Below are 144,179 nucleotides of genomic sequence, written 5' to 3'. Positions count from 1 at the left end.
TAACTCATTCACAATTTCTGTATAGTGTGAAGGTCGTTGATATTGAGAACATCTATCAATAGGTTTTACATAACTTGCAATTGAATATAAGAAACATTTATTATCTTGATTTTTAATATTGATTACTGCTTTCTTATCTTTAATTGGTTTAGGATGGTCAATGTAGGAAGAAGCTCGTAATGGTACATATTTATTTAGTCTGATTTCTAATTGTTTAATTTGATGTAATGTCCATCCTGATCCTCTACCTTGAAATTCCTCCATCTCTCTACATAGTTTTTGTTTAGCATGGGTTATATATTCATCTAAGTCAGTTGATTGTAATATTCTTTCATTCATAGTTTTAAAATTGCGTTGTTGTACTTCTTTATCTTTAATATAATCACAAATGAATACAAGGTTGACTTTTAATGGGTGGTGCTTTAATTCTTCCTTGATTTTGTTAATAACTACTTTCCCACTTATATTTAAAAACTTCACCGGATCTTTATATCCTCCTATGTTTTCAATTGTGATAGTTTGTAATCGTTTCTGTATTGCTGTTTCCTTTGTTTCTACTTTAATTGGTATTCGTTGGGGTTTCGATTCTTCAAAAACATCTTGTTTAAATGGAAATATGTTTCTAATTTGTGATCTGTTTTGTTCATCTTCATATTTTTTAATGGGTCAATAAGTTCAGCCTTTCTTAATTTAGAATAACCTTTTATTCCTTTCCTTTTACAATGGTTTTTTAATTCATCAACTTTCATTGTGTATATAACTTTCAATTCATCTGGTTCATTTTGATATTGTTCGATTTTTTTGATTAATTCACTCTTATTTAAAGAACTATAGTTACGGCTTTTCTTGACTTTACATATTAATTTTAGTTTTGTAATCGACATCTCCCTCATCTCCTCACCAGTAAAATTAACATTATTTATACTCATCTTATATGAAAAAATACTGTATCGTTTTTTATATTTACCAAATTTTTTAGATCATTTTCATAATATTTTTTTCATGTTATATATACCAACATTAGCATACTTATTTTGACTAACACAACTGCTAATACTTGTACACTCCTGCCATTGTCTACATATATTAGTGTGTTGTGTTAGTATAGGGCTTTTATGGGATCACCCTATCAAAGTCATTATTAATATGATAAAAACCAAATCATTTTCATAAACTCACTCATCATCATAATTATCATTCACCTTCTTATCCTATTTACCTTTAATGAAATAACTATAAAAGATAACATTTATAATATTATATTACTTTTATTTATTTAATTATTATGCAAATTATTAAACCCTAACCATTTAATAAATCCTAGTTATTTAACAAACACTTTATTACCTTTTATGAAATAACATTTATAATATTATATTACTTTTATTTATTTAATTATTATGCAATTATTAAACCCTAACCATTTAATAAACCCTAATTATTTAACAAACACTTTATTACCTTTTATGAAATAACCAAAGATAACATTTATAATATTATATTACTTATATTTATTTAATTATTATGTGAATTATTAAACCATAAAATATAACAATTATAATATTACATTACTTTTATCTATCCAACTTTATGTGAATCATCAAACCCTAACCATTTAACAAACACTTTATTACCTTTCTTTCTCAATATTTTTTCAACCAAATACTCATCCTTATATTTAGTTTTCAATAATTCTGGTTCATAAAATCTTCCTCTAACCTCTTCATTGTTTAAATCTTTAATTTTATATGTTGGTGGATTAGATGGTATAACCTCATTAATAACAAACACTTCTGCTGACCAATTTGGTGTATAACCTTTTTCAAACAAACCTTTAATTTTAATTATACGAACATAATCACCAATCTTATACTTTAACTTAACAGTCTCATATTCTTTCTTATACACTTTTTTCAATATCACATGCTCATTATTTATTATTCACTTCTACAGGTTTCACACCAATTATTCTATGTACTTTGTAATTATATTCATCAACCAAACCTTGCAGTATTTTTAACCACTTATAATTACCTTGAACAGTAAATTTCTTCCACATATTTTGTTTAAGTGTTCTATTAAATCTTTCAACAACAGAAGCTTTTTTATCACTATCGGTTGAATAATGATTAATCCTATTTTCCTCCATCAACTTCTTAAATTCTTTATTGTAAAACTCTTTACCTTGATCAGTTTGTAAGTTACTAGGTTTTCTTACTTTTAACACTGATTCAAATGCATCTGTAACATTCTTACCACTCTTATCTTTAACAGGAACAGCAAACGCATATTTTGAGAACACATCTATAATTGTTAGCAGATACTTATAGCCTTTATTTAATTTTGAAACACCTTTTAACACACCACTATCCATTTCCACAAGATCTGCTTGCCATAAATCATCTATAACTTTAACAATAGCACTTAACCTAGGATAATTTTTTCTAGATGGTTTATGAATTTCTTCTATAATATCTTCTCTAATACCTTCACCTTCTTCTAGTCAATCGGGCTTTTTAATGAATTGGGATTTATTAGTACCACATACAACACATATACCTTTCTTAACATATCTTCCATTCTTTGTCTGTTCTACTCTAATGGTACCTTTCATTGCACCTGTTGATTTCTTACACTTAACACAATACATCATTATTTATTAAAAGAAAATTATTAAGGTTCTCTTTCTATATACATAATAACTTGCAATGATTTTCCTTCTACCATAGCTGAATTTTTTTGTGCTTGAAACATAATTGTATCACCCTTTTTAATGTTTAAAGGAAAATTTACCACTAAAGTATTGTTCAAAAATATATCTAAAAAGTATCTATCCAAACTTAATTCCATATGCATTATTTTTCCATTGTAGAGAAATTCATAATCATTAGATAAATTAAATATTCTGAAGATTGGATTTGGAACATTTCTAGTTCTCAATCGACATAATAAATTTATAGTTAATTTTTGCATAATTAGATTAAAAGTTTCCTTCTTCATCATTTGGAAATCTTTTTTGTTGTAAGTGTATTTAACAGGGATGATATTTCTCTCTTATATTAATTAAATTCTAAAACAGGAACTTTTGCTTTAAATAGAAGAGTATAATTATTATTGGTCTTCTTAAATTCTTCCATATATTCACCTTTTAAAACCTCAATATCATCTTTCTTTATATGTGTGTCTTGTAATGATTTTAATACAACTTCAAATTTGTTTCTATCACTTTCTAATTGGTTGTTAATATCGCTTTTCACTGACTCGAGCTGGTTTAACGTAATAGCATCTTGTTGATGAATACCATTAGTTCTATTAACTATTCTTTTTTGTGTAAAATCAATCCACGATCTATAATTTGTTGTGAAAATTTTATTTAGTTCAGATTTAAAATTTGTACGACTCATTAAATTTTGATGTGTATAATAATTTTCTCTTTTATATTTTTCAAATTCTTTATTCTTAACAACATTATCTAAATTCCTTAACCTAATAAGCAAATTACGTTTCGAGCAAAAAGCAATAACATCTCGAAGAACACTGTTCCAGGAAACGCACATTAGTTGGTGTAAGTTCCATTTTAATCAGTGCTTGTGGAGGAAGGTTCAGGAATTAGGACTCAACTATAAATCAGTTCCAGAGGTGAGGCTCCGCCTCAGAATTTGTTTTGTCCTACCATTTCTCCCTGTAGATGATATTGATATTGGGTGGCTTTCCATTATCGAAGATGCATCACATCACGAAATACTTTAGGTTTTTAGATTATCTTGCAGAACAGTGATTAAGAAATAATGCCGGTTAAATAATACTGGTATTGACATATTCATGTGAAGCTACTCGAATCAAGAGCACAGAACGAATAATGCTGTTGAAGGTGGAATTACAGAATCAAATCATTAATAAGTAAATCAACTCCTAAGTGTGTTGTTTAGAAGTATCTAAAACATGAGGCTGTGTACAGCAGCTAGCTGTATCAAAGAAGACCTTTAAACATTGAAGGGAAACGTAGACAACAAGCGTACATAGAATTGGACGGAAGAATAGAAAAAGCATTAACTGATTATGTATCCTCAAAAGATGTCAAGAAATTCTTGAGGAAAACGGTACACATTCAAAAGTTGGAGTAATTATTGTTTCTTCCAGAAGAGAGGCTACGTTGTTTATTGTTTTTATTATTGTGATTGTAAGTTGTCTCAATCTATCCATCATAATTATCTGTAGTTGTTGGAAAAGTGTTAATAAAAGCTATGAAAGAAAACAAAAATATAAACATTTCTAGAAGTTTCCTTTAAATATTATGGACAGGCGTTTGACCAATGAGAGATAAGAATTTGTTTACATTTTCCAGTTTTGGCCAATCACAAACAAGCATTTGTTTTCATCTTTCGGATGTGTCTACCATGTATCCTAGTAAATGTTTTTCTTTTCACTTTTCTGTATAATTGATCCTTATATTTGAGTTTACATGTTCTTAGTGTTCTGAGAAAAGTTTGTATGTATGTATGTGAGTTAATAATGGTTTCATATTCTGAAAGAAGATTTTAGTCTGCTTGTAGTATGCAAAAACCCGAGTCCCCTAAAACAGTCATGTTATTTTCCCCTAAAACAAAGTGCTAGCTACACCAATGTTATAAAATTTGGTCGTTGTGTAGCAGTTGATACTGCGTGCTTATCCTGTAACTGAACACTCGAAAATATTTTCTCTTAGCAAAGAGAATAAGCAGTTATTTCAAATAGTACCGCAAATGTCCCAATACCACAAAAGTCAATACTCGAAGTACCGCAATTGTTGCAGTATCACAAATGCCGATACCGCAAGTGATTCCCTTTCAATTTTCTAAACAATCTTCATTTAATTCCTTTCTCAAAAGCAATTTTCCTGCACAATTCTGTACTTTGATTTTTCCACAAAACGAAAGGAACAAATAGCAGCTGAAATACAAACGGATAAGGAAGAATTTTACTTCTTTCTGTTCCTTGCTTGATCTACATAAATAATTTTAGAAAGGATAGGATTATTTTTTAAAACGAAACATGTAACATTAGGGTGGTCCAAAATCAAATGAAAAAATTCAACTTGTTCAAAATAATAGTCCACGAGGCTTATTTCTTTCCTCTAGCCACAACCTATTTACTTGCTTAATTTCAGCTCTGTTGCTTAATATTTACAGGTCGCTCCATTTTAAATCTTTTTGTTTATGTAGTATTACCAATGAACTAACGCTAGAAGTTTTCTGAGGTATACGCTGGACCGTTTTCAAAAATATAGCGTATACCCTTCTCCGTATATACTCGTTTATTCGTAAATTTAAGGTAAATATATGCTGCACTAGAAAAATATTAGGTTCCTAATGGGTATTATATTCATGTATACTATATTATAGGCGTCAAGACTACAATGTAATTTAACACAGTTGCTGTGCTAATAGCCGGATAGCCGGATAAGTTTGTAGCTTTCATTGTGATCATTAGATGGTGTCATCATGTTATGGAGGTAGTCCTCTCTAGTGTCTTAAAAAATAAAATGAAATTTTTGAGTTTTACGTCCCACGGTTATGCCGGCTAGGCTAAAGGAGATGGTGATGTTGAGAAATGAATGAAATGATGGAATGAAGAAAGTAGGAGGAAACGGGAGAACCCCGAGGAAATCAACGCACACGGCGTTTGTCCACCAGAAAGTTCACTTGGCGGGAGCAGAATTTGAACCCGGGACCCCATACACCAGAAGTGAACGCTCTACCACTGACACACCACGGCCCCTCTCTAGTATCTTCAAAGGTTTGTTTAGTCCGGCAGAAGGTCTATCAACTTCATCGTTCAAACAATTTCAGAAACAGTGGTCATCAGTAAATCAGGATGATTTACAAAGACAACTGACGACCTATTTGAGAGTCCAGTGATGCATAGATGCTATGCACGAAATCCTTGATGCACAAACATATCAGATGTTAAAATATTTACCAAGTGCTCCTTAAGTCAAGAAGCCTAGAGATGATTATAAGGAACTTTTGCGTTTATTTCTCATATTTCTTGGTGGATGCAACGACAATCAGTTATTTCGAGCTCAAGACCCAAAACATCACGCTAGATGGATGGGGAAAGGCATTTAAGCGTTGAATTTTTTTTAAAGTCTCAATTTAGGATGACTGCGCGAAAGTAAAATTATCACATGTTTAGCGCTGTTTCTCAGCCTTGTTTATGTGAAAAAAGTGGAATGAAGCTCCCCTTGTCAACCAAACCCCTCTCAATGACTAACTTTATGTCAGTTTTGAAAACTTACCCAGAGGACTGCATTTCTAGTAGTGCATGTGCAGCATTTTCAAGATATCTCTAGTTTTTGTCTGAACTTTTATCAGGATTATCATTTTTTTTTTTTATGAGAGAGTATCAGAAGAAACAAAGGAAAAGATGGTCCAAAGCCTGCAGCGGCCAGCATTACCAAACATTCCACTGCGACTTAAATTGACAAAGAAACCAGAAGAACTTAATTTGGAGGATCTAGTAACAGCAAAAACACTCAATATTTGATGTCTTAATGAAAAAAAGGCAAAGTGAAGTCTCAATCTTTTCTCAAACAAACACTACAACGCTGGCGAGATATTTTTTTTTCAAGAATTTTGTGAATTATCAAAATAAATGGCCGTGGTGAATAATGTAGCTGAAAGAGGTATCAGTCTCATCCAAAAGTATAATGAAGCCTTGACAAAGGACTAGGAACAGAAACAGTTTATTCTTCGATTGGTCGACAACTATTTTAAAAATGTTTTCACTCCACTAAAGAAAGCGTTTTTTAAATTGAGGATACAAATAGTGACATTTTTCTAAAAGTTTTGGCAACAAATCAGGGGTAAAACTGAGGGGGAATGGAGGGACGTCGTTAGCCTCACTTAAAAAAAATATACGTGCCATCTCCTACTTCCTAAAATATTACAAATGGCAAAAATAGGCACGCGGGACAGCGTGACCGAATGCGTTGCCATGCCTTTTCAGATCCACTTTTAATCCTACAATAACTAAAAAAGGTAAAAATGAAGCGACCTGTAAATATGACTTAATTGTACTGAAATTTTGTTGGTTATTGTATACATCACAAGGAATAAAATAAACCTTGTGGACAATCGCCTACTGTTCGTTTTATATTTTGGCCCACCCTAATGTGACATATTAAAGGAGAGTGCTTAAGATTGACATTACTGTATAACAAAAGCCTCAACTATGAAAATATTCTAATAAATTATCTTCTATCTTTCTGATAAAGAAAATAAAGTTGATACCAGATATAAATAACGAAATGAAATGAAATGAAATCTTTGAGTTTTACGTCCCACGATTATGCCGGTTAGGCTAAAGGAGACGGTGATGATGAGTAATGAATGAAATGGTGGAATGAAGAAAGTGGGAGGAAACGGGAGAACCCCGAGAAAACCCACGCACACGGTGTTTGTCCACCACAAAGTTCACTTGGCGGGGGCTGGGATCGAGGTGAACAGATATAAATAACGAAAAAACATATGAATTTAAATGTAAAATTTGAGTCCAAAATACCCACTTATAAACAACTGCTGAATTTTAGAAAATAAACATATGTAAATTGAAGTTATGTGATTAACTTGGAGCTTCAAAAACCAACACCCAGAAACCGCCGTGTAAAGTTTAAATGATGCATTTTTTTTTAATTGCATAACTTGCTTTGGCTAGGCGAGGAGTCCGCCCCCAGACGCTTGCATTTGCTCTTTCTCTGGCCTCTCACTTCTCATATCCCTAAGATCTCTGATCTTAAGTGGTTTCGAGATATGGCATATCGTATTCTAACAATTTCAACCCCCATCTTTGTCTTCCTGCTGTTTTTCTTCTAACCGTAATATCAAAAAACTGAAATACATCTTTAATCAAGATGTTTCTACTCTTAAGGGATTTTGGAATATGGCCATTCTATTTTACCAATTACAATTTAAACCTTTTTTTCTAAGGAAAAATGAAAAAACGCAGAAACACATCTTTAATTGTTTTACTTGCAAAACCTAAACACCAATTTTCATTCCGGGTGGGAGCTCATGTATTTCGAATTCCGCGTTAATCAGTAGGTTCACGTTTTACATAGCTTCGCTGCTGAATGGGATGTTAAACTCAAAATCAACTTAACGATTTTCGAGTTATGACCATCCAATTATAACAATTGTAACTTTCCCCTATTTTCTTCCTCTCTAGGGCAAATATCATAAAAACGCTTACATACATATCTAAATTTTTTACCATATACCAAATTTCATGTCGTTGTGCGTTGTGTTACTCCTTCCCTGCCCCTGGCTGTTTGCGAAAATATCGTTTGCTTTTCATGCATTGGGATAAGGGGCAAGACACCTTGCGACCTTGGAAGGGAGTAACATATAAAATGATCGAAAACGACAACCGATGTTCATGTAGAGTTCATAGTTTCGAGGTCGCTGAGATGGTTAGGCGTAAAGCTATCAGCTATTTTCTGTTAGTGATTTCTTCATATACGTCTACCAAGTTAACGAATCAGTGGTAGAGCGTTCACCTCTGGTGCTTGGGGTCACGGGTTCGATCCCAGCCCCCGCCAAGTGAACTCTGTGGTGGACAAACACCGTATGCGTGGGTTTTCTCGGGGTTCTCCCGTTTCTTCCCACTTTCTTCATTCCACCATTTCATTCATTACTCATCATCACAGTCTCCTTTAGCCTAACCAGCATAATCGCGGGACGTAAAACTCAAAGATTTCATTTCATTTCATTTTCAAGTTAACGAACCTTGACTTATCTGCGAACAGTGGTTGGTTAGTGTGTCCTCGATGGCTATTTTTATTTTTTCCATGATCATCCCATACCATACAGTATTTTTTATGTTTTGAAAGAGCTTGAAAAAGCTTCTATCAATTCGTTAATCCACAATGTTTCTTTTTTTTTCTAATCATGTTTCTTAGTATTATCCTCTTCATTCTAACTAATTTAAATATTTTCAATAATTCAGAATTTAGACTAAAAATGTTACAATGATCAAGAATTGTATAAGAAGAGGAGCCTTCATTTCTAATCATTGTCATAACCGGAAGGGAAAACTTAAAAAATTTGAAATAACTTAGTAGACGTAGAAAATCGACGGAAATAATGAACATCAACTATTAGTTTACTCTTAGAAGTATAGTATATAGTTCTCAACCCAAGTAGAAGATGCACTCTTTGCTTCATGAAAATAATAAACATTTTCCAAAAATAATTACAAAAAAGTAATTTCATGACATTTACTGAGCGAACGTAGGTTACTGGTTAGCGTTGACGCTTTGTAATTGGGAGTCTTCAGGTTCAAATTTCGATACGAGGCATCCTGACTAGTGATTTTGCAGTATCACTGGGCGAATACCGGGACACTTTTAATACATAAGCTTTGGGAAATTTTCTTGTAAACTTTGTTCTTATGTTGTTAATGTTTCAGTGTGAAATGACATTTTGCTGCATGGAAAACACTTTTAGTAAACAAAATATAGTAGATGGATGGTTAGTATAAGGGACTCCTACTTGTATGACTTAGGTTCAAATCCCGACTCTTCTTATTGATTTTTTTTGTTTTAGCTACGCTCATATGTTGCGCTCCAGAAGTTCAATTTTGAATTAAATGTAGTCGCAGCTAGTTTAAACTGAAATTATTTTCAAAACTTTTTGCTATTACATGTTTTTGTTTTATTTGCGATGTTTCAACTTTGATATTAGATCTTAGACCTTAATGTAACTCATTATCCTACGTCATATCATGATGAATGTTTTCACAACAACGATAGTCGGGCGGTAATACCGAATTCCATTGTTACTGCAGGGCCGGATCTTGAATCCTGCGAACTACGCGTTCGCAGGAGGCGCCAGGTGAACAGGGCGCCAAATTAGAAAAAGAATTTTGTTTTAAATGTAAATATTTATTTAAAAATGTTATGATGAAAAATTTTCCTCATATAGCTTCAAATAAATATTGTACAGACTGAGATACAGATAAAATACATCAAAAGGACAATAAAGTCGAATCTTCGCTTGGTTGGCTGTAAAACACCCCTTTACAAATGAAATGGATTCGTACATCAATTGATGAGAATGCCACACTCACAAGAGATGCTAGTTTGAGGAAAATTTTCATGGCACAGGATAGACCTTTTAAAGAAGGAAAAGGGATATTTTACGAATATGAGATAAAATCAATGTAAATTTAGCTTTCCAATAGATGTTGTATTAAGCACTATGACCGTAGAGCTAAAGACTGGTATTCTTTCCACAATCCCACCATATGCAAAAAATACAAATTAACAGACTCTTCATTCCTTTCTCAACAGTTAAGGGTTGAGAAAGATCACCGTTAATGAAATGCACACTATCAAAGTTGAAGCAAGTATTGGCACCCAAAAGGGGACGAAAGGGCCAGGCCCCACCTGGTTTACGACAAGTATAATGTATATGTATAATTTCTTAAGATTTTCTTAATACAAATAAAAATACCAAACGTAATATAGTAACGAGGGAGATGACCAACCTAAAAACATTCTTCGGGCCCCCATGCAAGCAAGTAGGCTTTCTTGTCCATTCGTCCAGGGAGTGGAGCGAATACTAAGAAAAGACGGGCGGTACAATGGATTTTTTAAAAATCATTTCTGACGGAAATTTTAACTTAAGTTCCTAATGACTCACAATCGCTGTCCAGTGCTTAATGCTCACTTTGTTAATATCTATTAGTCCATTTGTCATTCGTCAACATTTTCATTTCTATCCTAAGTCGTTACGTTTTTTTTATATTTTTAATTTATAATGATGTGTGCTTTCACTTTATAATAGTACTTTGTTTTTCATGTAATAATACTGACCAACGATATAAAACCAAGTGAGCATTTTATCGGAAAAGAAAGGTACAAAACGTGAAAGAAGATAAGAGGCAACCGAAGGCTCTAAAAAGTTTCTTTCGAGTTGAGTTGAATTTAGTTTAGCGTCCCTTACAGCAGCGAGGCTATATGAGACGTGGACCTACTGATTAACGTGGAATCCGAACCACATGAGCTCCCGCCCGGAATCGAAAAAGTTTCTTTCGAGTGCTGGACAAAATCATACAAATATTGAGGTGGGGAGTTGTCAATATCAGTCACTGTTAACGAAAGAATTTGCAGGTCGACATTCTTTTGACTCTGTAAATTTATTTTACCTGATTACAGTAATTTAATTTTGAATTAAAATGGAACGATACGGTCATTTCGGTTACGGGTCTGAAATCAATTTCATGTATTTCAAAATTTGTTTGAATACAATTAGTTTTCACGTGGCATATAAGTATATAACTTGAAAGGATAAAATCGAAAGCGACGAAAGGTCATTTGGATGACAAGTATTATTTTCAGTACTCTCACTTTCAATCACAGCAGCGTATACAGATGCTCGTTTTATTATGACAGATAACAATAATTATTAGCGTACGCGCCATTGGCGTGGGAGACCCGGGTTCGATTCCCGGCGGGAGCTCATGTGGTTCGGATTCCACGTTAATCAGTAGGTCCACGTCTCATATAGCCTCGCTGCTGAACGGGCCGCTAAAATAAAATCCACTCCACAATAATTATTAATCCATTTTCTGCTAATAAATTTAGATGGAGCTATATTTTAAATTAGTAATAATTCTAATGCAAAGTAGAGTTTTGATTATCAGTTACTTGTGTTCAGGGATGTACCGACATAGGTGCTACGGATGTGCACGAGACGAGTCGAGACAGGATTTTCCAGACAAAATTCGAGTCGAGACACGGCTCTTCCAATAGAGAAATATACATTTTTCGAGTCGAGCCATCACTTTTACAGCACATTTTCGAGACGAGACAGCCACAAATCTTGTATCGTGCGCATCCCTAATAGGTGCAGTTTTCCATTCAGAAAAAATCTTCCGGGGGTCACACTTAGTATTCAGAGGGCCACTGCTGGTACTCTTTTATTTATTATTATATTATAGACGTATTATTTTGATCTCCTCCCGGGGGGGAGTGGCCCCCTAAAATATGTGTGGACGAAACACTGAACAGGTAGTCTGAGAGTCTGGATCTCCCAATTAGCACAATTTCAGGGGGCAAATACACAAAATTATTAGCATTTTGTAGGCTATTCCGAAAAAATCTTCGGACCCCAAAGAAAAATCTTGGGTGCATCATTGCTTGTGTTTACATTGTGTTACTGCCTGATTTCGAACGTCTATGTTGGAAAGAAACATGAAAGAATTGAATTGTTCTATAGGCATAAGGGGCCCTGAAAAGAATTTTTGCGGAGAAACCTGATTTTAAAGTTCTGCCACTGATCGGGGACAAATTACATATAAATTAAGACACACACTTTTGTCATTTGTTGTGTATTGAACTAGTTTAACTAAAATTAATAAAGAATTATTTGAAATCAAGTATATCTCAAGAATGATTAAATGGACTAGCTTTGATGGCCATTGAAAATGACATTCTGAATGAAATTGATATGGATGCAATAATAAGAGATTGTGCCAAATTGAAAGCCAGAAAAGTGTCTTTATAACAGGAACTTTACAGTAACAAACAAAACGAGAAATTAAGCTAATTACCATATTTGTATCACTAGAAAACACTATTTAAATATTCTTTTAATGAAGTGTAAGAGCATATCTCTTTGTCAAAATCAAACCTGTGATAATGTTAGACTTGAAGCTCATTAGTTTTATTCTATTTCGACATTTATGTTTCAACTGTATTTGTCAAAATACATCTTAGGTATACATTTTAGTTGTTTCCTGTGCTTATTTAATAAAAACAGATATAAATTATTAAAACTGGAACTTTGGTCATGATTCATCCACAGTTAATTAGGTTTAATTTCGCCATTTTCATTTAATACTCACAGGAAGACTGAATTATTATATATTGAAGAAATTTGTAATTGTAACAATTATCTGAAGAATTTTTGTCCATTACAGCATTCTATTCTTTTATTATCATTTAGGCGGGGGCGACTAAATATTGTTTATTTACACTTACAAAATGTCTACAACCATCCTGTTACTGTTTTATATATATATATATATATATATATATATATATATATATATATATATATATATATATATATATATATATATATATATATATATATAGAGAGAGAGAGAGAGAGAGAGAGAGAGAGAGAGACAAAGTTTTGACTCAGAAAAAGTACAGTTGCACGTACGATGCTACATGAGCTCCTGAAGGGATTTCAAATTAATTCAGTATATGTATACATTACCATCTGAACAATTTACCCCTAAAAATGCTTTCGATCACTGAAATAAATTACTGCCTATGTCCCTGTAAAGCAGTAAGAATTTTAGGGACTGATCAGGGGGTAATGCCTCCCTGGAGCAACGACAGTTCCCCAGAAATCATACCTCTGATAGGTCCGGATGTGACACCAGTATTTGTGTGTTACCACTCTTCACTCTCAGTGTACTGAAACTTAAGTCAAAGGAACTGTTCTGAAATCTTCACCGGTTCTCTCCTCTGAAACCGCATGCAAATGGGGCCGACCTTGGTCATATACCACATCTGGAATATTACTATTTATGTCAGAGATACCGAAAAATATATATTCGACACAAATATAGGATGTTTTCGATTTTATTTTATTTATTTATTTATTTATTTATTTATTGCCTGTCACCCTCCCACTCTGACCTCCATGCCAACCAAGGCTTAACTTGTTCCTAAGCAACATCGACAGCGTCACTATTCATCTGCGACCACGAAAACTATGATTTCGATACTAATATTGTTCATATTTGACTACTTTTACATGTCCCTTCCCCCCTTATTACGAATGACTTCAGTGTCTCGCCCCAGTGGAGCAATTTCAACAAACTTAAGTATAGCTATAAACCACCACCTGTAAAATAAATGTGCGGGTGATCTTTTTCGGAGAGGAATTCATTAGCTACTTTTCCAATGTGGTGGCTTTATTCGCTTCCCATGCTAAAGATTGCCAAAGAGCTCAACTTTCTTTGCACCACTGTGCTATGAATATAGATTTTAATGGCATTTACTTTACTGAATGCTCGCTTAGGTGTTGCTCCCGTCACATGAAAAGTGAGATACTGTTATAAATGAGTAGGGATATAAACAAATACGGAAAACTGTTAGCAATGACACCACTCGAAATGAGTTTTCGCAATATAATGGGGCAGTATTTTATTCGAATGTGAGGGAAATCATTGCGTAAATTGTCCCTTCCCCTCCTTAGAAGTCTAAACTACAATACGTATCTAATAATTTTGAATTAGAAATATATGCATGGAGTTTCACATCCTTAACTTTAAGGTGTCCTGAGTTAAGTAAATGAATAAACTTCCTGCTAACGAAAGAGTAAAGTTTTGGGCTTTAATAGTATCGGGAGTGTAATTATTCATTTCAGCGACCCCGAAAGCTATTTAATAGACAATCATATCTTTCAATTAGGAATTTTCATCCCTCCCATTAAACCTCCATGCCGATAATGCTAAACTTTGATGTGAACGATATAGAGGGTATCATACGTAATTCATGTACTCAAAAGCTATGGATTTAACATTAATATCGTTCATTTTGGATTATTTTTATATGTTCCTGTGTCTCCCATAATAGAACTAGAGGTCATACGGGTTTCGATTCCCGTCAGGAGTCGTGTGGTTCGGGTTCCACGTTAAGTCGTAGATGCATGTCTTGTATAGAGTAGTAGCTGAAAGACACGCTGAGCTCTATATCACCTCACCTCGTGAGATATTCTACGTTTGCATAATTTCTAAACCACTTTTCTTTCTTTCAATCTCCTCCTTCCTCTTAGGACACGCATAGGTTCAAACCGAAACATTCTTCACGGTTGGAGGACGCAAGGCTACTGTACCATACGCGTACAACCCTTATGGGACTAGGTAGTGAGTTGCGCAGTTTGAGTAGCACGCACGAATAAACCACGCTTACATTTATTATATATAATTAATAAAATCTCATATTAGGACTTACTCTGCACGTCGAACTTTTAACATATGAGACTTTTAAATTCTGATCTTCTTCTTCTGTTTTATTATTATTATTATTATTGCAATAGCTATATGAAGCAATTATCTCGGCAAACTTGGTTAATACACACCATTCAGCAACCAGTAGTTGTAGAAATCAGGCTTTTCCAACAGAAGTTGTTAGCTCAATTGGTAGAACGCTGAGCCATGGATTCAAGGGTTGCGAGTTCGAATCTAGTTTAAGTCAAAAGATTTTTTCCTTATATAATTCTTGAAATGGAAATGTTTCTCTCTTCACCTTTATCTCGTAATTCTGAATAGGGATCTTTGAATGTGAAAGAAAAAGTATACTAGAATATAAGAAAAGAGAGGTAAATTACATGATACCTTTTGCAATTTTTAACTATATTTTCACCTATCTAGGACGTTTCTAAAAAGTTCAGACTTCTAGACCTCCTTTTCGCTCTTATGTGTCCTTTAACTAATTTCTACAGTTACTTAGTGAATCACATATACATATATTACAGATGTCGTATCTCTTTCTCTTCTCTCTACATCATGTCTGGCGATGAATGTTTTGACAATAGGTTACAAACACGATTTTAAAAAATAACACGACCTGCGATATCAGTGATACATATTGTGGTGTTTAAACATACAAAACAATAAATAGAAAAACTGAGAATACGAATCTTTTCGTGCACTGATGCTTCAATAACAGTGCACTAATGCTTCAAATCTGTGTCTTTACTCCCTTCACCTATGTTAATTCCCTAGTCAAAATAAAAACTCTTCAAAATTAATCACAAATTCTTATACAACCATCCCTTCCTTGGAGTGCTGCGCTGTCACATACCCGTCAGGGCGATGTAAAGGCACTTCTGGCGACGAGGATACACAGAACGTTAGGTTATACCAATCAAAGTTGAAAGGTGAAAGAAAAGAGAGAAAAAATATTTGAGATTAAACATCAGTAAAAATAAATCATACCTCGCATATTAATAAGTTAAAAAATTAAACGAGTCCTTTTCTCTTTTTATATATACATATATATATATATATATATAACGTTTATGTCACGTGCCTATATTTCACCTATTTGACGTCGATGCACGTAATTAATCTTTATTTGAGTTTATCTATCTCGTAATATCTATCTATTTGTGCGCGGTGGCTCAGTAGTAGAGCGTTCACCTCCGGTGCTTGGGGTCCCTGGTTCGATCCCAGCTCGCGCCGTGTGGACTTTGTGGTAGACAAAGATCGTGCTCGTGAGTTTTCTCGGGGTTCTTCCGTTTCCTTCCACTTTCTTCATTTCACCATTTCATTCTTTTCTCATCATCACCGTCTCCTTTAGCCTAACCGGCATAACCGTGGGACGTAAAACTCCCAGATTACATTTCATTTTCTATCTATTTGTGACTAACACATATTTAATCTATATAATTACTCACATATCGATCTATATACTTTCTATAAATAGCTATATCACTATATCCGTTCATAAACTAAGAAGTAGAAAACCTTAAATTTCTGTCATTCGAATCAATTCAATTGGACCATTAAGCTCATTATTTTCGTAGTTTGTTATTTTGTCGAATTAATGTCACTCGAATCTCATATTATAATCACATTTGTACAGCTTAAGAAAAGAAAATTTCCCGAATTCGTTAGGTATTTGTTATAACCGATAAGGATACTTGGTATTGTGTTACAGATATCATTAATCACTTTGCACTGAGGTCACAACCATTGAGATGGAAACACTATTTGGATTTTGAAGATTCACATATGACGAGGGAATTGGGATGCGAGTATTTGGTAAAATTCCAGGTTTACAGGATTATGCATATACTTGATTTTCGTTTCGAGTTACGATAACCTGCCTTGTTACATGCAACATGCGTAGCATATGTATAAAACAGGTTTAAGTTCCTTACAGGCTGTAAATGTTTTTTTATTGGCAATTAAGGAATGTACACCATTAACCAGCATCGGAAAGGTTTAGGATGCATATTCAAGAAAGACAAAAAGTTTGTTTTGAAACGAAGACGGAACATACATTGGCATAATGAGGGAAAGTCCACTGACCCTGTTATTGTCGTTCTTTTCATAAATTCAGATCCCTTTCTCTGCAATATACTTTGCTTGCAATTCGGAAAAAAACATAAAGCACGTCGTAGAAAACATTGAGAGATGGGCTGTAACAGTTCATTTTTTCATTCATTTTCATTTGGAGATAACGCATCGCTCAGAGCAGTATGACTGGATATACGTGTTTTACAAAGCTTTAAATGGACTCCGGGGAGTAGCTTGGGTCAAGTGGCCTTCCGAAAATTCTTGGAAATAACTTACGAGTCACAGGTTTTCTTCCTCCCTTTACTATGAGCACTTTTGAGGACTGGGGACAGCTTCCAAAGAGCGCTACGAAAGGTAGGATAGGAGGGACTTTAGCTTAAAAGAGAAACAAAGGTTTGCGGTTCTCTTGTTTTAGATGAAGAATGCAGAATGTAAAATAAAATTCAGTTACAAGAATTGCTTCTACTCATTCGGTTGTTAGTGTCGTTCTTTTTATAAATATCATGTAAGTATAAAACGAGCAAAAAGCGGTGTATCCGGGAAATTGGGCTTAATTATTATTTTTTTTAAACGAATTCGAAGATCGCGGATCAACTCGCCAGATGTGACGATAATCGGACTGTGAGTAAAAATTGTGGAACAAGTGACAACTAAGTGCGTGAAATAGACTTGCAATCATCGACCATGATGTAGGTAAATACATTCCTTCCTCAGGAGCAAACAGAAAGTGAATCTCATTTTAGTGATTACAAACCACCTATGTTAACATCAAAATCAATAGATGATACGTCTGAAGTTGTGTGGGCAAATTTTTCAACATCTTGGAAAAAGGACTTACCTTGGACAAATAAGGGTGTATATTAAAAAAAAAGAGTAAGAAAAAGAATCTTGATGCAGTATAAGCACGAAAGAAGTGGGGTTTATTCTCAGTATTTGTAGCAGGAACAAATTTGAAAAAGGCATAATTTTCAGAAGTGTTCAGAAATTGCTCGAGAACTGTGCATAGGACACCAGAAAGAACAACTGGAGACAACTGTTAGGGAGTTACGTTGAGTTTGTGTGGCGGCAAACAGAGAGGATTTTCCGCCACCACCCCGAACTAGTAAACCTACAGACAGTGTTTAAAGTGACATCAGATGAGGAGACGGTATGGAACAAATATGACTATTTACACGGGAGGGTCCCACAAGTTGTCGCTGAAATAAGATTGCCACATAGCACATCTGATAGAGCATCATGAGAAATGGAAATAAGCAAAATTTAAGGTGCTATGGACCAGAAGGATAGAAGTTACGGAGATTCAAAATTGGAATATCCAAAGAATTTTATCATGGAAGTATGTATGTTTAAAGTAAATATCTTGTAAACTGTTAAAGCAAGCAAAACAAAAGTTGCACAATATAATGATAACAAAATGTCCTATCGAAAACCATAAACAGTGTTGCCATAGGTAAACCACTGTTGCCAACTCAGCATAAAAATATTTTATTATAAATAGCACCATATATAAGTGTCCACAGATTTAAAATGCACTATTATCATTAAACATAACAGTGAAGTGTAGTTGTACAGTGTTGCACAATATTAGAGCAACATGTGCTGAAAATGTGCAATGGAGAAGTGTGGTATGTGACAACACCTGGTAATAAGGGATCTGGGTCTTATACTATGAATTTAGTTGAAATGCATAACACATATAGTCTAACATAGCAAAATGTCAGCAGTGTCACAAAAAATTGGTGCATTTGAAAAACGAAATTGAGTGTTGCCATTTTTACGTCCTGTGTCAGTTTCGAAGCTATATAGCAGTGCAAAGTGGGATCCGAATCACTGTGAAAGAGAAAGATAACAATGAAATATAAGGTGAAAAGTACAACAAAAACATGTTCGAGGCGGGATTGGAACCCGCGATGTCTAATATGTCGGTTGTCTAGCCTTCTAGACTACACCGATATCCGGTCCGCCTAAAACCTAAATGAGGTAGTAACGAAATAATTATTTTTCCAATGTGAATACGGTAATAATATAGTGTACAAACATAATCATATGGTATGTAGTAGAAGAAGAAAATGAAAAATGAAATTTTTGAGCTTTACGTCCCACGCTTATGCCGGCTAGGCTAAAGGAGACGGTGATTATGAGTAATGAATGAAATGGTGGAATGAAGAAAGTGGGAGAAAACGGGAGAACCCCGAGGAAACCCACGCACACGGTGTTTGTACACCACAAAGTTCACTTGGCAGGTGTAGGAGAAGAAGTAAAAGAATATGTCACCTAACACGAAAGACACAAACCAAGAAAACATTGATAAGATAACCTGGAGAACCAGTTTGCAGAATGAGAAAACACGTGTTTCTTTCCTCACGTGTATCGTTTTGTTTTCGCTAGGTGTCTACTTATTCATCGGGGCTAAAGAAGTATATTGCAAAATCCTCACTTTTTTAATGCATTCCTTTATTACCCATTGTTCCCACATATATCTATTAGACTTCTCCATTGTACACTCCGCATCAAAAAAATTGCGACAGCTAACGCCGTGCAGCTAGGCCACCCAATATATACCTTCTTATCCCATAATCGTGTCGGGTAGACTCCCCCCCTCTCCTCCTTTCTTCTCTCCCATACAAAAATTAGCTAACAACATGAACGCAATTCTAATTTCAAACTACACATGTATTAGTATCGATAAAATGAAGTAACAAAACCGAGACGAAACAAGATTCATAAGTTGATTTAGGGAGAAACGGAAAAACACATAATGAAAAATTCAAACCAATGTATGTTTGTTTACCAGAGGTTCAGAAATGAGGCAGAGAGAGAGAGAGAGAGAGAGAGAGAGAGAGAGAGAAGGCGAGAGAAGAAGAAAAAGGAAAGGGAGAAGAGATAAAAATGTGGCATTTTAAACTTAGTAAGAAAAGAACCTAACATTATAAAGTTCCGTTACCAGAAATCCAACAGTAATATAAAAATAACGTTTGTTTTTATATATATATTTTTAGGACTGTTCGAATATATAGAGGATGCTTGAAACATTCATTAAGTCTCTTTCATCAAGGATAGCATATTCAATTTCAAGTAGAACTGTAGTTCTCACAGACACATCTAAGATAATGTCAAAAGTTTAACAAATGCTTTGTTCTCGCGTGGTTTGGTTGTAAATTCGGTAATGTTCATTGGACGTACTCATGCAAACTACATTCTAATAAACCCAGTAGGTAGCGTAGGTCATATCATCGATTCCAGACTACTAATGCTAAGTAAACAAAAAAGAAAAAAGAAAAGAAAAAGGAAGAAAGAAAGAAAGATAAATTGAATGCGTGCTATTTTACTGGTAAATTTCTATCAGAAACATGCTATATTAAAAGCCCAAACCGTACCATAATGAAAAGTTACAAATGTTCAAATGGAAAATTGGATGTTCCTTATAGATGTAGCAGACCTTGCATATTTCAAATTTCAACGTGAATAAATCACATTGCATTATAAGATGGAAACAAATTTGTGTCGAACTAGTATAAATAAAATTTTAGTTTTCAAATAACCAAAGAGGTTGCCATTTTCTAGTCTTTTCCGAAGATATATCTGTACAGAACATCCAGCATCACTTTCATCTCTTGCGAATATAACATTGTAATTTGCACAGGAAGAATGAACACGCTAGAGCTGAAACGGATCATAGTGACAGTCGGATATGTTGGTTAGCTTATGGGCCACCACTGGGTCGAGGATTCAAACCCATAGTGACCCGGCAATTCGACTGAGACTCGGTAACCCAGATGATATAAAATATATTCTGCTTATTCCCTTGCCTTTAAACAGTGTTTCTTTCTGAGATGACCAGGACTGGAGATGTTATGTCAAGAGCACGAAAAACTCCACGCTGAAGTTGCCAGTTAATTACATTCTCCAGACCAGGTCTATCGGTCTCTTGCTCCGTTTCAACTTTGGAACACGCACACGCACATGAAGTGTTTGTGTACGTGAGAAAGAGGGGGAGAAGTGAAAGATGCAACGATAGGATAGGGAAACGTCAAGAAAGAAAGAAAGAAAGAATGAATGAAAGAGAGAGAGAGAGAGAGAGAGAGAGACGAATGTAAATATGAAACATACTTATCATTACAGTGTATGATGAAGAACGCACACAATCTTTATTCGAATTCTCGCCAGTGATGCTTTGTAAGTTCTCCAACAGAAGATAAATCTCTGTTTGCAGCCATTATTTAATGCGAAAAAGTCATACTACCTGGTGGGGAATCGAACCCAAGTTTTCCGCTTGGAAGTCTGGTACTTTAGTACTACACCACTGATTGCTTTACCCAAATTTGTTTAACAAATGCTGTAATATTTCTTTCCGAGAACGATAACACGAAAAGTGTTTACTACAGATCAATGAAGTGTTTCGAATATCGGTAAATTCCTTCCCCTTTGCCAAGCAACATTCGTAAATTGAATCTATCAGGATAAAGATGTTTGCTTCTACATTTTTAAGCATTGCATGTCGAATATGAGAAATCGATTCTTCACTATCACTTTGTAAGAAATGCAAGATTGGCATGAACAGGAATTGAACCTCTGCTCGATAGCTTTATTAATCGTAACTCCATTACGTTACCGCTACACTACCATGCCACCTGAAAGTAGAAGTCAATTATTACTTACTTTAGCCTTGATGTTTGTAACGATCAAGCTTCTTCCTGTCAGTTTATTTGCTCCTAGGTGCACAACGAAATTCATTTATTTGACGACCTAGAGAGAAATTAGTGCCCACTAATAAAGGAAACAACATACAATCCAGGAAAAATTACAGAAATAAAAAATTTCGTTCTGCAAGTTCAAAAGTACGCCAATAATAATAATGATAATTATTATTATTATTATTATTATTATTATTATTATTATTATTATTATTATTATTATTATTATTATTATTATTATTATTATTATTATTATTATTAGAATCAATTGGCCGCTTTGCTGGGCTAAATTGAGAAAAAATAATAATATGCTACGTTATTCAGTCACTTTTTGCTATTTCTAAAGCGCTCTTTATATCGGTTATTTTCGATGAGTTTTATATATCCCCTCCTGTTCCCATGTTGCAGAGCACGGCATCTTCAGTGCCATTGTTCATCTCAGCCACCCGGAAAACTATGAATTCTACAATGATATTGGTTATTTTGATCATTTTTATGTCTCCCCCTTCTCCATGTTGCAGGCTAAATTTGGATTTAAACGGCATCAGATGTGTCACTGTTCATCTCAGCGACTCCAGAAATTATAGATACGATACTAATATCGGTCATTTTTCGCTCTCTTTTAAATGTTGCTATCCTTCCCCCTTCAATTAGTTACAACATCAAAATGATATGAGGAAAACAAGCTCGGGTTCGTACTTCATCTAGGTTGAAAATTTTATCGAGATTGGTACGGTGGTTAAAAACTTATTAAATCTTAGTTTAGTGTATATATCTCCCTTTCGCATTCCCCTTCTCTAATTTCTAGCGTCAAAGTGAAATAATAAAAATCATATCAGGCCCGAACCTTATCTATGTTAAAAATTTGATCGAGATAGGTCGCGTGGTTCAAGAGTTAAGTTTTATTTATTTTTATATATCTTTCCCTTTCCCTGCACTCTCCTAAGTTTTACCGTCAAAGTAATCACTCCATCCATGTTGAAAATTTTATGCAGATCTGTCCGGTGGTTCAAGACTTATTAACTCATTAACATAGTCACTTTTATTTTAATTTACATTGGTTTTTGTATATATATCCGTCCTCCCCTGCCCTACATTCCACCATCAAAGTGAAATGATTAAAAGCATTCCACTGCACAAACGTAATATATGTTGAAAATTTCATCCAGTTCGGTCGTTTGATTCAAGACTTACTAAGTTTTCTTAATTTTTTTTTTCATATTTTTCCATCCTCCCCTGCCCTAAGTAATACCATCAGAAGGAATAGATAAAAATACTCCCAGGTACGAACATTATCAATGTTGAATATTTGATCGAGATCTGTCGGGTGGTTCAAGAGACTATAAGTCACAGTCTCTTTCATTTTTTCAATATAGGTTATTATTATTATTATTATTATTATTATTATTATTATTATTATTATTATTATTATTATTATTATTATTATTATTATTATTATTATTATTGGCGTACTTTTGAATTTGCACGGCGAAATTACAGCATAATATGTTATTTCTGTATTTTTCAGCATTGAATATGGTTTCCTTTATTAGTTGGCACTAATTTCTCTCTAGGTGGTCGAATAAATGAATTTCGTTGAGCACTTAGGTGAAATAACCTTACAGGAAGAAGCTTGATCGTCTTAATAATCAACCCTGAAGTAAGTAATATTTGGCGCCTACCTTCAGGTGGCATGGTAGTGTAGCGGTAACGTAAGGGAGTTACAACTAATAAAGCTGTCCACCACAGGTTCAAGTCCTGTTCACGCCAAGCTTGCATTTTTTACAAAATGACAATGAAGAATTGATTTCTCATATAATACGTGCAATGCTTAAGAATGTGGAAGCAAACATCTTTATCATAATAGAGACAATTTATGAATGTTGGTTGGCAATGGATTTACCAGGACATTCGAAACACTTCATTGATTTACAGTAAACACTTTTCGTGTTAACGTTCTCGAATAGAAATATTACAGCACTTATTGAACAAATTTTGGGTAAAGCGATCGGTGATGTAGCGGTAAAGTACCAGACTTCCAAGCGAAAAACCTGGATTCGATTCCCCACCAGGTAGTATAACTTTTTTACATAAAATAATGGCTGCAAACAGAGATTTATCTTCTGTTGGAGAACTTACAAAGCATCACTGGCGAGAATTCGAATAAAGATTGTGTGCGTTCTTCATCATACACTGTAATGATATGTATGTCTCATATTTACATTCGTCTCTCTCTCTCTCTCTTTCTTTCTTTCTTTCTTTCTTTCTTTCTTTCTTTCTTTCTTGACGTTTCCCTATCCTATCGTTGCATCTTTCACTTCTCCCCCTCTATTTCTCATGTACACAAGCACTTCATGTGCGTGTGCGTGTTCCAAACTTGAAACGGAGCAAGAGACCGATAGACCTGGTCTGGAGAATGTAATTAACTGGCAACTTCAGAGTGGAGTTTTTCGTGCTCTTGACATAACATCTCCAGTCCTGGTCATCTCGGAAAGAAACACTGTTTAAAGGCAAGGGAATAAGCAAAATATCTTTTTTATCATCTGGGTTACCGAGTTTCAATCGAATTACCGGGTCACTATGGGTTTGAATCCTCGACCCAGTGGTGGCCCATAAGCTAACCAACATATCCGACTGACACTATGATCCGTTTCAGCTCTAGCGTGTTCATTCATCCTGTGCAAATTACAACGTTATATTCGCAAGAGATGAAAGTGATGCTGGATGTTCTGTACAGATAAATCTTCGGAAAAGACTAGAAAATGGCAACCTCTTTGGTTATTTGAAAACTAAAATTTTATTTATACTAGTTCGACACAAATTTGTTTCCATCTTATAATTCAATGTGATTTATTCACGTTGAAATTTGAAACATGCAAGGTCTGCTACATCTATAAGGAACATCCAATTTTCCATTTGAACATTTGTAACTTTTCACTATGATACGGTTTGGGTTTTCAATATAGCATGTTTCTGATAAAAAATTTCCAGTAAAATAGCACTCATTCAATTTTATCTGTCTTTCTTTCTGTTTCTTTCTTTTTTGACATTATCTTAGATGTGTCTTGAGATCTACAGTTCTACTTGAAATTGAATATGCTATCCTTTATGAAAGAGACTTAATTAATGTTTCAAGCATCCTCTATATATTCGAACAGTCCTGAAAAAATATATAAAAACAAACGTTATTTTTATATTACTGTTGGATTTCTGGTAACGGAACTTTATAATGTTAGGTTCTTTTCTTACTAAGTTTAAAATGCCACATTTTTATCTCTTCTCCCTTTCCTTTTTCTTCTTCTCTCGCCTTCTCTATCTCTCTCTCTCTCTCTCTCTGCCTCATTTCTGAACCTCTTGGAAACAGACATTCGTTGGTTTGAATTTTTCATTATGTGTTTTTCCGTTTCTCCCTAAATCAACTTATGAATCTTGTTTCGTCTCGGCTTTGTTACTTCATTTTATCGATACTAATACATGTGTAGTTTGAAATTAGAATTGCGTTCATGTTGTTAGCTAATTTTAGTATGGGAGAGAAGAAAGGAGGAGAGGGAGAGAGTCTCTCTACCCGACACGATTATGGGATAAGAAGGTGTATATTGGGTGGTCTAGCTGCACGGCGTTAACTGTCGCAAATTTTTTGGTGCGGAATGTACATTTTCAGCACATGTAGCTCCAATACTGTTGAACACTGTACCACTACACTTCACTGTTATGTTTAATGATGATAGTTCATTTTAAATCTGTGGACACTTATATATGGTGTTATGATAAAAAAAAGCCTTGTCTCCATCTTAAACACAAATTAAATACAACTTTCTTACAAGGCTGTCTATAATCTTTATTATAAATTAATTAGAAACGTTAAAGTTTCGGAAGTATATCACTTCCTTCTTCAAACTACTATTCCAACTCTGATTTATTATAATTAATTTATAATAAAGATTATAGACAGCCTTGTAAGAAAGTTGTATTTAGTTTGTGTTATATATGGTGCTATTTATAATAACATATTTTGTGCTGAGTTGGCCACACTGTTTATGGTTTTCTATAAGGCATTTTATCATTATATTGTGCAACTTTTGTTTTGATTGCTTTGACGGTTTTCAAGATATTTACTTTAAACGTGCATAATTCCATTATATAATTCTTCGGATATTCCAATTTTGAATCTCCGTAGCTTCTATCCTTCTGATCCATAGCACCTTAAATTTTGCTCATTTTCATTTCTCATGATGCTCTATCAGATGTAATATGTGGCAATCAGATGTTAGCGACAACTTGTGGGACCCTCCCGTGTTAGAGGAGTAATTTTGACAGAACCCTAAAGAGCATCTCTACTCCCGACATTTGTGCACCATTTTGAAGTGAATATATATATATATATATATATATATATATATATATGTATATATGTATATATATAATATTACAGGGACGGATCCAGTATATGATCAAGGGAAGGGCTAAACAATATATTGCCGTTTTATCCAGTGTAAAGCAGGATTGAAGCCCATTTTATCCAGTGTATACCTGAGCGTTAAGGGAGGAGCTATAGCCCCTGTAGCCCCCTTGGATCCGCCACTGTATATATATATATATATATATATATATATATATATATATATATATATATAGAGAGAGAGAGAGAGAGAGAGAGAGAGAGAGAGAGAGTGAGAAAGAGAGGAATAATATGGAAATGTTTAGGCCTACTCCCCAGTATCACCACCCTAACAGAAATCAATATTCATAAAATGATTTTGTGAGTAAGATTTTGCTTGAGCATATCGGTGAACTAAATGTGTAAGAACACGGATGGAACGTTTACTTATACATCGCATTTACAATAACAGTGATCCAACGCAGACCTTAAGTGGATGAAAACAAGAAAACGCATAGACTATATGCCCATATGCTTTCTAGTCTTGTTTACAAGGCTTTGTAGGCAATTTCGTCTCGTCTCTAGTATATAGTATTTAATAATTCTTTCCAATTTCATTTCCATTTTCAAAAGCTTCTTTTGGTCTCGTCTCGTCTCTTGGTCAACACTAATTTTGTTATAATTGTAAACACAAAGTCCAGACAATGTGAAAAGAATAATTTTGATTAAAAAAAAAGAGTCAATGCGGATCTCGGTTAAATATTTTCGGCGGAAGATACGGTAGCTAGAATTCTTTTGAAGGGGGTGGAATTGCTCGCACAAATGTTGAAAAAAATTAAAAGCACAAATTCTGCAATTGAATAGGGTAATACGGAACTGTTATTTCTTTCGAAGCAGCAGCAACGAAACATATTTGTTAACGCTAACGTCGTTCTTATTTGTATGTGTAAAATCTTTTTTCTCTTTTTACCCGGAAATTACAATTTAAATTAGTTATTTTTACCGGTATACCATACCGGCCGATTTTCTAACTTTCGGATGCATAACCGGCTCATACCGGCTCACTTTAAGCACTGCGTACAGATCGAAAACGACATTGGTATAGGAACGCATCATCATACAGATAAAACTGCAGCAACTATGGCTTTTTTTTATAGCTGATCAGTTGCGTACAAATCTGATAAAATTTCTCAAGCAAACAGATTGTTTTTCAGTTTCAGCGAATGGATCTACAGACAAGTTTGCGGATAAGCACTTGCTGTTATATATATGACTTATGTGGACGAAGAAAATAACCCTTGTTGTTGTTTTTATAAATTAGTGCCTGTAGAAAATGCCGATGCAAAATCCTTTGAAGAGAAAATTATTCCAACCTTTTCCGAAGATAGCATAGATATTTTAAATATGAAAGTAAAGCTTGTTGGATTTTGTTCGAACGGAGCTGCAGCGTTTACTGACAGAAATGAAGGTGATGCCATTCGAATTGGAAGATATATTAACCCGTGCCTAATTAGCGTACACTGCATGGCACATCGAATGCATCTTGTTTCTGCAAGAGTTTTTGGTGTTGTGAATGCTGTTCACAACTTTGAGTGTTTGTTAGATGAACTTTACAAAGTGTTCAGTTAGCCTTCTGCAGCTGCAAAGTATCGCGACAGTCAAAAATGCTGCAGGACTGCTTAAAATCAAAAAATTGTTTTCATCTGCGTGGGATTTCAAGTGTGAGGGACGCATTATTTGCAGCTTTTACAGATTTTGCTCGTATAATTCAATTTCTATTTTGGAGTGTGAAAACACTGATCATTTCAGCAGAGACCGCTCTAAACTGAGTGCTATTTACAAAAAGCTGTCAGAGAAATAAAATATTCTATTGCTAGGTTTTCTTCTGGATATTGCGTCCATTCTTTCTAATATTAGTAAAACGATGCAAAAACTAGCAGTTTTGTACAACGAAATAGAGTGAGTGAGTGATTTTGAGTTTAACGTCCCGTTCAGTAGCAAGGTTATATGAGACGTGGACCTACTGATTAACGTGGAATCCGAACCACATGAGCTCCTACCGGGAATCAAACCCGGGTCTCCCACGCCCAAGACGCGTACGCTAACTGCTTAGCCACGAAGGAGCGCTACAACGAAATAGAGAAAAAATGCAATCTATAATTCAAACTGTAAGAGAAATGCATGTGAAAGATGATGTCTACCTAAGTCTTTGTAAAGAAAAGTAAGGGAAGCTGGGATAATAAGAGACAAAATGGATGGTACTTTAATTTTTCATCAGAAAAACTGAAAAATTGCTCAACTTACTGTATTTTTCTGTGTACAAGCCTCAAAAAAGCATTGATTTTAGGCAGCTTCTTTATGTTCTTTTCCCCCTTTCAAAAAGTGTCTGTCGAAAACTTTATTTACGTAAAGTCAGTCATTTTCGTGAAGATTTTTTTACACTTTAGTTATAAATGTTCCTAGAAAATTGTTTACATACTTCAAAATGTAATTATTTCAGTTTTTCTCTTATAAATAAGCTTGCCAGAAAATATGTGTCCCTTATTAGCCCAGTCTTTTTGTTTTGTCGGGGTTATACGAGACAGTCCTTTGGTCTTTCCAGGTTCACTAACTGAAGACTAAAATCCCACTGGCCTCCTCATTATGACATTCAAAAAGTGAATAAATTTTTTATGGTCCTGTAATATTATTAGATTTGATCCGTTCATTGTTAAAAGAGCAGAACTTGTAAATATTAAGAGGCTTTATTCTGCTAAAAAAGAGAGAATGTTTGGTTTAAAAAGTTTTGGTCTAGACTTATTCTCCGTTTTAGGGCTTAACGTTTCATTCTATTATTGTAAAAACATTCACGCAGGCTGTTTTTCATTTTAGTATAACCCATTTAATTTTGTATAGCCCACTGTGTAAGAAGTCATTGTAGCATAAAGAGTTGTTTTATGATGTTGGCTCTACCTTTTTAATAAAAAAGGTTAATATGACTACAGTGTCTAATTTTGTCATTCCAAAATGTTCAGCAGAAGTGAAAAACTTCACAGATTATGAAAGGTTGTAATTGGTATAGCTTGTAATAAAAAGCATTCAAGTTTGAAGTACGACTTTCATTAACCTTAATTGTCACATGGCAATTGACAGAAAAGTAGCCAGAATAAAAACATGTAAAAAGGTAGGGCAATAGAATACATCTTAGGCATATCCCTTGTAACCTCAGTTTAATATCAAGGCACAACATGAAAGAAATCTGGGCAGCGTCTCTTATTACTCCATACAGGGTAATAAGAGACAATTGAAACTTTAAAAGAAAATATCTCGCAGTCTTCATTGGGAAGAAATAAAATAATTTTCTATTTTGTCGTCCGGTAACAAAGTTGAGTTGAGTTGATTTTAGCTTAGCGTCCCTTTCAGCAGCGAGGCTATATGAGACGTGGACCTACTGATTAACGTGGAATCCGAACCACATGAGCTCCCGCCGGGAATCGAACTCCGGTAACAAAGTATACATACACAAAGAATGAGGACATTTTAAATTACCTTGCTCTCTTATTACCCCATCTTCCCCTATTTAGTGCACTACAGACAAGCGTCAGATACAGGGAGTGATGATACTAAGTTTGATCAAATAAGGAGGCAGGCAATCCAGGGTTTAGTAGACGAAGTGGAAAGAAGGTATGTTTCTAATGTTGTGCTAAAGTGATTTCCAGTGTTTGAAAATAAAGATCGTAACAGCATGAGTGGTTTATACGGTAACGTAAGCGTATATAAAGCAACTCAATTGTTGGGATTGAATAATGATATTGCAGTGTCAGAATTGAGAGGAGGTTGGCAAGATGGCGTAGAATGTTTTACACAATAGAGCGTCATGCTCTATAATTATTTCAAGTTAAATTTAAAACACAATTTCAATTTTAGATACAACCTAGTGTACAGGAACGGCGCCAGAAACGTTTGATGGGGTGGGCGGAAAGAGGCGGACCTCGTTGCTGGGTGGGCGGACAATGAAAATAAGAACTGAGCAACGTAGACATTTTTTGACAATAATTTTCAATTTTTATACTCTTTAGTTAGCTAAGGCTCAAACCGAAATAGGGGAGGAACAAGTAGTATATGTGGAAAGTAGCTGTCTTGGCCTTATAGAAGGTACAATTTCGACATTCGCCTGGTGGGACTGAAGAAATGCAGGACTTAGGATGGGCTGCGGGAGTTCGTGGCTATATGCTCGACCTACCGAATTCCAAGTGGCAGACACACCACTTCACCTTTTTTTTTTTTTTTTTTTTTTAACGATAACGGTGTGTACTGTGTAGTCAATGAAGTTCAAGACAGCTTTACCTTCTCTCTCTCCAAGAATACACATGAATGCATAGAAACAAAAGAAGGTTCAAACAACACAGACTAACGGATACTACTCTATCTTTCGTTAATAACATAAAATAAACAATAAGTAGGTAAAGTAAAACAAGGATAAAATAGGCTACTGCGCTGTTCTGATTTGTGTAATGACACGCAAGAATTAAACCACAGAACCTTGATTGATAACCATATTTTGAAAAACCCAACTTACAATACCAACATACGCAACATTTTTATCTTTGAAGGATTTATTACAAGAAAGCAAGAGAAAAAATTAAATCATTTATATTTTCTCTCATATATTCTTAATTTGTGCACATTAAATTTTTTAACGTGATCTCTATATGCATACATATTTTAAAAATTTAGCAATATATATATATATAGGAACATAGTATTATTTAGACTTGCATAGGTGATCGAATATTTGAGTGACCAAACTGAAACACTAAATACTTACCGAAGAAATGGGAATTTCGTAAATAATAATAAAAACTATACTCTGACTCTACAGCTCATGGGGATCTACCGCTGGCCAGGTGGAGCGCTTCCACTTCGTAGGTCTAAGTGCTTGATTAGCACATCGGTTCTCAGGAGCTATTATTTCTAACTTCTAGATTTCATACCGCTATTTTCATGAATGCAATCTTCAATATGATGATAAACAGAAGGGTACTGAGTTCCACGGGAGTCTAACCCTGGACTGTACGCGCCGAAGCGTATAATAAACGCATTAGACAAGCGTACTAATTAAGGTTAAATGAATAAATAACATTATTAAAGTATTTTAAATAACAATGACGACTCGTTTGAACACATTATTATTATTATTATTATTATTATTATTATTATTATTATTATTATTATTATTATTATTATTATTATTATTATTATTATTATTATTATTATTATTATTATTGAAGCACAGTAGGCATTAGTGGATCACTGAACTTGTTTCCTTCACCACCGTTTTGAAACGATTTTACACCCTGTGTATTTTTGTCACACTCAAAGACTTTTTTCCTATTTGCTTTGATTATTAAATAGTTAGATATTACAATTTTAGTCATTAATATTAACAAAGGTATAACCACTTGTTAATTGGAAACCGAAACAGAATGCTAGTGTATGTGTATTAGCTGAACACAGCTTATTCCATCTGTTTCAAACTGGAAAGGATATTTAATACGAGTAATGAAAATTGTTTTGTTTGAAAGCGATTTCCCGGAAGCAGCTTTTGTCGGATGCAGCAACTGTTTTTTTCTAATCTAGTTACTGTGATATTTCCTTTCCATTTTTTTAAATAAAATTTATTGTATGGTTTTGTCTTGTACAGGTAGGCAGTCTTTATATTCGTTTGACAGATTTACTGTAATCAATTTTGAATTTTGAGAACTTCTTAAAATCACATTTATGCTAATTGCTCAATATATTTCGAACATAAACATTAATTATTTTCACCCTAATAGCAGAGACAACCGCTCGCTGTAGTTGATTGATTGATCCAGCTTGATAGGAAAACGTGCAAGCATGCCGCAAGCTGGATTCTAGTAACGAAGCTACATGGGGGCAGGGACGTAGCTAAGGGGAGTACAGGGTACACCGGCCTCCCCAAATCTTGGCTTGGCCCCTCAAATATTCATTACAATTATATGTTATAAATTGTTTTTTATTCAACAATAAATGAAAAAATTATTCACAGTAAACTGAAATTATTCATACTTCTTAAAAAATGATTAGTTCTTAAATCCATTTACAGGCTATTCCTTAAACACTAAATGAACAGTAAGAAGAATATAAGATCAGTAAATTTTGGGACCGGGCGTCATCTTAGTTAATATTACGAGGCTCTTCCGACCCTTAGAGTGATTAGAGTCTTAAAGTCGTCTTGAGGTACTAAGAGCTAAAAATGTATGAGAATGCACTTTTTGTAACCGACTAAGACAAAACTAAAAGGTCGATTCGACTCAGAGGTTAGGAGGATGCTCCCCCACTGCTGGGTTTTGCAAAATACTACTTTGTTTTAATTGTTTTACGAAAAGGTATTGAATGTAGATTTACTTTACTTTTATTATCTTCAACAACGATTCTGGCAAAACAGAGAATACCAACTATTTAAACCATTATCTATGCTGGCAACACTACGGCTGAGCGGGAAAGAGTCTGCAAATTATCCGGATTTTATATATATATTACAGGGGTTGGACAAAAAAATCTAAAATGTTTGCAAAGGTGTAAAATCATATCTACTATCGTGTGGGGCCTCCTTTTGCGTCCAAAACAGCTTGGATCCGACGTGGAATGGACGTATACAGCTCCTGAATCATGGTGCGTGGAATTTTGTACCATTGTTTCTCCAAAATATGCTCCAATTTCTTAAGGGATGCTGATGGAGGGTAATGAAACGGAACACGCCTTTCTAACTCAGACCATAATAGCTCAATGATGTTCCGTTCTGGTGATTGTGGGACCCAGGGGAGGTGTGATAGCTCCTCATCATGGTCCTCAAACCATGATTTCACCGTTTTTGCAACGTGGCAGGTGCCAAATCATTTTGGTAGATGCCATCACCATCCGGGAAGAATATTTGGGTCATGGGTAGAACCTGATCCCCCAAAATGGCCTCATACGCGTTAGCATTTATCATTCCATGTAGGGCTTTGATGGGATCTCCAGAAAACCACGATATCACTGCTCATACTGTAACAGAACCACGATCATGCTTTACAGTTGGTAGCAGACAATCTGTATCATAGGCTTGCGACGGTGATCTCCATACGTAAACACGACCGGTTGTTGGAAACAAGGCGAAGGTCGATTCATCGGACCACATTACGTGTTTCCACTGCTCATGAGTCCACGCCTTGTGGTCCTTTCACCACTGGATACGCCTCTTCGCATTCACTGCCGGGGTTTGGCGATAGCGGCCCTGCAATGAATTTTTATTTTATGAAGTTCCCGTCACACTGTTTTCGATGCAACAGGGTTCTGTAGGCCGGAATTGAGTTCAAACGTAATTTTCATTGCAGTGGTCTTCTTTATAGCTGCTACAATCCGTTTTAATGCCCTCCGGTCCCTATCTGACACGATTGTCTTTCGACCACTGTTGTTCTTTGCAGACGTCGTTTACCCATGAATTGTGTATGCCCTCGTGACATTGGACACAGTGCCTTTCCATATCCCCACAATGTTCGCCACTGTTGCCACTGAAGCTCCAATCAGACGGGCACCAACGATCATGCCTCTTGAAGTCTGTCAGGTTGCCCATTTTACCACACAACTTTCAAACCACGACACTCACAGTTGAACTGGTTACTGCTGACGGAAGAGGAAGGTCCACATGACAAATTGAAAACAAAAAACGATCGGCAACAGCAACACGTGTTGTACAGTGGAGGGCCAAACTTACGTGTTCTGTATGAAGTATTTTTAGATTTTTGTCCAGCCTATTTACCTATCAAGCGTAGAAAGCCAAAAGCCAAACACTCGCCAACTGTCCGGAAACTTTCTTTCTATATATACAGGGTGTTTAATAAGTAATGGTCATAAATTAAACCGTAGATAGTACACGCCAAAACTAACAAAAAAGTCTTAGTAAACATGTGTCCGCAAACGCTTCGTAACGGAGATAGGGGCGTCGAAATTGCGGGAAAATGAAATTTAGAGACGAATATCTCAAAAAGTATGAATCGGACAGAAGGCGGTCCAATGAATGACTATCGAAGTCAGACCTGCGCTATCCAGAAATGCATGGTTGATAACTCTGCAATGCGCGCGCAAAGGATTCCCTAAAGAAAAGGAGGGATTCCCGGAAAATTGTCCAAGGAAATTGGGCTCGAGATGAACATCGAGAGCGAGTCTATTCACCAGTAATTCATAAGTCGTACCAGGTCGAAAGTTCGAAAAGATACAAAATGGCGGGCAATGTTTACGTGCCGTGTGTTGTTGCATAACCATCAGGAAATGAGGAAGGCAATCGAAGTGTGGTGATGTACGTTGTAAATGGCTCCAGGAAGAATTCCGACAACTAATGCATACGTACAAGTGTGGCAGCACTTAGGTAAATCAAACGGTATGCAAAGCACTGATGAAGCATTATGTGCTAGGCAGTTAACGTAAAGAATATCCTCAAACTGGGTTGCAATGGGAAAAGCATTACAACATTCGAGTATGTGGGAGGCGAATATGAAACATTCCGCATGTTGAACGCGTAAGTGTATTACAACAAGCGAAAAATGATGGACATGTCGTGTTTGTTCATATCAACAACCAGAAATCGTCATGTTGGTAATGTGTACAGTATTAATCATAAGGTAAACAGTAAATACCCAGATGTGTAACTACAGAAGAGTTGCATATGAAATTAACTTACTTAATCATTAAAGTAAATGTTGGAAGTGTCGTCCATTCATGCGAATGTATGCTCGTACCTGTCTTCGCAAAGATCCACGTACTCGTGATAACATGTTGGCATCCTGTTGAATATGTCCGCAACATTGTTCAACCCTTTCTCGAACGTCTTCTAATGTTGCAACATGGGTAGAATAAACTTGCGATTTCACATGGCACCAGAGAAAGAATTCTAAAGGATTTAAGTCCGGTGGCCAAGCAATAGGAATTCCACGTCCTATCCACTTTCGTCCGAATCGTGCACGTAAATGTTCTCTGACACGGTTAAAAAAAATATGCTGGCGCTCCATCATGCATAAAACACAGTCGCTGACGCCTATCGAGAGGTAATTCTTCGAGTAGAAGCGGCAAATCGTGTTGGAGAAATCTCAAATATGAGATCCCAGTTAATGCATTAGGAAGAAAGAATGGCACTACGAGCTCATCGCCTAAGTGCTACCCACACGTTTAAGGAAAACCTACGTTGATGTCCTAATTTCACTATTGCAAGTGGATTCTCAGTGGCCCAGATATGAGATTTGTGAAAATTTACAATGCCATCCTGGGTGAATTGTGCTTCATCAGTAAATAGGACGTCATCAGTGAAATGATGATTGCCAGTAATTTGTCTTCGGACCCACTGACAAAACTGCATTCTCACCGGAAAGTCTGTGGGGGTCAAAGGTTGGACACGTTGCAGATGGTATGGGTACAACTGCTGTTCATGAAGAATGTGCCATACGAAAGCATTGGATACGCCTTCGGCAAGTCCCACACGTCTTGTGCTCGTTCCTGGGTTTTCGTCCACTGCCTATAGCACACGTTCCGGGAATCCCTCCGTTTCTTTGGGGAATCCCTTGCGCGCGCATTGCATAGTTATCAACCATGCATTTCTGCATAGCGCAGGTCTGACTTCGATAGTCATTCATTGGACCGCCCTCTGTCCGATTCATACTTTTTGAGATATTCGTCTCTAAATTTAGGGGGGCGCGGTGGCTCAGTGGTAGAGCGTTCACCTCTGGTGCTTTGGGTCCCGGGTTCGATCTCAGCCCCGCCAAGTTAACTTTGTGGTGGACAAACACAGTGCTCGTGAGTTTTCTCGGGGTTCTCCCGTTTCCTCCCACTTTCTTCATTCCACCATTTCACTCATCCCTCATCATCACCGTCTCCTTTAGCCTAACCGGCATAACCGTGGGACGTAAAACTCAAAGATTTCATTTCATTTTTTCGTCTCTAAATTTCATTTTCCCACACTTTCAACAGGCCCCTATCTCCGTTACGAAGCGTTTGCGGACACATGTTTACTGAGACTTTTTTGTTAGTTTTGGTGTGTACTATCTACGGTTTAATTTATGACCATTACTTATTAAACACCCTGTATATATATATATATATATATATATATATATATATATATATATATATATATATATACAGATAGATAGATAGATAGATAGATAGATAGATAGATAGATAGATACAAGTGGCACTATGACTTATTGATAAAGTGCTTACTTCTGGTGCGTGGGGTCTGTGGCTCAATCCCGGTGAAGTATGTTCGTAATAGAAAACAGCGTGTCCGTCTCTTTTCTCCGGGTACTCCCATTTCCTCCCAGATTCTCATTACGCTGATTCTTTCGTACTCATTCACTTGCCCTTAGCCTAAAGGACATAATCGTGGGATGGAAAACTGAAAAGAAAATGATTTTCAAAACATCTGAGGTGGGAAATACGTGAGATCTCTGGCAACGATCAGGTGCCGACGCTGTTCCGGGATGTTGACAGTGGTGTGTTAAGGCAAATTCCGTACTGCAGTGTTCAATGAATTAAATGGACGAAGATAGAATAAAATAATACCTTTCTAATCTTCGAGGATATACGTATTTATTTAAATCAGTTTTATGGGCTCTGAGATAGCTACACTTTATAAATTTACGGCACACATTTTGCTATTATTTCTCGTTTTCTCAACTCATTTGCTAAATTCTTTGTCTGTAAACAATAAATTTTGGAAGTTGCACTCTTATAACTTACCTTTCATGTTTATATGGATTTTACTGCACAAGAATGAAATTTGAAATGCTCAGGTTTACACAACACTTCAGCCACTCGGACTTGGTAACTGAGCTTAAAAACACGGTCAGTGATTCTGCAACAGCGCCAACTCAACAATAGTGTAGTGTTGTCAAATCTGGAGATTAAAATGTGTAGGCCTAAACACAAGAGTTAAACTTCATCGAATTTGTTAGTTTTAGTAAAACTTTTGTTCATTGCGAATAGAATTAATCAAAAAAACAAAAACTTCAATGTAATATACAGAATTTACATATGAAAATAGAAAGTAGCGTGTTCTTAAAAGTTATAGGACACAGATAATATAAAGTAACCCAACAAGTAGCTTGTCGCCCAATTTAATATTTGTGTAGCGAGAACACTCAAACATCGACCAATCCGCTACTTGGCGGCCAATGTGGCAACACTGAGAGAAATATATATACAGAGAGAGAGAGAGAGAAATTCTTTTACGGAAGAAAGACACAAACCATACAAGGTAGATGAAAGCAAAATTTTTACTGGATACCAAAAATGACAAGCAAGCGACCTACACAGTATCCTAATACAAAGTAGAGTGGCGATATTAGTTAGCACTGCGAATATCTTGGAAACGGATTATCCGAGATAGATAGTTATCAAAAAGTATTGGAAGGACCATAATCCAGCAATAGGTGGACGTTTGTAGAGAGTGGTGTGTATGCATTTCAAATATAAATGACCATCACCACTAAACTCATGTGGTCCCTGTTTTCATTCTTGATATCTGAGCATTTGATATTAACAAATTAACGCTTATACCTTGTTCTGAGAGATCATCCGCCTCATGCAGAGTCGTTTTGACTTACGCTTAGCATCATATTAAAGGCCTGACTGCTGCAGGAAACATATGTTTTTCGAATTCTTTAGTATGGCTGTGTGGACTTTGTGGTGAACAAACACTGTGGTCGTGGGTTTCCTCAGGGTTCTCACGTTTCCTATCACTTTCTTCATTCCACTATTTCATTCGTTTCTTATCATCACCGTCTCCTTTAACCTAACTGGCATAACCATGGGGCATAAAACTTAAATACCGTGAGCCTTATGCAGAGTCGTTCTGACGATTGATTAGTGTCACACTAAAGTGTTCTACTAACTTATGTTTCCTGCAGTAGTCATGCCTTTAGTATGATGCTAATCATACGTCAAACCGAATCTGCATAAGGCGGCGTAAGACGGGGTATTTTGCACCAAATATCAAAAGAGTCTCACAGCCCTTTGTCGGCAAAACCATGAACAGGAAAAAGGAAGTTTCAATTGGCAAGTAAGATAGAACATCTAACTGTAATTCGGCTATAAAGTTCGCGGTTAACATCAATTGTAATTACCGGGAGGGTTCATTGTTGTAGAGGTATGGAAAACAGTCGGTGTAAAAGCCGCCAAAATTTGAAAGATATCACGTACAAGATTTTCCGCCAATTTCGTAGAATACGACTGTGTATAATGGGACTTCGATGCAATAGTTGAAATTCAAATGTGAAACGTTTTAAAGTCATAGAAAAAAGTAAAACTGGGAGAAGGCAGTTTCAGTCTCAACTCGGAGTTACTTTGCACAGGTTCAAAATACCGCTTAGATAGAAAATGACTACTACTGGAACCTCCTGCACTCTAAATTTAGGTAAATTTCTATTTAGGAATACGCCGGAATGAATTTCTTGTTATTAAATAAATTATGAACAATGGCGGATACAGAAAGGTAGTTTGAGAGTGACTTCGCTCACAAAGACTTCGTTTCTTTTCTTTCCTTTTCTTTTCTTTTCTTTCTTTTTTTTTTTAGAAATCAGTAGAATTTTGAAGGGGCGAGCTTGCAGCTTATACGTATAGGAATTACTAACATTAGATTAAAAAAAAAAAGAGAGATCATTCAATTTAGGTGGTTTTCAGCCTGAAAGTCCCAAATCCCGTAAATCTCCCCCTAATTGCGGTTGGGATTATATTCTTGGACATAAGGAATAACCAAGGTAAATCAGTTCACGGTTATTTTTTTTTCCTGAGTTGACATTTTTGTGGAACATACAGGTAAACTATTAGATACAGCTCCTGTGCCGCTACCAGAAACTACATAATTTTCTTTACAAATATCGATAATTCAAACTAAGTACTGATAGCGGTTCCATCATTCTAATGTCAATATTTGTAGACTACATACAGTGTTGTGTAGAAAGTAAAATGTGTAAATACTGAAGGGAAAACATTGCACAGAAACGTTATGTTCGTATGATGAAGATACTTCTTGGTATGTTATGCAGTTACTTTGTACCGAAGTTTATATTTCAATAACTATGGTTGTATTAAATGTTTACTACAAACTTGCACTATTGTTTTCCTTATATATCTAGATATTATGGGCCTTATGCAGAGTCGTTCTGAATGTGATTAGTGCAATACTAAAGATTTCGACTATGTTTCCTGCAGTAGTCAGACTTTTAGTATGACGCTAATCATACTTCGAAACAACTCTGCATAAGGAGGTATATGTTTAAAATGCAGTGTTCTAATTACGTTTGTAAGTTAAATGCGATTTTCTTTAAAATTGCTGTGCAAAATAACCCCGTCTTACGGTATTTCTTTTTTTTCTCTTTAGTATGACAGTAATTACACTTCAGAACGATTCTGCATAGGGTCCCATGTTTTTAGTGCTGTAACTGTAAGAATTTCTAAAAACAATGATAGTTAAACTAAACTTTACTATAGTACTATATATATATATATATATATATATATATATATATATATATATATATATATATATATATATATACATCAGCTAATGCTTATGACAACAAGTACTATTCGAAGCTTTCTCGCACCCACTGGAAAACGTGAAGTATATTAATATTTATTTGCATATATTGTTATTGTAGACTGTTCCCATAATGCCCACCGACTTCGATTTTACAAAATTTGAGAAATAAATTTCACTTTTTATTTAGTGGTCAATTTGAAGGCATTTTGTTATACTACCATTAGGAAACCCATATACATCATATTACGAATCAATCATTATGGAACAATCTCATGTGTGACACACAGCAGTGGTACCAATCTTTGAAAGTTTCATTTTCAACTTTTTTCCTTTTTCTTTTTTAACTGATTTTGTGAGTAATGGTGCATTCAGTATAAAGGTACAACAAGATATTCTCTCTCTCACTCTCTCTCGCTCTCTCTCTCTCTGTGGGTGTGTGTTTTTGTTTCTATTTTCCGGCGTAAGCGTGTGCATACTACCAGGTATATTTCGTGTGTACATATGCTAGTGTGTGTGTGTGTGTGTGGCGCGGGCATATGAAGTATTAATTGCGATCGCGTAGTGGAACTTATCGATATTAGTACGTACATACGAACGGCTGTTACTTCACACGATAACTTTGGACGAATGCGAATTTTTAAATTCTGCTTTTTTCAATAACTAAGTAGAGTGATACCTCTCGAGGGAGTTCCCCTAAATGGTAGCCCCCACCATATCCAATTGAATCACAAATTGACGCAATCGTTTGTACATTGTTTGTACAGAAATATGCATGCCAAATTTTCGTTTCTACACTATTAGGGGCGCCGCCAGAACGAAAACAAATTGGGGGATGTCTAAGTGGTAGCCCCCCACCAACATGTCCTATTCAATCACAAATTATCGCAATTGTTTGTATTTCGTTTGTAAAGAATTGTGCAGGTGAAATTTTCCTTGGTACACAATCAGGGGCGCCGCCAGAACAGAAAAAAATGGGGGCTGTCGAAGTGGTAGCCCCCCACCATGTCCAATTCAAGCACAAATTTTCGCAATCGTTTGTACTTCGTTTGTACAGAAATGTGCAGGCGAAATGTTTATTTGTACACAATTAGGGGCGCCGCCAGAACGAAAACAAAGTGGGAGGGCTGTCTACATGGAAGCCCCCTACCATGCCTAATTCAATCCCAAATTGTCGCAATCCTATGTACGTCGTTTGAACAGAAATGTGCAGGTAAAATTTTCGTTTGTAGACAATTAGGGGCGCCGCCAGAACGAAAACAAAGTGGGGGCTATCTAACAAGTAAACCTTACGTTTGGGTGAATCGAGTTGCTGACTGAGATGCATATGAGAAACTAGTACTAAATGTGGTCAGTATTTCAGTGAAGTTGTAGGTGCGAAGCTCCAGGGGTTTAGGAGATACAGCCACCAGAACATCACATGGAAGTACAGAATAGTCTTCATACAGTTGGAGGTAAAAGCTCTGTAAGACCTCTTCTAACGACAAAAGGTGAATAACAAATATATGGGTATATATTAGGACTAAGGGGAAGTCATATAGTAAGGATATACCTGACGGCGGCCATCTTGAAATCCGCCATTTTGAATTGAAGTTAAGTTTTTAAAATAGGAATAGGGTCATGTGATACATGATTTAAGGCGCAAATTTAATCAGAAGAACAATGGTCACGTTAATTTTGAGTTACGCACAATTGGTAGAAAGTTACAGGGAAATTAAATATTGTTGCAGCATATGTATTAGTCCTTTACCCACCTTGTAAATTTTGTTTTAATGATAATAATTAAATAAAAAGCAGGTGGATAAATATTAGGACTATGGTAAGAGTTGCCTTGATGGCGGCCATGTTCAAATCCGCCATTTTGAACCAGACAAAAGTTTTAAACAAAACGCATAACAGTGATACCTTATTAATAGCAAATTTTACCATAAATCCAACGGTATAACCATTTTTGCTTTATCGTGAACCAGCATTTGTTATCGCACTCACAAGTTGCTAATTTAAGGAAAAATGACCAAAGAGGAATTGATTCATAATTGAACTTGGGTCTTTCTTTCAGAAAAGTCCTCAATTAGTACAATCAATATGTAGTTCAGAAAAGAGCATCACTTGCACAAATGCTCTTCTCACAGTGAGCACACCTGACAAAGGCAATCGAGTTACACTTGACACATCTGTCGTTAACAATTCCGTCAAAGCAGTAGTCGTAAGGAGCGATCCATTTAGTTTTGTGCTGGTTAATGATAAAGCAAAAATGGTTATACCGTGGGAGTTATGGTAAATTTGCTATTAATAAGGTATCACTGTTATCCGTTTTGTTTAAAAAATTTGTCTGCTTCAAAATGTCGGATTTGAACATGGCCACCATCAAGGCAACTCTTACCATAGACCTAATATTTATCCACCTGCTTTTTATTTAATTATTATCATTAAAACAAAATTTACAAGGTGGGGTAAAGGACTAATACATATGCTGCAACAATATTTAATTTCCCTGTAACTTTTTACCAATTGTGCGTAACTCAAAATTAACGTGACCATTGTTCTTCTGATTAAATTTGCGCCTTAAATCATGTATCACATGACCCTATTCCTGTTTTAAAAACTTAACTTTAATTCAAAATGGCGGATTTCAAGATGGCCTCCGTCAGGTATACCCTTACTATATGACTTCCCCTTAGCCCTAATATATACCCATATATTTGTTATTCACCTTTTGTCGTTACAAGAGGTCTTACAGAGCTTTTACCTCCAACTGTATGAAGACTATTCTGTACTTCCATGTGATGTTCTGGTAGCTGTATCTCCTAAACCCTTGGAGCTTCGCACCTACAACTTCACTGAAATACTAACCACATTTAGTACTACTTTCTCACATGTGTCTCAGTCAGCAACTCGATTCACCCAAACGTAAGGTTTACTTGTAAGTGGTAGCCACCCACCATATCCAATTTAAGCACAAATTTTCGCAATCGTTTCTACATCGTTTGTACAGAAATGTGTATGCAAAATTTTCCTTTGCACACAATTAGGGGCGCTGCCAGAACGAAAACAAAGTGGGGGCTGTTTTAATGGTAGCCTCCTCCATGTCCATTTCAATCACAAATTATTTCAATCGTTTGTACACCGTTTGTTCAGAAATTTGCAGGCCAAATTTTCGTTTGTAAACTATTAGGGGCGCCGCCAGAACGAAAACAAATTGGGGGCTGTCTAAGTGGTAGCACCCCACCAACATGCCCTATTCAATCACAAATTGTGGCAATCGTTTGTACTCCGTTTGTGCAGAAATGTGCAGGCGACATTTTCGTTTGTACACAATTAGGGGCGCCGCCAGAAGAGAAAAAAATGGGGGCTGTCTTAGTGGTAGCCCAGTCCCCACCATGTCCAATTCAATCACAAGTTGTCGATTTCATTTGTGCATTGTTTGTACAGAAATGTGCTGGCGAAATGTTTGTTTGAACAAAATTATGGGCGCCGCCAGAACGAAAACCCAGTGGGGGCTGTCTAAGTGGTAGCCCTCCACCATGTCGAATTGAATTACAAATTATCGTAATCGTTTGTACTTCGTTTGTAAAGAAAAGTGCAGGCTAAATTTTTCTTTGTACATAATTAAGGGCGCCGCCAGAACGAAAATAAAATGGGGGACTGTCTAACTGGTAGCCCCCCGCCGCCAGAACAGAAAACATGGGGGCTGTCTAAGTGGTAGCCCTCCACCATGTCCAATTCAAGCACAAATTTTCGCAATCGTTTGTACGTCGTTTGTGCAGAAGTGTGCAGGCGAATTGTTTGTTTGTACACAGTTAGGGACGCCGCCAGAACGAAAACAAAGTGGGGGGCTGTCTAAGTGGTAGCCCCTTCCACCATGTCCAATTCAACCACAAATTGTCGCAATCGTTTGTACTTCGTTTGTACAGAAACGGGCAGGCGAAATGTTTTTTTATACACAATTAGGGGCGCCGCCAGAACGGAAACAAAGTGGGGGCTGTCTAAGTGGTAGCTTCCCATCAACATGTCCAATTCAATCACAAATTCTCGCAATCGTTTGTACGTCGTTTGTACAGAAATGAGCAGGCAAAATTTTCGTTTGTACACTATTAGGGGCGTCGCCAGAACGAAAAAAAGTGGGAGCTTTCTAAGTGGTAGCTTCCCACCAACATGTCCAATTCAATCACAAATTTTCGCAATCGTTTGTACTTTGTTTGTACAGAAATGTGCAGGCAAAATGTTTGTTTGTACACAATTAAAGGCGCCGCCAGAACGAAAACAAAGTGGGGGCTGTCTAAGTGGTAGCCCCCGACCATGTCCAATTCAATCACAAATTGTCGCAATCGTTTGTACATCGTTTTTATAGAAATGTGCAGGCGAAATTTTCTTTTGTGCATAATTAATGGCGTTGCCAGAACGAAAACAAAGTGGGGCTATCTAAATGGTAGCCCCCACCATATCCAATCCAATCCCAAATTATATCAATCGCTTGTACATCATTTGCTCAGAAATGTGCAGGCGAAATTTTCGTTTGTACACTATTATGGGCGCCGCCAGAACGAAAACAATGTGGGGGACTGTATAAATAGTAGGAACATTAAAAAAAAGTGTCACATTTATGGAGTATTTTTCTAACAGGACTTTGTTCACACTCTTGTGTGGTTTGGTATGTTCACACTATGGTGTGATTCACTATATTGATCTTATTCTAACGATGATGGAATTACATGTTTTTTTGTTTTTTTTTATATTTATATTTATACTTACAATCAATATTGCTGAGTTAGTTTATTAAACTCGGCTCTTATTATTAAACTTATTCATTATTTCTTACGTGAGCTGAATCCTTATGAGAAAAATTTATTTTTTTTTCTTTGTATCTTGCGCAGAAACCGTTATTTTCATCTCGTACAGGAAATTGATAAGTGGAAGATATAACAAATTCAGAAAGTAGACTGTTAAAGGGAAAATTATAACACAGTATTTTGTTTTATTTGATCATCTTCTTTAAGCTCATTTTGCAGAAACTATAGAATGCATGGTGAAGTATTTTGGTGCATTCAGCATTCTGATTTACGAGTAGAGTTGCTAACTGGCCGGTATTTGCAGTGATTTTTAATAAGGCCGGTAACCGGTACAAACTTCTTATTAGCCCCCTTCTGACCGGTATTTTGCAATCTGCAATCCAGAATATAACATTGAACATCGAAATTTTTAAACAGGGCCTTTACAAACACAAATTTCCGTTGTATTATACATTATCGATATTTTTTTTAATGTATGGCAGTTTTTTTTATTTATTTAACATAAGAAATTTGATAACACTTATATTTTATTGTAAAAAAATTTTACATTTATTGAGAGTAGAAAATGACTTTTTAAAACAATTTCCTTTGTTTGCAGTGTAAGTTTATAGAGTAAATTTCATTTTATGAATCAACTATTGTTACATAAAGATAAATATCCAGTATTATTCATCTGTTTCGATAATTTTAAACAAGTGGCAATTGCTGGTAAATTCAATAACGATCAATACAGTCTTCAGTTTCTCGTTTGTACAGAGAATTTTGAGGGTGTGCCGGTAATTTTGTTTTCCTGAGTTGGCAACCTATTTAAGAGGTTTTGTTTCAACTCTGCTACGTAATGGCTCCGTACTGACACTCCGCATGTAAATAAGTATGTAAGGCTACCATACGCCCCGGTTTCTTAAAATTTGTCCCGGTGTGCAGAAATTTTAATTCTTGTCCTGTTTTTTCTTTATTATTATTATTAATTACATATCAAAATTTCTGAAAAGTTAATAAAATCGACTTATTCCTTTTGCTTTCAATTCCGACAATACTATAGGAACAATTTCGTTCTAATCTTTATTATTATTCCAATCGCTGCTTCCCCGGATATAACATGCAATGTTTAAATCCTCCTAAGTAGCACTCTTATCACTAAAGGTAAGAATGTATACCCCGAGGTGGCAACAAATTCTTGTGACGTTGTAGACCAGCCCCGAAAAAAACATTTTTTTTCTGCTTCAGAAAAACAATTATGCGAATTGCTTTCTTTTAGTTCGCATTTTAGGTTAACAAAAATAAATCAGTCTTTTGAAATTTGGAAACAACTTCATAAATCTGGATTTTTTTCTTTATAGACATGTAGAGCATGTAAAGGTGGTATGTGTAATAATATTGAAAATATAATTTTTGCCTAAATATTGTATGTTCACTGATTGCGTTTATATTGTACAACAGCTTCTAGCTTCTATAATAATTTTTAGCACTGTTAATTAAGTATGGACTATATTAATACATTATTTTAAGTTGTATAACTAGTGCGATACTGTAGTAGAATTCGAAAGATAAAATTAATACAAAATGCAATATTTACTACTAATTTGTAAGATGTCCCGTTTTTTTTTTTTTTTTTTGTTTTGTTTTGTTTTTTGTTTTCAAAAAGTATGGTAGTCTTAAAGTATGCTAAACCATACAAACTAAATTGCACTGTAAATTTTACCCCTCTGATAGTGCTCTCAAACGGGTCGGGTCGGGTTGTCGGGTCTGGTCAGTCGGGTTAGCTCGTGTCGGGTCACTCAGGTCGGGTCGTCACATTCTTCACTTATTTTCTATACGGAATACTATAAGGAGCTTTGTTGTAGAATTCAATTCGAAGTTGGTGAATGAATGATAATTGTGACTAATTGAAGGTGAAATACTAATAAAATTTTAATTTAACCCTATATTAACTAATTGGCATTGTAATTGTAATTGTAATTAATATTACTACTGACTTTTTTCCTTTCTGCGTTTTTATGTCAAGTTAAATGTCACATTAAGTGAAATTGAAAGGAAATATCTAGTTAACGTCCCACGTTATGCACCAACGCTAAGAGAGACAGTGATGATGAGAAATAATTGGAGTGGTTGAATGAAGAAAGTGGGAGGAAATGGGAGAACACCGAGAAAACCCATGCACACGATGTTTGTCCACCAGAAAACTTACTTGGTACGAGCTGGAATCAATACCCATGGACCTTCGGGTCAAACATCTGCCTTTGGGCAGGATGCATTATTATTATTATTATTATTATTATTATTATTATTATTATTATTATTATTATTATTATTATTATTATTATTATAACTTTAAGAGTGCCCAAGAAAGTTCCGCCGCCTTTTCACCAACACCTTCGAACATTGATATGTAACCTAAGACGTACCTGGAATATAAAAAATCGTCTCCATCAGCCTCTACGACCTTCTGCCGACCTTCTGGAAGCCAATGGATTCCATCGCAGTCGAACTTGGTGGGTCGTGAAGTGAAGAAGGTATCAAGTGCATATTGAACCTCTACTAGCGATTTGAATTGGCGTTCTCCAAGGTGATTGTCCAAGGAATGGAACAGGTGATAATCGGACGGTACAATGTCCGTGGAGTATGGCGGATCCAATAGTGTTTTCCATCCAAGGCGTAGAATGGTGTACAGGGTCATTTTAGCCACGTGGGGCTTAGCGTTGCCTTGTAACAGGAGGACCCCTTTGCGATTCAGAACTGCTGGATTCAGACAGTACATAATGACAGTACACAGTTGCATTGATGATCTGACCAGCTGGTAGCAGTTCCCGATGGACGATGCATCGAGAAGTCCACAAAATGCACAGGAGAACCCTATTCTGGTGTAGTGCTGGCTTGGGCTGTTTTTGAACCGGTTCATGGGATGCTAACCAACAATCACGGCGCCGTGGGGCTTCGTACAGGACCCACTTCCCATCACATGTCAACACCCTGTCCAGAAATTGCTCCTTCCTCAGACGAGATACCAAAGAAACACAGGTGTCTGCTCGCGTTGCTTTCTGGCTCCAAGTCAAATCATGTAGGACCTATCAACCCAACTTGCAGTGCTTCCCAAGTTGATGGAGGTGGTGCCGAATGGTTTCTCCACTCACACTGAAATGTAGTACCAGTTCCTCACATGTCTGTCTTTGCCTCAATTGCTGCCTGAAGAACACATCTGTTTGTCTTCCGGCACGTGGTGCGTCTTCGAGTGTTTCGTCACCGTCCTTAAACCGTCATACCACTGCACTCTCCGCGTAGTCACGACACCCTCACCAAAGGCCTGTCATATCTTCCGCCCCGCGGAGCAACAATTTGAACTCGTACAGCAAACAAGCCCTTATGACGCTCTGTGAAGTCCCCATGTTCACTCAGTCCCTACGCACGTTCACGGTGTATCTGAATAGCCACAACCAAGTAGTATGTTTTATATACTTACTAGTGTTGCTCACGAGACCAGGTTTGGGGCATTCTCGTCTCGAAAATGTGTCGTGAAGGTAGTCTCGTCTCGAAAAGTGCATATGTTTCTATTGAAAGAGCTCTGTCTCATCTCGTACCCCTTCATGAAAATTCTGTTTCGTCTCGTCTCGTCCAACAACTGACCTTCGCCTTATATCCATTCGCATTCAACTCACGGTGTGAGGGCCAATTGAACACAGACTTCCACAAAGAGACAGAACTTTCTTGGTCACCTTCAGATTATTATTATTATTATTATTGCTGCGGTAGTGATTTGACTTTCTCCGCAATAAAATACTTGTTAATTTTATATAACGTTGCAAATATCTTCTAGATAAATTAATCAAGAAAAAAATAAAAGGTATTTCCCTACAGAATGATATTTCAGTGCAATTAGTTCCTTATGATTCTATCAGACAGCAACGATGTTTTTAAATAGAAAAATCGGAATGTTAACGTGATGAACTTTTGTTTGTTACACAGCGAAAAATATTAAAAGAAGTTCTATATACATTCCTTACTAGAAAATAATGTTGTCTTCAGAACTTTTATTCTTTTAGTCTTCAGAACTTGTCTTCAGAACTCAGTCAAATTTTATTTTGACTTTCGAAGTTGATTGCCTAAATTTTAACCTTGGAAATTTGGATGTGGAGTAAAATAAAGAAGGTTAGCAGGGTAGAGAGGAAAACGAATTAGGAAATGTTGAAAAATGCAAGAGACGAGAGCAATATTAGACGATATAAGGAAGCGAAAAAATGGACGGATCAAAAGTTTCGATCTTGCTAAGGGATTGCATTCTGAGAGATGTAGTAAAGGGAGTATAATGAGGAGAGCGAGAGTGTGTAAGAAGGTTGCAATTGATAGATTGTAATAAGGAGGGTGGTACTTTATGTTGGGTTGCGAGGCAGATATTAGCGGGAAATCGCAAAAATGGAAGCTTCTTACCTAGTTCACGGAAACTGGCCTGTTTATTAATGGGAGAACACTGAGGAGGAGGAGGAGGATAATTATACTACAAATAAAAAAAGCCGAAACAATGGTTTATGCATAAGAATTGGTCAGAATTTTTTTCTGGTGGCAGTTTTGTAAGGTTCTAGCTCTCTCAAACTGGTTAGATTGTAAGGTCAGGTCACTCGGGTCGGTTGTCGGGTTAGGTCACCTCGGGTCGGTTCACTCTGGTCACTTTTGGTCGGGCCAATCGGGTCAGCTTGGGTCGGGTTGTCAGGTCGGGTCAGTCAATTCGTGTCACGGGTGGGGTCGGGTCGGTCTTCAACACATATAATTTCCACGAAAATTACAATATACCACGGTTTATACCTCATTGGACTTCCAATAAAACATTTTCAATGATGTGTACACCATGTCACCATTTTTGTATGAGGGAATTTCTAGAGGGATTTTGTGGAAATTTGATGGAGTGTAGATTCCTGTGTGTGTGTGTGTGTGTGTGTGATACCTTACAGGATACAAGATGTCGAGGAAGTGTGTAAATAAACCGGACAATTTCTGTTATGTATGTGGGGAGCTGATATTTAAATCACAACGTCGATGTTTTACTCCACTTGTGAGGAAGTGTTATCAGTTATGTTTTGGTTGCTGTGTAGGAGACCAGGATAAGAACTGGGTTCCTCACTACATTTGTTGTACTTGCGTGAAACGTCTGACTGGGTGGGCAAATGGTAGACGAAACATGAACTTCGCAGTACCGATGATCTGGAGGGAACCAAAAGATCATTCTTCAGACTGCTACTTTTGTTTGACACAGATAAAAGAAATAAGCAGTAAATCTAACCAAACAGTACAGTACCCTAATTTGCCATCAGCAATTAGGCCAGTTCCAAACAGTGCAGAATTACCTGTACCAGTACCTCCTTCTCATCTTACGGTAAATGAGGATTACGTACTTGAGGCAACTATTGAAGTTCCAAATGAAGAAGATGATCCTACTTATGTAGGAAGCACATCTACATTCGATCCCCATCTGATAACTCCGGGTGAACTAAATGACCTCGTACGGGATTTAAAACTCTCCAAGACACAGACAGAACTTCTTGATTCTAAACTTAAGGCTGGAATCTGCTCCATCGTGACACTAAGGTGTGTATTTTTCGAAACCTTCATACAGAGTTTCAAAACTATTATTCTCAAGAAAATAACTTAGTGTATTGTAATAATGTCTGTGCTGTGATGGATACACTTGGACATGCACATATAAGTACAGAGTGGAGATTGCTTATTGACTCTTCGAAAACTAGTTTTAAGGCTGTCCTTTTGCACAATGGCAACAAATTTCCTTCAGTGCCTTTGGCTTATGCAACTACTATGTAGGAAACCTATGAAAACATCGAAATAGTGTTAGAAAAAATCTGTATGAGAAATACAAGTGGACCGTTTGCTGTGATTTACAAGTCATTTCTTTGTTAATGGGTTTGCAGCTTGGTTATACGAAATATTGTTGTTTCCACTGCGAATGGGAGAGCAGGAACAAAGCGGAACATTACATCAAGAAGGAATGGCCAACGCATGTATTAACTCCTGGACAGAAGAATGCTGTTTATTCCTCACTGGTGAGCCCTGATTAGATAATTCTACCTCCTCTTCACATAAAGTTGGGGCTCAAAAAACTTTGTTAGGGCAATGGACAAAAGTAATGCAGGATCTTGTTACCTCAAGGAAAAAATTCCTCGGGTTAGTGACGCTAAAGATTTTTGTAGACCCCCAAATAAGATGTTTGATTCGTGACCAAAAATTTGCGGATCTCTTAACTCTGGTTGAGAAAGCAACTTGGTGTCCATTTAAATGTTTAACAGAGAATTTTTTAGGAAACAAGAAAGCCCCAAATTACCGTGAAATTGTGAGTGATTTCCGGCAATCATTCAATGAAATGGGTTGCAACATGTCCCTTAAAGTTCACTTTCTAGACTCCCACCTGCATTTCTTTCCTGAAAACTTTGGTGCTGTTAGTGATGAGTAGGGGGAACATTTTCATCAGGACATTTCCTCCATGGAAAAGAGATACCAGTGACAGTGGAGTTCAAAAATGCTAGCTGATTACTGTTGGACACTTAAAAGAGATGTTCCAGAAACCAAACACAGAAAAAAAATAAAATGAAATCTTTAAGTTTTACGTCCAACGGTTATGTCGGTGAGGCTAAAGGAGACTGTGATAATGACAGATGAATGAAAATGGTGGAATGAAGAAAGTGGGAGGAAACGGGAGAACCCCGAGAAAACCCACGAGCATGGTGTTTGTCCACCACAAAGTTCACTTGGCGGGGGCTGGGATCGAACGCGGGACCCCAAGCACCAGAGGTGAACGCTCTACCACTGAGCCACCGCGCCCCCCGAACCAAACACAGAAGAAAGTCGACAACTAAAACATATTAGTTGAGGTAAGTAAGTGTCCATTTATTAAGAAGATACCACTCACTTCTATTGTATTATTTATTAAGTAGATATAAAATTGTGACACGGTGTATACATCATTGAAAATATGTTTTATTACAAATCCAATAAGATATAAACCGTGCTTATATTGTAATTTTCGTGGCAGTTATATGTGATTTTATCTGCACTAATGAATATTGTAAAATGAACAGTACACATAGCATATTTTATATAAATATGTTTATTTCTCTAGATAGAATAATGCTATTCTTATGAAACTTAGAGGGCTTACTAAGTATAAATCAAGCTAACATACAATATAATTTGTGCGTTTATATACCTAAGGTACCCAAGCTACAAGTATGAAAATGGTTTTAAAAAAAAGAAAAAAAAAGAAAAGAAATTTGAGGGGAAATTATCCGAAAACACCTCTGTCACGGGAATACTGAGGGTGATGGAGAAAAGCTGATTGCAGATTCGATTTCTACGTGAAACGTTCTATTAGAATCAGGCATTTTCTTCCGTATGCCAGAGAAAAAGAATTTTTTTTTCGACTAGTGTAATAGGTACCATTTTCAAACTCAGCAACCATTATTCAAACCGGTTAACGTTGATCGCAGATATTAAAAATACTCACATCCGTATATTAGTTATTACAAACGAAAATTTTCCCTGCAGATTTCTGCACAAACGATGTATAAACGATCGCGACAATTTGTGGTTCAATCGAACATGGTGGGGCTAGCACTTAGACAATTCCCCCTTTTTTCGTTCTGTCCACGCACCTGATAGCGTAGAAAAAAACTTTCGCCTGTGCATTACTGCTCAAACGATGTACAAACAATTGAGATAATTTTCTTTTGAATCGGACGTAGGGAGGTGCTACCAATTAGGCAGCCTATACTTTGTTATCGTTTTGGCGCGCCCGCAATTGTGTACAAACGAAAATTTCGCCTGCAAATTTCTGTACAATACCGTACAAACAAGTACGACAGTTTCTGGTTGAATTCGACATGGTGGGAGGGCTATCAATTAGAGAGCCCATAGTTTGTTATAGTTTTGGCGGGGCCACATTTATGTGCAAACGAAAATTTCAGCTGCACATTTCTGTACAAAGGCGTACAAAAAAGTGCGACAGTTTGTGGTTGAATTGAACATGGTGTGAAGGCTATCATTTAAACAGCCCCCCCTCTGTTTTCGTTCTGGCGGCGCCCCTAATTGTGTACAAACAAAACTCTCCCCTGCACATTTCTCTATAACTATATTCAAACGATTGCGACAATTTGTGCTTAAATTGGACATGGTGGGGGGCTACCATTTACACAGCCCCCCATTTTGTTTTCGTTCTGGCGTCGCCCCTAATTGTCTACAAACAAAAATTTCGCCTGCATATTTCTGTACAAACGATGTACAAATGATTGCGACAATTTGTGATTGAATTGAACGTGGTGATTGGGCTATCACTTAGAAAGCCCCCCACTTTGTTTTCGCTTTGGCGGCGCCCCTAATTATGTACAAACGAAAATTTCGCATGCACGTTTCTGTACAAACGATGTAGAAACGATTGAGACAATTTGTGATTGAATTGGACGTGGTGGTAGGGCTATCACTTTAACAGCCCCCCGCTTTATTTTCGTTCTAGCGGTGCCCTTAATTATGTACAAACAAAAATTTAGCCTGCACATTTTTGTACAAACGATGTAGAAACGATTGTCACAATTTGTGATTGAATTGGAAATGGGAAGCTAACATTTAGACATCCCTCACATTGTTTTCGTTCTGGTGGCGCCCCTAATTGTGTACAAACAAAAATCTCGAATGCACATTTCTGTACAAACGAAGTACAAACGATTGCGACAATTTGTGCCTGAATTGGACATGGTGGGGGGCTATCTCTTAGACAGCCCCCACTTTGTTTTCGTTCTGGCGGCGCCCTTAATTATGTACAAAGGAAAATTTAGCCTTCTCATTTTTATACAAACGATGTAGAAACGATTGCGACAATTTTTGCTTGAATTGGACATGTTGGGGTGCTACCATTTAGACAGACCCCACTTTGTGTTTGTTCTGACGGTGCCGCTAACATTGTACAAACGAAAATTTGGCTTGCGCATTTCTGAACAAACGATGTAGAAACAATTGCGACAATTTTTGATTAAATTGGAAATGGGGGGGCTAGCATTTAGACAGACCCCACTTTGTTTTAATTCTGGCGGCGCTCTTAATTGTGTACAAACCAGTAGCGGCTCGATACCATAATCTGAGGTAGTTCTGCACAGTGTATTTTTTGTATATTAAATTTCCCGTTTGCAGTAATTATAAAATCTACACGAACCGCATATCTTTTAGCACTCTAATCGTTATACGTAAATGATAATTATAATTGAAATTAACAAATATATATACAACTTTACTGTATCGGTACCAAAACACTATTGTTTTGCTTATTGGGTGTCAGTGGCGTATTTAGGATTTTGTTCCGGGAGGAGCTATGCACAGCATATGAATAAGCACTTAATTTTTCCTTTGGGATGCCTACAAGTTTAAATGAATTTCGGGGGATCTTGAGCCTTATAGCTCCTCTCTAAATACGCCACCGTTGCGTGTAACAAACTTTAAAAATACCATACCCATATCGTAAGAAACACCGTTTTCAGATACCATAACAATTTCGGATTCACGTAATGTCTACAGGTAGAAATTGTAATAATACTGCTGAATTATAAATATTTTATCGTTTGTAAATAGTCTATCCGACGTGTCTTCTTCTGTACAAAATGTCCTACTACTCTATCATTAAAGTTCGGCATGATGGATATGAAATCATGCTCGATTGATAAGGCAGCCAAAGCATTGATTCTTTCCTGACATATTGTGCTTCCCGAAAATGTTTTAACTATTTTAAAACTAGAGAGCTAACGTTCTGTTTCAGCAATTGTCGTTGGGGTAATTGAAGAATTTCCAAAAGGTTTACGGTTTCCTTAAAATTGTCACACAAATTGTGTTTGTTCAGAAAATTTGCACAAACTTGAACATGGAACACTATTACTTTCAAAGCGCACAACAATTACACTGAACACCGTTATCAAAAACAAGGTAAGGGAGCCGCATGTACATCACGTCGTGTGTCTTCGGCTTCTTCGGAAGTATTCGTGAGTTCTGAGCTGCTGGGAGAGCAGCTCTAGTAAATCCTATCTAAGAGACAAGGAAAACGTAATACAGTGCGGCTGGTAAGATTTTGGTTTCAATGCTAAAGCATAGGGCAGTCCGTGCACAGCTCTTGCAATATTATTAAGCTTCAGAAGGTGTTTCCAGTAATACTACGATATGTAGCATATTCAGCAGTACAATTTCAGGACACCGTTAGACCAAATATTATCATTACATGTTATTACCTTGATTAAATTAAATACAATTCAACTCAATTGAAAATACATTTATGCCACTAAAATAGCTAGTAGTTCTGCAGCTCTGCAGCACTTATAGGCAAGCCGCCCCTGGTACAAACGAAAATTTCGCCTGCATATTACTGTACAAATGATGTACAAACGACTGCGAGGATTTGGGCTTCAATTGGACATGGTAGGGGCTATCACTTAGACAGCCCCCACTTTGTTTTCGTTCCGGCGGCGCCCATAATTGTGTACAAACGAAAATTTAGCTTCACATTTCTGTAGAAACGATGTACAAGCGATTGCGACAATTTATGACTGAATTGGACATGGTGGAGGGTATCACTTAGACAGCCTCCACATTGTTTTCGTTCTGGCGGCGCCCGTAATTATGTACAAACAAAAATTTCGCCTGCGCATTTCTGTACAAACGATGTAGAAACGATTGCGACAATTTTTGCTTGAATTGGACATGGTGAAGGGCTACCATTTAGACAGTCCCCACTTTGTTTTCGTTCTGGCGGCGCCCCTAATTGTGTACAAACGAAAATTTGGCCTGCACATTTCTGTACAAACGATGAAGAAACGAATGCGACAATTTGTGATTGAATTGGACATGGTTGGAGGCTACCACTTAGACAGCCCCCACATTGTTTTCGTTCTGGCGACGCCATTACTTGTGTACAAACTAAAATCTCGCCAGCACAGTTCTGTTCAAACGATGTAGGAACGATTGCGACAATTTGTGATTTAATTTGACATGGTGGAGGGGGTACCATTTAGACAGCAACCCACTTTGTTTTCATTCTGGCGGCGCTATTAATTGTGTACAAACAAAAATTTCGCCTGCACATTTCTGTACAAACGATGTAGAAACGATTGCGACAATTTGTGATTGAATTGGACATGGTAGAGGGGATATCATTTAGACAGGCCCCACTCTGATTTCGTTCTGGCGGCGCCCCTCATTGTGTACAAACAAAAATTTCGCCTGCATATTTCTGTACAAACGATGTAGAAACGATTGCGACAATCTGTGATTGAATCGGACATGGTGGACGGGCTAATATTTAGACAGCCCGCACATTGTTTTCGTTCTGGCGGCGCCCCTAATTGTGTACAAACGAAAATTTGGCCCGCACATTTCTGTACAAAAGGTGTAGAAACGATTGCGATAATTTGTGATTGAATTGGACATGGTGTCGGGGGCTAACATTTAGACAGTCCCCCACTTTGTTTTCGTTCTGGCGACGCCCCTAATTGTCAAAAACGAAAATTTTGATTGCAGATTTCTGTACAAACGATTGTGACAATTTCTGATTCAATTGGACATAGTGGGGGACTACCACTTAGACAGCCCCCACTTGTTTTCGTTCTGGCGGCGCCCCTAATTTTGTACAAACGAAAATTTGGCCCGCACATTTCTGTTCAAGCGATGTGGAAACGATTGCGACAATTTGTGATTGAATTGGACATGGTGGGGAGGCTACCATTTAGACAACCCCCAGTTTTTTTCTTTCTGGTGGCGCCTCTAATTGTGTACAAACGAAAATTTCGCCTGCACATTTCTGTACAAACGAAGTACAAACGATTGCGACAATTTGTGATTGAATTGGACATGGTGGGGGGCTTCCACGTAGACAGCCCCCACTTTGTTTTCGTTCTGACGGCGCCCTTCATTGTGTACAAACGAAAATTTCGCCTGCACATTCGTTTACAAACGATTGAGACCATTTCCGATTGAGTCTGATATTGGGGGGGCTGTCTAAATGGACGTCTTTTTTTCACCTCAACTGTAATTAAATTCTTCCTCGAAAAAATCTGTAATCAACACTGTCAGTAGTTACGTCCTCGACTAATATACCTTTACAAGTACAGCTTTATTTTCGTATGTTTTTCAACAGTTAACCAATTTAAAACTATCGCAAACAAGAATATGTAGTCAACTTGTTAAATACTTCGCTTCGCAGGAACCCGTTCAGCGCGTGCAACAAGCAAAAACAACATGTTTAGCGTCTCACAAATGAAAAAGGGGAAAAAAGAAAAGCAAATGGAGCACGACAGTGCCTTATCGCAGTCAGAGCTGACAACATAGTTTCGGTCGTTACTAACGCGAATAGACCTACTAGCGATGTACAAGAGTTATATAGTTACAATGTACGTTGTGCCACAGTAGCGCTACAGGCGGAATGTGCACGAACTACAAATGAATATGGTTCTTACAAGTATCAGTCACTGTTGAAGCCTCTTTACATTCTACACATCCTTTTTTCTCCCACTTTTTGACCTTCACAAGCAGAAGTACTAGGCTTTCCGAGTTCACAACCATAAACTGTTTGTGTACAGAGTACGTTTTCAGTTCTTCGAATGACTCTGCGCGCGAAGAACAGGGGTGATGATCGGGCTACCGAATACGGCAGTCAGAGACACCCGGTTGCAATAATAAATGTAAAATTCAAATATAGAGCCTTGACAATGCCGTGAGGATGAATATATATATATATATATATATATATATATATATATATATATACAGGGTGTTTAATAAGTAATGGTCATAAATTAAACCGTAGATAGTACATGCCAAAACTAACAAAAAAGTCTTAGTAAACATGTGTCCGCAAACGCTTCGTAACGGAGATAGGGGCTGTCAAAAGTTTGGGAAAATGAAGTTTAGAGACGAATATCTCAAAAAGTATGAATCGGACAGAGGGCGGTCCAATGAATGACTATCGAAGTCAGACATGCGCTATGCAGAAATGCATGGTTGATAACTCTGCAATGCGCGCGCAAGGGATTCCCCAAAGAAACGGAAGGAATCCCGGAAAATTGTCTAAGGAAAGGGGGCTCGAGATGAACATCGAGGGCGAGTCTATCCACCAGTAATTCATACGTCGTGGTACCAGGTCGAAAACTCGAAAAGATACAAAATGGCGGACAATGTTTACGTGCCGTGTGTGGTTGCATAACCAGCAGGAAATGACAGAGGTAATCGAAGTGTGGTGATGTACGTTCAAAATTGCTCCAGGAAGAATTCCGACAACTAATGCATACGTACAAGTGTGGCAGCACTTAGGTAAATCAAACGGTATGCAAGGCACTGATGAAGCATTATGTGCTAAGCAGTTAACGTAACGAATATCCGCAAACTGGATTGCAATGGGAAAAGCATGACAACATTCGAGTATGTGGGAGGCGAATCTGAAACATACCGCATGTTGAACGCGTAAATGTATTACAACAAGCAAAAAATGATGGACATGTAGTGTTTCTCCATATCAACAAACAGAAATCGTCATGTTGGTAATGCGTACAGCATTAATCATAAGGTAAACAGTAAATACCCAGATGTGTAACCACAGAAGAGATGCATGAGAAATTAACGTACCTCTATCATTAAAGTAAATGTTGGAAGTGTCGTCCATTCATGCGAATGCATGCTCGTACTCGTTTTCGCAAAGATCCACGTACTCGTGATAACATGTCGGCATCCTGTTGAATATGTCCGCACCATTGTTCCACCCTTTCTCGAAAATCTGAGATCAGAACCACTGCATTCAGTGGGCACTTCAGCGGATTTGAACCCGTAACATCATGCACCCAAGGTGAGCTCAACGTCTGTTGCAACCCCGATTCAGTATTTCCAGCTGGCTTGCATGTTCTACCAGTGTTCCTTTCGGCCATTCCATTCATTTTCGTGCATCGTTTGTTTTACCTTGGTATCGGTACAGTAAAGGACTACTCTGTACATGTGCATTCGTCTTAGGAATGTGCTCTGAAGTAGTTTAGAACATGCACCACCACCTTTCTTCGATTGCCTCTCTGATTTCCTGTTGGTTATGCAACCACACACGGCACGTAAGCATTGTCCGCCATTTTGTATCTTTTCGAGCTTTCGAACTGGTACCACGACGTATGAATTACTGGTGGATAGACTCGCCCTCGATGTTCATCTCGAGCAACCTTTCCTTAGACAATTTTCCGGGAATCCCTCCGTTTCTTTGGGGAATCCCTTGCGCGCGCATTGCAGAGTTATCAACCATGCATTTCTGTATAGCGCATGTCTGACTTCGATAGTCATTCATTGGACCGCCCTCTGTCCGATTCATACTTTTTGAGATATTCGTCTCTAAACTTCATTTTCCCACACTTTCGACAGCCCCTATCTCCGTTACGAAGCGTTTGCGGACACATGTTTACTAAGACTTTTTTGTTAGTTTTGGCATGTACTATCTACGGTTTATTTTATGACCATTACTTATTAAACACCCTATATATATATATATATATATATATATATATATATATATATATATATATATATATAGTGTTAACGTTTAGTGATTTTCTAATCTTTGATCTAGTAATAAATTGTAATATTCGTTGGCAAATTCGTCTACTGCTGTATACAATCACGATCGCGAAGAATGTAGAGTTCGGCAGTGGCTGTTGTAGTGGGTACCTAGTGTCTAGTGGTGCTCCGTGAGGAACAAGACTAAGTGGGACTTGCTATATACCTACACTAGACTCACCCTTTCTGTTACATTTACACGTACATAGATTCCCTTCTTTTTTATATGCTTTCTTTTTCATTTTACACTTCCTACTTACCCTTAATTTTTTTTTGCCCTGTTAACCTTGGCTTTTTGCCCTCTTTCCCTGTCTGAACTTCTTTCCCGATTTTGACCTTTTTCTGACTTTGACTAATTTCCTGACTTGTGTCATTTTTCCCGATTGTGTCCTGTATTATACTCTACTTTGTTTTTGAATCATAAATCCTCTGTTTGAGGTACACATTTGACAATTTAGCATATGTAGCACATATGACTAGTACGCTGGTGCATTGACTGATAATAGTCATACGACTAGACAAGACAAGAATGTCGACACTGGTCTTAGAAGCTCGTGCCATAGTAAAAGAATTATATAAATATATATATAGATATTTCTCAGTGATCATTCCAAGAAGACAAGATTGCAGGAATAAAATCTTTGTAGGAGCGACCGGTGGTAATTATGTCTAAATCGGCATTTTTACTTCTGCCAAGGTTTACTTTTGGCACACCACTGGAAATAAGTGTTGAACAATTATATTCTTTCACTAATTTTATTCTTATTGTTCCCTAAAAGATTAATGCTAGATGACATGTAAATGTTTCACTTGGCATAGATAGAGTTCAAGGAGTCACTAGAAATAATTTTTTAAAGAATACAATTCTTTTACGATTTGCATATAATTACAAATATATGGATTATAAATTATTTGGATGAATGGCATGAAATTAGTACAGGAAACAAACCACCCTGCGATAGGTGGCCACTAAAATGCTTTAATGTTATTTAACCGAGTCAGAGCAGAGACATGCAAGTAGGCATATGAGGAGGTTCGTCAAAGACCGGGTGTGTCAGCGACGGTGGGTTTTCGCGTAAGCGTGGGTAGTAGAAAGAAGTATGTTTTGGCACTGATACGATTTTCAGTAGCACTTGTAATGGCTTCATACTAATAACACAGCACTTTTAAATATACAATAAACCTTCTGTTCATTGTTCAGACACACCGCTGGTGGAAAATTGAATCTGATAGAGTCACCTTTCATAAGCACTCACTTATTTTGTCTCTCGAAGAGCACTTGTAAAGCTAACATTCAGCTGTATTTAATTTTGTTGCCTGCAGAAATAAATTACTTATGAATATGCGTTTTTATGGAAAGTATTCAATTTAACCCGTAAACTATCTTAACTGTAATGTGCCAAAACTACTCCCGCGCTTTTTTTCTTAAACCTTATACAAAAGTAAAATTGAAATCACATAATCTGAAAAGTTTGTAGTAATGAACTTATATAATGCAGGTCAAGTATAGGTACAACAAATTATGCTAAATTTACAGTTAGAATTGAACATTGCACAGATAGATACGTTTATAAAGCAAGGGGGGGGGGAGGAGACGGAATCTGTAGGCGACTGGTTTGAATAGTAAGTAATACAGCTGTATTCTATATTTACAATTGTAGGATTTCTAGTGTAAAATTGTCAAAACTGCTTTACGAATGTTAAACTAATTATCTGTACGAAAAAGGATTGTATTAAATACTATTTTCTCACTGCCTAGCATTTCTGCACAGTATACATAAGCTGTATTTTGATCTTATAAGCGATCGTTTTTAGTGGCAAGCCATTACAAATAATATAAAAAATGTTTCATTGCGAAAATTCACGTATTTAGAATTTTCTCACTTATGGACACACCCAGCCATCACGGTCGCACCTGCTCTATACGAACGCATCCTTGCGCTAGCCGATCAGCTTCGCCCTGCCTGCACTCGGTTAAATAGGATTTGTGCTTTTTAGTGTCCACCTGACACGGCCACTGAGGTTTGTCGGTCGGGTATGGACTCCTGGATTTCGAGTAGAACAACGATGAATTTTAAAAGAGTGCTTATTAAAACAACAACTGAAAATATATTTGTCCGTAAAAGTTGATGGGCACCCCAGAGAGTTTCCTAGTGCTGTGGAGTACCTAGGTTCTGCATTTTCAAGTATTACGAAATACATGTCTGAAATATAAAGAACGTCATAGTTGTCTCTTTATCGAAAACCACAAGTCCGTACACATCATGGTTACCGAAATATTGCTTAATAAATAGCGATCTAATGGGGGTGTGATGTTTGCGTACTAGGTGTTAAAATTTCGAAAATTAATATCGGAGGTTTAAATTCGCAAAACTGTAGTTCTTAAACATTTCCGAAACATATCTTTACAGAAATATTTGTGGTATGTTACAGGTGCTTGTTTACTGAAAATCTCAAGTCAGCACACCTAACGGCTGCTGAGTGAAAATAAAGAGTGACAGCAGAGTTTGCTTACTAGACAGTACTGTTAAAAAAAAAAGAAAGAAAGAAAGAATATTTACTGACGCATAACAGTTACTCCAAAAGCGCTATTCCATCGTCACGTGCAGGACATTAACACTACAAATTTGAAGCATTGAATTGTATATTTCTACAAGGTAAACTTTTCCAATATGTGATATGTGAGCAATGCAATCTTAGGAGTACACGTAGGTGATGCTTTTTGTTTTTTTTTTTAATATAAAATCTGAATTCTTAAAAATTGAATTCTTAGCTCAATATGCGTTTCTTTCAACAAATTTCATATAAGCGAAATACGATTAATATTTACATTAATAAAAAGAGATGTAAACTTTACGCGTGGTTCTGAAGGACACGGCACCGTGTGAATCAATACGCAAAATGTCAATATTAATGATTTCTGAAATGCTAAAGAAAATTTAAAAAATAATAATACTCGAAAGTAGGACAATTTTTGCTCTGCTATTGTTGCACTGAAAACTCTCACAATTAATCCTTACTTACTTTACTTCAGGCTTGCTTTTGTCACAAAAATTATATTATGCTGTACATTTATTTCTTGCCATCTACAATTTAGGTGTAATGCTTGCTCATTTACATCCATCTTATTCAAAAGTTAGTACATGCCTTATACTTTATAAAATAGGTGTTTGTAACACACATTATTTGGTCGAAACGCATATAAGACACATCTTTAACAGTCCTGAAAATTTTACTGCTGTTGCTGACGTTATTCATAGAAGTTAACTTGATTTCTTTGTCCTCTTCCGCTGAGATTTATGCGATGGCTGAATACTTATATGTTTTATTATTTCCGCTAGAAAGAAATTCCACCAACAAAAATGTTCAGTGTGTTATATTTTCAACAGCTGGCCTAATACACGCTATGTTATCATTCAAACCTAAGTCGCTGAGGGGAGCTTCATGGCCTTCGGCGTAATCATTTTCGAAATCTCAACAAACGTCTAAGATTAAAAATTTGAAGACTATACACGGTTGAAACTCTGATTTAAACGTTTCAACAACAGCCAAATTTTGTCTGTGAAATCCAAGAACAAACTGCTTTGATTGGACTCGTTCAGTTAACAGAATTTTTTTCCATCTATCATTAAGAACTTCTTGGTTTTCTTTAATTTCCGCTGATCATAATAGTAAAATAGATGTATTTTCAAATGAAGAGATTGCTTCGAAATCAGCAGCACATACTACAGCCACTTTTCTTTTTTCTACAAAGTACAATACTGCTCTGTTTGTATATCTCCAATCCCATCTACTGTTCCCTTGCCATGAGGTAGCAATGAAGAACCATATCCTTGCATGCCAAAGTCTTGCTGAATGTACATCTTGCACAAGTTAGATAAATTTTTTAAAATTGTGATCCATTACTATCCAGAAATATTTTTATGGCATTTAGCTCAGAAACCTCGTGTTTCATGCCATGTATTATTTTCTTTACACACGCGTAAACACAATCTTTCACATGGCTAAAATCATTGCTTACGACAGCAAATGATCGCACAGCATGTTAAAATAATGTGAAGGCAATGAAAATCGTAATTTGTTTTGTCTTATGCAACGCAGTAATTTTCCGCAAAATCAACTTGCGACATTACTTTGTCATAGTCCAAATTTTCTTCATTTCGTAAAATAGTTTTGACTGAATTTATTTATTTATTTATTTGGGTGTAAATCAGCTCAGACTAAAGCTCAACTAAGTTTCAGTCGACCTCGTTCGACCTTCACGGTCCCTCCATTGGCCAGTTTGTCAGAGTACAATAGATATTCCTATCATAATTAATTAAGATGTTCAGATCACTAGTGCACTTACTGTAGTCACCTATTATATCTCTTTAACTTTTTGTATCACAACAGAATCTTTCAAGAATTCCATCACTACTAGTAGGAAAGGTTGGAGCTTTTTTCTGATAGCCTGAATGAGAAAATTGAAATTTATATGATATTTGCAAAGACATATATTATGTAGCAATTCCCGTGAAAAAACTATATGCACTTGGAGAGGTTCATGAAATTTAGACAATTTAACTTGAATATCAGGATTTTCGTCAACAAATAATTGGTAAGCCTCTTTCACTATAATATTCATGTGACATTTTGCACTTTTCTTTCTCTACCAGATTTTGAAATGAGAATAACGTACTTCCCACTTCTGATATTAGGTGCTTGACAACTGATATAATTTCGTTTGAAGAACTTTTGAATTTTCACACCAACCAGAATAACAGAATTCAGTGATGATTACACCATCTCCTTATTACCGATAAAATTGACATGATAGCATCAAGTGGCGTTAGTGCATCCATTGGATCATCCGATCACTGGGTGGCACATGCTTTCCTGAACATTAAAAAACCGTCAAGAGGGTCATTTGATATTATTCGGTATCGCAAATTTAATAGCTTTAATCACGACGCAATTCTACAAAATGCCGAAACCTTGAACTGTAAACAAATTAAATTTCAGGATTCTATAAATGCTAAAGTTGATTTTCTTCAGACTTTAAAACGTCTGTTCGATCAGCACTCGCCAATGAAAACGGTTCAAGTTTCAAATAACAAATTACCTTATGTATCTGGTAATACTAAGCTGCTAGTGAAAATGCGCGACCGTCCGCTCCGTAGGTTCAAACGCATTAAGTTGCAGTAACATTGGGATGAATACAAAGAACTTTGTAATTTTACTTCGGCAGTTATTCGACAAGAAAAGATTGCGTATTTTTCCTTTCGTATAAATAACGCTAAAAACAACAAAGGCATTTGGTGGACGATACATAATTTGGGAATAGGTGGGAAAAGTTCATCGTTGAACCTCTCTGAAGATCTAAATTGTAATGGTGTTATAAACCGTCATTTTCTCAAGGCTTCCGAAATCTCAGTAACAAGTAACGATACATTTAATAAACAAATAAAACAGTACAGTTCACTGAAACACGCTGATTGTGGAACTCCTTTCATGTTAAGACCTGTTCATGAACATGAAGTTAGAAGAGCAATTGTTAACATTAAATCCAGTGCCGCGGGCTTTGATGAAATAACCCTATATATGCTTAAAATAGCTTTACCTGTTATCACATATCCCTTAACTAATATTGTGAACTGCTCTTTATCGAATGATAAATTCCCTAATCCGTGGAAACAAACTAAAGTTCTGCCATTACCAAAGAAACCTTGCATTAAATCAGTTAGTGATTTTAGGCCAATAAGTATATTGCCAGTTCTTTCAAAGGTAATTGAAAAGTTATTGCTTCAAAAATGATTTCATACCTTGATAGCTCTAGCATACTTCCATCTGAAGAATCTCGGTTTCGAAAATCTCACAGCACTTGTACTGCTTTGTTAGGTATTAAAGACGATGTGCTTCATGCACTAAATGACTAATATGTGGAAATACAAATTTTATTATACCTCTCAAACGCATTTGACTCTGTCCAGCATGATGTTCTCTTAGCGAAAATGAAATACTATACTTTTCGGTAAATACCATAAAATGGTTCGAATCCTATCTATATAAGAGAAAACAGCAAGTTGCTTTACGAAGTTCCTCTCATTACAAAATTTCTGAAGCTGCTGTTCCTGATAGAAGTGTTCCACAAGGCTCAATTTTAGGTCTAGTTTTGTTTACCTTATACAGTGCAGATCTGGTATATGTTGTACAGCATTCAAAGATATACTGTTACGCGGACGACACTCAATTGTTTATATAAGCTTTGCCTCAGGACTTAACCACAAGTTGTTCGACTCCTCAATCAAGATGTTAATGCTATCAGTAACTGGTCTGTTGATAACCGCCTTGTTATTAATCCCTTAAAATGTACTTATACTGTTCAAGGTTCCGCTAATCATCTGAATAAAATTGTTCCTGAAAAATTAGAATTACAAATAATGGACTCAAACATTAGCTATTCACTTTGTGTAAGAAGTCTTGGAGCACAATTGAGTGATAAACTTTCTATGAATAATCACGTCTCTACCTAATGTTCAAAAGCTCTTGGATTACTAAGAAACTTGTACAAAATACGAGACTGTCTGTCCAAAAATACCAAGCTACTCGTGTCACAAACACTATGTTTGTTTGATTATTGTGATGATGTATATGGCCCACTTCTTACAAAATACAATTGCAATGCAATTGCGATTCAAAAGGTACAAGATTCATGCATCCGCTTCTGTTACAATAGATCATATTTTGCCTACTCTGAACAACAGCATGCTGATAATGTCCAGAAGACGACATTTGCATTATTGCTGTCTCATTTATAAAATTCTTAAAACAACACGTCCCGCGTATTTATATAAGAAAGTCATTGCTAGGTCAACTATTCACACTCAACACATAAAAGAACTATGTTTGATATTGCACACCATAGACTGAAGCAAACCACTGCGGCATTTTCAGTATTAGCTCCAAGGTCATGGAATGCTCTACCAAATGTAGTAGAAGCTAAAACATTTAATTACTTCAAGAAAATGTTAATTGTATTTACTTAACCAACAAAATTTAACTTCAGGTACCCATGATTTGTATTCTAACACGTAAACGAAACAGACTTGACTTACTACACTTTCCTTTTTATTAAATAATCATGCATTTTAGAAATATTTCATCCCCTCCCCATTGTCAATGACACACATAACTTATTTCGTCTGTTATAGTGATGGGCAATGGGAATATTCCCGGTGGGAAGGAAAATAAAAAAAATGGGAATATTCTTGATTTTTTTCCCTGGCATATAAATTCCCGGAAAGGAATTTATTCCCATTTCTTTACTTTCTTTTCCAAATTATAAGAACCAAATGATTAATTATTTATTTTCATTTCTAATGATTTAGATCTAGGTTTTTAATAATTTGCAGGTGAAAAGTTGAAACTCGTTGACTTATTTTATATAACTAATTACACGATTTTTAAAATTTCCATTTACACAAGAAAGAAGCAAAGTATTAATTTATGAACCAGTTTGTAAAGTCATCTAGTAATTCTGTACAGACAGAAGTGAAATACTGTCAATACATCTCGAACCACCGTAAGTAATAGATGTCGATCTGTCTGCTGTCTCTGGTTCGAATTTCGCTCTCTGAGAAAGAATCAGATATTGAATAAGGAAATCTATGTAGTCGTAAATACATATAATTTTAAAATGTAGGGTTTACATATCAAAATTAGGGTTGTATCTCAGGATGTTTCATTGGTATCATTGTTTCCGAACCTGTGTTTATTAGGATTTGTTTGCTTCGTTTTACGGTGTATTTATATACCAAGCATTGTTGGTAAATATTTGTAACACTGTGTATATTGTTCGAAATAGCATATCTTCTTAATGTAGAAATCTAATATTACAGTGAGAACACAGTAACAAAGCACAGTGTACCTCAAATCAACATTTTGTATATATGCAATTCCATACTCTGGTAACCTTACGAAATTTTCATGTTTTCTGGCAGTTATCACCCTAATTTGCTTATAACGTTTGAAAACTTCTGTGATTATAATATTAGCGTTAAGTTTAGAAAACCCACTTACGTATAAATTTAAACTATTTAGCGGTGTAAAGGTATGTGGACTTTCTATGCCAAGTGTTTTTCCTAGTACATATTTACGTAATAAAACATATAGTAAGTAAACATACGTTTATACGTAGTGTCTAAATAGAATAAAATAAGAATATAAATCATAATATCATTCAGAATATACATTTTAAAGAATCCTGTGGAGACAACAGTAATAAGTATACTGTAGTAAAAACTAATTTTATTTTAAAATTATAATAATAGAATGAATTTTTCTTTGCGTTTGTACATAAATTCCCGGAATATTCCCTGGGAATTTTGTCGAAAAATATCTTCCTATTAATTTACCCATCACTTGTCTGTTATTTATCGGTTTGTATTCGTTTTCATCTTTGTATTTGTATGCTTTTTTCATTACTGCTTTTTTTGTCATTATTCACTTGTATCTCTATGTGTTTTTTGTTGAAGCACCACTTTTTTATCATCATAATGTATACCTGTATTTTTTTTGTATATCACTGTATCTTTTGTACTCGATTGATTGTATCTTTCTTTTTCTTGTTTTGTATAACTGAATGTATTCCCTTCACAAGGGTTTCGTCCGCTTCAATAAAGCCTTTTTTCCATTTCAGTTTCATCAAGCGCATTATGAATTTTCGTTCTAGTCTGTGTTTTGTCCACTGCAAAGAATAAACTGATAATAGTGTCAGGCATTGTATCATTTAATAGTTTTCTGTCTATGGTTGCCTTTTTCTGTGGATTTAAAGGTAGCTGTTTTTTAAAAATTTACTTACTGTCTTCCCAAGTGCATGAACGCGCACATATGACCCAAATTTTGAACTTTCGGCAGCTTTCTTCGGTTTTTTAACTGCTTTTCACTGTCTCCTTAATCTGCACTTTCTTTTTTTCAGCTTCATTTCGTCGGTTTTTCTTTTCAATCTTTTTAGGTATTACTTGTGCTTTCATCTTCCGTGTAATGTCTCTCTCTTGTTCTCTTTCTTGATGTCTTTCATATTCCTCTTTGTATCCCTTCAGTTTCATTCGCAGCTAACTCAATCCTTCAGGTTTTGCTGATCTGCAACAAAAGACAAATGGAAGAAACTTGTAAGGCTGTGCTCTCGATACTTGACAAATAGGTTTAAATATGCAGTAACTTGGTATGATACAGTGTGTAAGAGACTCATGCTAAGTACAATTTATTAGTTAACTGATGTAAATTCTAAAGCTCATAACGCTTTGAACTACTACAAAATATTGTTAAAAGAATCAAGAATCTCTTCCGTGTGTTCATAACTCAATACTCTTCACTGTAAGCACTTATAGCAACGAACTGATTTGGAATCGAATACCATAAATACATACTTTAAACAGAAACTATGAATAGTATTATCTTCCTCCTAAATAGAATAGTATGTTATAGAATAGACCCTTTAACATCCTATTCCCTTCAATCAGTTTGGCCAAACTGGATCCTTGTATTAATTAAATTGTTTAGGTAACTAATAAAAAAATGATGCAAATGTTAACATTTATATAACACCTATTTTTCGTTAAATCATCATACTGGTAGTAATGGATTGACCTTCATTTAAGTAGGTAATGCTCATGCTTAGAAAACGTTAGTACATGGCAATTCATTTTCTATTAAGAAAAACCAGTCTACACTAACTTCCCTCTCCACCCCATGGTGTTTCCACTAACACGGGCAAGACATGTTTTCAAGTTGAAATGAATCGAAATATTATTAGTAGCTTCAGTCCAAACTTTTGTAGATGGGAAATGTACGTGCAAATTTCTAATACGAACTACATACGAACCACATTCCCAAATTTAGTAATTCAGTACAATAACAATTTGGTAGTTTTCCTTCACGAGCATGACACTCTAGTTGACGTGTATGTCTTCAATGATATTATAAACAATATTTACCCTGTACACAATCTTTTAACTTCAGATTGTAGAAAATAGCACTTTGAACGGCACGAAGTTACTACAGCCAAATATGCACAATGTACCATAAAGTGTTGTCTATAACAAGAATAAATAAATTCCTCTCAGCTGATATTACAAATTTACAATTTATACTTAAAATTTTGCATGAATTCTGAGTATAAAAAATTATTTTCTTTCCGGGAGAGTAAATTTGGTTTTGTTTCGTTTATATACATTGAAAAACGCATTGGTTTTAACAATTTGTGAAAATTTGGGTACAGGTTCACTTTCGCGTGGAATGGTCCAAGAACACTTATAATCCAAACCAAATGTTCATCTCTATGGGGCTTCGGGGTACCATGAAGTTTGTGAAACTTCAGTTTTCAAATATTTGGAAAATATAACATTACAGGGCCTTGAAGAAAGTTACAGATATGTGTTTACCGAAAGCTGCAAGTCGAAATATCTAAATGGTGACAGAGAAACCATGAAATAATATCAACACCATAATAATGTGGAGTATGCATAGTAGACTGTTCAATATTAAGAAAATTACTGAGACCTAGCAACAACTCCTAAGTGCAGTTTAAGTTCAAGACAAATGTATAACCCTATGGGGTTTCGGCATAAAATACGGATCGTAGAACTCCCATTTATACATATTTCCAAAACATAGCTTAACGTAGTTTTGAAGAATTTACTCGCTTGTATCCAATGAAAACAATAACTCGATACGTTCAATGTCTATCAAAATATCAAATCACAGTAGATCTACAGTTTGTGTATTCAATTATATAATTTCCGAAACGTTTTATTGAGAGTTAATAAGGACTCCAGAAGGAATTCCAATGGAAAATAATTAGGCGTCTGCATTGAGTTTTGTAATTTCAAGGGATGTAACTCCACGTGGTTTTGAAGTTTGTTACAGATATGTGATTACTAAAATCTTTTAGTTGGTCGCCCAACGTTAGAGGCATACCGTGAAATAAAGGTGTATTAGATGTTAAAATTTCAGAAACAATTACTGATTCCCAACAAAAATTTGAATACGATTCTATTCCGATGGATTAAAAGAATACCTTACTAGTATGTCTATAGGAAGACATGGTCTGAAGAGTGCATAGAGCCGTGTAAGATATTGAAAATTGCATGTCAATATCTAATAAGCAGCAGATATTAGAAATTATATATTTGATGACGTAATAAATATAGAGGCATTCTTCGATTTGGATATTTCGTTCTTTGCTTTAAGGAGTAAAAATTAAAAAAAAACTAATATATGTACTTTAATAGATAGTCTAATCGGTGGTGTGCTGTTAAGTATGATAAAATCTCTATAGATTAAGTGAGTACCCATTGTAACTTCTACAGAAAGGCAAGTATGGATAGTTCTTCAAGGCAGTTTAAAGAGTGCATGGAGTGTTATAAAAGAATGCAAATTTCAAGTCAATATTTGTCAACGGAGATGTAAGGAATTATATTTTTGATAACGCCATAAATATAGAGACTTATGAATGTGCTTACTTTCTCTTTGCTATTAGAAAAAGAAGTAAAATAATTCATTTATGTAATAAAATAAACTAATAGGCGTTCCCAATTAAGTGATTTCTACAGCGAACTTCCGTACTTCAGTATCGAAAGTTCAGCCACGCAGTTTAAAGAGTACATGGAGCTTGGTAGTACTGTGAAAATTTCATGTCAATATCTAATTTTGGTTTTAGTCTATAAGGAGGAAAAATTCCACAAAGCATGATGCAACCATATGTACCTTATTTGAGTCTGATGGGAACTTTTTAGTTGATTATAGGGAATCGCTATGGCATAAGTGAGTACAATATAATTTCCGTCGAAGGACACGTTCAACATTAGATTTCATTCAAGCACCATAATAAGTGCACCGAACTTTGTTAAAAAGTGAAAACTCTATGTCGATATCTAACATAATAAGCGAGATATTAGAACTGTATTGAATTACGTCAAACGCCTTTATAGATATGAACTAATATGAACTATTTGATCTTTGCCGTAAGGAGAGGAAATATTAGAGAAGTAATATATGTACTTTAATCAACCGTATAACGGGCTTTCCGCAAATAAGTATGACGGTATCTTTATGGGTTAACTGAGTACTCCAGTATAATTTCTGAAAAAGGACTACTTTAATATCGAAATATATGCCACACAGTTTAAAGAGTGCTTGGAACTGGTTAATTCAGTGCAAATTTTATCTCAGTAGGAGTATTATTAAGAACTGTATTTTTCATGACGTCATAAATGTATTTATCGGAGTTACCTGTTCGTTGTCACACTGAAGACTACTATAATTGTATTGTGAAACGTCGCAATATTGTTCCGTGCAGCATTAGAGCTGTTAACTGCCCAACATTCTCTTCGCTACAAGCTTTCGTGCTCGCCGAAGTCCTGTACTTCCGTTGAGTAGTAGTACCGTAATTAATTTAACCATTCAGCAAAGAATGGTTTTAAGACCAAAAATTTCTCATTAATTGCACTCCACAATGACCTATTTAGATTTCTTTTAAATATAAGAGAAAATGATAGGATGATTTATAAAATATACTGATTAACGTCTTACCTTTAAAGTTTTGTCCTTACACTCTCTCTCTTACTTCACTGCTGAAAGAGGTATATTTTACTGGCGGCGAAAAGTTACGAAGATCACTTTCGTTCTACTACCAAAAAGTAATAAATGATAGGCAGTAGATTTAAGAGAACAAAAAGGAAGGGTGAATGTAAGCACGATGAAAGCTATAAGGAAATTTAAGTCACTACAGTATATCCTCTCCCCTGGGAAAATAAACGAAAGGCATATATTTTTGAATACCCTTATACAGGCGACTGACTACATGGACATTCTCTGTGCCATGGCCTAAACATTTAGAAACGCATTATAATAATTCAATGAAAATATACTTCTTCTGTATTGCCTTAGAAGAAACAAACATGAGATCCATAGTATGGAACAAGAAGGGAAATTTATATAGAATTTATTGCTTTAAGAAAAGTATAATTCCGAATTTTTATCTGATATTTAGATTTGTAATATCTGCGAACCGAGAAGACTAAGTCGACTGCAACACCACCTATTTCTTTAAAGAAAATGAAAGATCATATCGTAGGAATATCAGTCAAGAAAGCTTATAGAAGAACGATTATATACAGGGTGACTGGTAATTCGATGCATTCGTTTCAAGGGGATGTTCTACAAGTACTTGGAAACATTTTCACCTATATGAACCGGGGGTCGCATATCAATAGTTTCTGAGTAATTTGCACATGTGTGATTTCTTTGAAATTTGGTGACTAACAAGAGAAGCACGAAAAAGTTTTACCCTGACCCACTTCCACATATCTTAGACCAATTAAATATTCCATGTGTAATCCTGCATACCTCTGTAGGTCATGTTTTAATGTACAACTCGTAATTCTACACCATTGCTGTGTTATAGGCCCGAACGTGAAGTAAAGTGTATTGGTCCAAAATCTATTACTGCACGTCAGAAAGCAGCGTGGCAACAAGACAGAAGTACCTGCCCCTAGTACATGACTGCATGGCTGGGAAGGGGTGGTGTACGGCCAAGAGAAAACGGGAACTATGACAGATTCCATACACAGGGAATGCATCAGTCTGGCCAAGATTCGAAAAGTGAACGGGTGCGTTCTTTTCTAGGAGGCGGACACCATTTGTCAGCATGCCACGCTCAGATTTCACAGAATCCCGCAACGCACGCAGCAGTGATTCATAGTATATCCTGGTAATTGTGGTACCCTTTGCCTAGAAAACAAGTAGTAATACCTCATACTGATCTCCCCAGAAACGTTATCATTACTTTGGTCGCTCAAGAGTTGAACACGAACTTCCTTTTGTGATGGTACGCCTTCAAGCTATCATTAGCTTCACTAGATTTTTATGCATGTATTTATGCAAGTGAATGATTCAAGGAAGGATTCGGACCTCGCATTCCAGGGTCATCGCATGGGATCCCTGGGAGAATCCCAGCTCGCACCGTGTGGACTTTGTGTTGGACAAACACCGTGCTCGGGGGTTTTCCGTTTCCTCCCACTTTCTTCATTCCACCATTTTCATTTCTCATCATCACCGTCTCCTTTAGCCTAGCCGGCATAAACGTGGGACTAAAATTTAAAGATTTCATTTTCCAGGGTCACATTGATCTTTTAGGTGAGTCTAGTATTAGGGAAGGCACTGTGCCTAGCCTTCTAGAAGGTACAATCCCAGCCTTCGTCTGGTGGGAGTAAAGAAAACCAGTGAAACCAATGACAGCGTGCCGACGTACCACCAACAAAGAAAGTCCGTGTTCAACTCTGAGCGACCAAAGTGATGATCACATTTTATTTCCTGGGCTCATAATGGGGTATTATTACTTCCTTTTCAGGCAAAGGGTACCACTAATACAAATATATACTATGTCTCGCTGCTGTGTGCGTTGCGGGATTCTGTGAAATCCCAGAGCGTGACGAATCTTGGCTAGACGTGCATTACCCTGTGTATAGAATCTGTCATAGTTCGCGTCTTCTCTTGACCGCACAGCACATTCATACTACCTCCTCCCAACTGTGCAGTCATATTCTCGGTGCAAGTACTTCTGCTTTGTTGCCAAGCTGACTTCTGAGGTGCGGTAATGGATTTTGCACCAACACCTTATTTCACGTTCGAATCCATAACACAATAACGGTGCAGTTACGAGCTATACATTACCACATGACCTACAGAGGTATGCAGAATTACACATGTAACACTTCATCATTCTGCGGTATGCGGAAACGGTTCAGATTAAAACTTTCTCGTGCATCTCTCGTTAGCTGCAAATTTCAAGGAAATCACACGTGCAAATTACTCAAACTATTGATATGTGAACTCCGGTTCATATAGATGAAAATGTTCAAAATTATTTGTAGAGTATTCCCTTGCAAGGAATGCATCGAGTTACCAGTCACTTCATATATATATGTATATATAGGGCGGCCCATTTTAATCTTTCCACGGAAGTATCTCGAAAACGGTTGAGCGTAAATGAATCAAACAAAAGCTCAAATAGGAAATAACATAGAGCAAATCGAATGGTGATATCGCGGTGCCACCCAGGGCCGCTCTTCGAGGAAGCTTGGTGCCCAACTTTAAACTTTTAAATGGAATGAGTATTGCCACGTTCGATAGACCTTTAAAAACCAACGTGATGTGGCAAAAGATTTTTCATATCGGTCGCCGTATTCAAAATGGCCTCCAAGATATGTTACCGTATCAGAAAACGTCGAGTAACACTAATATGAAAACGGGTGAACACAAATGAACCAAACAAAAAACTCAAATAGGAAGGCCATGAGGAAAAACTAATGTTGTCGTCGCGGTGCCCCCAGAGCCCTTTTTCATGAGGGGCCAGACCCAACTTATAAATTTTAAACGAAAATATCGGTCAAGAAATACCTCGTTCGATAGATCTTCATACACTAAACAGCGTTGTGGCAAAAAAAATTGTTCATATGGGTCACCGTTTTCATAATGGCCATCAAGACATGGTGCCTGTATCATACAAAACGTCCAGTACCACTAACATGATAACGGTTGGAGATAAATGAATATGATAAAACTCGTATAGGAAATCACAGTTTGTATTTATCATTCCACACCTCGAGAATAATCCAACGGAGAAAAAGATTAAAGTATAAGTGACATAATGCTAAATGGGAAATATAATTGTTAGAAAATTATCTTTCCGATCTCCCTGCGTAAGTGGGTGAAGTGGGAATGAATGGTAAATTCTCAAATGAGAATCCCACTTTCACTTGCAATATGTGTGTTTTTTCTGAAACACTTGGGTGTACAAGTGATTAGTAGTATAATGAACCAATATTGTGCAGACGACTTTAAAGCAAAATCAACGTTTGTACACATTATTCTAAAATTGCTTTGTTCGACAAATTGGTTTCACATTTTAGATAATTCATTTTTGAACAAATCATTGTCTGCAATCGAAACGGAAGGTACCATTTAAGAAGAAATTTACATACTTTTTTCCATTAAAACATCTGTCTCTTATAAAAGCACATTTCAGATAATTTTGTTGTGTAGATACAATTTGCAAAGACTAAGTTTCTAATTTACAATTTCACCGTTCCTTCCCGACCCGCTTCAACAACTTATGGAGGACGTTAAAACTATGATTTTCTAGAAATTAGATTTTCTCTGCATTATGGCACTTTTACTCTAATCATCATCATATCTGTTGCAACATTTTCGAGCCATGAAATGGTAAATACCCTCTGTGATTTTCTACAAGAGCTTTATTCTGTTCATCCTTTGTTATCTTCGACCGTTTTCATATTAGTGGTATTGGACGGTTTATCTGATACAGGTACCATGTCTTGTCATTTTGAAAATGGTGACCCATATGAACAATCTTTTGCCGCAACGCTTTTTAGGTTTTAAAAATCTATCAAACAAGGTATTACTCGCGCCATGTTTCTATTTAAAATTCTAAAGTTGGGCCCTCGGCTCCTTTAAAGGGCGGCCCTGGGTGGTATCGCGACAACACCATTCTATTTGCTCCATGGCTTTCCTATTTTTGTTTGGTTCGTTTATGTTCAACCGTTTTACTCTGGAGAGATTAAAATGGGCCATCCTATATATATATATATATATATATATATATATATATATATATATATATATATATATATATATATATATATATATAAATAGATAGATAGATAGATAGATAGATAGATATAGAGAGAGTATTAACACAAATAGAATGTTAATTTGAATAAGATAAATAGAAGGACATGTTCACTAAATCTTCAAAAGTATGCATGTAATTTTTATGTATACGTATCTTACTACATACAATCTTACTACGAAAATAATATAATGTAGAAATATATAGTCGTTGGAATGTTTTAAATACAGAAGTAATGATAAATTGCTTCCTTTAAAATTACAGTGTATCTGTTTAAGAGCTCGCTTCTCTTGAGGGAAAGAGCAAGAAAATGAAGTTCAGTAGATTCTCCTTTTAAACTGCCGAATTATTCTTAAACAAGATTGACAAATCTTTGAGTTAAAATGTTGATTAGATTGAGCGACATTTGATGAGATTTTATCCTTCGATTTGCATATGCAATTGCCTGGGGTTCTTCAACCCAACACATACCCGACACTAGAATCCGAAAAGATGTACAAAGACAATGAGAAATCATTCTTCTCTGAGACTGGAGGTTGATTGGATATCTCATGAACGTTATAGAAATTGTCAATTAAAGTAAATGTTATGAAACTTACGATTGGTTTTCAGTAAGTCGTATAAAGGGGCTGACAAAGAGGGAAAATTACCTATAACTTTCTCCAATTAGCCAAACTTAAAAACGCTCTCAGGGTTTTCCTTGTACTAGGAACAGAGAAACAGTAAATTTAATTATATCTAAGGTCCACTTTAATTTGGGAACCAATGATGTCCAAGAAAGTACATTTCATTTTCTACAAATTGACACTTACGGAAGTTAAGGAAAAAAAGCTTCAGTGAAAATTTCACACGTTATTTCCAAATAAATTGTACAATAATACAAAGCGATCACCCTAATTGTTTTGCTAAAATAGAAATACATCACATTTTGGAAAAATAGCAGGTGAATTTTTAAACCCATCAAAAGCAAAGGAATGACATACAGGCGCCACTGTTAGAAAGCTAGTACAATAGTACGGAGAAGGATTTAGGCCAATAGCATAATACCCAGCAGAAAAATCAATTGGGTTGAAACGGCTAGCTTTTGCTACTCTTAAAATGTCTAAAGTACTTTCTGTCTAAATCTTAGAAGAAATCACTTGTTTGATTTAAAGCACTTAGGTCTAACACGGACCTTACCCAACCACAAACTTACCGAACCCAATGAATTATGATGGTTGTTCTTTAACAATTCTTAAACGTATCCAATTCCGACGGTTTGCGATTTCAGGTTGGATTGCATGTGAAATAGACTAAGGCCCAACAACCCACTTCATCTGAAAGCTGAAACTTTTACAACCGCACACCTACATCCTGTGGGGATTTTCAAAAATAGGAAGGGATATTTTAAGAATAAATAGAAGCTTTTTCTTTAGTGACGTGATCTAAAGTGTGTTGAGAAGAAATTTAACTTTATATTTCTTCGATTACACTGGGTTCTAGATCAACACACATATACTCATTCTAATATCAGTTACATAGTTGTGCACAAGAAATATTTAAAAATTATTCTAGTTTTGAAACAGTCACCAACAGCTACGGCTGGCTTATTTCACTAATTACAATTTCTATTGTAGTTACTCGATAATTATTATATTAAATATTATTACTTCTATTAGAATTGTTAAAAGTAAATTTTTACTCTGTTGAAATACTATTCACGTTTTCACTGCTTTCTTTTCGCACCTTTAGCTTGCCTTGCAAATCTACGCTTCTACAGTTCCTTTTTCAAAATTCGGAAGGTGCTGCTAATCCATTCGTTAACACTGCTAATCCATTCGTTAACAATGAGATTTTTTCACCAGGTCTTAGTCATTTGCGATTAGGCCCATATAGAGGAAACAAGTATCCTATTGTGTTAAATTTTCAGCAACTAATTCAAATAATTCAGAAGAGCTGGGCTTGTTCTTTACGTTATAATAGGTCTCAAAAACCACGTAAACTTTAAGACAGAAAAATATTTTTTATCAAAGATTGATTGTACTTCTGGTATCGTTCTATTTTGTAGAGCAGCATTGTTTCTTAAAGGCGTCAATGAATTCATTTTGCGTTTTTGTTCCGACGATAAAAATTACATCCAAGCTCTTGCTTTACCTAACAAACAACTTTGGATAACCTTACGCTTCTCATCGTCAGTTAGGTGCAACATATCGCCACAACATTGGAAACTTTGTAGAAAGAAATGGGCTGCGCCAAGGCGACCTCAAGAAAACATGGGGAAATCTTTAAGAATCTTGCATTTGAAACGTTCATCGTATATTAGTATTAGGCTTAGAACGTAATTAAATGGAAAATTGATATTGTGATCACTCATGAACGATACTGAAGTCAAAGTTTTACCCATATGAATATCAGGAAAAGATATTGATGTACGAACAGCATTTCCAATAGATCTCGAAGGAGGTATTACTGTAAATGCTGTATAAAGAACACTGGTGGATATCGAGGACATTGGCATTCCAGAAACGCAATGATCTAATTGACGAACAACATTAGTAGTGACAGGAGCACCAACAATGACAAAAATAGTATACAGGTAATATAGTTACTCGATAATTATTATATTAAATATTATTACTTCTATTAGAATTGTTAAAAGTAAATTTTTACTCTGTTGAAATACTATCCACGTTTTCACTGCTTTCTTTTCGCACCTTTAGCTTGCCTTGCAAATCTACGCTTCTACAGTTCCTTTTTCAAAATTCGGAAGGTGCTGCTAATCCATTCGTTAACAATGAGATTTTTTCACCAGGTCTTAGTCATTTGCGATTAGGCCCATATAGAGGAAACAAGTATCCTATTGTGTTAAATTTTCAGCAACTAATTCAAATAATTCAGAAGAGCTGGGCTTGTTCTTTACGTTATAGTAGGTCTCAAAAACCACGTAAACTTTAAGACAGAAAAATATTTTTTTATCAAAGATTGATTATACTTCTGGTATCGTTCTATTTTGTAGAGCAGCATTGTTTCTTAAAGGCGTCAATGAATTCATTTTGCGTTTTTGTTCCGACGATAAAAATTACATCCAAGCTCTTGCTTTACCTAACAAACAACTTTGGATAACCTTACGCTTCTCATCGTCAGTTAGGTGCAACATATCGCCACAACATTGGAAACTTTGTAGAAAGAAATGGGCTGCGCCAAGGCGACCTCAAGAAAACATGGGGAAATCTTTAAGAATCTTGCATTTGAAACGTTCATCGTATATTAGTATTAGGCTTAGAACGTAATTAAATGGAAAATTGATATTGTGATCACTCATGAACGATACTGAAGTCAAAGTTTTACCCATATGAATATCAGGAAAAGATATTGATGTACGAACAGCATTTCCAATAGATCTCAAAGGAGGTATTACTGTAAATGCTGTATAAAGAACACTGGTGGATATCGAGGACATTGGCATTCCAGAAATGCAATGATCTAATTGACGAACAATATTAGTAGTGACAGGAGCACCAACAATGACAAAAATAGTTTACAGGGTGTTTCAAAACAACACCGACAACGTTAAGAAGATGATTTCAAATACCAAGATAAGGCAAAAATTATAGACCAACCTGGGTGCAAAAATGTTTCCATTCGGAGTTGTAGGCTGCAAAAAAATGAATTTTTAAGGTCCATATTTCCAAACGCATGGGACCTACCATAGTCGGGTCAACACTTACTTAAGAACTATTACGTGCTCTATCCAAAAATTCATATTTAAGGATCCTAAGGCATCCGCGTAACTATGTTATAGAGGGAGTTTGGCTACAGGCATATAATTTGAAGTTCTCACTAACTATATAAAATACCGCAGGATTCTGAATATAGATATATGGACAGGGCACATACTAGTTCCTAATTGAAGTCTTCATGTGACCACAGTGGGTCTCATAGTATAGGAGCTATGGAATTTAAAGTTATTTTTTTCCTATTTTCGGCAGCCTGTAACTCCGAAAGTAAGCATTTGTGCGCCCAGGTTGGTCTATACATTTTCTTATCTTCCACTTCTCAAAATGTGTTATTTTTAAACACCCTGTATATTTCCAACATTGAACGTCATTTGGTAACTAAGACCACTAGAGCAATAAATCAAAGATACGTTATGCGTGTAAATCATTCCCATAGAATAGGTAATAAAAGGATTTATGTTTAGATAGGGACCGGATAAAAATACCGTTGTAGCTTTTGTCACAAGAATAAGTAACTATATTGGGCAAACTCATACTAAGGAGAGCGTTACTTTTAGAGTAATTCATGTTATTTATACGATTTTTTATTTATCAGCGTTTAAACTAAGTGTTTGCTTAAAGGGAATTTCCTTCTCAGTCGTTTCATTAGCACTGCTGGAACTTCAACGCGTAACAGATTGAATACAACAACGTAATCGATTAGTGACAACTTCGGTACTATTGTCATAAGGAAGTCAAACCTCTATTGCAAGACACTGACTCATTTATCAAGCTGAGCTCCTCCGTCGCTAAGCGGTTAGCGTACGCGCCTTTGGCGTGGGAGACCCGGATTCGATTCCCGGCGGGAGCTCATGTTGTTCGGATTCCACGTTATGCAGTAGGTCCACGTCTCATATAGCCTCGCTGCTGAAAGGGACGCTAAACTAAAATCAACTCAACTCCTTTATCAAGCTAGTGATTACGACTATCCAAAAGAACTAAGAAAGACTCAGTAGTTTCCCAAAGAATGCATAGGACTGCTTTATTCTTGCAATGATCTTGATGTACTCTGTAGATTAATTTCATGAAAATCTATAGCTGTACTATTTTTATTAATATCAGTTTCTAAATTTTGAATTTGAGTTTCATGGTTTACTTGTACTGAACTGACCTCATCAATGCGGTTGTCCAAGTTTGTGATTCAGCACATACTTCCTGTCTCATCTAGTTTTCATTTTTTCTACTCGAGAAGTTAAAACTTGCATATCAAACCTAACTTCTTCATAAGTCTTCCAGGTTTCTTTTGATGACTACTACTTAGCCTTTAAATGTGAATTATCATTGTTATCTTTAACTTCCGAAGGAGCATTGCGAGCTGTAACCAAAGGAGAAGAAGATACTGGTACATGTAACTAATTTGTGATCATTTCGTTAGTTTCATTGAATATTAGAGGAAGAATCCTGAATAACAACTTTCCTACAATTCTCTCCATTATATTTAGGTTGGCAGTCAGGTCACAATCAATTGAATGATTACTAACAGCATGATATGATGATATGACACTGTATGTGTCTATGACTAACAGAGGGGAAGTGGAACCATCTGTGAATCAATCATATAAAACTGAATTATTTCTGCGAGAAGCGTAATTGATCCTCAGAATCGGAAACCGATACTTCCAAGTTTCCTCTAGTTGCTCCTACTATTACCCACAAATTTCATAAACATTCCTTTACAAAAAAGCATTAACAAAAGCTCACGCCAGTGAATAATTCCACCATTTACTCATCTCTCGCTTTACTTACTAAGTGTGCCTTAAATATATACATAAAACCCGTTAGTGTCCTCTCTCTAGCATGACAAGTCCTGCCATCGTCTCCAAGAACTGTAATATACCTAAGACAGAGCATCGTAACTAAAAAGCATGGACCTCCCCGCAGAAATGTCGAAAGGACCTCTCCACGTACTACAGCACAAATTTTTTACTTTAGATGTTCCATCTAGTCTGTCGCTGTTTGCTCATATGTAAGAAATTACACATATTATTAACATATGTCAAACTTTCCTTGCAGAAACGGCACGATTTAAAATAAATTAACACATAAGATATTTACAATTAATATATATAAACTCACCAAAACTTATGGATCCTGCTAACACTTTTGAAACCGGTGAACCTTCTGGAAAAGAATTTGATAACTATTTTGTCAATATGGACATGGTAACTTAATCCTCAGAATTATGTAAGAACTTAACCATCTGCAACATTATGCTTCAAATATACCCTGACCAGCCAAATATTATTTCAATCTACCTAATATATGGTATGTCCAACTTTAGCTAGTAGAACAGCACCAATGCTAGGGATGGGCACGAGCGAGTTTTTTTTGAAACTCGACTCGACTCGAAACAGACATCTTTGAACTCGACTCGAGAACTTGGCTTGAAAAATTTCCTCCAACCGGACTCGAATTTGGTTCGAGTTTCGAGTCGAGTCGAGCCGAATCGTGTGTGTAGTTCAAGTACTCTCTTCAAGTATCATACCTACACAATAAAATTATTATTAATGACACTACTAATACTACTACTACTACAACTTATTATTATTATTATTATTATTATTATTATTATTATTATTATTATTATTATTATTATTATAAGGGCCGCCGTGTCATTGGTAGAGCGTTCACCTCTGGTGCGTGGGGTCCCGGGTTCCATCCCTGCTTCCGCCAAATGAACTTTGTGATGGATGAATACCGTGTGCATGGGTTTCCTCGGGGCTCGCCCATTTCCTCCCACTTTCTTCATTCCAACATTTCATTCATTTTTCATCCCCCTCTCCTCTTGCCTAGCCGACATAAGAGTAGGACGTAAAACTCAAAGATGTATTATTATTACAGCGTTTTTGGTTCGCAATCGGAAGGTCCCATGCTAGAATCCAAAGTTCAGTATCCTGACAGGTTTTCCAGGATTTTCCTCAGTTACGCCAGGTCAATGTTGAGATGGTACCTCAAAATACAGACCCTGACCGCCGTCCTCCTACTTCCTTTCCCAATGTTGTTATTATTGTTAAATGGTTGAGTGCTCCAGTGTAAAATGGCCTCTTAAGATTGTATCTGGTAGCTTAGTAATAAATAAATAAATATCTCTCGTTCACTTAATTCTGCAAAAGATGGCTGATGGTGGGCATGAAGTCATACGTAGGGATGTGCGATACTTCGATATATCGATCGATCGATCGATATTTTGTAAATATCGAAATTTCGATATTTTGTAAATATCGAAATCGATATATCGATACTTCGATATTTTCGATATTTCGATATTTTTCGATATTTCGATACTTCGATATTTTTCGATATTTCGATACTTCGATATTTTCCGATATTTCGATATTTTTCGATACTTCGATATTTCGATATTCTTCGATACTTCGATATTCCTCGATATTTCGATATTTTTCAATACTTAAATATTTCGATATTTTTCAATACTTAAATATTTCGATATTTTTCTATATTTCGATATTTCGATACTTCGATACCATTCGATATTTTGATAATGGAGGTGGTCCCCATAATTACTAGAAAACATGTTTTAATTACAAAAAATAAATAAGAAAATGTTGCGTGCAGTTTGCCCGTAAATAGATGGCTGAGCGCCGCAGATCAACAACTGATATCAAGGCATATTTTGAGTTCTATACTGAAATGGCTGTAACATATTCTGTGTGCCAAACATGATCAAAGCCTAAACAATATAGTCAACATGATGCCAGAATCGAGAAAATGTGGCGATCCATAAGGGCGCATATAATCTGCGAGCCTTATCCTTAGTTTTCTCGAAACTTCCTTGATGTTAGTCAGTCATCTGTGGCGCTGAGCCGTTCAAACACGACATTGTGTAACAGGAAAAGAGCTGAATAATTAATACCTGCTGTGTTTATAAACTCTGGTATAATTGGATAGAATAGATATATTTATACAATATTCCAGATATATTTATACAATTTCTACATACTACTCCTCTTATGTTGTCGGAAACGCAAAAATTACGTGAATCAGGGGTGCCCACAGAGGGGGGCTATGACGCAAACTGCGTCATTGAAATATTTGGGGGGGATAAAAATCTATATGAATATGTTTGAAGGGGTGTAAAAATTAATCAAAAAGTAGATTTTTTCATGGAAGAACACCTACGGATAGACAATTGGGGGGTGCGTCATGGACATAAGGGGGGGGCACCACTGCGTGAACTACAACTAAACTTGCACACAAACTTTTATAGTATACATACTACGAATCTTTGTTTCTTACAATTGAGTATAACTGGTGAACAGGAAACTTATTGAAGTGAATATACAAGAGAAAATGAGATTTTCGTAAAAATAATTCTGACCATCGTGATAGTAATAAGAATTTAAGTAAATGCTCAAAACTTGCACTAAATAGGAATTGATAAACTTTCTCTTCCTTACAGAAATCTCATTAAAAAGGCAAAAAAAAAAAAAAAAAAAACACAATAATGTTATACCACCGGACTGGATAAGCGAAGTCTTACTTAAATGTTACAGTGCTATCTTTAAAAATTACATAGTACTCTTCTGAAATCTAACATGTTTTTGTAAGCCTGACAATATTTCAATTCTTTTTTAAGAGTAGGTAATAAAAAATTACCAATTTTTATTTTGTAAAGCATCATACAATTATCATATTTGTCATATTCAAAATATGTTATGACGTATTCACAACTTCAAAAAACAAATATTTTAATATTTATAAAAATGATAGCTACAATTTACTATATACCAAATAATTCAATCAGTTCTGCTTAAAGAAATTAGTGATGTAATATAGACAAATAGACTTGCATATCAGTATACCATTAGTAATGTGAGGTGGAAAATTTTCCGCTATATTTTTTCCGGAAAATTTTCCGTTCTAAAAAATATCAGCAATCAAGTAACAATTCATCAGTAATCATAAAATTGGTTGAATTCATGTACAGAAATGTAAAAAAGTGGAAGTTCGTTTAAAGAATCTGAAAATTTTCATGGCTCAGATAATTTTCAGTACAATGTAGGAACAAGTGAAACAATTTTTCATGAATCGAAATATTTTTGTCTTATATGGAAAATTGAAGAATTTTTTATGAGTCGCAAAATTTTCGTCATTTTGAAGTAAAGAGTAAAACAACTTTTTGTGAATCGGAAAGTTTTATTGCTCTGCAGAAACAAGTGAAAGAAATTTTCATAGGTCGGAAAATTTTCATGACGATGTAGAAACAAGTGGAAAAACTTTTCATAAGCCGGACAATTTTGGATATTATGTATAGTGATGTTAAGTGGAAAATTTTCCACTATATTTAACTGTACATTCAGCTACGAAATTGAATTTCTGTAGAGGAAAGTTAGTCAGCAACAAATTATAATTTTCCAATTAGATTTCGGGAACCGGAAAATTTTCCAATATTTCAAGTTGGGAAGTAAAATTTTACACAGTGTTTCTCTCTCTCTTTTCATCTGCGAGCTCCTTCGTTGCTAAGCATACGCGCCTTTGGCATGGAAGACCTGGCTTCGATTCCCAGCAGGAGCTCATGTAGTTCGGTTCACGTTAATCAGTTGGTCCCGTCTTATATGGTCTCGCTGCTGAAAGGGACGTTAACTCAAAAACAACTCAATTCAACTCCTCTCTCTCTCTCTCTCTCTGTGTGTGTGTGTGTATGTGTGTATGCCAAGTGCAGAGAACATGACTTCGTAGAGTACAAATATCTCATTCTATTATTTAAAATTTCAATTTATTAAAAGTCATGAATGTTTTCCGATTCATAAAAACATACTCCACTTATTCATATATCGTTGTTTAGCCATAAAATTTATTGGTAATAAATATTGTCTTTAAAAGTTTCATGAAGTGAAAATCTAATGATTTTTCATTTCAAGAATGTTTCAAAAACTTGAATGCGTTCTTCCCTCAGAATCCACCTTTGATCTTACAATATTAGATTTCGTCAGTTTAATACGCATAAGACTGTTTTCTCATAGCTTTACCACTTTTATAGATTTACATTCTGCAACATTTATAAATAAGTAGATATAATAGAGAGAGAAAGAGAGAGAGAGAGAGAGAGAGAGAAACACTACGTAAATTTTTACTTCCCAACTTGAAATATTAGAAAATTTTCTGGTTCCCGAAATCTAATTGGAAAATTATAATTTGTTGCTGTCTAATTTTCCTCTACAGGAATCGTATATCTCAATGTGCAGTTAAATATAGTGGAAAATTTCCCACCTAACATCACTATACATAATAGCCAAAACTGTCCGGATTATGAAAAGTGTTTTCACTTGTTTCTACATCGTGATGAAAACTTTTCCGATTCATGAAAATTCCTTACATTTGTTTCTACAGAGCAATAAAACTTTCCGATTCACAAAAAGTTGTTTTACTTTTTGCTTCAAAATGACGAAAATTTTCCGACTCATAAAAAATTCTTCAATTTTTGCATACAAGACACAAAATATTTCGATTTATGAAACATTATTTCACTTGTTCCTACATAGTACTGAAAATTGTGTGAGGCATGAAAATTTTCAGATTCTTTAAACGATCTTTCACTTTTTAACATTTTTATACATGATTTCAATCAATTTTATGAATACTGATGAACTGTTACTTGATCACTGATATTTGTTAAGAACGGAACATTTTCCGGAAAAATATAGAAGAAAATTTTCCACCTCACATCACGGCTAAACAACGATATAGGAATACGTGGAGTATGTTTTTATGAATCGGAAAATTTTCCGGAAAAATATACAAGAAAATTTTTCACCTCACATCTGACGGTTTGCCTTAACTGACGGTTAAGAGATATCGAGACATTTTATTAGAACTGGCCCTGAAAGTGGCTGGAAAGCTTAGAAGCAAGTCCTGTCATGCCCTACTTTCTAATATCCATAGCATTTTTTTCTTCGATATTTTTCGATACTTCGATATTTTTCGATACTTTGATATTTCGATACTTCGATATTTTCGATACTTCGATATTTCGATACTTCGATATTTTTCAATATTTCGACACTTCGATATTTCGATACTTCGATATTTTTTCGATACTTCGATATTTTTCGATATTTTTCGATATTTCGATACTTCGATATTATCGACCGATATATTATCAAACCTTCGATATTTCGATATTCGATATATCGATCGACTTTCGATATTTGGTCGATATCGAAGTTCGATATTCAAAACTGGATATCGCACAGCCCTAGTCATACGTTTCCAGGTACATATACACTTCCTAAGGGACCACCACTTTCACGATACTTTTTCGATACGAGACAGATACAAACTTCGTCTCCTAGACTATTGTCATGATCTGTATATGAGTAACTCTAAGACACAATCTATGCTATATTCGCGAAGGGTTTTCTCGAGATTCGTGTAAAATTGATTCAAATGCAAAGTTCTCCGCGGCCCAATGCATATTGCACTAATTTTAATGGCCCATATGTAATTTGCATATTTATGGGACTTCATATATCCGAAATTAAATCATACACTACTATAACACTCGGGATCAAAATTGTTTTTACGCTAGTTTCTTTAGATGGAACTGGACATGAATGTGGGTATATACAAAACAAATTTGATCAAAGAATTGTTGTGAATGAATATTAGTCTAGTAGTACTTTACTGAGCAAATAGGTAGAACGATACGGAGGAGAGATTTAAATCGGATAAGCACAACAGTGGCTTGTGATTGAAGAAGACAAAATTATGTATGTAACACTGCTGTCAGAAATAAGATAAAGTATTAATAATTATAATATATTGTAGATATTCGCTATTAATAATATAATAATAATAATAATAATAATAATAATAATAATAATAATTTCAGCACGCAAAGTGTCACACATGTAAGTATTTCGTGAAAGCAGATAAATGAACTTGTTTTCCCGATTGCCTTTGTAAATAGCTGTGGGATTCTTCCGGTTATTTGAGGAGTGTCTGCAAATTTTGACTACCATAGCTTTGCTCAGATAAATGACACACTGCCGCAGAAAAGTAATATTGTTCTCTTATTTTTATTACCTACTATAAAAAAGGAAAGAGCTTAAAACTATTCAGTAAAGAAAAGTCTGAATCTCTGTAGGGACCTCTGATTACAGATTCCGTTTGGTGGTAACTTGTTTACTTGCATAGTTGTAGGGCTGTTGAACAATAAACCACACGTGCTCAGTTGTAATCCAGTCTAAATCTGTAAGAACGTTTGCCTCCAATGAATAAGATAAAAGAATTTCCGGCCATACGAAATATAAAGAAGCGAAGTCAGCACTTTATTTACCATGATATGTGGGGAGCGCGGTAGCTCAGTGGTAGAGCGTTCACCTCCGGTGCTTGGAGTCCCTGGTTCGATCCCAGCTCGCGCCGTGTGGACTTTGTGGTGGACAAACCTTGCTCATGGGTTTTCTTGGGGTTCTCCCGTTTCCTTCCACTTTCTCCATTTCACTCATCTCTCATCATCACCGTCTCCTTTAGCCTAACTTGAAGATTTCATTTCATTTTTACCGGTGGATTTAGCGAACATAATGATAATTGTCACTTCTGGTAAAATTAAGTTATTAGGTGGACTGGATTGGTATTAAACCACAAGATAAACTTGTTTGGTATGTGTCATTGTATCGAATTGCATAGGAATGATGAACTTTATTTTCATACTTACTCGAATGTCAGAAAATGTGGCATACAATTATCTTTCCACAAGCTGCCCATATTATACAAATAACAACATTGTTATACGGAATAGGCTTTTTGCAAATATTGGTAATAATAATAATAATAATAATAATAATAATAATAATAATAATAAATGACGATTATTCTTCTCGCAAGAAATTCCAAATATTAGGAATTTAAAAATACCATAGGAAAATTATACAGCTAAAGACAATATAGGAATATTACTAAAGAGTATTATGAAGATAATTTAAAGTTAAGTATGATTTCTTTTGTCCCTAGAATTCCTTATAATGATTGATGCTGACAGAAAAACAGACTAATAAAGCAATATGTTAATACTGAAAAATTAGTAATTTCTTCATATAGCCCATGATAAGATATTCAGAAAAGTGATCAATTTTAAATTATTCCTTTTAATAATCATTCATAATGAGAGCCATTTCAACGCAGCTATACAGTTACAAATATAAAGACAAGGAGATTAATTGTTGATAATTATGGTTGGAGGGGGTAATTCGATATATATATATTTAAAATATTGGAAAATATGGTAAATTTTACGTATTAATTAATTACCAGTATTCATAACGTGAGAGCTTCTTCAACACGGCTATAGCATAAAAGTGTGTACCAGGAGATAAATTGATACCGACATCAATTTGATTAAAGAGGGGTTACATGAGACACATCATGTATAGGCCTATATCCATCTTAGAATAACCCGGCAACCCTGTTATTTTTCTGTTCTGGAGTTAGCAGTTATCTGAATCACCGCGGTGCTCGGCCCGGGTTCAGGGTTGTCAACGGATCGAGTGGTTCGGCTTACAGCTCATCTACTATCGAGCCGAACCGAGAAGTGAGCCGAGTCAACACCTCACCTAACCGAGACGGCAAAAACCGATGGCTCGCCTGAGCCGAACCGAACCGATTCGGTGGCTCATCCCGAACAAGCCGGGTCAGGCCATCGACTCAATTGAGCCGAGTCGATGGCTCATCCCAACCGAGCCGGCTCGAGCTGTTTGCTCAGTTGAATCGAGCCGAGCCCGTTGGCATCACTACCCGGGTTGGGCTTCTGCTTAGGTTCAGAAATACGACCGTGCAGGTCTCAGCCTTGATGGTAAAAGCTACAGTATATACATATATATGTGCTCACGACATTTGAGGCTGTCTTTTTATTTTTAAAAAATCTATTGTTGTCTCGTTATCGAGACGAGATGAGATGTAAGCAGTGTCCCCTCTCGTGAGCAACACTAAAAGTATTCCACATTACGGCTTACATTTCTCTTGGCTTTCGCTTTCCAGTTTAATCAGGCCATGATTTCAAAATGAGCTAAACGAGCGAGCCATGTATCAAACTCGACTCGACTCGAAACTCGATGTCAAAAACAGTAACTCGACTCGAGAAAACTACTTTTGACTCGGCTCGAAACTCGACTCGTGCCCATCCCTAACCAATGCGGTTGGCATGGAAACAATGAAATCTTGGTAGGTGGTTAGAAACATGACACTTCACATCCGTGTACTCAGGTCACTTAAAGAAATTCCGCGGAGGGGGTAGGCGAGCTCGAATCTGACTTCAATGACATCTCACAGATGTTCAACTGAGTTCAGATCAGATTAATTTGGTGGCCATTACGGTTACTAAAATTCACCACTCTGCTGATCTACCCAGTGTAGCACAAGGTTTTCCTTATGGAAAGGTGTGTTGTCCTCTGTAAAATGCCATTCCTGGCTCAAGATATCGTGGATATGAATGGATGTACGTGCTCAGCAGTGAGCTGCCGATAGCTACAAGCCGTAATGTTGCCCCCACACGCATTAGTGGGTCCATGGATGAACATATGATTTTTTAAAAATTGTAATTGAGCCACCATCGGGCTGTCATTCTGCTCTACACGTTTCGAGCAGCTGTTTTCATGGAAGAGAACGTATTCTGACTAGATCATCGATGTGATGAAGGCAGTATTGCGATTCATCGGATCATAAAATGTACAATTGCTCTGCAGTCTGATAACGATTCGCTCACGCTCATTTCAGTCGTTATTGATGATGCTATGTGGTTAATCCTGACGGAATATTAGGTTCGGAGGCCAATGTCTATTAGTGTACACTGAACTCCGTACTCACTCATACCCCTGTCTATCAAAATTCTCGTTGACTTTTTAGATTAGAGTTCCGATCTTTTAATGTAAATATTCATCTTTTGTGGGACACACTGTACCTCTCCTTACTCTGTGTCAAAAACTTCCAAAATTTATATTTTTTATCGTTTTACCTGTGAAAGGGAATGAGATGATGCTAAGGTGTGTCAAGGTACCCTAGATCGTCGTATACAGCCCTGGACTGTGTCCCTGGACACAGACACTCCTGTCAAAAATTGACCTTAATCTTTGACCCCCAAATTAGATAGTCCTCCTAGAAAACCTACGAAATTTATAATTTTTGGTAATTTTATGCCCATGAAAGAAAACGAGATAACGTAAGGTGGGGTCATAGTTCTATCCAGCTTTGGGCCGTGGCCCTGGGCACACACCCTTCTTTCAGAAGTGGGCCTTGACCTTTGATCCCCAAAGTTAAGTATCTCTGCCAAAATTTAGAGTAGATGGTCCTAGATACCCGTAGATCATTGACCCCTGACCTTTAAAAAAAATTGCTGACTCGGCTAGATATAAAGCCACTCCTACTACTATGGAGTTAATATTAGTGAAGAATAAAGAAATGATACCGGTCGATTTCTTTAAAATATTCCACGGTAACTTTCGTAGAAAATAATTCAATTTTAATATAATTATATATATATATATATATATATATATATATCTTTAAGGCTTTCCTACATCCTCCTGCGTTTGCTTAAAATCATTCAAGAATGAGTGGCGTATTAAGTCCTCATAATATTGGGTAGACGTATCCAGCAATTTGAAATACTTCTACCATGATAAATTTGTATCAATTATGTATAAGATTTGATTCAATATGACACAAATCAATTTTGAGTCTTCACAATCATCCCCAGTACTTGAATTTAAAAGCATTCGCAAATGCATAGGGCAACTTATCGCCTTCCCTCCTGATTTACATATATATATTCTACGATAACGTTTGTAAAATTATTCGATTTTGTGAATGCCTTGTATGTATTTATTAAGACTATCACACATTTCCTACGGCGTGTAGTTGAAGTCAACCAAGAATGAGGTTTTGGTAACGAATCGTTTGTGCTTCCCTCGGTTATTTCATTCTCTCAGTAACGGCTCTCCTTCCGCGAAAGCACATTATAGCAGCTGTATACAAATAGAGGAGGAAAAAAGTGTTCACCAGATTAGGTGAGAGAAAAGGAAAAAAATACACTCATACCATCTAGCAAAGTGATCTTTTCCAAGTTGAAACTGATCAAAACTTAGTTTCATTCATCATTTCACCGTTTTTTTAAAATTTATTTTTAATAAATCATTTCACGCTTCTATTATGGAGATTTATATTAAAATGTAGCTTACATCTATCTGATCTATTAACTCGTATAAACTTCTTAAACGTATATTTTAATTGTTTTCTAGAGAAATAAAGTTCATTATATATATATATATAATACAGTAGACCTTTGCACAAGATGGCTGAAAGAAAGGAGGGAACTCAGTACTGTTCCCAATTCAACTTTCCACCTTCTAAGGCAGGCCCTGCTGCTCGGGTCACGAACTCCTTTTGGAACGAACAATGAACACAATAACCGAAAATTAAACTAAAATGCTATTTTGGCTGTTAACCAAACTCTCTTTAACTTCTCTCACTGTACTTAAGTAACATAGGTATATTTGTAGTTTTCATGGAGCTAAAATCTTCTTTTCTTTATCTTAGGTGTCTGGAGACATGGGTACAACTTCATTGCCTAGATACATTGAAGTCCTTGAAGCCGTGGCTGTGAGCAAGGAGGTAGATGGCATAATTGTATCATTTCAGTGGGAAAGTAAAACATTCTGTTCAATTTTCAAGCCTAAACTTTGTCATAAACACCTAGATCGTACCCTTTCACCTCCAACAGAAGTTCTGATAAGCGTATGGAAGCTGCCAGAAGTGAATTATTACCCATTCGATGAGAAGTTCTACATCACAGATTTATGGTGTAAATCTGAGACAAAATTGAATTTACCAGAACCGATTGTAGACATTCTCGGGTATGTGATTAGTATTTCTCCGGAAGTAATCGTTATCAGACTGGAGCCATTTAATGAGTCTGTGGTGTATAAAGTTCAGAACTTGTCTGACTCAATTCTTTTGAGCTGCAGTGATTTTGTAATCGTACGAGCATTATTTGTTCGAATGTCCACAGATTATTTCGTTCCTTTGGAGGTGTATTGGGATCCTGAATTTTGTAAGGAAAAATATTTAACGCTTTTCAACACACGTTTGACCCTTGCAAAACAACCGCAGAAAGTAATATCGAATGTTTCTAGAAACAGTTACCACGGGATTTTGCCAGTACGCAGTGTGCCAAGTGTTGTGTATGCAGTGAGAAAGAAGACCTACGAAGTATATGTTGCCACTTTTGATTCTGCGTTCCAAATCAGCAAAGGTTCAGTGTACTCGCGTGAATCAGGGCATAGAAATAAAGAGTTGGAATTGGGAGATTGGGTCGAATCTTGGATTATCGGGTTTGGTCCAACTGAAAATTGGAAATGTCGCCAGTTACATATCATATGCACATGGAGTCCTGAAATAAACCAAGAAGTGGAGAAGTTTTTGGATACATTTATAGCAAAGGGAGAATTTAGCACTTCACCTATTGTGTCGGGTGGAATTCTTACAAGTAGTAAAGAACCTACAGAACGACAACGGAGTCCGCCGGAACAAAATCAGGCTAAGTTGACGGAAGTAACCGAAGAAGAAGGAGTGTTTTGTGCCTTTTCCCGCGTATTTCATTTCACACGTAATCAGTTCAAAATTTTTGGAATTCCAATATCGAACACCGACATCAAATTAACGTCTTTGCTTTCTTCAGGTGAGTTATGCATAATGTTATATATAAAGCTGAATATTTATTTTTTTATGCAAATAGGTAATTTTAGGGAGGACACCGTAGGCTATGTATAATTTAATTGAGGTTCACATATTAAAGAGAGGGTTCAAAATTTGATTTAATTTCCAGCTTAGTGTCCTTTTCAGCAGCGAGGCTACATGACACGTGGTCTTACAGCTTAATGTAGGATCTGAACCACATGAACGTCTTCCGGGAATCAATTCCAGGTCTCCAACACCAAAAGTGCGTACTCTAACTGCTTAGCCACAAGGGAGTTCGATCAAAATTTACATAAATAATAGTGTGTCTCACGAACTCCTCAAATTATAAGGGCAAAAATTGATATATAAACCTCCTATAAGGTAACCCGTGCCCCACCGTTCTAAAAAAAAAATCCCCCTAAGGCAATAGATGGGCAATTTACATTTTTTTTTCTCCATACTCAAAATTAAAGTTTCATAGCACTTCGCTCGAGCCGGGTGTTTCATCATGGCACTTTTGTAGAAATACCTATCCTGAAAAAAATAATAATTTATGCCAGTTACGTAATGCCATACCGTGTCTCTGTTATGTATGAATCTTTAAATGGACTTAAACTAGGGTGAACATGGTTTTTATTTTTCATTTCGACTCAGATGCACGTTCTAAAGAGATAAAAGGGAGTCAAAGTTTCAATCATTTTCCATGAACTTACTTTTGTTGTGCGACGCCCGATGCTTTAACTATTGTATATATATATATATATATATATATATATATATATATATATATATATATATATATATATATATATATATATATAGATAGATAGATAGATAGATAGATAGATAGATAGATACAGGGAAGTAGCATAATTCGGAAGTAATTTGTTCATACTAGCTTTGCTATCTTAAATAACTAGAAATACAAATGTCTGAACAAAGCAACGTTTTTTAAAAATAATAATTGTGTAACAGTTTCGCTAACTAAGTGAACATATTGGCTTCATCAGATGTCAGGCTGCGTCAGTGTGTGATGAAGCCAATATGTTCAGTTAAATGGTGAAACAATTACACATTTATTATTTAAAAAAAAAAACGTTGCTTTGCTCAGCGATTTGTATTTCTAGTTTAAGATAATTCCGAAGTTTCTTCAATGCGAATAAAGTTTCTATTGCCAACGAATATATAACATAATATGCATATCTCATCAGTGAATTTTTACTGAACACATTTCGCTGTAGTAATTAGGTAGACTTGAAAACAGAAATAATGGAGTTAAGAAAGGGAACGATGGTTTAGTACTAAAATGTTGATTTGGTATAACGGATGCTTGGTTCTATCTAGAAGATGGTAGTATCGTAATTAAGATCACCAGTTTGTGAACTTCCTACAGGGTTCCCATTATTTTTTCCACTAAGTTCATTTCATCATTGTTTCTGTCATAATCTATTTTCATTTATTATTGATCGCCATTAACTTAAAGGAAATATTATGCTTCGTTACACAGAAAATAGTATTTAATTTTTCGTTTTCAGAAAACCCTGCTCACATCTTATTAATTTAACTATACATTTATACTATATACTCTTCTCCCAACCTTTCAACATACTTGACTTGCATTTATCACATATGTCTAACACATACGTACATCTCACCCAAATTAACCATTCTATTTTTATCATGGAAAGATTCATGACCCCAATCCTTATAATTCAGTTAAAAAAAAAAAAATGAAACGTACTGCTCTACTTCAATAGATCGATACAATTAAATGATAATATACAATACTGATGAAGTAAAAATTCCAGGATCCTTGTATTTTTTTTAAATAGTCGCTGAAATATTAACTAATATGTATGAGTAGTACATATGGGCCCATCTTACTGTGGATCTTTATCTCCATTGCAAGCTTTCGTGTTCAATACTTTTTTCCTTCTCAATTGAAAGTTTTAGCAGAGGAAAGTCTGGTGCTGAACAATGCCAGTTCAAGCCAATGATGATATACAATCGTAATTAGATCTTCTATATATGGGTCTCGTGGCATTAATTAGTAACAGTATTAATACCGTTATGATCCAGTAGTTATCATTACCTTGTTGTATGTGGAGTAAGAAGAAAATTGAGAAAAAAAAAACGATGACCAGAATGCGAAGGTAAGCACTTTACTGAAAAAAAAAGAAAAAAAAATGCGCCACAGCAGAAGTTGGAGCTTTCCACTCTTACACGACCATTACGAAAACAAGCAACGCAACGATAAACTATATAGGTCCGCTGGTAAGTCACTGCAGTCCTCATATAAAACACAGAGCATTTCTGCAAGTTGTCGCTATCTAAACTTAGTATACGACCTCTGTTCTTCAATTGACACAGTAACCGACATCTATAGTTTCTATTTTTAACATTTGTCAGTCATGATGCTTACACTACAGAACTCGGAGTCACATATTTGCTGTCGAATGAACTGAAGTTCAAGTGACGCAAGGCTTATTGTGATAGCATCATCCAGTACACAATGTTGCTAAGTTATGCATTATTTATCAAATGACTCATATGTGGATATATATTTATATTTTTAATATTTAAGTATTTGGTCTAGGAATTAATTCGTGCGGTTGGTACGCACACATTGAAGCTGTAGTACAAACACAAAATACATAAATACCTTAAGAAAAATATTGTCCATCGCTAGCCACCACTTTCGCCCATCTGTCAGGCAATGTACGGATTCCGTGGCGAAAGAAGTCCTCATCCTTGGAAGCGATCCAGTCAGAGACCCATGTTTCGATATCTTCTGAAGAAGTAAACCGCTGTCCAATCAAATCGTTGTTCATGCAATCGAACAAGTAGTAGTCCGAAGGAGCAACGTCTGGTGAATACGGCGGGTGGGGTAAAACTTCCCATCCGACATTTTCTAAATAGGTTTTGACCGGTTTTGCGACATGTGGGCGAGCGTTATCATGTTGAACAATAAGTTTATCATGTCTGTTCTCCCATTCTGGTCGTGTTCTGGCCGAGCTTGCTTCAAACGCATTAATTGTCGTCGATAACGTTCTCCATTCATAGTTTCACCCGGTTGCAGCAGCTCATAGTACACCACACCTTTCATATCCCACCATATGCACAGCATAACCTTTGCACAGTGAATATCTCGTTTTGGTTGTGATGGACCTGGTTCACCTGGTTTCACCCAGGCCTTTTTTCGTTTAGGGTTCTCGTAATGGATCCACTTCTCATCACCCGTAATAATTCGATGCAGAAACCCCTTTCTGCTCTGTCGTTGAAGCAGCAATTCGCAAATGGTTTTTCGTCTTTCAATTCATGTGGAACCCAATGTGACATCTTTTGAATCATTCCCATGGCTTTCAAGCGTTTGGAGACTGTTGTTTGATCAACGCCTAATGCTGCTGCAAGTTGTTCCTGCGTTTGACACGAATCCTGCTCGAGCAATGCTGTCAATTTTTCGTCTTGAAATTTTTTTGGCTGTCCAGCTCGCTCTTGGTCTGCCAAGCCGAAATCACCACTTCTAAACCGTGCAAACCACTTCTGACACGTTCGCTCAGCTAGAGCATGGTCACCATACACTTCCACCAAAATACGATGACTTTCAGTCGCACTTTTCTGCATGTTAAAGTAATGCAGCAGGACACCCCGCAAAAACACTTTATCAGGCACAAATTGCGCCATGTTCACTTAACTACAAACTGGTGTTGTTGACGCTTTAATCCACTGCCCTATACTACGAACGATACGCGATGACAGGGGTTTGCAACACATGTGTGGATACACGGAACTGTGGGACGCTCCGTTTGTTGCGCCATCTCTTGTCCACCCGCACGAATTAATTCCTAGACCAAATATAATTTTCAGAAGTAGACATCAGTAAATTATTGTCTGCGGCGAAGTACTCGTGTATCAAGTGACTAACATTTGCCAAAATCACCTGCTGAAGACAGTTGAACAATTTGGTACTTTGTTTCATGAGGCTTGGGAGAGAGTTACGATAAAAGAAGTAACTATAATTTACGTAACTTTTACTTTTTTGGGAGGATCTTTTTCAAAGTATTCCTTGAACGTGTTCTCTCAGAGCACTGATACTTGGTGTTTTATGTTGCATAGACGAGAAGGTATGAGGCAACAGAAAACTCATATCATCTCTTTAGAAATGATGAAAATTGTGGGTATATTATTTCTTTACTGTAATTTGTCTGTAATTACCTTTATAGTTATTTTTTTTTTAATTTTTATGTACGAGTTTTTGTTCTAATATTTTCTTCAGTATATGTTTCCTGTCGTTTTAGGAGAGAAGATTTATTTTGATCTCACAAGTGATGGAAGAAACGTGGAAGGTGTTTGGATTGGTTTCCATAACCTGAATATCACAACTTTGAATCGTATGGGATTTCTTCGTAATGTCAAAATATGGTGTAGGAAAATGAATATTCAACCAGAAATTGTGAGGAAACTGGTAATTTCCTTTTTCTGTACTTTGATTTGACACTGGCGTATTATACGATGCCGGGAGATTATATATGCCGGGAGATTCACCTCATTTGAATATGTCTGTCGGTTTCACAATATGAAAAAATAACATTTTTTATCCAGTATCAATGGTATCAACGTATTTCGATTTCATGGAACTTCCTTTTAATCCTGCTCTTGTAGGTCTACCATGAAAAAACTTAAACCTTAGAAGAACCATGGGGTGAATATGATCCCAGGAAAAAAATATGTTATTAGAAATGAACACTGTTTACCACACTATTTAATTTTTCTCTAAATTATATTACATAAAAAACAGTTGTACTTATATTTTAAGAAGTAAGTTTGAAATTACTTACGTATATAGAAAGAGATACAGAAAAGGTATCTCGAAATCCATATATCTTTTGGATCATAACATTTCATGTGATGTGTGGAAATCTAATTATTTTAAATCTTATTAGTTGGAAGTTTACTATTGGCATTAGTGCACTACCATTTGCTGTGTACTTCGCACACAAACCTATTGCTGTTATAACAAATAAGTTTGTTTTGTTGTTCTTTCATCTTACATATCACTGGGTTCCAATTATGTTGTATCCCAGCTCAAATCATCCGTATATTCCTCATGTACGCTTTGATGTGACTTATGTAATCAAGAATGGCCAGAATGTCATAATCGAGTGACTGTCTTCGTCGTTTAGATATTTCGTTACATTATACCGGTACATGTCACAGAACCTCAAATACGTAAAAAAAAAAAAAAAAAAAAAAAAGTATATTACGTGAATTCTACTCTCGCCTATTTGACCTAAAATAGAACTAATCATAAATAAGAAGCAAAACGCAGAAACTAGCAACCAACTACTAAATTGTCTGGACGGTCTAAAGAAAGGAAATAGGTGAAAGGTGACGTCACAAATCGTGATAGTTAAGATAGCATTAGCTGTCTAGCACCGAAACAATCTGTAGCCACTTTCCTCGCAAGTTTCTTTTTTTTCCTCTTTTATCATGTATGGCACGATTGGTAGCAAGAAGGATAAACACTTGAAAGAATTTTAAACAGTTTATTTAATCAGTTGTTTTCTTCTAATTATTTCAGTGTATCAAATGCTAATAGACTGAAACATCTTAAATCAAAAATTTCAAAGGTCCATAGTGTACTTCTTCTATTATGTAAGCTAAGAGCAACTTTTTTTTAATAGTTGGGAACTATATACCTTTATATATGGTTGCCAGCAAGAAGGAAAATAAAATGATCTTTGGTAGAAGAAAACGCCAACTGTTTGCCCTGTCGATATTTGTATCGTACAGAATTTCGTGTATATATGTTAACGAACTGCACACCAAAATAAGGAAAAATGTTATGAAAATATGTTCTAAGCCGCATAGTTTTCGAGAGAGAGGCTGATGAAAACGTGAGAAAGGTAAACATGCCTATTGATTGCACAAGGGGTTCCGCGAAAGTTTCTGAAATAAAGATGGGTTGAAATAATAATAATTAAGGAAGGAAACCATTAGGAAACAGGAATTCGTTGTCGGGAAGTGAATATTGCAATTGGATTAAATTTAACGCATAATGCTATGCGTGGCTAGATAATAACACTAAAGAGCTGACTATGTCGACGTGCAATGAATTTCACAGATAGAAATAATTTATTGACCATAGTATAATTACATGAATTGTTAGCTATTTGTAGCGTATGTCCGTCATCATACGCGACAAACAACTCCAAAGTTCCTTTTCTTCCATTTTCAGCAGCATCTCGCGTGAAAACTGTGTGGTTTACTACATATGTTCATGCGAACCGTTTTCTTTTCTAAATTTTAATTTGGGATACAAAATAACTTCCCAAATTTATGATTTCATGTTCATACCATCTCATGTACAGAGTGGAACATTAGTCTTGAATTGACCTTGTAACTATTAACTAATAAATAAAAATTACTCAAATTCTTTACGATACAAATATCGGGAAATAAATGATACCACATGAATAACATTGCCAGCTCACCATAGAACTGTATTATTTTCAATGGCATTAGATCTGATTATTACATATTTTAAACATACATATACGTAACAGTTTAATGGAACACATGTAGATGAAAACAATTCAGATAGTTTGGTTGACAACGGTAAAATAGGGACAGCAGCTACGTGAGTAGTTGAATGGTATTGTCCAGTAAACTGAGCAGACGGTGATATGGGGATCTCTATGATTTCGAAACAGAGCAAATATTTACGCTCACAAATGTGGTGCGACCATAACGAAAGTGGCAAATGTACTGGGTGTGTCGCGAGGGAAACTCTAAGGTGATAACAGCGTACAAAACTCGCGGAGAAACAACATTGGCGAAGAGGAACAATGGTCAGAAGAAAACTCTCAGTGACAGTTTCCACCGAGCATTAAACCAGACTGCCACTCAGAGCAGTTTGGTACGACTGTGGTACAAGTGATAACGAAATTCGAGCTACGCTTTCCATGACTTGCGTTGAGAATCAGTCCGCCGTGAATAACATTACATGGATGTAGTGGGTCGAGTTAAGAGGACAAAACCACTGATAAGAGACCATAAGGGACCACAACGTTAATGATGTCGTAAATATGAACATAAACTGCTAATGTCTGGAAACCTGTCATATGATCACATGAGTCATTATTCATCTTATTTCATGCCACAGGTCTTGTTTATGTGTGATCAACGCCCAGAGAAGCATATGATCAACAGTGTTTCTACTGTAAAACATGACAAATGTTCTGTCATGCTGTATTTTCCAGTATCCTGGTTTCTACTGGGTCCTGCACTGATATTTACCGTCATATTATTCCACGCAATCATGACGCCATTAATAGAACCATGTACATCCTATGATCCAGATATTACTTCCAGGCAATGGTGTCATGTTTCATGATAGTATTGGGCTCATTTGCACAGCTGGAGCGTGGTTTCATGAAAACTTGTCTGATTTTAATAAAACATATATATATATAGGATGTCCCATACGTCCGTTTACATAGGCTATCTCGGTAACTATTGAAAATACAAAAAAATGACAAGAGAGCAATGTTGTTGGAAAATATGTGTTTTCAATCTAAAATGTTGGAATTTTCGGAATTGGACCAACGGTTTGGGCTCTACACTGGTATAACGCCCAATAATAAAGAAAAATGTGACGTTGCCACGTCTTTGTTGGACAACAATGAAGGTAAGTGCGTGTGGTTTGAAGTATCCTGCACCAAGGAGAATGGAAGGGACAGTCCAAATGAAAGATATAAAAAGGATCACACGCAACGTCAATCCAAAGCAGTGGCGTCACAATCAAAAGGGTAGGGGGCAGGTACAAAAAAGAAATTGAATTGGATTTACTCACGGCAAACTGGCATTACTTGCTTAGTGATGTCAACGAGATGAGACAAGAGGACAAACGAATAAAATTAGAAAGGGCGTAAGTGCCAAAACTCAAAAACCAGATAACTCATGTTTATAGATTTTCCACTGGTTTTTGGTTGTTGGTGCTTAGGCTTTTTCTAATTTTATTCATTTGTCCTCTTGTCTCATCTCGTTGACATCATTAAGCAAATAATACGTTTGTCGTAAATAAATCCAATTTATTTTCTTTTTCGTACCTGCCCCTCCCCTTTTGATGGTGACGCCACTGCTTTGGATTGATGTTGCGTGTGATCCTTCTTATATTCATTTTGAATTCATTTTGACCGTCCCTTCCATTCTCCTTGGTCCAGGATGCTTCAAACCACACGCACTTACCTTCATTGTTGTCCAACAAAGACCTGGCAACGTCGCATTTTTCTTTATTATTGGGCGTTATACCAATGTAGAGTCCAAACCGTTGGTCCAATTCCGAAAATTCCAACATTTTAGATTGAAAACACACACTTTTCAACAACATTGCTCTCTTATCATTTTTGTATCTTCAATAGTTACCGAGATGTCCTATGTAAACGGACTTATGGGACACCCTGTATATATATCTTCAAATAGCAGAACTTACCCTATTATTTGGAGTTGCAATCCATTAGGAATAATAGATAAAATCCACCCCGTGTTGTAAATTTTAATACATATAAACTAACTCACTCTGTGGCCTGTGGAGTCCAGAGGTTCAATGCCACGTTCATAAAAGCTCTCCATTGACTTCTGTTCTTAGCCAACTGGATTCAGTTTCTAGTTTGGGATCCTACTTCTGCGGTATCCATCTTAATATTTTCCTCCTATCTGCGTATAGGTCTTTTTAATGGTTGTTTCCCGACTGGACTTGCAGTTAAAACTTTGAAAGCGTTCCCACTTTCTTCCATTCTTGGTACATGACCTGCCCACTTGAGCCTTCTAGAATACGTACGTACAATATATTTTTCAAATATGCTCCACGGAAAAGTATTCCCTGGCCGCACAATTCCCAGACCTAAACATAATTGGGCATACGTGGTTCGTTCTCCGGACACGAATCCGGGGCATTTCTGTCGTTATCCTCTCTCACTGAACTGATGCACAATGCGCGGAATGGTGTATTTTTCATCTTAGTACGATTCGTGATTTCTGTGACCTCATTCCACGTCACATAAAAGCTGTTACCGGAAAAGTGGTCCAGCGCCATATTAATTCGGCAAGTTCCACTTCTTCAATTTATTCCATTAAATTTGTAAGTATTCGTACATATTAACAGTTCGTGCAATTTCACATTTATTACATTGTATTACAAAGAAAGGACGCTACAGTATCACAAACATCTAAAGTTTGGTAGCGACAACAGGAATAACGAAGATCAACGAGGCAATGCATATTTAAAGTACCTTGACGTCGAATACAATGGTCACGATTCAAATATTTCGAATAAAATACGAAAAATGACAAAGGTTTGAAAATGTGACTCTTCAAAAGGGTTTATTTCAATAAATTCGAAAGTAAGTATCACATACAGTCATTTAGTTAGTTTCAATGGACTTAAGATAATAATACAGTTTAAAGAAATTCTGTTTGAATACCACTCATTTTTGCTTTGTAACTTCTTGTATACAATAAAAGACAAATTCTGACCAAACATGTATAAATTAATAAATAATAGAGTTACAGTTTCGGCAAATTAAGTTTGCCTTTTGATGTAATGTGTCTGATGAAGGCAAAGTTAATTTGCCAAGACTCTAACGCAATTATTTATTAGTTAATATATGCTGTGGTCAGTGTTCGTCTTTTTTTCGTATACAAGAAATTCGGTATCTCAAACCATTCCGAAGATAAGAAGAAAATAGATAGGGATTTCTATACTACTTAAAATGACGTATTTGTTGGAATTTTTTTAGAATGACTACTAGCTTTCTTTGCTTCAGCAATACTGCACCAATAATTTTGTTTGTTATAGTTACAACCAGTTCTTGCTGTTACATAATTTTTTATCATTGTTTGAAACTTTTCCAATTCTTGTCATATCTCTGGAATGGTTTGAGAGATATCAATTAGATGTAAATGGCATTATGATCTTTGCATCTGTTGAAACCCATGTATATAATTATATGGCATTAGTTACGTATTTTGTTTTTTTTTTTTTTCAGAAGTCAATAGTTTAATTATTGTAAAAGTTTCTCTATTTATTCGAAATAAATCTGATCATGGTCAGAGTATTTTTCACCAAGGTACTTTAAATGGGTCGTCTGTGCCACTTGGATTATTACTTTTGTACATGCCTTCAAAGCTTTTTTTTTTTTTTTAATACTGTAACTTCTTTATAATTGAATAATGAATGTGATATTGGTTGTAAAATGTAATTATGAAATATATAATGAAATCCGCCGCACTGTTTACAATATAAATCAAGTCAGAAGGCTATACGTTGTGAATGTCTTTAGTTTGTATTAACTTCAGAGAATGAATATTTATTACTTACCCGTCATTGCATATTTCAATAATTGTGAACGCCAAACCTAAATTCAGATTTTAGCAAGTTTTCTCGGGCTGTCAACCGGGTGAAGGTATTGACATTCGACGTTTCGAATGCAGACATCGCATTCATTTTCGGGGATTGTAATGAAGAGTCCCGAGACGTGTGAATATATGTATAGGGGCTATTTAGGGGCAGAGCTGTGAATGGAGGCGTATGATTGATTGAGGGAGATGCTGGCTTCTGATTGCCTGCTGTTGTGGCTACGAGAAATAGCTTTGTTGAATGTTTATTTCCTGTTCCTGAGAAGGACATTCGAAACGTCAGATACCAATACATTCACTTGTCTGATAACCCGAGAAGCGTTACTAAACTCACATCGCCAGAAAAAATTCAATTCTTGCTTCTTAATTTAGATGTTTTATGTCACATTAAATTTTCTTGAAACACTTAAAATCATTCAAATTTTCGATCTCAATTCACTAATGTTGAACAACGTTGCTTGTAAGTTGTGATCCACTATCATCAGTCTTCTTAACATGAAATCTCAAAGTGAGCGATCGGTTCATCGGAAGATGGAATTAAGCAATGTAACCTGTATCAACCAGATGGACAAAATGTTTATGTTAACAATTGCATTTTCGCATTTGGAAACTGTTTCCTTAAAGACATATTTAGTTACGTTTGTCAGTTTTTAAGATGAAGCAACAGATATCATTTTATGTCAAAATTATTTCAGTAAGACACTCTCCAATAGCATCGTTTTCTAACTAACATATAGTAGCAAGAAGGAAACTGATCCATGCTGTCAAACGAATCAATTTCTACGTTTTTCTACAGAGGTATAGCTGAGGCAGCGCTTTTCCTCTTCAATTGAATTAAAATTTTTGGTCAGAAAAGAAATAAACGTTCTATTTCTATAATATCCTTGTCTGGTTTAGTATGTTTGTCTTCGTTTTTTGTTTGATTGATCGATTCCTTGTACATAGCTTACTCACTCGGTGCTATCTTTAACTCCTTTTCCCACCCATTTCTTCAATAATCCACAATTTCTTCGAGTGTTCCTGATTTCGAGTACTCACTTCCTGTTCCCATTACGCAACACTAAAGGTTTCTCACCTCACACTTACATCTCCGTCTTTTTTTTTTTTTTTTTTTTTTTTAGATTAAATGCATCTTTTCAAATTTCAGAACAAAACTATTTCTTCATTTCACTGTATTTGAACATTTTAGCATTTAACTTTCAGATCTTCCCTCTTTCACACTTTTCAACTGATTTTTTTTTTCAACTGAAAAAAGGCCGTTGCATTCAAATGATTTAGAAGCAAAATTACGTCTTCTTAATCCTTTTCTTCTTAACGCCTTGAGTGCATCAGAACCTTACCGATGTACTGTTCGAATAATGAGATAGAAGTTATTCGAATTACAATACAGTAACTTCAACAACGTTATTATCAAAACTCATAAAAGCGCTAAGATGTTTTGACGTGAAAATTTCTCAGAAAGTGAGCAACATGCCATGATACAGTTTTTAAAGCAGGAAATGTATCCACATCGACATTTATCCCACAAGCGTACTTCTTGCTTACTCAGGTTTAAATCAAAACAGCTCTTTGTTTGTCAGTTTGTTGGGAGGTGCTGAAAGTTTTCTTTATAACGAATATATAGTGTGTGGGATCTCTATTTGTTTTCTTCTCCTTCAGGAACCATCTCAAAAGTAGACGTTTCAGCGAGCTTAATCGGTAATTCACATAACGGAAGATTCTCCTCTAGAAATGTATGCATTAGTTGTTTCACTAGTACGACAGGGACACAGTAGCTCAGTGGTAGTTCCCACTTCACTAGGTCTTCCAGTTTCAAAGGGCATGTGAGTAGTCATCAGAACCTATCGTGTTCAGTTCCGATTTGCTGTATTAAGTGTCAGTACTGTTTTGGATCGTTTTGAATTCTTTACCTGTTCATTGCATTGGTCACACTCTGGTTTATTCTCTGAAACGAAAAAAGTAACGTTTATATATATATATATATATATATATATATATATATATATATATATATATATATATATATATATAGGAAACTTCTGTTTTAGTGAAGGACTTGTACACATGAAACGATCCATAGTTTAAGATCATGCATTTCTTTTACAGGAAATAGAAGCATATAAGCTCCAATATCTACTTCTTAATGGAAATCACGATCTACCAGTTGAAATTATAGAGTTAGACACATCAAGCATTTCAACGGCTGAGGAGACGGAGTCCTCCAGCAGTGATGACGAACTTGATTACCTGAAGCCACGGTTTCCTGTACAACAAACATTTCTGGCCTCCTGTACCTCTCCAACAACTAATCAGCAAAGTAAGTCTCCTATTTTGTTTCATTACGATTTTTACTATGAGGTAGTATGCATTCATATATATACAAGGTGGACCATGTATAACTCAAGCCCATGTATCTTATTATTTGAAAAGCAACAATAATTTAATTGAACTCTAATAATTTAGTTGAAAATAATATACAAGTTTATTTTTTATGGTCTGCTTCGATTCAAGTTAAATCATGGTTCTGCGTCTGAGAAGCACCAGCACTTCTTGTTGCTAGACTTATGTAAAAGCCAACAAACTAGCCAACCATAGTATACTGTCGTGAGTAGCTTCTTCAGAGCTATGCTGCTCATATGCGCTTTCTGCTGACCATTGCTATAATTTTTCCTTCTGGGTAGCGTTACGAGCGATGTGTTGCGCAGTCTCCAGATATTTATCACTTGTAAATCCGACCTTATGAGAGCCTCTCTGTCGAAGTCTGCATGGTCCTCTGTTTTTAGAAACATGTTGGTATTTGGCTGCTCATTCAAGCAAGGTTCGCCTTTCGATGCCAAATAGTGCACAAATGCCCAACAGTTCTAGCAGAAGTTTTAAGAGTTGATAGAATAAGATTCTGTTTTAAGGGGGTTCTGTATATTTAAAAGACAAAAATTGTGTTGTCCCTGCTTTATTCCTAACCAAACCATCTCCAAATTTAGTCTGCATTGTCATAGTTCCGTATGAACTGCAGAATTAACAGCAAACAAGAAACAAAGTTAGAAAAATGCTCTTGCAGAAAGCTGTTTTTTCGCCGGAAAATATTGATCGCTGCACTCTTGAAATTGTTTCAATTGTTAGTGGTCGAAATTCAACAGAATGCCATTCCGCTCCAACAATACAAAAGTCTGTTAAGTAGAATGCTACTCTCTGACGCTACAGATTTCCAACATTTCAGTGCGTCAGGAGGAACGGAAAATGTTATTTCACAATAGGAAAAATAAACAAACTATTCTTCCGTAAGAAAACACCAGATTACACATATAGCGAACGAAATTGTACACAAAGAAATTCTTCTACTCGGACTAACAATAATGCTGATAAATCCAGCAAAGGATAACGATTCGCTATTGGTTCAAAATACAGGTAAAAGTAACTGTAAAGAGCAACTATCAGGTAAAATTAACCTATTATACAGGGGTGTAGCCAGCAGGTTTTGGTAGGAGGGGTCGTCGTTTCTGAAGAGGGGCCAGCTACAATGTACAAAAAGAAAAAAAAGTGTTGCAGCTAGTGTTTTTGAGGCCTGAAAAACCGGAAAATTTTGGTTTCCTTCCGGAAAACTAAAAAAACTGTTTTTTCTAGCTTATTATTATTATTATTATTATTATTATTATTATTATTATTATTATTATTATTATTTGCCTTTTCTCCATGCTCCAGGTAGTTTTTATTATGTCTACCCAAGAACTACTGGCCCGGACCAAACATTATATCTTTGTGCATAACTATTTCAATTTAAGCTCTTGTACACAGAACTTATTATAAACGTAACCAAGAAAGTTACATCGATCTTTCACCCACCACCTTCGAACATTGATATGTCACCTAAGACGTACCTGCAAGATCAAAAGTAGTCCCCGTCAGCAGGGAGACCATGGATTCCATCGCGGTAGAACTTCGTGAGCCGTGAAGCGAAGAAGGTATCAAGTGCATTTTGCACCTCTACTAGGAATTTGAATTTGTGTCCTCGAAGGTGATTCTCCAAGGAATGGAACAGGTGATAATCGGACGGTGCAGTGTCCGGGGAGTATGGCGGATGCAAGTGTTTCCAATCCAAGGCGTAGAATGGTGTCCCGGGTCATCCAAGCCAGGTGGGGCTTAGCATTAACCTGAAACAGGAGAACCCCTTTTGAGATTCAGAAGTGCTGGCTCCGGACTTTTGAGTTTTTCTTGAACACGGGTGAACTGCTGACAGTACATAGTAGCATTAATGCTCTGACCAGCTGGTAGCAGTCCCCATGCACGATGCAGCGAGCAGTTCACCAAACACACAGGACGGTGACGGTGACTGAAGTGGTGGTTTCTTCTGGTGAAATGGTGGTTTCGTCTATTTTGGAACCGGTTCATGGGATGTTAACCAATAATGACGGCATCGTGGAGCTTCGTACAGGACCCACTTCTCATCACATATCAACACCCTGTCCAGAAATGGATCCTTCCTCAGACGAGACAGCAAAGAAACACAGATGTCAGCTCGCGTTGCCTTCTTCCCCGGAGTCAAATTATGTGTGACCCATCGAACCAACTTGTAGTGTTTTCCAGATTGATGAAGGTGCTGTCGAATGATTTCTCCGCTCGCATTTCTCCGCTCGTCCCAGTTACTTACATGTCTGGCCACTGTTCGCCTCAATTGCTGCTTGAAAACCTTCATTTTGTACATGAGTTGGTCAAAAGTGTTTCGTCACCGTCCTTAAACTTGTAAAACTACCACTGCACTATCCGCGTAGTCAGGACACCCTCACCAAAGGTCTGACATATCTTCCGCCCCGTTGCAGCAGCGTTTGACCCCAGTTTGAAATCGTACAGCATACACGTCCTTATGACGCTCTGTTGAGGTCCCATGTTCACTATGTCCTTACACAAGTTCACAGTGTAACTGAACTGTCACAAGCAGATAGTATGTTGGATGTACCCACACCAACAACTGACCTTCGCCTTATCCATTCGCATTCAATTCACGGTGTGAGAGCCAATTGAACACACACCTCCACAAAAAGCGACAGAATATTCTGTGTTATCTTTATACATAAGACTGGTTTTCTTTGAAATTGCACTTAATTTCTTTAAGATTTCCTGACAAAAATATTTATTTATTATTCGTGACTAAAAAACATAATTATTTTATTAACAGCTATATCTCACTTCCTGTCTTACACCAAGTGGCATTAAAAGAGCGAATGAAATCCAAACTAAAAACAACAAAAATGTTTGTTTTTCACGAAATTTTCCATCTGATAAAAATGTTTTTTTTAAAGTACTAATTACATATAAAAAAATATACTTAGTCATTAGTTTAGTACCATTGTTTAATGATAGTATTTATAGTACCTCGTTAAAGCGTTTGACTTCAAACTGTCAAATATAAATCGCAGTAAATTGTGTAATCTGTTGTCACAAAAAAGTATACCATATTATTTTCCGATCGGTATAAAGAAGAGATACCATGCTATTTTTCGATCGGTATGGTAAAATAGTCCCCCTACTATTTTACGGTAAATTATTAACTACATGTAAACGTTAAAGCTGGTCATTTGGGGGGCCAGGAAATCATTCCTGGCCCCGTTGGGCCTCCCCCCATGGTTACACCCCTGCTATTATACATTATCATTTCAAAGAACCGAATCATACCGCACAAATTATCATGCTAATTTAAACTGTACAAGAGTAGTTTCAAGGACTGATTTTGTCCACCATGTTAAGGTCACAATCTCTACTGATAATAAATAATCCAGATCTTCGCCATTTAATGGCAGTTGAATGACAAATTCAGTTTCTATTAAGGTTATGTCGCCAGAAATAGGGTGCAGGTTTCGTACCGTACTTAGGATCGAAGGGACGTCCATTAAAAGAAAAAAGAGGGCAGTCATAGACTGGATAGGGAAAAATGAATGAAGTAATTATGTTAATGTAAAGAGGAAACAAATAATTTAAACTTATTTTTACGCAACAAATTCTTTCTAGGTGCAAATTCAATAATACACAAAGAATACAAAGTCCATGATTTCACAGACTCGAAACCGGAATCTTCGACATACCGTGCAAAAACTAACCATTATGCTACTCAGTCCTTCCGAGAACAGTCATACACTTTTTCGCTCTTTGTGTTTTAATTAGAACTGATTTCAGGGTGGCCACTGTGACGATGTGCAGACTCTTTTTAATTATTTAGCTCGTTTTATTCCACCATAATATAGAGATCTGCTCACGCTAATTCTGTAGCGGATGTCACAAAGAAATATACTTGAATTACACCATGATTTTCATGGGAAAAGTGGTTTAATCTAGGGGAATGACAACATTATTTATAAAAAGTAAGTTTATTACATAACTAAAATGGTAATATATAACAACATTTGATATAGTGATTCAACAAAAGTAATGGAATATCTGATAGTTCATTTGATAGATTGATACCTTAACTTATATATATATATATTGATTGACAGGCTAGAGATTGAAATATTAAGTTAGAAGAAACGGAAGATGAAATACAAGTATGTGACAACAGTTCGTAATCTTGAAAGTTTTATGGTAGGTACACAATTCATTTTGAAGTACCGCATGACATCTCTAAACTTGAATTTTATGATGCAACAAGAGATTATACATACCTTATGGTAGTATTCTTGTAACTCTTAGAAACTTTGACGATGATTCTGTCTGGCCACAACCGACGTCTCGAACCTCTGCACCCTTGCACCGGAACTTCTGAACTTCTCACACCCGTTCACTCTTTTATATTATTCTCGAGGGTCACACCCAAGCCTCACATCCGTCAGTACATCCGTTTTATCATCTCCACAAATATGGAAACTTATTGCTCATTTGTGTTTTGATTGGCTCTTAGAGACTGCCGCACCCAAAATACGTGGCGTGACACACATGTACATACGTGTACTGTCACAGCCGGAAGAATTCAATAGCGTGATCTCTAGACTTATCTATAGATTCATATCTATATAACCAATTTCAACATATTAATGCGGTGTCACGTTGCCAAAATCATGATTATATATCCTGTAGGATGACTATGAGTAACCTTTGACATGTAAACTTCCTACAAAATTGCGCAGCAAAAGCAACATTAGTCACCTTCAGAAGGTTTTACGTATTTCCTTTTTCTGTTGCTAGCCTGTAGCAAGTCAAGAGAGAAAAATGTCTTTTAAAATGCATATGAATCAAAATTATCTTTTTCAATTCCTTCAATAAAGAGCAATGTAACCATATTTTTGGATTCAGCGTCACATTCTCACTGCTTCATAATTTTCGACCTCGAAAATCATCAAGAAGCGAGGTTAAAGCTGGAACATGGGTAATTTACTTTCCGAGTGCCCCTCGAAAAAAAATATATATTGAAAAAAAAGTTTTCGCAAAGTGAAGAAAGCATAGGTTATGTATACTTATGAGTCTGTTGTCAGCATAGTCGCATTTCATCTTTTCTTAACAATAATACAGAGAACGTTTATAACAAAATGGTGTCTCTGTTCCTTCACGTAACTCAGCTAAATGGAGATACAGGTGATTATGAATGAATAACTTCTACTAACAAGAATATTTTAGTTTGACACATCATATAACTAATGTACTATAACAAAGTTAAAGATGAACAACATTTCAATGTGCTAAAATTTGCAAGAAGTCACTTGAATGAAATATTACACTAAAGTTGAAAAGTCAATGACGTATTGAACAAGCTACATTAAGAGAAAAAGTCAATTTTCTCAATTATCATAAATGCTACAATTGCAAGAATGCAACAGAACAACAACCTACATAATGTTCATTAACAACTAACAGTTCTCAGTTCTAAAGATTCATTATTAAAAAAAAAATCTTGCATAAAAACCTTAACGACAAACATCCACATTTGAAATTGTAATATATGCAAAAAGGACAGAGAATAAAGTAATGACAGAGAGTGAATTAGACTACTGGACAATAACAGGGAACCGTTCGGTTTATCATGCTAACGGTGATTTTGTAATGTTCAGCACACTATCTTAGATTCAATTCAGTTTCTTTAGTACAGTAGATTCACTAATGGCAAAATTTGAACTTTAATGAAAGTAAGTATTAATATACGGTTACGTACGTTAAATACTACAATCTAGTGAGATGTGTACCATCTCATACTCAACGAAATAGGGTCCCATTAGAAATTTAACGCTACACAAGTAAGAAGTAGTATTGTTATAATTAGTAACAATGTAATATACGCAGGAGCAAAATAGTTTGCATTATTTCATTACATTACACACATATTTTAATTTCAATATTGTGCTTATGAAGTGATTGAATGAAATAAGAGAACATAAACCATTGATGAAGTGATTGGCACCTAAGATGAATGGAAAAGAAGATATGCCAATACATAAATTGTGGTAATTACATAGCAAGACAGCCGTGTTTCGTTGTTTACAAAGATAAATGAATGATTACAATTTAGTCACCCCAAGTAATTGGTAATGAGTAATTAGTAATGTAAACTATTAATGGGGTTTAAATAGAGATCTCTACAGTTACATAGCTCGTAGAGATGTGGTTACATAAGGATTCGAGATATCAACAAGGGTTGAATTACTATTATTAACTACCATTGATTTGTTAATTTATTATAATGAATTTCCAATATTTAAGTTCATGTAGATTCAAGGAAGAACTACCGTCAAACTGTTGATATTGTGATCTTGAATTTTAATTTACTATAGGTTATATTATTTTAAGCGTGACAAACAACGAATAATAGTTCAATATTGAGTTGACTCGTAGAAATTGCCTTGAGTCTACATGTCATGAATTTAAAATTTATTGGAACCCTGTTTCGTTTTAGTAATCCTCCAAAATAATGAATAATCCTCTCTTTCCCTTCTCCTCTTTTGTGCGTTTTAAAAGTTTACAGATGTATTCAAAAGGAGCGAGGAGGGAAAAGGATCCTTTGTTGTTTATTATTCGGGAACTTCGGAGAATCGAACCAATACTTAGATTTGGGACCTTCACACTTAGTGGTTTTTACTTCCGCCTGGTCATGGGCGAGTTTTATTAGGTATACCGAATTGAGCCAATTAGAGAATTTTAATCATTCACATTTTATTAACTTCTCGCTGGCATTAAAGTACATTGCCACAGGCGATTATTCGCAATCTTAGATTAGGTAAAACCGCAGGCATTTCCTGTTTACTGTCTACAATTTGCATAGACAGGAAGCGTGTGCCAATTCAGCTAGGAAAACGTTTACAAAATTTCCAACTGAATAAGAAGTAATGCTACATTCCTTTTTGTTTTTACTGTTGGAACCCACAAGAATCAGGGGCTTAATTGTGAGTGTTATTGAGTGTTCATAATTCACAAATAAAGTGTCGGGTTGGATACTCCTTATTCGAGTTAATGTTCTAAGGATGACACCATACATCATATAAGGAAAGTAATAGGTGTCTCAATTCTTTTTGGTCTATTAATTATTTCCAATAGCGGATGGGTGGATGCCGGATATTTTGTATTATATTGCCGTGTGACCACGTAGTCAAACGTTGGTAATTCGCGGATTGACATGCACATCGTAGTTACTCTTATTCTTGAGAGTCGCGAAGTGATTGTAATGTAGGTGTTTTTGTGAGTGTTGTTTAAGTAAGAAATGCATATTGAATGCAAGTACAACAATTCTTACTAAAATATAAAAGTGCGTTTAATACTACGGGTAGTTAGGGATTTAAATCATTTTGGAAATATTATAATCGCGTCGGCGTGATTTACTTCAGCATCCTACCTATGGATTACCATGGGAAAAGTGTCCAGTGGTAAGTAGAAACTTAGAAACTATATTCTGACATAGTATAATACTCTAACCCTTGAATGTAATGCCACGTTTTGAATTAAATACACCACTATACACCATTAAAGACAATTACTTCCTGAAGTTGTAGTCTGATGTCCGAAGTACAGTAAGGGTTTCCAAATTATTTCCAATTTTACAAATTACAAATTTTACTCTTCTTAGGCATTCCTCCATTTTTCAAGGAACAGAAGTCACACTCAGAAGTCAATTAGATCCATGAAAATAGAATAGAACACGATTAATTTATAATTTACCATTTTCAATTAAAAGATTTAAATAAATAACAAATAAATAATAAGGTAATTCTTCATTTAACTAAAAGACTGATATGATACACCATAGTATAAGCAGAATTTCCTAACGCAATGTTGATAAAAATTTATATAGATATAGCAAGTAGTAAAAAAATGAACTTATAGTAAGGAAACAAAATTAAAAGAAAAAAAGTATTTGGAGCAAAGAAAAGTAAAATTCTTTGCAATAGTAAATGGTAGTTACAATGATTAGAAAGTCTCACTAATATAAGGAGGGAGCGTATCCAATATTGGGCGCACAAGAAATACGCACAGGAAGCTATGCAAGTAGTCACAATGGAAGTAGTGGTATTAGAAGAAGGTATTCAAATAATATTTGTTATAGGAAGTAATACTTGTTTTATACAATAATTGTTATAGGAAGAGTAATGAGGGCAATTGTTATGTAACATGTACATTCTTCAATTGAATGTAACGAATTTAAGTAAGTGGAGATCGATGGTAATTTAGACGGGGAATCGAAAAGTGAATAGCTTATATATACTCATTAGTATTACTATTTAACTTAGATGACAGTACAGATCATATGTATTTTATCACTGTTATTATTATTATTATTGGTATTAGCATTATTAGTATTGCATGAAAACTTATGGGTAAGGTTGCTGCTATTCAACTTGACCTAATTCCAATAGTAGAACTAAGAGTGTGTGCTGATAACAGTTGGGTAAGGAAGTAGATATCTTACTTCCGGAATGCAGAAACTATGCAAGAGAACATTATTACATAATAGCAGATAATACTGTTATGAAGTAAGATCGTTGAGAAAAGAAACAATATTTGATTTAACAAATATGAAGTATATAACAAAATTTTATTTAATAAATATGAAATACATAACAAAACATATACTTGATTGGAGAGGGAGACCTTTAAAAAGGGTACAGAACGTTGCAGGATCAGGCCGGAAATAGACCGGAAAAAAAGTAAAGGGGAAAGAAGTCGTCCTAGCTTCGTAACAGAGTACTATACCTACATTCATGCCAATGAAAAAAAATAAAGAGGGAGGGGTATACAGGTATTTTGGGGTTACCTATAGTGCTCAAACAAACGGTGAATTGTGAATTGTCATCCATCTGTAGTATCTGTAATACAATGATGTATGTAACTATAATACCTTTTTATAGAATATACTATAATGTTGCATTACATTAATACAAACAAGGCAAGACGTACTTACTTACGACCAATGACAATTTATAGAGGCATTATCTGTAAAAGGAAGCAAAACATGATTATACAAAATTAAAATTATTGTTGCTCGTGTTCTTTTCTTCTCTGTTTCTGTTTTCAAATGACAATTTCATCGTTCTCACTGCTTCATTATCTAATGCTTTAGAGTAAAATAATACTAATAGAAATATGGAAACGTACACCTTTCTGCTATACGAGGACGAAGCACACAGTGATTCATGATTGGTTATCTTATGATATAAGAGAATATAAATTATTATATCAGTCCCTTTTATATATTTTTATTTCCTTAGCTATCTCTTCTAACTACTAATTACCTGCGCAGGAATTTAGACAGTAAAAGGAAAGAAAATAAATTTAAAAGAAATACAATGAATAAGATTTTAAAAAAATTACCAATGCTCGCTTATTTTGAGTTTTATCTGTAGATCTTACATTTTGAGAGTTCTATCCTTATCACGGCTGGCCTCTATTATTATAATGACCTCTTATACCACGGCCTCTATTATTATGGAATCATTGTCCTCCACGATTTATCAGTACACTCTGTCGATTTGATTAATGTGACTACATTCCACATTATGGAGCTCCAAGGGAGCATCAAAGAGGGCACGTAAACCTGCTTGAAGCTTAGCAGATTCATACAATTTAAGTAGTCTCTTAACTTCATTTACACACGACCTGGCTCACGAGTAAAGATAATTTCCAAAGCACGGGGGTTCAAACCATTTTTAATATGTAATGTGTACTCATAATTAACTCTAGTTTGTTACATGCTCTTAGAACTGCATACTTAATTCGAAAACGTTCATTCCGTCTTGCCAATAAGGCAATGGTTTACTAAGCTCAGATGAGGTTGCGTGGGCAAAAGCCTATCTGGATCTACAAAGTACAAAGGCGTATCCTGTTTTTAATTATTATTCTCTCCTTGTATTAAAATATCCTTTTTTTTTATTCTCATCAATGCGATTTTCAATCCTTCTAACGGAAGTTTTACCTTTAGCAAATAAAAATAACTTTTGTTTTTCTAACCATTTCTCTCTTTTCTCTCTTGGTGTTTTTCTTTTTGTTTGTCTGTCTGTCTGTCTGGCCATCGGTCTGTCTGTCAACACCAGGAATATAATACCTACGCAAGGAATTAAGTTGTTTCCTTAGTTGTATATTTATATATTCTTATTATTCTCTTTTCTCTCCTTTTTTTTTTTAGCAGGGTTTCCGACCATATATGGATTTAAACTATCTTGTACTTCTCTATACTACTCTTTTCTCTATTTATTCCTTCCTATACACATAGATGTATTTACTTAATTGGTTAGGTACCTATTTACTTATTTATGTATTATTTATGATTGATTGATTTATTTATGTATTAACATAACATTTCTTTCAGAAAGCCTGCATCAACATTGAATTTCACGTTAGAAGTTCCTACGCCTATCGCGATAACTTATTAAAATAACATTTTTAATTTGACTATGCAGTGTGGGATGATCTAACAAAATCGATCAGGTTTGGAACTAGAGAACTTAGATAATATAATTTCATTCGTTCAACATTAACTTTCTTTGGCTGATCTTCCTCGTTTACATTTAAGAAATAACCCCGGCTTAGTTGCCAAATTTCTAATGAAGATTAAATCATTTTCCTTTTACGTATGGGCTTTCCTACACTTATCAATTTTTTTTTTTTTTTTTTTTTGCTTTTGTTTTTACTGCTGACTAATTAAGGTCTTTTGAGCTAGTTTTCTTATACGACTAAGATTCTTTTTCACGAGTTTCCCATACAGGGTTCGACATGGTGTCTCGACTTCGATACCTAATACAGCCTTTCTACCAAACACCAATTCAAAAGGAGAATAAGGATGGTGTTCGTGTCTCGCAGTATTATAAGCGTAACAAGCAGTTCTAACAAATAGAGGCCAACCTTCTGGAGAAGTAGACACATATTTCTTCAATTAGTTTGCCAAATTATGATCATATTTCTCGACTATGGTCTGCTATTCATCAAGGAATCTAGTAATAGATTCTTTAGGACTTCCTTTAAATTTCGGCAATTTCAATACCGGTACACTGGCTACTCGATCTCCATTTTCTTCTCTTGCACTTGATTCATCAAGGTTTTGTCTATTTTCTACTTGGGGTTCTTTCGGAGGGGGTGAATTAACTTCTATTGCCTTATTCTCGTCTAAGGGTAATGAATCCTCTGAGGGAGTTTTACTTCATGATTATTTAAAATTTCTTGCCTAATATTATTATATAACAAAAATTCAAGTGCGTTATCGACAGTGGGGCATATTTCATTTGAGGAGGGTGAGAAGCAATTTGCAGATATGTAGGAAAACTTAGATTCTCAATACAAGGTTCTTCATTTATAAACTCTTTAAATTCTTCGCCTGAGTCATATGAGAAAGGACTCGGTGTTAGTACGTCACGTGCAGTCTTTTCCTGGTAGAGCTCCTTCTTTGCCAATTGTTGAATTTCGTCATCGGAATCATGTTTACTTGATTCTGGTGGTGAACTTTCTGGGAGTTTACTTTTCAAGGGTTCGCCCACATGAGGTGGTATGTCAAATGGAAAATAAACTTCATCTTTGACCGCTTCTGAAGCAGCTACTTGCTGCTGTTCTTCTTTCTTTAAAGGTGTTGACGCTAATTTAGGGTCAAACTCAAAATCACTCGTCATAATGCCAGGAGACTCTTCGGATGAACTATCTGCACCGTCATTAGAAGGGTCAGTAAGTTGTTCTGGCTTAAGGAAAATTGAGCGTTTCGCGACCACTGGTTTATATTGTGTACTGTCCAAAGGAGTCAAGGATGACATTTTATTACAAGTTTCTTCAAATTTAGCTAAATTTTCTTTATAACGCTGCGTTTGTGTTATCGGTTGCCTATCCACAGGATCCGGTAAACTATACTGCTGTGGATGGTTTATCCGCGGTTCAAGTAAAGTAGGCGAACTGGCTACTGGGAAACTGGCTCGCTGCACGGGCAAATCTGTTGCTTCTTTTGCCAGGGGACATACTTCGGAGCGCAAAGCCTGCGTAAGAGCGGCGTTCTGAGCAAGAGATTTCCTACAAAATTTGCAATTTGCTTCACCCGATTTGGCAATATACCAAGCATGAAATTTTGGTGGGGATTTCTTAGGTTTGAAAAAGGGGAACCAATGGGAAGACATTTCGAATTACTGTTTTCACTATTTTTTTTTTACTCAAATCAAAAAAATAATGGGGGGGGGGGTATTTCACTATGAGCAATATAATCAGATCATTAATTTCCATTAGAATCCAAAGTAACACAATTGCAGTAATGCGACAATTTACATAATTCACTTAAATTAACATGCACTATGAACATAATATCAAAACCTAAACATAAGACACAAAATAGAAAAGGAAAGATGTCATAGCAGCACCACAAAATTTTTCGTCCCGAAAAATGAAAAAAAGAAGAAAAGCTTTGGACGAGCCCCCATTTTGTGACGATTTGCAGACTCCATTTTAATTATTTAGCTCGTTTTATTCCACCATAATATAGAGATCTGCTCACGCTAATTCTGTAGCGGATGTCACAAAGAAATATACTTGAATTACACCATGATTTTCATGGGAAAAGTGGTTTAATCTAGGGGAATGACAACATTATTTATAAAAAGTAAGTTTATTACATAACTAAAATGGTAATATATAACAACATTTGATATAGTGATTCAACAAAAGTAATGGAATATCTGATAGTTCATTTGATAGATTGATAACTTAACTTATATATATATATATTGATTGACAGGCTAGAGATTGAAATATTAAGTTAGAAGAAACGGAAGATGAAATACAAGTATGTGACAACAGTTCGTAATCTTGAAAGTTTTATGGTAGGTACACAATTCATTTTGAAGTACCGCATGACATCTCTAAACTTGAATTTTATGATGCAACAAGAGATTATACATACCTTATGGTAGTATTCTTGTAACTCTTAGAAACTTTGACGATGATTCTGTCTGGCCACAACCGACGTCTCGAACCTCTGCACCCTTGCACCGGAACTTCTGAACTTCTCACACCCGTTCACTCTTTTATATTATTCTCGAGGGTCACACCCAAGCCTCACATCCGTCAGTACATCCGTTTTATCATCTCCACAAATATGGAAACTTATTGCTCATTTGTGTTTTGATTGGCTCTTAGAGACTGCCGCACCCAAAATACGTGGCGTGACACACATGTACATACGTGTACTGTCACAGCCGGAAGAATTCAATAGCGTGATCTCTAGACTTATCTATAGATTCATATCTATATAACCAATTTCAACATATTAATGCGGTGTCACGTTGCCAAAATCATGATTATATATCCTGTAGGATGACTATGAGTAACCTTTGACATGTAAACTTCCTACAAAATTGCGCAGCAAAAGCAACATTAGTCACCTTCAGAAGGTTTTACGTATTTCCTTTTTCTGTTGCTAGCCTGTAGCAAGTCAAGAGAGAAAAATGTCTTTTAAAATGCATATGAATCAAAATTATCTTTTTCAATTCCTTCAATAAAGAGCAATGTAACCATATTTTTGGATTCAGCGTCACACCACTCACCTGGAAAACCAGGAAAAATCAGGGAAATTTTTAATTCTGGAAAAGTCAGGGAATTTTGAAATTCCAAATGATTGGGCACCCTGGATTTTTCTAGAAAAAGAGAAAGGCTAGAGATAGAATAATTATAAGGGATAAGTTTCAGAAGAGTTTCTGTGCCTTAACCATAATATCTATCGTGCAGTATTGTATCAAATCTTGAAACTCATTCTGAATAGACAGAATTAATCGTCCAATAACTGTATGTCACCTGACTGCCAAGTAAATTCTCAGCAATACTGGCCAATAGATTGCCTTCAGTTTAAAAGCTGGGAAGTAGTGGTTTTGTGCTAAAGGAAATACGATTTTTTTTTACGAACACATTTGTTTTTCCTGGTGACGCTGAAAAGCGCTAAATAAGAGATTACTCAAATACGAGCTCGTTATGAAAGGGGACTGAATCAGAAAGGAAATTCTCTCTCTTCCTTTGTTTATTATAAATACAAGTCATCTCAGACAAGGAACCGACGAAGCATTAAAAACAAGAATGCTACAACACAGTCAGTTAACATGTGTGGAAATTTCGCTGGATATAAGTTCTTTATCACGTACAATGCACTTAAATAAATAAATAAGTATACTCAAACTTTTCACAAAATTTATTAGTTAGTGATTATAGTTACCCATCAATATCTGTGACTATCGATGAATACAATTCTCTGCACAAATAAGCACGCTCTCCGCGTCATTCTGAACGGTTTGTAAGTTGTCCTTCTTTACAGTAAGAGCTGTGTAATTCAATCAGGAAAACAACTGTACTGATATTGCAGCCGTATAAACTGCTTTAGCAGGTGTTGCTTTTCAGTACCCATTACTCAGCTTCCATACATTCTTTTATTTCATTCGGTAAAAATGCGCTTCTATTTCCAAACGATTTGCAGCCAAGTGGACGAGAATAAACTTTTTCGGTCAAAGCATACGTATTAGCAGTTGGAAGATATGTTGTGATATTATTATTATTATTATTATTATTATTATTATTATTATTATTATTATTATTATTATTATTATTAAGTATTCTGCCTTTTGGCAGAACCTGGAGCTAATGAGGTTTAGTTTCTTCTTCTTAATTTTCAGTTTGGGCCTGAAAATGTTTTTTCCATGTTTCTCGACTTTCAGCTTCCTCTTTTAACTCCCAATATTTTCTTCTATTTTTCAAATCATCGATCATTTGTGTTCTTCTTCCTACCTTTCTTTGTATCTTTCCTTTTTGGCGACATGAAGAAGACAATTTCTTCGCAATATATGTTCAATTCAATTGGCCTTTTTAGGAAAAATGGTGGCTAGAATCATCCTCTTCTCTCCTATCCGCTTTGAAACATCTTTTGTTACTCTCTCTATTCATTTTATCTTCATCATTCTCCAACACCACATTTCGAAGCTCTGTGAATATTTCTTCTCTAACTTCCGTAATGTCTAAGTCTTGAACCATAAAGTCCAATGCTCCATATATAGCACTTTGTAATATTACTAGTTGACAGGAAATGGTCTGATACGCTTAGTCATCTGATCTATCCCTAGTCAGTACAAGGCTTTACTGTGAAGAACTCGCCTTCAGTCTGAGTATTTTCTTTAAATATCCAAAATACTCAGGCATCAGCGAACATTTTGGACTGTCAAATGAACTGACATGTGAATACTCTAGAAAGAAAGAAAAGGAAAGAAAGAAAAATAAACTTGTACGAACATATATGAGTGAACATTATCTACTTTTTCATTACAAATGCGAATATAGTTTATTTTTTCTTAAGTATCACGGAGTAACGACTGCTTTAAAATGTAATAGAGTATTCCTAAATTCTATTTTGTTTATCTCTGAAGCATTTTTGCCAAGTTATAGGTGAATAAAATCAGGAAACGGACATTTTTGTCCGGAAATTTTCGAAACTTCATTCTGTTATTTCCTTGCTTTTGAGAGTATTGAAACTAAACTTTTACCAAAACAAAGACAACCTAATTGCAATTCAAGTAAAGTATAAGTCGTCATTTTACTTTAGTTAGAAGCTAAGTTATATGCGTATGTATGTCCAAATAAACGTCTATGAAATTGACAAAAGAGGATACTACTATAGTGAATGGAAGTTATAAATACACTTTTCTGCCAAACCAATAGTGATCGAGTTTTAAAAAAAAGAAAGAAAAAAAAAACACGAGCAAATATTTTGATATCCTAAATGCAAAGACACAGAGGCATAGAAGTCGGTTTTCTCCAGCCTCAAGTAAAGTTAGTCGTGAGTCGTTTTTTTAAAGAATAATGTGACTCATACTTTTCAAGTCTTTTTTTCTATTGATTCTGTTGATACGACAAGTCTTCTAGACCACCTAGTGTTATCCTCTATTGTAGTTCGTGTGGTTTTATGGCTTTATTGCTGAAAGGTACGTTAAACCAACGAACCAACCACTTACAGTTATCCGGTGTTCTCATTTGAGAATGTGATTTTACTATATAAGAATGTGTATACCAATATATTAAAATCATTTTATTTTTTAGTTAAAATTTTTATTCTCTGTCCTTTAATTCAGCTTCATATCACATTTGTGTAAAACATATTTATACGACATATAAATTTACTTTTTAATGTAGTTTTAAGTGTTGTGTGTATTTTCTAATGTGACAAGAATTTTCTGTCTTTATGATATATTTTCTGCTTCATTTTTTCGCGGAGGTCTCTAACGCTTTATTGTTAATCTGAGGAAAGTTTTATTCCAGGTTCTCGCCTGCAGTATGATAGAACTTTACTCTTGCGTCTTCGTTATTCACCACTGGTGTGCTTTTCTCCTCCACTTCCAAATTTCAGTTGCTGTACAATTTATACAGAAGGAAGCGTTACAAAAAAGAACAACTTATCATCAAGGATTGGAAGGATGAAAGGTATTCTTATTTAATTGTTATTGAGCTTTCAACTCAATATCAGATCAGTTATTTAAGTGGCACTTCATTTGATAATATTGTAATCTAAGATCTCTGTTTTCTCATTCAGGATTTCTACAAATTAAGAAAGTAAGCGAATTTTACTTTTGTCAGGCATTATTATTTAACAAGACTTCATTAAAAACCAGTTGAGAATGCTCGAAGTTTTCAGTACCAATACCAGTAATTGATTCAATAATGATTTCGTCATTAGTTATTAACCAGGGCCGGCCTTAGGTAGTGCGGGGCCCGACTGAAAACATTTTGCGGGGCCCCAGGTTTACAACTATATATATATATATATATATATATATATATATATATATATATATATATATATAGGAAAGTCGGGTATTGTGGAATACTGTTTTTATTTTCAACGATACAAGAGACGTGAATGAACTTACAATAATGAGTTTTATGCTAAAATATGCTGTGATGTATGCTCTTTAAGGAAACAATACTGCAGTAGCTATACACGTTACATTCTCTGAGTTTGACAAACATTTTCAAAAAATGACAGAATTTGAGGTCATGCAAAAGTGGAGGGTAATGTGGAATACTATTCCAAATAACATATTGATATTACAATTCATATTTTCATGACTACTGGAATAGAAAATCGACAAAGAAAGTATGGGACGTCAACAGGTATGTTTGTTCAACTTCAGGAGTACATATGAATATACCACGTAAAAACCGAGCTTAAAAAAAAGAAGTAAACCATATCCACACCAATAAGCAAATTGTGAAGAAGAACACGTACAACACTGCACGGTGTGTGAAATTTGCAAGCAGTCATCACAAATGAAGTCAACTCCGTATCCTTCAGTGTACTCAGTATGACTCAATTGATAACACGAGAGACACCAAATCCATTGTTCACCTGAATTGTCTTTGGAAATTTTCCCATTGCAGTAGGTGCACTAAGCGTTTGCCCTTTAGGTAGCATCACTGTCGGATTGTTCATTCTGACATGAGAGTTGCAAATGAGACTTCTTGCTGTTTGGATGTAGATAACAGACGTTTGCCCCTCAACGGACGTTTAAGACTCGTCTGTAGTTTCTTCCTGAAATGTGATTATCTTATCACTGCTGCTGCTGACTTGGGTCTCCCTCGAGTTGAGCTGCGTCTCCTTAATGAGGGTACGATGAAACAACTTGTGGCGAAACTGAGAGAACTTGCTTGGATGTATCTCTGTGTGTGTTGACGCAGAGGAACTTATGAAATGGCAGTATGATTTGTTCGTGACGTACATGGAATGGCAGAAGAAGTTGTTCCTGAGGTAGATGGAATGGCTCCAGAAACTATTGTCGGAAGCTGGCTTGAATCTTTGACGGCTGTTTTGCCACACTTTCAAGGGTCATCTGAGTTATTTGTGAGGGTGTCGCCATTAATAAACTATCACCAGACAAATCACAAATTCATGGATTTTATTTTATTTACTTAAAGAACAATAAAATAAATCATGTACAAATTAAAATGCCAAAACATTCGCTCCCGGTGCTGAAAGGGATAATTAACGGGTAATGTGGAATAGTATTCCACATTATCCTCCCTACAGGTATTCCACTATACCCACCCGTCGCCCTTTTGGTATTTTAACCCCTCACTTTCAACTGATTGGCAGAATCCACATCAAATATTATTCTTTTCTTACGTCACACTTTCCTTATTAAGCACCATAATTATGACGTCCGCTCATGCACAAAAAATTATATTACATAAGTAAAATATGCATACCTTCAAAAGTATTAGGTTTCAAAAGTTTAGTATTTCTGACAAATCAGATTTTCTTCTGGTACTATGACGCTTGCAGCAACAGCAAGCTCATATTTGCATGGCAGCCTACATTGCCCTTGGGAGGGTAGTACAAGACATTTTCGCTAGATGTCACCCACTACCACTGCTGCAACACTGGGATTCCACATTACCCGACGTATTTCACAATACCCGACTTTCCCCTCTCTCTCTCTCTCTCTCTCTCTCTCTCTCTCTCTATATATATATATATATATATATATATATATATATATATATATATATATATACACGAGGAGTAACTGACAAGTTTTGAGCCTTGAAGAAACTATAAGAACTACAGATTTGGTAATACCTTTATTTTTCAACATAATCCCATTGGACAGCAACACACTTGCTCCAACGCGCTGCAGTGCTCTTATCCCAGTAGGAAAAAGTTCCTTAGGTTGTGACCATAGAAACTCCTTCACGGCTGTCACGACGTCATTATTGCTTGCAAAACGTCGTCCTGCAAGAGCCTTTTTTAGATTAGGGAACAAGTGGAAGACTGAGAGGCCAGATCTGGAGAATAGAGTGGATGAGGAACGAGTTCAAAGCCGTATTCATAAATAGTAGCCATGTCAACTGCTGATGTGTGGCCGGGAGCATTGTCATGATAGTAGAGAACGCCTCTGGAGAGCATTTGCGGCCCTTTTTCTTGAATTTAGACTGGAAGTTTTTTCGAAGTTCACTATAGTATTGTCCTGTGATGATATGACCCGTTTGCAGGTAATCAATGCATATCACACCTTGGGAATCCCAAAGAACAGATGCCATCACTTTGCTAGCGAAGGGGATCACCTTTGCCTTCTTTGGGGTAAAAATATGAAATGAAATTTTTGAGTTTTACGTCCCACGGTTATGTCAGTTAAGCTAAAGGAGACGCTGATGATGAGTAATGAATGAAATGGTGGAATGAAGAAAGTGAGAGGAAACGGGAGAACCTCGACAAAACCCACGCACACAGTGTTTGTCCACCACAAAGTTCACTTGGCGGGAGCAGGGTTCTTTGTGGTAGGGGAGGTGGAGTCCTTCCATTGTTTGGATTGTTGTTTTGTTTCTGGCTGTAATGGTGTATCCAACACTCGTCCATAGTGACGAATCGACAGAGAAAGTCGTCCACATCACGTTCTAATAGTTTCAAATTGTCCACGGATAGGAAGTACCGAGTGCGTTTTTGTTCTTGAGTCAGAAGACATTTGAAGATTTGAAAATTTCATTTTATTTGTAAAACGGGTAAAGGGATGAAAAACAAAAACACGTTAACTGACACCGGAAGGAAGTAGACATTTATTTGAGGGTATGCTTATCATGGTCGCCATCTTGAAGTTGGTCATCTTGTATCTCTCTCGACTTTTAAAATACGAAGAGGGTCACGTAATGTTTCAAATCTTTGAATTCAAGTCATTAAAACCTAATGTACGCTAGTGAGAATGCCGTAGGCAGCTACTTATGAAAGGTATAATCAGCTTGAAATCATTATCGACTACAGACAAAATGAAATGGTGATGAGGCGATCATAAATCTTAAGGAACTGATGGAAGATGGATGACATATTTTCGATTGGATTATTCGAGTTAGAAGACAAACCTTCATAAGCAGCCACCTATTCATTATGCACTACTAAAAGAATAGTATACATTCGGTTTTCCTGACTTGATTTTTTTTAAATAAAATCACGGGATTTTTCGCAGGAGAGGGTAAAGTTTGTCCTCTGGTTTTGTATTTTTAATATAGCTATAATAAGCACTGGCGCAAATCCCGGGGGATGAGGAGGACATGTCCCCCCAATCTTGGAACTGGGGGACTGTCCCGCCCAATAATCCGATTTGAAATTTGTTTTTTGGACAGAAATGTGATAATTTGTTTCCGACAACCATAAAGGAAAGTGAGATGAATTTGATGTCCCCCCACCGTGGGACGTAAAACTTAACTTGATGTCCCCCCAGAATAAGCCTCTGCCAGCCTCCCATTGTTGAAGACAACTCTGCTTCCCTAATCCCCCACAGCATTGTTTTTCAACTTCATAAATATTTTGAACATCGCTCAAAAAAAAAAAAAAAAAAAAACGGTCTTACCCGTCTCCCTCAAAGTTGAAGAAGATTTGCGCCGCTGAAATAAGAGAAAGGATATGCATAGAAGTCACACTGAGGCTGATTTATTTGATACCATCTCGGTGTTTGCGGTAGTATCACATTACATAATCAGTAAGAATGCCAGGAACTTTTACTTAGTGGGGTGTTCAAAATAAATGAGGGTATGCACCCAGTGTAGTGATATACCGTACATTTTTACACAAACTCAAAGAAAACAATATTTTTATGCCCAGGGGTGTATGTAAGGAAATTTGGGGTGTGTTGGGGGTTTGCACAATACTCCCTGGACGTAATATCTATTTCTACAACAGAAGTTGTAAAAAAAAATAAACTACTGCAGCAATAAATTCAGAAAAGTTTTGCTTATGCCTGGAAACTTAATACAAACTATTCATTTCCTTGTTAGGGAGAGGCCATACCCTCCCTTGTGGAGTCTATGGATTACTTGTATTGCAATATGCTGTTGTGAGCTTAACAACTGAGTAGTAGAGCCATCTTAACGGTATAATAGCTCTTGGCTGGAGGCCCCGCAAGCATTGCAGGTTCCACGAGCATAATGGCATGTATTAATTACATGTATTAGGAGCAAAATTTAGTAATAGAGACCACAACACACTTGTTTGCTTAGGAACCTAATATGCTGTTGAAACAGCACTGGAAAATATATTAAACTGGACGGCAGAGTAGACGGCACTAGCGCGGGGCCCGATTGGGAGAAATCGGTCCAATCAGCTTAAGGCCGGCCCTGTTATTAACGCTATAATTATTGTACCAATAACTAATGACGCAATAATTATTGAGTCAATAATTAATGACGCATAATTATTGAATCAATAACTGGTATTAAACATAATGTTAAGTTAACCAAGAGGATAAGATAGGGTAACTTTGCTAGGAAGTCGGGTAGAGTGACAGCAAGGATTTACCAGGAGTGAAGCTCGGAATTCTGTGTCCTAAGATATTGCAGATTCCGTCTAGATAGTATGACCTTGAGGGATCCAAGAGCAGGGAGAATATTCAGTTGGATAAATCGTGCCTAGGCAATAGCGTACTCCCACCATGTGCACGACATCCAAGAGTGGCACAAGGTGCCGATAAAGCCCAAAACATCAGTTTATAAAAGGCTAGGAAAGGTTTGCCCTCGAAACAAATCTAGCTGTCCAACCTAACGGGCACAGAAGTTGTACCAGACTCTAAAGGTTAAAGGTTGGGCATGTGCGGTAACCAAAAACATTCCTGACAAGGAACGAAATAGTTATTACCATCCTGAAAAGAAAGTTGATTAGTCTTCGCACGGCACAGTTGCCAAAATCGAGTTGAGAAAAGTGCATGTTGGTACAACCAAAGACATTGGGAATATCTGAGAAACGGTCTCGAGTTGGTCAGTGGCCACTGATTACTGTTTAGTACCAAGATGTTCGCCAACCTCTTAGGTATTGATCAACCTGATATGATCTCTTTATGACATTTTGTTCCCGAGATATGGCTCCTTAAATCTGATGAAATCGGAACTTTTTTTTGGTCAGTATGTCGAGAACGGTAAGTCATAGAGTGATGATATTGGTGCTGATCAATACCTAAGAGAAAGGTAAATATTTTGGCACCAAATATCAACAGGTGGCCATTGGTTACTATTTAGTACCAAAATGTTTACCTTTCTCTTGGGTATTGATCACTACCAATATGATCTATGACTTACGGTTCCCGAGATATGGCTCCTTATATCTTCGGAAATCGGACCATTTTTGGCCAGTATCTCGGGAACGGTAAGAGTGACGCAAAACATCCACTACTTTCTCAGATAGTTTCTGATTCTCTATCGAATGCAGGGATCAAAATTGAAAAAAATCGCAAATAACAGATACACACATACACACACAGACAGACAGACAGACATTGAGAATTCAGTAACGAACTTTTTAAGATGGTTGAGGATACTTTCCTTACGGATTTTATCTGACGATCTGGTATTGAATGAGCAAATCAATTACAGAGTTCGTTGTAACGATGCTTGCGTCATGAATGTAGATATAGGTAAGAGATTCCTGTACATTGTGGCTATACTAAAATATGAGAGTTGCTTTATTGATTTTACAATTTTGGAACCTCTTCAGCTCCATAGAGAACTAAGCTACAAAGGATTAAAAGTGCAGACCCTTTAGTTAGGGAACAGCTCCTCTCAGAGATCGAAACAGATCTTAAAAAGTTAATGCACCAAATCACTACGAACCGAATTAATAAAGGAAAAAAAATTGATTATATCAGATGGTTCATAGAAATGTATATTATAGCAAATACGAAAAATGATCCCAATGAAGGAAGAGAGTTTGACATAGTGTCAGTATTTAAAGAAGAAGACCAAATAGATTCTGAAGTTATTGTTTAACTTTATTACCCACTTGCTAAAAGATCTTAGCACATATTCTTAGGTATCTTAGCAAATATATCACAGGACGAAGAAGTAATTGGAAAGTATCACGCGCAGTAAGTAAAGATTTGACCATAATTTTGTTTTTTCTCTATGGGCTAAACATTACAAATAACCGAGAATTAGATGGTGACTTGGTTAAAGAAGAAAGGCTTTATACGTCTTAGGGTAATTTAAAATTTTCAAGAAGCTTAATACAATTTATGAAACCAACAGTAAGGTAAGATAGGAAGAGCTTAGCCAAATTCTTTCAGGACTTTTAATTATTCTTTAGCTATACTTTTGGAACACGTTGAGAGGAAAATCAAAGAAGTAAGATTGACCTAACATTGGAATATTAAGAGCCTGATTTACTAAAAATAATACAAAATTTACCATTTTTCTTCTGCTTGTTTTTCGTAAGTCAAAGGAGATAATGAAATGCAACATACCATAATCAGAGATAATGTTATTCAACAACAGAAAATATGTACCTGAAGAATTTTCAGTGTTGCCATTCATAGAAAGTACAGAGTTGCCAGAATAACATTTCCCCCAAAATCTAAGTTACAGCAGGACTAGAGGAACGAACTCAACTGCATTTGATTACGTATCATGTTGTCTTCGAATCCTGTGAACTACTACTTAAATAACATAATTATTTAATTTTAATAATTGTATGTTAAAACCATTTTGTTCATTACAAATTAATATAAATATTATTTGAAAAGTAGTTACAGGATTCCAAAACAACATAAAACGCAATAAAATGCAGTTGAGTTCGTTCCAGTGATCGGTACCTTAACTTAGATTTTGGGGAAATGTTATTCTGGTAACATTGTAATTTCTATGAATGGAACACTGGAAATTCTTCAGGTACATATTTTCTGTTTTAAAATAACATTATCTCTGATTATAGTATGTTGCATTTCATTATCTCCTTTCACTTCTGGCAAACAAGCAAAAGAAAAATGGTAAATTTTTTATTACTTTTACTAAGTCAGGCTCTTAAGAAATTGGCCGTATACTTGGTAGGAGATAATGTAAAATCATACAAGAAAAAGTCATTATTCCCGCAATAGCATGTAAAGATATGGACATGGAAGCAAAATACAAAATAAAATAATAATAATTTAAGAATATGAATTCAGGTATGCTTATAATATTTATAAAGGTACATTCGTATTTACTGCGTCTAATATGCACTATTAACTGTGGTGTTTCGATGTTTCCTGATACCTTCCTCATTAAGTCTGGGCAACTAACGTTCAACCCATCTCACTTCTTACAGTTTACCTTGCATTATTTTGTATGAACGGTAAACAGTGATGAAGTTCAAAAACTTGTTAGTATGATAATGTAACTCATATGAACTAGAATCCTTCTCTCTTAGTGGCTCTTCAGATTATTTTCTGGACGAATTTATGCAGAATATTTTTTATAAAGACTTTATAGAAATCTTGGTTACGACAAACAAATACATCGTGAACTTGTGATTAGCATTTAATCACAAAACTACGATTAAATATTAATGGTTATTAACTTGCCATGGAATTTTCAAAGCGTGTATTTTTATATATATATTTTATAGTAAATATTAGTCAAATTATTACGAAGTATCAACTCTAAATCTCTTCTGCTTCTAAAGTTTTTTAGATGTACATTGTAGTCTCACTCGCGTTATTACTGTGACAGAGTCTTTTTAAATTTTAGATATTTGATACTCTGCCGTGCTTAGGTAGCAACACTGAATAATGATTAATAAATCTAGTACTTTAAGCTTTTAATAAAACGTGATCAGTGTATTGACCAGCTGTCTCGATACATACCACAAGATATTTTTTTTTCTGAGCATATCAAAATCCACGCTGGTACAGGCGTTGTAGCAAATTACGGACACTGTTATTTTTTACCTGATATACACCTTGTACAATAGCCATTTTGTTTCCCTGCAATACCTATTACGTCAGGGAAATTGAGGCCTGGGAATCACGGTACCACTCTACCTATCCAGTGGCAAGAGAACTGTTCATCCAGCCACTGCTGGACATGTACATCGTAGTGCGGAGACACATTATTATGCTGAAAGTACGTAAGAATCGTATCTTCTGGTACAGAACTAATGTGAAAACCTCCTTACATAACAGGTTTGTAAACCAGTCGTCAATCAGTGTGCCCTTTGTGAACGCGAGACCTACGAATCGTATCCTTTAATTACCGCATCACAACCCTGGATTCTCCTTTCAAATCAGTTATTTTCAAGAATATCTCCTTCGAAGAATGTTGCCAAATATGCCCTTGCTTTGTGAAACTAGGTAAACTGCGAAGTATGTCTCTTCGATTGTTTGTTGAGAACGTGATATTGAAGCCAACAAAGCAACACGTCAGCGTGAATTATTTCTAGTTTGCATAGCTTCAAAATTTGAGTTTCTTGCGTTATTAGAAATTATAGCGTACTATTCTTCCGATTACTAGCTAGTTACTAAAACTCTTGTGTTCAAATTGATGTTTTCTGTACAAGGTAATGTAATACAGTTGCTGACCATATTCTAAGATCGCATAAAATGTTCGTTTGAAATGAACAATAATTTATTGAAAGCTATTTCAGCATTTTGAATAAAGTAAACATTGAATGAACTGTCAGCGAAAAATGTCCAGACAAGTACATCTATCTAACTATCCAGAAAATATGAAGGAATAATTAAGAGGTTTAGTATTCATTCTTCATTGCTTCATTGCATACCAGGTTTTCTTCATGCAATAGAACGTATTTTTTTTCATGACGCTTCATCCCAAAATCCTGAACAATATTATTGCATATGATCAAACATGCTACCAACTGTGGAAAGATAAAGGCGTTATAAATGGTAAAGGCATAGAATACATTGACGTACTATTTACAACGTTTTCTTTCTCAAGTAAATTTTCAAATAATTCAAATTAGTGCTACAGTGCATTTTGTTTGTTCTTTCGTCTAACTATTTCGAAACTTCATATTTGTACTTTTGTGGAAAGCATATGAAATTAGTTGGCATTTTTTAAAAGCAATTTGTGCGCGAAGTGTCTCGACATTTTTTGGAGTTACTCTCTTTGATATAAAGGAGTTTAAAAAAAATAATAACACTATTTGCGATTTATGACCGACTCACGTCTGATTTACTGGTGATTTTGGGTATATTGTTTTTTTCGTAGTAGTACTTCATTCGTCAGCTATTAGAAAAGTATCAAGTTCGTGGTCGAAGTGGGGTAGTTTCTTCTCCATTTGCATTTTTGGTTGTAAATCAGCAAACTTCAAAAGCATGAAAAAAACGTGAATTACTCCGAAATCATTCAATCCGGACTTTCGGTTAATAGGGACAAATTTGCTCAAAATTAATTGTAGAATAACCCCTTTCAAGGAATAGGTCGAATTAGCAGTCACTTTGTATGTATATGGCACAATATTCCTCCTTGGGGGAATTGGTTTGAATGATGGATGCGAAAATTTGTAATATTCTTTCTTATGTTAGGATTCAAGTAAGGAACTTACAATGGAGGCTTGTAATTAATACGGACGTACGGTAATCCGTAGTGTAACATTGTTAATGTTAATGATCTGACTACTATTATACACATAATGTGAATAATTAAACTTTTTTAAAAATGGCTTATTTATACGGGCTTTCCAGAAACCTCTCAGTTGACCTTTGTAGTTTTGTACCGTTGCCAATATTAATTAAATATCGTTAGTGTTACCTTTCGAAAGTAATATTTGTGATCTTAATATACTTCTGTTTATTTATTCCTTATGATAGGTGCTACTGCAGTAATAGCTGATAGCCAAAAGGAGGAAATGGAAAGCACTGAGGACACCGATACATCAGACGAGAGCATCTCCTCCGAAGTTCTAGATCATTTGTTTTTATGTGAAAAGTGTCATGATTGTCTAAATGTTGATGAATTCAATATAAACACATGCACAGCAGCTACGAAGAGTGTGTCGGTCGTTCCTAATGAGAAATCGTCATTATTTGTAGAAGCAGATCGCTCAGTATCATCGTCATCTGCGTCTGCAATCCTAGATTCTAATGATGGTGTTCCTTTTATGAGTAAATCGTTGACATTTAAATGCCGAAACTTATACCAATATGTACGACATTTTTTGTTGGAAAATGGATTTGTGAAGAAAAACAGAGAGACTCGTTCTCCTGCATTTAAGTTTCTTGCTGGTCTGAGCGTTTCTATAGAATCAATGGGAACGAGTACGAAACCAACAACAGAAACTTGTAATAAAGAAAACAGTGGTGAAACTAGCAATAGTACGAAGCCTATTGGCGTAAGCTGCCAGACACTTACAACAGGAGAAGTCTTATCTTTTAACCTATACCATTCAGAAGACAGCAATAATCAAAGAATTTTATATCCGACGCATAATTCACATTAGTCTGACTCCATAAAAATCATTTGTTGAGGTCTAAATAAATGCACATTCAGTACGTTACATTGTAGAAACGAGCAATTTGCCCGTAAAACGAATATATCCCTTGCGTAGCTTCTAACGAGACTCCTGTTCTATTCCAAAGACTGAAGTATAAATAATATTAATATTAGTTTAAAATGTGATAAAAATTAATTTTACATTTTTGAGATGATTCTACTCACGAAGAAAGGAAAGAAGGAATGTGAAGAGAAGTCGAAATCCAACTCGCTTCTATGTTCCAAGCTTTCCAAGACACGTTTTGAGAAATGTTGTAAAACAAGCTTTGATGCTACATAGCACAAACACTACTGGCTCCAGAGAAAGCGGCGTGCGAAATTTCAGAGCCAGTCGTGCTTTAATTAGCTAATGTTCAATTTAACATCTCATAGATACTACTCAAAGCGTATGCAAGAGGACCCCGCAAATCTTTAATAATCTTCCGGCGAAGATATACTATTATCAAACCTCTTGTAGAGTACAATGTTATCTCTTTGGATTTTGGTATCTCAAAGGTGACTACGTACTTTGTCTAAAGTCATTAGTGGTCTGCTGTGTAGTCTCGAAGGTTTTCACGTGTGCTGTAAACCCTGTAGCTCCGAAACAAAACTGGTTCAGATATTTCTTCAACCAACTTATTTTAGGCGCATTTTCATTGACTAGAAACACTTCTCAAATATTGTAGTAACAGTAAACGAAAATGATGTAAATGTAAATATTTAAATTGGGTTGTATTCTTTAAGCAGTGATGTGAGTAAGATAGTATATAAATAGAGGGACAGACTGATTTTATATGAATAAAGATAAACTTATTTTTATACAAAGAGTGGCTTGTTTATTAATGATTATAGCTTCTTTATGTAGTGAGTGATATTTTGTTAAACCTTTAAAATAAATAAAATAAAGAGGAAAATAAACGTATTTCGTGTCTTTCTTTGATCGAACTGTAGTACTTTTCTTGATGTTTAGCCAATTTTGTTTGAGTCTTAAGTATTAAAGCATTATGGAGATTGCTTTTAGGATAGATATAATTGTAGAATAATCCTAAAGATAGCTTTTAAGATAAATATAATTGTATAAAAGACAAATGTTGAATCAATACATAAGTGTATGCATTCATTCTTTGGAGGTAATGCCACACAACCACTTAGACTAAAAATGTGAAGCTACATTCACCATTGAGATCAAGACAATTTGAACCTTTTGCAATCGGTAATAGTCAATTAATATTTCGCCTAAGTACATATAAGCAATGGTGAAGCGTACTATAAGGCTCTCAGGCCGAGCCTACCCAGCCTTCTTTGATTTGTTATAAAATAAAGTCAATACTTCAACATTTCGGTTTTTCCGGTAACAAAATATTAGGTGGGAAACATTCGGAGACCCTTCCGTCTGAGCCTCACCAGCTCGCTAGACAGGTTTACAGGCTATGCTGCTCAGGGAGCGAAGTTATTATCGCTGTGGATTGCACACATTGTTCGGAAGGTGCCAACGCTGGCCTCTGGCAGTTTAGTTTTAGCGTGTAAGGCATCTTTCAGTGCTAATATGCTATAAAATGATTTCCTTAACACAGAATAAGAAATTTCTGTGGAGAATTATGCAATTATATTAGTGATAACTTGTTTAATTTAGGTATATACTCTCAGAAGTTATTCAGAGTAGCTGTTTTTTTTCTTTTTCCTACATGGGGCCTGGACCATAATAGTTTGTAGAATACACTAACATATGTATAAATTTACTAAACGCTACTGTACAGGATAAAATAATATTTGTGTGCAATTTTAGTTTAGTTTTCCATTTCATACAATCAGCGGGGTATTTACGATTTTGTTTCGGTGGGGCTTTGCTTGTTTCGGGAGGAGCTTTGCTAGCTTTATTCCTGGAAATGTGAAAGTTCTGCAATATATATAAATAGAGATACAATAAGAATTTAACAGCTAACTGTAATAATGTACTTTCTTTTTCTCTCCCTCCATTTTCAAATATGCAGGAAATTAAAATAGCAAGTGAGGAGGAAATCCCCGTTACCCCCCTGCAAACCCCAGAATGAAGAAAATATTAACTGTACTTCAAAATATTTTTAGTGGAGCTAAATGCGAATATTCCACTAATACATATTGCGTGTTCTCCTCATGTAAATATATGCTCAATAATAATAATAGACTACTTTCCATCTACTTTTACTTCTATATATACATGCATATAAATTTAACTCTAAACAATGTTAGAAATACAGCTAAGAATGTTCTTTAAAATAAATAGATTTGGTAGTTTCTTTAAATAAATACTTTTGGTATTTATGATACATTAATATTACTTGTGTTATTAGTTTATCAGGCCTACTCTACATATCGGGTTACGTTTCGCCACTGCATGTAAGTCGAAGGATGATGTGAAAGAAAAACATCCTAAATTGAGCAAATAAGATTAAAGTTAATTCTCCTAAAAGTATAAGTTGTTGGAGAAAATAATTTCTTGCATGTCACCAAGTCTCTACATGTTGTCATAAACTATTGAAAGTTATCAAAATCATGCAAATACCCGTGTATGGAACAAATAATCTATGTAACTTAGTAGGGGAGGCGGGGGCTTAATGGACTCCTTAAGGTTAAAATTGAAACAGCAACGTTGCTATGAATTGGAAGTCGATGATTTTGCAATATAATATTTTTTATTCTTTCTCTTATCAATGTAAAGACGTGTAAGTCGTAAAAGTTCTACCAAACAAGTTGTATATGCAAATAAATTGACCTATAGTGAATGACCGTTTCACCCCACTCACCTGGGTAAAATGGCCACATCCTTAGAACATATACATATTAACTAAAATTATGTTCTGATTCGACAAAGAAATGGTAGTTTTCTTATTCCTTGAAAATGTTAATGAAACAATTAGTTGTGCAACTATAAAACAATGAGTGAAAAACTATAAAAACGAAAATAATACTAAAACTAAATGGAAAAGAAAATACCAAGTGAAATAGTGGGCTATCAAAAAAAATCGAGACTAGGTCTCTAATATGCCAACAGATGACAGAACAATGCCAAACCCTGGGTCACTGTCTTTCATACGTCAGTGGACTAAGAGAGAGTTTATTGTTGCATCGATTGTGCATTCCGTGGTATTGTGATTGGATGCGTCACCCCCTTTGCGATTTCAACATGAACGACAAGCTTAAGTGGCATGGGCGTTTCCGGATTGGAAGAATATCAATGGAAGACGAAGAAAGATCAGGGAGCCATTACGGTCTCGTGTACAATTTTAAGGGGCCATTTTGCACCAATCCCAATATAACTTTCAAAAACCCTTTATCTGCTATCCGCCATCTTTCACAAGGAAATCATACCCGATGTTTGATGGCCAAACCTTTCTCACTATCTATGTATGTAATATGTTTTATTCAAGTAATTACTTTTTTCACCAACTGGTAGAATATTCAGTACATACCTTATATTGACGTACCATGAAAATGGTTTTCTCCACTTATTTCACATTCTATTGAAGGTAGCGACGGTTCCCTTTCGCAACACTTCACGCCACCCTAACTACGGCTTGTGCAGTAGTACCCAGGGATTTATTTGTAGCCAGGGAAGCCTGGGAATTTCGCCCCTTCTAAGTTTTGGCTTCCCTGTCTCTAGATTTAATTCTATCTTCCCAGCCTGGGAAGATATTTTCCACCTTTCTTACGCTATACAATCGATTTTAAAGTACAATAATTGAACTCCATATTTTAGTAACAATTCTTTACTTTTTTAGTATGTTTATTGTTGCGAGCTATGCTGGTCTCGTTTATAGGATTGTTTTCCGAAGAAATCTTGCAGCTGATACCACTGATTATCATACTTCATCTGAGTAGCACAATAATAATAATAATAATAATAATAATAATAATAAATTTTCAGTTATAAGTGAGCAGTCACTGCAGTTGAGAATTTTTGTAGTTTCTTCGTTCACAAGCACCTTAAAAAGAACATAAGGAAATGAATATTAGACTATATTTTAATAAAGGAAAAGCTCCTGACGATTAGAAGGCAAATAATTCCGATACATAAAGTAAGAAAGTAAGTGGCTTTCGTGTTAATTGTGAATGAAATCGTGTTGAAAAGACAACTGATATTTAGAACTGCTTATGTTATTGCGCAAAATCGTCTGTCGTTTACCGTGCATCTTATTAAATAGTAAATAAATGGAATGAACCACGAACAAGTTCTCTACTCTAATGTTACGTGTTCAAATATTATTGACTTTGTAGCTACAGAAATGAACGAAAAATGACCCAGTATCTTGCGAATTCCGATCAACCCTTCGCGCTAATGATGGACGAATCCTCCATTGTGTCTCATAAATCTGTTCTCATGGTGTATATCCGTACTGTAATTAATCAGGTGCGTAGCAATATATTTCTAGGTTTATTTAAGATATAGGTAACAATAGGCAGAGTAGTTTGTGATTTCATAGTTAAAATATGTGAAAGTATGAATTTTTCCAAAAGGTATTGCTAAAATCCAATTTGCGAGAATAATTGTCTGCAAGAATGTTAAACGGCGACAAAGAAGTAATGTAAATTTCAAAAATAAAAAAAATAAAAAATAAAAAATAAAAAATTAAAATTTTCCTCTGATGATTCAGCCAAAATTCTGCAGGAATTTCGAGAGCATAAGATGAAACCTAATATTGGTCCAAATCTACAAAATCTTAACAGGGAAATCAGTGTTCTTCCAGTTTCTTCTGCAGAGTGTGAGAGCGGCTTTTCCAGCATAAACTTCCAGCATACTGATACTAGAAACCATTTATCTGTAAAAACCCTCGAATTTATTCTTTTTATTAACGTTAATGGACCAGACATTACCTCGTTCAATACAGAAAAGTATGCCATCAGCTGGATAAGAAATGGACATCATGACATCATGCTACCACTAACAAACCAACTGGGAAAAAGACGGTATCCGATTGCTAAAGTGAGGTAAGGTGTGAAAGTAATGTTATTTTCTAAAGACAGTGTTAGATCACATGTCGTAAATCATGCTTCAGCTTATCCCTGTCTTTATTCAATTCTGCATTCATTTTAATGCCAATATTTTTTGTTGGCCAAAAGTTCACTTTTAGCAGAACATTGATAGGTGCACACACCCCTGAATCTAATTTTATTAAGTACAAGGAGCAAAATGGTACTAAAACTTACTTGTGATAATGAGGAATGACATTTAGTAGCGTTTTTCCCCTTCTATTTAATAAAATTAGGCTCAAGTATATGTGCACCTATCACTGTTCTGCCCAAAGTAAAGTCTTACCTTTTGTTGTATTTATTGTTCGGGCGGGGAATTTGGTCTTTAAGGACCAAATTAGAACAGACTAAAGAATTACTTCTCATAGGAAAACAGTTTTACGTAGGAGTGTGACACTTGTTATGACAAGATGTGCAAATTACAATGCAACTATAGGGCTTTTACTGGATGCTCTATGCTTGTCCTCAGCAGTAGGACAAAAAGTAGTAAGGTAACTAACGCATGCAATCTAATCTACCTAACCAAATCTTATCTAACGTACCTATTCGTGTTTATCATAAAATTGTTTTTAAAAAGAGTGTTTAAAAAATGATGAACTTGGGAGTCTCCTATCAAACTAGTACCATAATTTCAAACTGGATAGGTTTAAAAATAACATTATCCCAACCCCACTTTAACCCTTTGGGGATCCTGGCTTTTTGGGCTATTTTTTAGACTTTCAGTCAAGCAGCTACTGCATTGTCACTATTTATCCTAGGATCATGGTTCATACCTCATTCTCTTCAGAATAGAGCTGGCTTTCAAATGATACCACTTGCGTGCTCATACCATATACCAGAAGCGGGGTAAAAAAATGTCAAAGTGAAAATTTCGGAGGGAAAAATTTTTTCTCGAACTTTGGCCCCCCCTGGACCCCCCCTGTGTGATCGTAGCCATCTAAAAAAAATCTGAGAAATAGGACTTAGTATACTGAATGTGTGGGCCAAATTTCAAGTTTCTATCTTGAATAGTAAGGGCGGGAGAATTTTTATCAAAAATTCCCACAGTGCCCCAAAGTACCATAAAACACTATGATCTCAGGGAAAAAAAATCCTGAGACATCCCTAATTACCCTAGGACTATAATCCGCCAATCATTCTCTTCAGAATAGAACTGTCTTTCAGGCGGTACCATTCATATGTCTCCATCATGTATCTAAGGCGGGAAATTCCTGACAAAAGGGATTTTTGGGGGCAAAATTTCCCTTTTTTCAACTTTTGCCCCTCTGGACCCCCCTGTTTTTACGCAGAAATCGGAAAGAAACTTCTGGTAAATACTACTCGGTGGACTGAATGTTTGTGCAAAATTTCAGTCTTCTACGTAGAAAAATAGCCCGCCAAAAAATATTGAACATAGGCTTAGAAAATGAGAAAATAAATTTTTGACTTATGACGTCATCACCTCCTATGTCTGGACGCAGGACGGTCTGAAACCATACGTAATGTCTTCTACATGGCCTCTGGACTTGGAAAACAAAAAAAACCCGGACGAGAAAGCTCAAATAGAAGAGAAATAACGCAATGTACCATGAAAAGTGCATATGGTACAAATTGTACCATAGGATCCCCAAAGGGTTAAAGTTGTTCTATTATACGGAACACTATATATATATATATATATATATATATATATATATATATATATATATATATATATATATATTCCCCCTGCTGCAAAATCCACAAATAAATCACTGGTAGTACCAGTTCTCTGTCATCAGAGGAACACCGTTATATACTGGGGTTACCATCTTGCCCCGGGGGGTCATTATGCCCCCACTTCCCCTATCACTGAACATTCGTACGCTGGCACTGTCTTATGTTAATACTATATGGAGTAGTAGTGAGTAGCACATGAAGTGATGTGGTATGGGTTGCAATAGGCCCAACGATTTTTCCAAATGAGGAGACCTCTTCTGTTTGAAAAACACATGAGTTACGTTTCACGGGATGAAACTACGCGAGACTTCCAAACTATGCGAATTCAATAGTCGAACTTGACCAATAATTATTTTTTTGCAATAGAAGAATAAAATCAAAGATAGAACATGTTCCTTGAACCATGATTCACATAAAAAAGCCATAACTCGCTATCTCTTACTGTCTCTTTTCCTGTGGGAATTAGCCTAATATTGAAATCACAAGTGCTAATTGATGTACAGGGTGTCCCAGAATTCTTTCCATGATTACAAACACTTATAAGGCAGAAAATATGACAAATAGACAGGTACTTTGTATCGTGAATAATGATAGGTAAATTCCCAGGAAGATATTATTCGGGAATATTCTCAAAATGGGAATTTTTCCGGGAATTTATGTACAATCACAAAGAAAATTGCATTCTACTACTATATTATGATTTCAAAGTTAAATTCGCTTTTTATCGCAGTATATTATTACAGTTGTCTCCAGAGGATTCTTTAAAATGTATATTCTGAACGGTACTGTTACTTTATTATTATTTTATTATATTTAGAGAGTACGCATAAATGTGTATTTACTTACAATATGTTCTATTAAAATAAATATGTGGAAAAAATGGTATAGTAAGTCCACATATTTTTACACCGCTAAACAGTTTAAATTTATAAGTAAGTGGATTTTGTAAATTTCACTCTACTACTGATATTTCAAACATATTAAGTTTTTACACGTTATAAATAAATTAGATTGCGTAACTGCCAGAAGATACATGTCTCACCAATTTATTAACATTTGTACATACATATTTATGTTCACAAAATTTGCAAGATACTGAATTATCTTTATAATTTACCACATAACATTGCCACATACGACCTTTCTTTCTACCTATTTCTCGAATTTTCATGCATTCATTCACATGCAAGAGAAGTCCGAGTACCTCTTCAGAAATTCAGTCAAAGACAAGAGAAAGACCGACGTCTATTACTAACGATGGTTTGGGGTGTGTTAATTGTACTTCATCTCTATTTCTACATAATTTCTACGTTACTTTACAAACTGGTTCCTTTTCATCATTTGCAAATTAGTACTTTGCTACATTTTAGTGCAAATGGAAATGGAACTGAGAGACAGATGTTCTCATATACCTCTCTCTCAACATATGATTAGTTATATAGAGTACAGTCAACGAATTTTAGTTTTTTAACCTCCAAATTATTTAAAGCCAAGAAGTAAATCATAACAAAAAGGAAGTAAAGTAATTAGTCATACGGCTCTTATAATTTGGAAGATAAAATTGGGAGAAAAAAATAAATTCCTTCCCGGGAATTTATATGCCAGAGAAAAAACACGGGAATATTCTCATTTTTTTAATTTTCCTTCCCACCGGGAATATCACTAATCGTGAATGCATGTAACATATTCAAGTTTTTATATACACAATTAAAACTATCTACATTTGATCCTTTCGTTGCCCGAAGGATACCCAGGCGATATTCCAATTCCACTCATGTGTTGGCAGTGATTTATTTGTGGATTTTGTAGAAGGGGGGAATATTTATGAAAGATTGTGTTCCGTATAACAGAACAGCTATAAAGTCAGGTTGGGACAACGTTATTTTTAAACCTACCTACTTTGAAATTATAGTACTAGTTTCAAGGAGTCCCCAAGTTCATACTTTTTTTTTCATTTTTTTCAAAAAACAATTTTATGATAAATATTGGTGGGGACGTTAGATAAAATTTGGTTAGGTAGATGATATTACATTTGTTACTTGCCTTGCTACTTTTCGTCCTACTGCTGAGAACAAGTGGGCAGCATCCAGCAAAAGCCCTATAGTTACATTGCAACCTGCATAGCTTGTCATAACAAGTATCACACTCCTACGTAAAACTGTTTTGTTATGAGAAGTAATTCTTTAGTCCATTCTTATTAATTGAAGACGAAATTCATCGCCCGAACAATAAATACTAAAATAGTTAAGAGTTTACTTTTTGCAGAACAGTGATAGGTGCACATACACTTGAATCTAATTTTATTAAATAGTAGGGAAAAGACGGTACTAAATGTCATTCTTCATACCATAAATAATTTTTAGTACCAGTCGAATTAATAGTACTGTCACACCGTACCTCACTTTAGTATAGTGAAGCAAAAGGAGATTGGTTTAAATCGGATACCGGCTTTTTCCCAGTTGATTTGTCGGTAGCAGCATGATGTCCACTTTTTATCCAGTTGATGACATACTTTTCTGCATTGAAAGAAGTCTCGTAATGTCTGGTAGATTTGAGGGTTTTTACAGATAAACGGTTTCTAGCGTCAGTGTGCTGTAAGTTTAAGCTGGAAAAGCCTCTCCCACAGTATGCAGAAGAAACTAGAACAACAATGATTTCATGTTAAGATTTTGTAGATTTTGTCCAATATTAGGAGTTCTCTCGCAATGCTGCAGAATTTTGGCTATATTATCAGAGGTTTTTTTTTTTTTTTTTTTTTTTTTTAATTTCCATTAGTCCTTTGTCGCCGTATAACATTCTTTCAGACAATTCTTCTGGCTACTTGCATTGTAGCAAAACCTCGACCCTACTGAACGTTTCGTTAGGAAAGCAAGACCGTATGTTATCTGCTAGACCCTGACAGAATTGCAATCTTATTTGCTGGTATTTCTCAAGAGAACTGTCTAAGGGTTTTACAAGCGGGACTCCACAAAACTGACCAGTTTCTCCAAACTGACGTTGTAATTCTTCCATGAACATGCCATCCTTATCTTGCAACGCTTCCAGTACACGTACAGTTGTTTCAATTTTGCTTAATACAAGAGATGCTGACCTCTCTTGTAGAAACAGGCTAAGGACATCTAGAGGTTCCAGCATATCTCCGATCATGGACATTTCATAAACAAAATTCCACTTAGTGAAATTTTGCAGGCCCGCAAATATTACACGCTGCTCAAAACTTCTCTGCCAATTTGTAGAAGCTTCTCGAAAGTGTTCCACTAGCGCAGGGTACGATTTCCACAATGCTTCTACTGAACGGTAACCACCGTATATCAAAAACTATTATAGAAGAGAATACCTAGTTCTTCTGATATTAATTCGACTTCTCGTGTTCTACGGGGACATTGGGTAAACACCGTGTAATCGCTCTAGTAGCGTAGCCAGGATGTGTGTTTGGGGGGAAGGCCCTAATGCTGTTATAGGTACGGTACATATAGAAAAATTACAAAATATATATATATATATATATATATATATATATATATATATATATATATATATATATATATATATATATATATATATATATATATATATATATATATATAAACATAAAAATTTATAAAAAAATTACAAACATCAAAGTACGAAAGTACATTGTCGGACCTCTTTGGGGGGCCCGGCCCCTCTGCCCCCTTCCCTACGCCACTGCGCTCTACAAAGTTTTGAAAATGAACCATATCTGAAACCATATTAACAACGTTGTGAACAACCAGTTCCATCTTCTGACTCATGTAGTAAAACACGAGTAAATTGGTGTCTCGTTCTCACTGCAGTAAAGAGACAGTATCATTTATTTTGCGTTGCATATTACTGGCACTCTCAAACTGTCATAAGTCTTTCCCGTAATATCGTTTTGGAAAGATTCATACGTTCACATAATCACGGAATCACAAACCTCTCTGCCTGTTATTGCCTGTAACTCAAATAATCCTAAAATTGTATTGATACATACGCGATTAACTACAGTACGGATATACATAATGAGAACAGATTTATGAGACACAGTGGAGGATTCATCCACTATTACCTCGAAGGGTTCAACGGAACGCGCAAGGTACTCGGCCAGTTTGCTTTCA

General features: G+C 35.8%; 1 protein-coding gene across 2 annotated transcripts; it reads left to right on the top strand.

Moving 5' to 3' along the window:
• The first annotated feature begins 59,648 nt into the window (after positions 1 to 59,648).
• LOC145676019 (uncharacterized) lies at positions 59,649 to 134,296 on the top strand. 2 transcript variants are annotated; one of them, XM_081746860.1, is made up of 7 exons: positions 59,652 to 59,786; positions 61,561 to 61,784; positions 92,122 to 93,262; positions 97,560 to 97,726; positions 105,787 to 105,997; positions 122,398 to 122,559; positions 132,696 to 134,296. In XM_081746860.1, exons 3-7 carry the CDS (start codon positions 92,134 to 92,136, stop codon positions 133,322 to 133,324), a joined length of 2,298 nt encoding a protein of 765 aa, XP_081602986.1. In that variant the 5' UTR covers positions 59,652 to 59,786; positions 61,561 to 61,784; positions 92,122 to 92,133; the 3' UTR covers positions 133,325 to 134,296. The 2 variants fall into 2 exon arrangements, with proteins under 2 accessions (XP_081602985.1, XP_081602986.1); XM_081746859.1 differs by lacking the exon at positions 61,561 to 61,784 and having other exon boundaries at positions 59,649 to 59,786.
• The last annotated feature ends 9,883 nt before the right edge of the window (positions 134,297 to 144,179 follow it).

This window comes from Thermobia domestica, chromosome 18 (assembly GCF_964235325.1).
Source record: "Thermobia domestica chromosome 18, izTheDome1.hap1.1, whole genome shotgun sequence".
NCBI classification, from domain to species: domain Eukaryota; kingdom Metazoa; phylum Arthropoda; class Insecta; order Zygentoma; family Lepismatidae; genus Thermobia; species Thermobia domestica.
The sequence above is the reverse complement of the archived record's forward strand: the minus strand, read 5'-3'. Positions and strand labels throughout refer to the sequence as shown.

Bases quoted from the DNA above. Each gene is read 5' to 3' on its own strand.
- LOC145676019 (XM_081746859.1), top strand. From the start codon at position 92,134: ATGGGTACAACTTCATTGCCTAGATACATTGAAGTCCTTGAAGCCGTG. The intron at 93,263-97,559 runs GTGAGTTATGCA...CTGTCGTTTTAG, and splicing joins AACGTCTTTGCTTTCTTCAG to GAGAGAAGATTTATTTTGAT. The intron at 97,727-105,786 runs GTAATTTCCTTT...TTTCTTTTACAG, and splicing joins CAGAAATTGTGAGGAAACTG to GAAATAGAAGCATATAAGCT.